This window comes from Sturnus vulgaris, chromosome W (assembly GCF_052056855.1).
Source record: "Sturnus vulgaris isolate bStuVul1 chromosome W, bStuVul1.hap1, whole genome shotgun sequence".
Lineage (NCBI taxonomy): Eukaryota > Metazoa > Chordata > Aves > Passeriformes > Sturnidae > Sturnus > Sturnus vulgaris.
Window position 1 is genome coordinate 71292591 of NC_142282.1, and position 121030 is coordinate 71413620.

At 41.9% G+C, this 121030-nt stretch overlaps 1 protein-coding gene and 1 pseudogene across 6 annotated transcripts; both read right to left on the minus strand.

The window, feature by feature from the left end:
- Positions 1–1784: 1784 nt before the first annotated feature.
- On the minus strand, positions 1785–98847 carry LOC148220385 (uncharacterized). Of its 6 annotated transcripts, XM_088155432.1 has the most exons (15): positions 98631–98698; positions 89166–89193; positions 89060–89088; positions 82994–86431; positions 81862–81985; positions 81458–81573; positions 64417–64581; positions 63249–63427; positions 62528–62658; positions 59576–59690; positions 47280–47399; positions 22497–23012; positions 6701–6787; positions 5925–6054; positions 1785–4549 (listed from the first exon to the last, which is right to left on the minus strand). In XM_088155432.1, exons 6-15 carry the CDS (start codon positions 81518–81520, stop codon positions 4397–4399), a joined length of 1659 nt encoding a protein of 552 aa, XP_088011558.1. In that variant the 5' UTR covers positions 81521–81573; positions 81862–81985; positions 82994–86431; positions 89060–89088; positions 89166–89193; positions 98631–98698; the 3' UTR covers positions 1785–4396. The 6 variants fall into 6 exon arrangements, with proteins under 6 accessions (XP_088011558.1, XP_088011553.1, XP_088011554.1 ...); XM_088155429.1 differs by lacking the exons at positions 81862–81985; positions 82994–86431 and adding an exon at positions 8417–8442 and having other exon boundaries at positions 4409–4549; positions 89060–89193; positions 98631–98843; XM_088155427.1 differs by lacking the exons at positions 81862–81985; positions 82994–86431 and having other exon boundaries at positions 89060–89193; positions 98631–98841.
- LOC148220386 (uncharacterized) lies at positions 10809–21774 on the minus strand (annotated as a pseudogene).
- Positions 98848–121030: the final 22183 nt, after the last annotated feature.

The following is a 121030-nucleotide window of genomic DNA, read 5'->3' on the forward strand; positions in this document are numbered from 1 at the left end:
ATAAGCTTTCAGTGGAAGAGGTACTAGTTGAATGGATGATGCACACAATCCTGGCAGAGCAAGCAGGAATTTCATTACTGTGCTATGCTACTGGTTTAAAAATTAGCTACCTTCTGCAGTGACAGGCATTTTACAGAATAACAGCTCTCTAGTGGTGGCTTTTTAGGAAGAGGGAAACCAAAAATGACCTAATAGGAATAGATATAACTTAACTACTTCACAGATCTGCATAGTATTTACAAAGCAAAATAAAAAAGATATAGAATATGTAAGAAAATATGATCTGGGGTGAGGAGAAAATTTATGTGCTTAGTGGATTTGTTTTTGTTTGTTTGCCTTTTTTATTTAAATAACCCAAAACTTTTTGTAAGGGAACCATTAATTCACATATATTATAACAATGTGCTGCATATTGACTTACACGTGATGCATTAGCTAGTAAGGCTTCTATCATTAACTATTAATTTTCAAAGGCATGTTTCTTTGCTAACTGTACACAATCCTTTGCATATTCTGTAACTGCTATATAATAGAGCTATGCCATTTCAGGATAACAAAACTCAGGAAATCCAACTAATCTCAGCTGAAATGTAATACACTGCAAGAATACTAATTTCTCCCAAAGGAGAATCTTTGCTTTTCAAAGGTATTATTTTCATTTGTATCCCCATTTCAAATCAGAGAATCTGCCTGAATGTAGTGGGTTTGCATGGCCAAGATTTGGTAGCATGGAGGCGACAGGGGTGGTTTCTATGAGAAGCTGACAGAAGCTTCCTCCATGTCCAGCAGGGACAATCCTTGGTAGCTCCAAAGACAGATGTGACGCTGGCCAAGGCTGGGCCAATTAGAAATGGTGGTAACACCTCCATGATAACATATTTAAAAAGAAGATAAAAACCAAAACATTATGGCTCAGTTGTAATTGTGGCTAGAGAAGAGTAGGGTAAGAATATGTGAAAAGAACAACTCTGCAGACACCAAGGTCAGTGGAGAAAGACAGGGAGGAGGTGCTCCAGGCACCAGAGCTCGACTCCTCTGCAGCCCATGGTGAAGACCATGGCGAAGCAAGCTGTTCCCCTGCAGCCCATGGAAATCCATGGGGATGCCTATATCCACCTGCAGCCTGTGGAGGAGACCCACACTGGAGCAGGTGGATGCCTGAGAGGAGGCTGTGACCCCGTGGGAGGCCTGTGGAGAGAGGACCCCATACCTGAGCAGCCTGTTCTTGAAGGACTGCACCCCATGGAAAAGTGACCTACATTGCAGCAGTTTGAGGGGGACTGTTGCCCATGGAATGGACTCACATTGCAGCGGTTCACAGAGATCTGTTGCTTGTGAGATAGACTCATGTTGGAGAAGTTCATGGAGAACTGTCTCCCACAGGAAGGACCCCACACTGGAACAGGGCAACAACTCCTTTCCCTGAGCAGTAGGAAAAACAATGTATGGTGAACTGACCATAACCCCCATTCTCTGTCTCCCTGCACCACTGTGGTAGGAGGTAGAGATGGGAAGGAGGGAGGTTGTTTTTAAGGTTTTATTTTACTTCTCATTATCCTCTGATTTTGTCAGTAATAAATTCAATTCATATCTCTAATTTGAGCCTGTTTTGCCCATGACAGTATTTGATGAGTGATCTCTCCCGGTCCTTATTTCAACCCATGAACCCTTCATTATATTTTCTCTCCCCTGTCCAGCTGTGGAAGGGAGGCATAGAGAGGCTTTGGTAGGTGCCTGGCATCCAGACAGCATCCGATCAACTGAAAGTATGTAAAAGCAAAAACTTTCCTCTAAAATACTTAATTTTATTAGTGAAATGGTATCAAGGACAAGTATGCAAAGAACTTCTTTGCTCTATGCTACTTAGACATCATAAATAAGACAGTTTTAAGACACAGTCCTTCACGGTCTTTCTATAAGCATACAGATTTGTCATTCTTTGATCAAAATAAGCTGCTTACCAATCAACAGCATGTGGCTTAAATATCACAAAAATGAGTGTCTATACTTTACATGGTAAAGCATTTTCTATAGTCTTAAATATACACAGTCTCAAGAACATAAAATCCTATAAAATAAGAGTTATTAAGCATCTTACAATCAAATTGGGTTATTTTACATTCCCTGTAATATGCTTTTCTTTTTCTTTTTTGTTTTTGTGGTAAGAATTACTTATGCAAAGGAAAATAAAAAAAAATTGAAAGCAAATAGTCAATATGGTATTTTTTTTAACTGAAGGAAATAACTTCCCATGAAGTAAGGCAAGTAATTTGATTGTATTAAATTGTTTTTAAAATAATCTACTTGATTTTAGGTATAAATTTTAAAGGTATGACTCTTAAGAAATCTCACAATGATGAAACTGATTAAATTAGTTCAGAGAGCACAAGCCACGTTACAGAATCATAGAATGAACTAGGTTGGAAAAGACCTTTGAAATCATGAAGTCCAACTTATGACCTAACCTAACACCTCCTCATCAACTAAACCATGGCACTGAGTGCCACGTCCAGTCTTTTTTTAACCATGACCAGGGACAGTGACTCCACCGCCTTCCTAGGCAGATGACTCCAGCGCACAATCACTCTTAGTGAAGAATTTTTTTTTCTAACATCTAACTTAAACTTCCCTTTGCGCAGCTTAAGACTGTGTCCTCTTGTTCAGTCAGTGGTTGCCTAGAAGAGACTGACCCCCACCTGACTACAACCACCTTTCAAGTAGTTGTAGATAGTGATAAGGTCTCCCCTGAGCCTCCTTTTTTCCAGGCCAAACAACCCCAGCTCCCTCAGCCATTCCTAATAGGGCTTGTGTTCCAAGCCCTTCACCAGCCTTGTTGCCCTCCTCTGGATGTGTTCAATCATCTCAACGTCCTTCCTAAACTGAGGGGCCCAGAACTGGACACAGTACTCAAGGTACTCAAGAACTCAGCGTTTTAGCTTGACAAAAATATTTGGTTTGTCATTCGCTTCTTACATACTTTTTATTTAAAGAATGAAAAAAAGAATCTACTATATAACTCCTGTGTAAATTAGAACTTTTAAAAAAAATTATTTATCCCCTCAGCTTTGCATACAATTCCTTTTATATCACCCAACAGGTATCAGAGGTGATGATGGAGAGGTAACAATTAAGGCCATCCAAATGTAGATTAAATGTCTAAAGGGCTGTCTTTGATGCAGGTGATCAGAAAATGCTTCGTATTCAGCTATTGCTTTTGTACAGTGGTGGTACCCGAAATGCATCTTTGCTTTCACCTATAAATCTCTTCTAGTATTAAAAAAAAAAAGCAAAACTGGAGATTTAGTATTTTAACAAGTGAATAAAAAAAATCCTTCTGAGAAATAACTTGCATTCTTGTCTACAGTATTGTGGTATCAAATAGCAATAGAGATAATGTAAGATTTAGATGAAAATAAGTAATAGCACAAACATTTCTGGAAAATACCACATTAAGAAGGCACTAAAGCTTCTGCTCATGCTCCCATATTTTTTTAAACAAATAAGAAAAAATATTTTCATAATGGCACCTGTACTATTTGCAGCTGAACAGATACACTGCAGTACGGCTCAAAACAAAGTTGTAAGTTATAATATCATATAAATGTGCTCACTTCTGGAAGGACAAAAATAAACAAAAAATGAAAACAACCCCAAAATAACCCAGTTAGCTAACCTATTATCTTTAACATAGCAATGTTCCTTTTTGGAACAGAAAAGTATCATGCATTGTTCAAATACTTTAAAATAAATAATTATTTTAAGCATAACAGTAAGAAATTGTTTTAAATAAAACCCAATAATTTCAATCAGTAAGCAAATGAAAAATAAACCAGTCAGTGGGCATTTAACATAAGAACCATAAAACTGTGTTTATGTTTTAAAATCATTTTCATCTATAACAGAAGAAAATGTTTACATTTATGCACCATTTTGAAGCACATCAAACAGTGCACATTGAAGGTTTTGTGGATTTTTAACCCAGAAAGTCAACCAATACAAAATTGATGAGCAAGCAGAACTTTAAACAATCTTTGATGCATATATTCAGCTTTTTTATTGATAGTACAGGCTTACGTCTTTCTGTTTCTACTTATTTGTAACAGAAAATGGCAAAACTCAACATAAATCATTTTACAAGTAAGTACAGCCATCATGGAGATCCATGGATTTTCAGACATGAATAGTTCTGATGTCATTTGCTTTTTCAGAGTATAACTACTGGTCTGTGCTCTCTTGCTTTACAGCAAGAAATTGACACAGCTGTCACTAGAATTGGAAGTGCTACTAGTACTATCACCATGTTCAGGTTGATTACTTTGATATTTTTTTCCTTGTTCTGGGAAATAAAAAGCTTCAGATTTCATCCCTTAGTTGAGTCAGAGGTCCATTTTTTGCTTTAAACTGCCTTCATTTTAATTAAGAGGTTTTTGTCATTTGATGGACAGTTCCCATTCTGTTGTAGTTTGACTTCACCGATCCTTTCTGTATCTCTATTGCCAACTTCCTTGTCAGTTTCTGAATTCTGATCCTCTTCAGTGTGATCTTTGTCCTACCAAAAATAAAATTATTTTTTAAATAATTCCCTTAGCACTACAAGATATGACTTCCAACCAATTACAGGTATTTTGATTGCCTCAATTTTTACACGCCTTGTTTCAGCAATTTTCGGAATAGAGGTATCAGGGTTTTTAAAATTTTTAAATTAAAATTTTTTTTAAAGTATTTTTTTTAACCAGCTGAAGTTAGGCACTCATAATAACCTGTCACCCAAGAAATCATTGCCATAAAGTGATCTGTCTTTATGATGAATATTCAGGTAATACAGAACAAGCAGTATCATGGCACCTATGAGAAAAAGCTCCAGAAATCAGGACTTCAATATATTTTAAAAGTATAACAGAATTGCAATTTTTCTTTTATATTTTTTGTCAGGTAACTGATAAATTTTAAGAGAGTTCTCGGGTAAGACACTTAAGCATGTGGATAGAGTCACCTAAATCAGCTATTTTATAAAAGTTGAATAATTCTGAGTACCACAAACTACTCTTTAGAAGCATGCTGAGTTTTAAATTATAAGATTAAACATTTGAAGATGCTTCTTTTTTTAATCACACCACGTTCTATTTTGCAAGGGAAAAATCCCATACTACTGTTTCCTCAAATCTTCAGCTTTATTCCTGCAGAGTCAAATATGCAGTCCAGGACCAAAGCAACCAGGGAGAGGCTGAACTGCAGAATGAAAGTTTATTAAAAATCTTTTCAGATCAAGAGCCTGTGCTGGTTTTGGCTGAGATAGAGCTAATTTTCTTCACAGGAATTAAAAGATGGGGAAGGAGGAGGGGGGGGGCATTCTGAGCAATGGTGTTTGTCTTCCCAAGTAACTGCTACACATGATGGGGCCCTGCTCTGCTGGAGATGGCTGAATACCTGCCTGCCTGTGGGAAGGGATGAATTAATTCCTTGTTTTCCTTTGCTTGTGTGTACAGGATTTGCTTTCCCTATTAAACTGTCTTCATCTCAACCCACAAGTTTTCTCCCTTTTAGTCTTCTGATTTTCTCACTCATCCCATCAGGGAGAAGTGGGTGAGAGAGCAGCTGTGTGGTGCTTAGTTGTTGGATAGCGTTAAACCATGACACAGGCAAACTAACCCTGAACCCTGCTACTTAGTTATACAACCTCCTTCATGCCTGCCCATACAGATAGGCAGCCAGCCAACTCTTAACATATGGCACAGAACAGAAAAGAGAGAGAAACCAAGTGTTTCAGTAACCTATTCACACAAACTCTATCAAGTGGCAATACTTTGATAAAGAAAACAGGGGGAAAAGAAGGGTGAGGAAAAGAAAGATAAAGAAGGGAGGAAATTCCAATAATTGTTTCACTTGCAGCACTCCAGTGTTTATCACCTGGTCACACAGCTTACCTTCAAAGTAGTGGTGCTTTTGTCAGATTTCTCCTTTCCCTCTTTTTCTCTACTAATTTTTTTCTTGAAGTACTCCCTTTCTCCTCTTTCATTATTTGTATCTCTTTCTCTTTTTTTCTCTTTCTTGTTTCTGTTTAAGAAAATTTTTACTCAAATCAGAATTTGATCCCACAGCAACAAATGTACTACCAATGCATACTCTGACTGTACTGTACAATAAATTGTACAATAACTATGAATGTTGGTATCCTGGTTTGCTTTCTTTCAGAAAGGTTCAGTCACTTTCAAATAACAAAAATCCCTTCACAAAGACAAGGGAAGAGAGCTAAAGAATGCATGTGTTCAGTACACATGGTATTTGCAAAGGGCTAACAGATTTAAAACTCTCCAGTTGAAAGCATACCAAAGATCAAATCCATAAAGGGCTTTTTGGTCTGTTTTAACTTAGAACTCAATCATACTGACCAATGGAAATTATCTGAGACAACTAATGAAAAGGCAGTAAATCAATGAAAATACTTCCCAAATTGTTTTCAACATATGTATCTGCATTCCCTTTTGAGTGTTCTGTTTATTGAAAAATAGACCTTTTCCTTAGAAATGAAAATTACTAAAGCGCTTCTTCCAAACTAAAAAAAACAAAAACCAGAAGAAACACAAATTGAGTTAGCTCCTTTCATAACCGTGACCTCTATATCACATTTCAATTTAACAAAAATACTACAACTTTTTCCTCCTTTACTTCTCATTAACTTTTATGTTTACAGCAAACTGACCTTCTCGGAGAAGGAGTTTGTGAAGACTTCTTTTTGGTCGTTTTAGGAGACTTGGAGAGACTTCTACTCTTCCTTTTGCGCCTTTCTCTGGAGGACCAAGAAATTCAGGATCACCAAAGAAGAAAAATAATAAACTTAGCAACTGGATAAAACTCGAAAGCTCTTAAAATGATCTGACACAACTAAGTAAATATTCCTGAATTGAACATTATCTATGACTAATAATATATGAACCACACAAACAAAACAAAACAAAAAAAATCATATGTTTCAGTTTGATGGGAGAGAATGGAAGTGAGAATTAGGAAAAAAAATTGTGCCCTTCCTTTCAGATTTTAGTTTTATGCTTATCCTCACATGCTTGTACTTATATGTGATAACAATGGAAACATACTGAATTCACTAATCCTGTACTAAGTTTCTTCAGTCAGGAAAATAATACAATTGAATGAAAAGACACATTAAGACAAAAGGCATAAACTTGAGCAATACAAACTTCAAAGATTAACATTACAAGCTTAAGATCACTGGAATTCCAGTTCAGCATGACTGAAATTTAATTTCTGAATACATAAGCTAGCATTCATATTGGTTTAGTAGCAAGCAGTGCAAAATGAATCTCAACCTGTTGTCAAAATTAAAAGGAAAATGCAAATATCTATTGTTTTCCTAGCAGTCTGTTATAAATAACTATGTAGTCATTGTCTTTAGCTATTATTAGCTTTTGTAAATTATTTTGATATAGTGTAGTTTGTCAGCCTTTTATAGTTAATACCCTAATCCCTGTATAGATTGTATATCTTAGTGTGATAAATATATGTTATAGTTTAGACTTTCACAAAATATTAAAATAGAGGCTTTATACTATATATTATAACATTAACTTTTGCAGAAGTAATCATAGTTGCAAAATAATAACTAATGCCTTTATTTTTGTAACTGACTGACAACAGTGAAATAGCTAATGTTGATTGAAAGTACTTGTAAAAATAGCTAGAACATCTATATGATAAGATAGCATTGAAAAGAACTAGACAAATAACACCAACAGCACAAGGAAGAATATATCACTGACCCTTTGGCTATGAATAACTGTCAAACTAAGATAAAGAATTCTCAGAACATGTAAACTCAAAGGAATGTTTGAATATGTATAATATTCATTAATATACATTTGACCAATGCAATGAGAAAGTACATAAGAAGAGTTGTTATAGTTAATGGTGTGCTTTTGGCAAATTGCCAAAGCACCCCAGCACTAGACTTTGTCCCTTTTATCCCTTATTAAACTTTTAAAAATTTTAAAGAGTGAACTTTATTTCTCACAAGTCCATGCTCAGCAAACATATGCTAGTGTGTTCTATAACACAGTGAAGAGCTCTTAGTATTTTACAAAACAGCTGTTTTATACAGATGTATGAAATTTGATGAAGTTGCTGTTATGGGCTCTGATCTCAAATAGAACATAACAGAACATTAAATAACTGGTTTCAAACATACCTAGGCATATGTTAAAACAAAGTAAAAATTGAGTAAGTAAAAGTTTCATTCAACATAAACATACTACCTATCTATCTATCAAAGATGACTCTTTCCTATCACCTCTTCATAGGGCAGGAAAAGCAGACAGGAAGAACCAACAAAGACAACAGGGAAGTTAAAAACGAATTGTCAGGGCATTTTAAGATACAACACAAAAGTTACACTTATGCGTACCAGCTTTTGCAATTCCCACAGATTTTCTTTAATATTTAGGAAGGCCAAGAAAACAACAGTTATTAGATAAATTACAAAAGCATATATTAAGATATACCTAGTATCACTATTTGGATTCATACTCTGACAGTATCATCTAGCTTGATTTCCTGATGCTGCACAGGACAAAAGTTCATAATTATTTTTTTTAAGCAAGTTCTTAATTTGGATTAAATTTTTGGTAAACAAAAATATAAAGTGGCCTCAAAATCATGGAAAGAACTCCCACAATCATTGATCAGCTGTTCACTGGTTAACATGCACCTCATCTTGAACATCCTCGCATCATCACCTTTTTTCAAATGGGGACATTGGAAATTAATATATTGTTCTGACAGTGCTCCCACTTGGTCTACATTGAGTACATCCCCTTTATTTTGTTTTCCTGCATACATATCTGTGAGCAACCAAGTAAGTGCCCTAGTAATTGTGTTCCAACTTTAAACTGTTTATTCATTAAATCTAATTTTCAGTTTCTGCTTTTCGTATTTCAAGTTGAAGAACTTTTCTGACACTATTCCTACCTCTACATTACATTTGTCTATAAAAAGATTTTTGTGTGCCTGTTTTTATTCACACTCTTAAGGAACACTAATACATCAAAATTTAAAGAAAAATAGTTTGAAAAGTTTGATACTGATTTCATGACTCTAAATCATACACAAAACTAACATTCTTGTCTCAAAGGAAAAATTCCACAGGGTAATGACTGGAGCCAACTTCCTCCTGATTTAAGTAAAGTCCACTGGAAATCACTCCAAGATTTGCCTTAGACCAACATCAAGTCTAGTGGTGCTAGAATTTTTTGAATTCTGAGACAGACAGAAGCTTTGAGGCAGAGACATTTCACAACACCTGTCTCCGACTAGTAGTACTTGGAAGAATGGTGGTAGTGTGGAATAACTACCCCTCTACTTCATTCTTGTGAGTATTGAGTAATACATTCTGTGCAGGTAGCTCAGTGTGAAGCTACAGTGTGAGCTGCAGATTAAACTCTGGGTGGTGGGAAATAGCAGGAGCCCCAGGAAGAGGCTGTGAACTGGCACTGACCTTTTGCACAACAAAGGGCACAGGGACCTGTAGCACCAGCCAAGTGACCGGACACTCAGAGACACAGCAGGAGCTGAGGACTCTGCAGGAAGACTCCAGACTATTGTGCAGATAGACTGGAAGGATATAAAAGCCCAGGGATTCGGTTGCTCGGGGTCCCTCCTTGGAGGCACCAGCTTAAGCTGTTTCTGTGTTACTGCCCCATGAATAAATTGTTTTAAGGAATTAGATGTCTGAGACTGTGCTATGGGAAACCTGGGGTTGAGCCGGTAACAAAACTGTATGAGAGTGGGGTGTGTAAAAAACACAATAAACTTGCTTATCAACAACCTGGACAAAGGGATAGAATGTACCCTCAGTAAGTTTGCTGATAATACAAAACTGGGGGGAGTGGCTGATACACCTGAAGGTTGTTGCCATTCATCAGGACTTTGATAGTCTGGAGAGTTGGGCAGACAGAAACCTAATGAGGTTCAACAAGGGTAAGCGTAGGGTCCTGCACATGGGGAGGAATAACCCCAAGGACCAGTACAGGCTGGGGCTGACTTACTAGAGAGCAGCTCTGTGGAGGAGGACCTGGAAGTCTTGGTAGATGACAAGTTGACCGTGAGCCAGCAGTGTGCCCTTGTGGCCAGGAGGGCCAACGGTATGCTGGGGTGCATTGGGAAGAGTGTGGTCAGCAGATCGAGAGAGGTGATCCTCCGCCTCTATTCGGCCCTACTGAGGACACATCTGGAGTGCTGTGTCCAGTTCTGGGCTCCTCAGTACAAGAAAGACAAGGAGTTACTGGAGAGGGTCCCGTAGAGGGACACTAAGATGATGGGGGGGGTCTGGAGCATCTCTCTTATGAGGAGACACTGTGGGAGCTGGGCCTCTTTAGTCTAGAGAAGAGAAGACTCAGAGATGATATCATTGCTACTTATAAATATCTCAAAGGCAGGTGCCAAGAGAATGGTGCCAGACTCTTTTCAGTGGTGCCCAGTGACAGAACCAGGAGCAATAGCCATAAACTAAAACACAAGAAGTTCCATCTCAACATGAGGAAAAACTTCCTTATGTTGTGGGTGGCAGAGCACTGGAACAGGCTGCCCAGGGTGGTTGTGTATTGTCCCTCTCAGGAGACATTCAAAACTCACCTGGACACATTTCTGTGTAACCTGCTCTAGGTGACCCTGTGTTCCAGTGCAGTCTAGATCAATCCACAGCAGATTGTGGGGCTGTGTTTCCACCCCTGGGGCAGTTGGTTCCAGGTGTATTGGATGCCCCTCCAAGTGAAAGCAAACTGTGGCCTGCACTCTGCCACCAAAGAAATTGAGAAAAACCCATTAGTGATATCAGTTGTGGCACCATTTGGCTGCTTTTGATTCCAGCTCATATTGAAGTTCCAACATGTCTGGTACAGAAGCACTCAGAGGTGGTGTGACTTCATTCAGGCCACAATAGTCTACTGTCAGCCTCCATTCCCCATTAGACTTTCACACTGGCCATATGGGGCTGTTAATGGGTGAGTGGGTCCTGCTGATCACTCCTTGGCTCTCCAGTTGACGAATTAGTTAATGGATGGGAGTTACAGAGTCTCAGTTGGTGCGATATTGCCGCCAATGCACTGTCCTGGTAGCAATTGGTATTTGCTGGTCTTTATCCTGCAGCAATCCCACAAGAGGCCAGGCAGGGTGGATAACTGTTTGATCTTTTCTGTATTCACAGTAGCTACACCAAAAGCCCATCAATACCCTTTTGTATCCTTGAAATAACCTCTCCCGAGGTAGACGATGCCAAAGATACAAGGTGCCTCAGAGCCAGTCAAAATGGTGTACTTTTCCCATTTGTCCCCTGTTAAACTCACCTCAGCATCTAATACAGACAATTCCTGGCCTACCCCTGTCACTCCAGAAATGCAGATAGATTCTGCACTCCTGTGCCTTGATGGCATCAATGTGCACTGTGCACCAGTATCTACTAAAGCTTTATACTTCTGTAGATCTGATGTGCCAGGTCATCAAATATACACAGTCCAGTATACCCAGTCGTCCTTTTCCTCCTCCTGGCTGAAGGCAGGGACCCTCTGTTCCTGTTCCTGGTCAGAGTATTCACTGTCTGACCTTTGGGATGCCAGATCAAAAGTGTCCCTCACCAGGGTTAAAGGAAGTGATTTCAGATCTTTTATGTCTGGAAGATCAGTGATTGCCTTCTTGTCTCTCTGCAGCAACTACACGGAGTAATTTTGGATGACCCTTTCTTAACATCTCTCTTCCCTCTCAGTTCACAGAAACAGCCTCCCAGCTTAAAGGTAGGTTCACTATCCCACTTCCTCATGCCCTCCCTCTGATCATGCAAAAAGAACCAGAGTTCGCTACATGGCCTGAGCTTGGGACTTCCCTCTGACCAGAGCAGGAGAGGACTGATCTCTTGGGATGCCTTTAAAAGCTGGGGTGCTGGCTTGTAGGGATAAGGAAGCACCCAGAGTTTCTTCTACATGTCAGAGCCAGGAAGATGCCATCTCTACAGTTGGTGTATCCATTTGTGGATAATACAATGATACCAAGCTGCTGGGATATGATGCAGGGGGCTTTGAACCACCTTCCTCCATATGGCCATTGTGCAAGGGACATCCTCTGGATCTTTAGGGACTCTGGCACTTTTTAGATCACTATAGACGATTTCCAGCACTGCTACTTACCTTAAGTACTGGATACCTTTGTCTGTAGTGGTCCACTTCCCTGGGGAGTTCACAAGATCTTCCTTAAATGGCTATCTTGCCCTCACGCTTGAGAGAAACAATTTCCAAAGGCTGCAAATTGCTACTTCCTTTCCAACTCCTCTTTCAATTTCCTGATCTTTAGCAAGGGATCAGAGCTGTTGAGCTTCATGACATTCTAACTGCTGACTGTTGGTCCCGTTATCCCAGCACCAAAGCAGCCAAGCAGAAATCCGCTCACCTTGCTAGCAGCTGTAATCTTTTTGCAAGTCTCGAAGCTCTGATGAGGTCAGGGACCAAGTAACTTCAGTTTCCCATTTGATTTGCCTCACTCCTTTAAATTTCTTTGTTGAAGGGCCTGCCTCTTGATCTAATCCCTCCTTTCCTACCATTACTTCCTCTTCTTCTTCCGCCCTTACTAATCAGCAGTATGGATGTGCAACTTGCCTTTTCCATTTTTTTATTTTCACTACGGAGCAATTACTTGTAGTTGATGTGTTTTGAGTCCCTGTCTCAGCCATAGTGTCCTCAAATGCAGTTTGGATTCCTGCCTCAACTATAGTCCTGTGAGAGTATTGAACAGTGGCTCGGTGGGCACAGGCCAGGCTCTAGTACAGGGCAAGAAGCTGCTGGTTTTCATGGGGGTAAACAAAGCATCCTTCTATCAGTTGACAGGTAAGATTATTAGCGTTGCTTACCTGTTTGGGTGTAAAGTCTCACGCGATGGGAGGTGATAACTACCCTAGGAACCTGCCCAAATTCTTCCACGAACCCTGTCACTCAGGAACTGGATGCCTCAGGGCCGATTTCAATAGCTCCTCACCTAAAGGTTGTTTAATCTTACACCAAGATGATGACAGATTGCATGAATTCCATAGCGTACCAACAGTATTAGCTAATATTATTAATAGTATTAAACAGCTTACATAACAATGAGCAGAGACCATGGAAGTCTGCAGTATGAAATCATTCACATCCACCTTGGGCAGGGAGAAGGAGCTGCATTCACTCATCATAGTTTGTCTTGACATGTTCCCAAACTCAGCAAAACAAAGTGATAAGCAGTGCAGCTGACAAACACCGTGTCCCACATAGGAGCTTGCTACTTGATAACTACTATTTACCATTTACTATAGCATATAATATATATATGTATAACTGCCTTTATCTTATCCCACATTTGGGTGCCAAAAGGACTGTAGTGGTTTGACCTTGGCTGGGTGCCAGGTGCCCAGTAAGCTGCTCTATCACTCCCCAGTGGGACAGGGGAGAGAATAAGATGGAAAACAACTAGTAGTTTGAGATAAGGCAGTTTACTAAAGCAAAGGAAAAAAACAAACATTTGCATGCACGTAAGCAAAGGGAAAAGTTAATCTCTACTTCACATCAGCAAGCAATGTTCAGACACTTCCTGGGAAATAGGGCTTCAGCATGAGTAGCAGTTGCTCCAGAAGGCAAACACTGAAGAATAACGAATGCCCCCCTGTTCTTCCTCTCTCCCTTAGCTTTTGTATCTGAGCTGACGTCATAAGGTATGTAATATCCCTTTGGTTAATTTGGGTCAGCTGGTCTGGTTGTGTCCTCTCCCAGGATCTTGTCCACTCCCAGCCCCTTGATGGGGGGAAGGAATGTTAGAGGGACAGCACTGCTTAGCAGTAGTTAAAACACTGGTGTGTTATCAACGCGCTTCCAGCTACCACTGCTAAGCACATCATTGTGAGGGCTGCTAAGGAAAAATGAACTCTATCTCAGTCAGATCCAATACACCCTGAGTTGGCAGGAGGGTTGGACTAGTGATCTCCAGAGATCCCTTCCAACCCTAACGAGTCTGTGATTTTGTGTGGGGTGTCAAGCGGGCCATCCACAAACATTTGTTATATTAGGTACGGAGCCACTGGTCACAATGTTGCTTGGTCTGTTCACGTGGTTGTGGTACCTCAGTTGTGGAAAGACCAAGACAGCAGACAGATTTGAAAGACTAGAGAGAGTTAGACAGAAAATGTCCCATGCCCCATCAATATGGACCAGAGTCTGCTATTGGGAGCAAGCATCCCCCTGCTCGAGAGAGAGGGTACACACCACGAGGTAACCTGTGGTTTTACCTGTGTGACCACAGAGAGGACATGAGGAAATGGGATGGAAAACCCACCTCTGCCCTAGCAGCATGGGTACGTGAGTTGAGAGGAAGGACAAGCACTGCAGGAAATTCTTCAAGGATAAATGTCACTCAAGTTTCCAGTGAGCAAGTCCTCAGACAGAATAGAAGGGATGATTTTACTTCTGATACTCTTGAAGGGACCTCCAGGTCATATTTACCAAGAAGTGAGAAACGAGTACTATGATCAGAACTAGAGGGGCACTGCCTCCAGCCAGGTGGAGGAAAGGGACAATTGGATCTGTTTGACTGTGAGGATCCAATGGCCTGGCTCATCAGACCCACAAGAGTATAAGGCATTAGTTGACATTGGTGCACAGTGTACCCTGATGCCATCAAGATATTTAGGGGCAGAATTCATCTCTATTTCTGGGGTGACAGGGATCCCAACAGCTGACTGTACTGGAAGCTGAAGTGAGCCTGACAGAGCAAATGGCAAAAACACCCCATTGTGACTGGTCCAGAGGCCCCTTGCATGCTTCACACAGATTACCTGAGGAGAGGGTATTTCAAGGACCCAAAAGGACATCACTGTGATTTTGGGATAGCTGCTATGGAGACAGTGGAAATTAAACAGCTGAATACCTTGCCTGGGCTCTCATAAGACCCTTCTGCTGTGGGACTGATGAGGGTTGAAGAACAACAGGTACTGATCCCTACCACAACAGTGTACCATCAGCAATACTGCACTAACCAGGACTCCATGGCCCCCGTCTGTGAAATGATTCATGAACTGGAGAGCCAGGGAGTGGTCACCAAGACTCACTCACCCTTTAATAGTCCTCTACGGTCAGTGCATAAGTCCAATGGAGAGTGAAGACTGACAGTAGACTATAGTGGCCTGAACAAAGTCACACCACCGCTGAGTGCTGCTGTGCCTGACACACTGGAACTTCAGTATGAACTGGAGTCCAAGGCAGCGAAGTGGTGCCACCATCAACATTACTAATGGATTTTTCTCCATTCCTCTGGCAGCAGAGTGCAGGCCACAGTTTACATTCACCTGGAGGAGTGTCCAGTACACCTGAAATCAACTGCCCCAGGGGTGGAAACACAGCCCTTCCATTTGCCATGGACTGATCCAGACTGCACTGGAAAAGGGTGAGGCTCCAGAACACTTGCAACACATTGATGATATCATGTGGGGCAACACAGCAGAAGTTTTTGAGAAAGGGGAGAAGATATTCCAGATTCTGCTGAAGTCCAGTTTTGCCATAAAGAAGAGTAAGGCCAAGGGACTTGCTCAGGAAATTCAGTTTTAAGGAATAAAATGGCAAGATGGACATCATCAGATTCCAATGGATGTGGTCAACAAAATAGCAGCTATATTCCCACCAACCAGCAAGAAGGAAACACAAGCTTTCCTAGGCACTGTGGGTTTTTGGACGATGCATGTTCCAGAATACAGTCAGACTGTAAGTCCTCTCTACCTTCTGACAAGTTGGGTGCTGAACAAGAAGCTTTTGAACAAATTAAACAGAAGATTGTTCATACAGTAGCCCTTGGGCCAGTCAGGACAGGACAAGATGTGAAAAATGAGCTCTACACTGCATCTGGGGAGATTGGTCTTTCCTGAAGCCTCAAGCAAAAAGTACCCAAGAAGACTTGAGGATGACTCCTAGGGTTCTGGAGTCAAGGACACAAAAGATCCAAGGCCTGTTACACTCCAACTGAAAAAGAGATACTGGCAGCTTATGAGGGGATTGGAGTGTAGCTGTAGAAGGAATTACAGGCAACCTCACCCCTGATAAGTCACAGTTGTACTAATTACCAAAGAAGAGGAACAGCCTTGCCCTTAATGGGTTGCAGCTGTGACTGAGATAAGTGTGATAAAAGGAGTGGGTTGGCTAGTCAGGGAGGATCGTGGAGGTAGAGGAGTCCGATGGAAGACTCCAGAGAGGCACAAAGAAGAGTGTTGCTATAGTAAAAGGTCTGCTATGAGGTCAGTCTGGGTTTGATGGAGTTAGAGCCTGCTGTTGGAGCCTGCAGTCATAGTGGAGCTAGGTAAAAGCTTGTAGTTAGAGGCAGCAAGGAAATACTTTCAGTCATAGTCCAGCAGGAACTAGCCAGTAAGCAGAGTCTGCAGTTGGACCCTACAGTAGGACCTTGCTATAGTCAGTCAGGATGGCTAAGCTGTAAGGAAGAATAAACTGGGAGCCTTTTCATGTTGTTAAATGAGTGTGTCTTGGCTCATTTCTACCCCTAACGAGAGGTCTGCTGCAACACTGGAGCTGCTTCAGAAGTGATTGGCACTGAAGCACAGCTCCTCCTGGTACCCTGACTGCCAGAGCTCGGCTGGATGCTCAGAGGGAAAGTCCCTGCAACACATCATGCCACTGCTGCTACCTGGAGTAAGTGGATTGCTCTGATCACACAGCGAGGTTGAATAGGAAACCCCAGTCACCCAGGGATCTTGGAAGTCATGAACTGGCCCAAAGGTGAAAATCTCAGACTATCGTCAGAAAAGGAGAAGGTAAAATGTGCAGATGAGGCCCCACCATATAATCAGCTACCAGAAAATGAAAAGCAATAAACTGTCTTTAATGATATTCCCACCATATTGCAGGGATACATTGAAAATGGAAAGCTACCATATGGAGTCCTATACATCAAGTTGTGGAAGCTATTGAGGGATAAGGTGGATCAAGTCAGGTTGCAGATGTGAAAGATATATAGCTGGCTTTACATATCAGTGAATAAGAGAAATGGCCAGCACTCTACCTCTGCACTGACTTGTGGATGGTAGCAAACATTCTGTGGGAGTGGCTGGATCAATAGAAAAAGACCAATTGTCAGCACAGAGGTAAACCCATCTGGGCTGCTGAATTATGGCAAGACATTGCTGCCCAGATAGAGTTGCCAGTAAAAGTACATAATATAAATGCATATGTACCCAAGAGTCAGGCTACAGAAGAACACTGCAACAATGGACAGGTGGATCAGACTGCCAAGATTAAAGCATCTCAGGTGGATCTGGACTGGCATCATAAGGGTGAATTATTTCTGGCTTGGTGGGTCCATGACACCTCAGGTCATCAGGGAAGAGATACAACATACAGATGAGCTTGTGACTGAGGAGTGGACTTAACCTGGGAGATAGTGTCCATAGTTATCCATAACTGAAACATAAGCTGTGATCAAGCAGGCCAAGCGGGTAAAGTCCCTGGTGGACAATGGTCAAAACATGTCTAGGGGGAGGCCTGGCAGATTGATTATATTACACTCCCAGAGACCCATCAAGGCAAGCACTATGTGCTTACAATGGTGGAAACAACCAATGGATGACTGGAGATGTACTCTGTGCCTTACGCCACTGCCCAGAACACCATCTTGGACCTTGAAAAGCAAGTCCTGTGGTGACATGGCACCTCAGAAAGAACTGAGTGAGATGATGGGACTCATTTCAAAAATAGCTTCATAGGCACCTTGGCCAGAGAGTATGATACTGAGTGGGTGTATTATATTCCCTATACATACAATGGACTGTTAAAAACCACATTGAAAGCAATGAGTAGTGGGACCTTCAAACATTGGCATCTACATCTAGTGAAGGCCACCTGGTTAGTTAACACCTGAGGCTCTACCAGTCAAGCTGGCCCTGCCCAATCAAAAACCTCCACATACTGTAGAAGGGGTTAAAGTCCTGTGATGCATATGAGGAATGTGTTAGAGAAGAGTTTGGATTAGTCTTGCCTCAAGAAAAGGCAAACCCATGCATGGGATTGTTTTTGCTGAAGGATCTGGGTGTACCTTGTATGTAATGCAGAGGGATGGAGAAATACAATGTGTACTTCAAGGGGATTTGATTTTTGGATGACAACAGTCTGTAATGTTGAATTGTAGAATACTGGTTGCTGAATGACACTGTATGCCATAACTACCATGGACAATGAGTATGGACTGCTCCACATACACCAGTCGTGAGTTCCTGATGCAGCTTGCAATCAGCCAACAGCACACCAGCCCTCCTGCCCTGGAGGGCATCTAGGATGGATAGAACCCACAGTCATGGACTAAATGAACTCAACAGACATCTTGGAGGGACGGCCATTAACTATGGAAATTATATTTGTGCTTGTGTATATTTATATATATGTATGTATATAGTTAGAAGGTGTAGATTAAGGGGTGGATAATGTCCTGGCTCCAGCCAGGATAGGGTTAATTTTTGCACTAGCCAGGAGAGGTGGTTAGTTTATACCACCTTGTTGCTGGGGGTGGGGGGAACTGGGCTCCATGGTGAGTAATCAAGAGTGGATCAGTGAATCATTTGCCTCTTATACATTATTAGTATTGCTGCTGTTACTGTTAGGTTTTTTTATCTCATTGCTGTTTCCAGGAAACTGTTCTTATCTCATCACATGATCTTTGCCTTTTGTGCCTTCAGTTCTCCTCTCCAGCCCCTGTAGGAAGGAGGGGGAAGGGGGAGTGAGGAAGCAGCATGTGGTTTGTAGTGTTTCAGTGGAAACACAAAATTGGGAAATACCATTCCTAAACCATGACAGAGGGGACGCAACTAGGACAGCTGACCTGAATTGACCAAAGGGATATCCCATATCATATGGTGTCAGCTCAGATATAAAGGCTAAGAAAATGGGGAAGAAGGGGGAACATTCCTTATTTACAATGTTTGCCTTTGTGGAAAGATGGCTGGGGATAAAATTAGAGGAAAGTGAAAAGTTATATTCACATCCTGAAAGAAGTTATAAACAGTATGGAAATTATAGGCTAAAATACAGTTGCCACTCCCTGGATAGAATGCAGTTGGCATGCTTGAGACCACTATGCTATGATAGTTCCCCACACTCACAATCTGCAACCATAGCACCTGCTAAAGACAATGGAATGGAGAGTGGAACAGGGTGGAACGGAATGGAGACACTGCAGCCAGGCTCTGTTGAAATCCTTACAGGGAGGAGAACTCAGTAAACCAAATAGCACCAGTCAACCAGGGAAGATAGGAAAAGATGTCCTGCTGCTGAGCCATCAACTGTGTTGAAATTGCTCTCCTCAGATGAACTTCCTTCATTATAGCCTAATTGTAATATTAATGTATACCACCATCCCACAGCTACCTGCCTCCAAGGTATGGCCACATCTCACTGGGCATGTGCTCTATAGTTTTTTGACTGTATCTTTAAAAGCAAAGCAACAGAATTTTACACTAATCAGTAACAAAGGTATGTATGACAAGAGTCACTCAAGCTCCACCTAAACAAAGAAATAATATAAAAGTAAGGGGAGAATGAGAGAAAAGTTAGGGAAGACTCCATTGTAACTGTTGGGATTGGTCGACAGGCTGAACCTGTCTTCTTCCCCATAGGGATGCCTATCGGGTAAGAACCGTACTCTGCATGCTGAATACTTTTATTGGGGATGAGAGCTTGTCTGTGTATTGCTTTGAATATGTTTTTTGCAGTCAGGTACTATCACTGATAATCCTTTGAACCTTAACCTGTCACAATTTTATATTAATAAAGAGTGTTATTCCATAAACTGTTAGAGTCCTTCACGGGCACTGGCAGTGGGTAACATACTCAAATAAAGGGGGAGACCTGTTGAGGGGTCTCCCTTATGCTGTTGGTGTGTTTCCCTGGCTAAGTCAATTGAGTCACCCTCCAATCCAGTTGGACTGTTCAGTGAAGGGTCCCCCTAACAGGATGCTGACAGAGTGGTTGGGCACCGGGGTCTCGGCTTTCCTGGGGCACTTACAGACAAATTAAATACTAAGTGTCCCCACACTAAGGGTTGAGGAAATCTCCCTTTTTCATGTGACAGACGTCCAGAGCAACTGCTACATGTGCCCTGCTTCCCAGGAAGTGGCTGGATGGGAAGTAGAGAATAATTTTTTTTTCTGTTTGCTTGCGCACACAAAAACTTTCACTTTTGCTTTAGTAAATTGCATTGTCTCAACCTATGAGTTGTTTTCCATCTTATTCTCTCTTCCCTGTCCAGCTGAGAAAGGGGAGTGACAGAGCACCTTAGTAAGCATATGGCATCCAGCCAAGGTCAACCCACCACACCCATAATGGTAATTGGTGAGTGATCTCTCCCCTTTCTTATCTCAACTCATGGTATTTTTCTCCCCATCCAGCTCAGGAGAAGGAGCAATAGAGTTGCTTAGTGAGCACCTGGCATTCAGCCTAGGTCAATCCAGCACAATTAATTATCTAATTCAAGACTCCTGATACATACATGCAGAAATTGTTGTTTTCAAAGCTAACAGAACTACCTCTACTCTATGCAAGTATTCAACCCATGAAATAATGTTAACAATGCATTCAAATAAGAAGCTGTGTATGTTTAAAGAAGCCACAATATTTTGCCCGTAAAGCTCCAGAACAGCATGGAGATTTCATATAACCCAAACAGAATGTTCAGAAACCATTACAGCTTTTTCTGCATTATATGAACCATGAACTCCTGAATTTTGAGGACTATGAAAAATTTGCTTTTGTCCAGGGAAGTGATATGTAGTACTTTTCCCAATTCATCCAGCATTTCATTCTCTCAAGGTAACAGATAAAATTTTCTATCTAAATTTGTCACATGATATTATTGAACTCCATAATTGCTGAGATATTTGGAAAGCATCTGAACTTAAGTTAGCTGCTATGCTTTTGAATATGCTTGAGTTAGTCCAGTTACAGAACTTATAATCAATCTCAGTCTCCTTTTGCTAGATTGAATTTACCCACACTTCCACCCAGTTTACCCTCCCTCACAGGCAAAAACAACAGCTAGATTAACCACTGTTTTCCTGTTTACTATCAGCATGGTTAAGAAGTGTTAACTTTTGCTTATATCTGGACATTTAATCAACTAAACAAGGTATCCTTATTTTTCAACTGAGATACATACATTCACTTGCTGAATGGTTAGTCAGCCAAATGACATGCTTGCTTCCTGCTCTTCAGCCATCTAGCCAAGAAAATTCATTGCTCGCCATCCTTAAGGTAGCCAAGTGGCAAATACTACCACCCAACTGTTCATAAACCCAACAAATTTCATTACAGACCAACACTGTACAGTGTGTAAGTAATGAAGAAACTATGTACCAGTGACTCAAACTTTCAATAGGACAAAGATGGTGTTTAATGTCCCTCTATCATAACTTTTGGATGGCTCCAACACAGTGAAATGGCATAAGAACCATCTGATTACTGTCCTCAAGGACTATACTATACAGTTATGTAAAAGGCAAGTATCAGTTGTTCAACAAGAAACTTTTCCATCAAGCATCATATAGAGCTCTTTGTAAAAATTTTATAGGGAAATCTAAAAAATAGAAAGAATACAAATTGAATTAGTAAGTGGCATGGTGTTGGAGGTTGAATTAAGCCCTTTTCTTTCAGTGGAATTTTCTCCCATTGTTATGCTAAGTAATTGTGGCTACACCTTAAAACGACAGGTAATGTTCTATCGTAGGGGGGTGGCTGGAGGGGGAGGGGGGTGGGGAACCGGAAAAGGAAAGGTGGGACGGGGGGGCTGGAGCTGGGCTCTCTCTCTCTCGCTTGGCTTGTGGAGTGGGAAGACAACCTGGGCTCTGCTCTGGCATCTTCCCTGCCATCCCAGCACTGAGATCCACGCTCCCTGCCGTTGGACATGGCTCTGCTGCTCTCCCACCTCACCCTACTATCTCCGGACACTCTGCTGAGCACCACGACCGACACCGTGAGGGGGAGTCACTTTCCCCATCCCCGCTCACCCCTGGGCCGCGGCCGCCATCACCCAGCCCTCTTCAACTGCGCGGGACCTGCCCTGCCCCCACAGCACCGGTAACAGCACAGGGAGACGGCCTGCGGCCAGAAGGGACTGGAGCGGAGCTAGACTGTTTCTGTTGCCAATTTTTATAGCTGTTGTTGTTTTTCTGCTTTGTTAGATACCAGTAAAGAACTGTTATTCTTATCCCCATATCTCCTGCCTGAAGGTGTCTGAATTGGACCTAAAATAATTAAAAGGGAGGGGGGTTGCACTCTGCATCGCAGAAAAGGGGCTCTTGCCTTTCCTTAGACCATACCTGTCTTTCAAACCAAGACACATGGTGATACTGATACATAAAAATTAGGATGTGCATTTTACATGGTATGTTACTGTATTGACAAGTCCAAAAAAGCATTAAAAAATTCTAAACAAACCTGCTGGAGCTACGAGATCTTCTTGAAGAGCTATAGCTTCTTGGGGGTGTTCTGGATCTCTTCTCTTTCTTTTTTTTATCATCTCTCTCTTTTTCTTGCTCCTTCTTCTCTTTCTTCTCATCTTTCTCCATTTCTTTGTCCTCTTTTTCCCCTCTGTCCTTATCTCCCCCCTTAATCTTCTCTCTATCCTTCTCCCCCTCTTTTGTAACATCATCTTTTTCCTTGTTCTGGTCTACCACTTCTCTGTCTTTTTCTTTCTCCTTCTCTTTGTTCTTTCCCCTGTCCTTGTCCCTGTCTCTATCCCTATCCTTGTCTCTAACTCTCTCTCGATCTTTATGCCTCTCTTTCTCTCTCTCCTGGTCCTTCTCCTTGTCCTTATCCCTGTTTCTCTCTTTATCTCTCTCTCTTTCCTTTTCTTTGTCTCTGTTCCAGTTTCTCTCCTCTTTGTCTTGGTCTCTCTCCTTTTCTTTGGCCTTTTCTTTTTCCTTGACCTTTTCTTTGTCTCTTTTCTTGTCTCTGTGAAAAGCCAAACACAAATCCATTAATAATTTGAACTTTCCAATAAAAATTACAACTAACTCTTTAGCATACATTAATTGTTCAAGACAAAATATATGTTTCTGTTGAAAAATAGTAATTATTGTTGAAAAATAGTAATTATTCAGAATTTTCATTTGTCACCCCTGTTCACCATGTGGGAGAGGCTATACAGATAGGAAAAATTTGGAGACCAGATTGGGGAAGAGGGGGCAAAAATAAAATCAAACTGTGATCGTCAAAGTGACATCATTACACTTTGAAATAATATGTATTTTCACCTCACAGCTACGTTACCATACATACATAAATTTTCTACATTTTATCAGGAGTGAGACAAACTCTACAATTTGTAAATCCATTCTTTACTAAATATGTGTACATGTAAAATGGACTGCAGATTAACCACCCCCATGTGAATAATGACAGCTGACTGGACTGAAGTCTCTATTCTACAGTGTTCTCTCACAATATGTTTTAACTGCTTGGAAATCCAACATCAATTAATACAGAGAAACAAAAAAACTGGGATAAAATTTCACCACATTCCCTCAAAAGGTAAATGTAAGGTAAAAAACTCCATCAAGATAATTCAACTATCTGTAATGCCACTATGAATTAGAAAATTGTTGAAAAATCAGTAAGACCATAAAAACAGAAGCAACGTAACAGAACAAGTCAGCTTCTTTGTGTTACAATTGATAAAAGATTTGTGTTAATCACAAAAGCATTGGGGTTTGCATAAACCAGAATACTAAGATCTGAAGTGAAGCATGGACAATAGATAAAGGAAATTATATGATTAAATGATTCTGTTTAAAATCACCTTGTTATGTTATATTATGTTGTATTATGTTACATTACATTATGTTATGATTTTTAAATAAGTTGTATCGGCTACCAGCTTGTGAAATCGGACTTCCCAAAAAGCCCTTCCTGCCTTTGTCTAATCAATACTGCCTATCCCAAAAACCAGACTCCCAGAACTTCTCTGGTGGTTATCTACAAAGAACAGACCTCCAGAACTTCCCTGGTGGTCATCTACAAGGACCGGATGGCAATCTGTGACTAATTATCACCCAAAGGCTTTGTGAATTTGTGAACAATGAGAACCCACAGTTTAAGAAGAGGCTGCAAACCGAGGTTCGGTGGAGCGTGGAGTGGGCGGTGACCCCTCACGTTCCCCAGTGCGCTGCTTGCTCTTTCTATATCAAATAAAGCAATCTAAAATTTTACTGAATATCGAGACTTTTGTCTCTCATTTGTAACAATTTGGTGCCGAAACCTGGGACGTCCTTGGAGCCCTGAGAGGCACTGCGATTTCGGGGAGGCGCCCCACTGCTCTGGCCCCGGTTCGTCAGTGATTCTCGGGACCCATCGACGTACTGCACCATATAGACTGAGCAAGGAAAATCTCCCCGGAAGACCGCGGCAAATAAATAATTCTCGTGCACGAAGACCCAGACAGGAGCATCGGACTGTGAGTATCTGTCTGGTTTGGTGGGGATGACTGTGTGTTTGCCTGAAGGAGACGTGGCCTTTGCTGCGAAGCGAGAGCGGAGTCCTTCTATCCGCGTTTCCAGCATCCCGCGAGGGACCTGGCCGGTGACCGGACGAAGCGAGTGAGCACAAAGGGGGAGACTGCTTTTCTTGTCCTAGTCCAGGTAGAGGCTAGGTCCTTCCCACCCTAGTCCAGGTAGAGGCTAGGTCCTTCCCATCCTAGTCCATGCAAAGGCAGGACCCGGGAAGGGGGCGGGGGGGAGGGGGAGGAAAAGAAAAGCAGATTGCAACACACCAGTCACGGAGGGAGAAGGGAAAAGCTGCTTTTCCCATCCCAGCCCAGGTAGAGGCGGGTTCCAGTCCATCCTGACCCAAGGAGAGGCAGGGGTTCGGGCGGAACACATCGGGGAGTACAAACACCTCAAGACAGTCCCTTGAGGTAAAAATGGGAAAAAGAGGAAGTAAGATTCTGAGTCCCAGGGACCCACGAAGAGTTTCAAGTTCATTTGGTCCACAAGGGCACCGGAAAAATAAAGACAAGACAAGTAGGTTGCCAGAAATACCACCAGGCAGCCCTTTGGGAGTAATATTAAAATGTTGGGACACAGGGGCGGTATACAGAGGAAAAAGTAAAGAAAAATTGATTCAATATTGCATGGTGGAATGGACCAGAGAAATGATCCGTAAAGATAACCTATACTGGCCCATGTTCGGATCATTTGAGGGTTGGATTTGTCGGGCATTAAACACATATGTGGCTCATAAAGAACCATTTAACAAAGAGGAATGTGAGTATGCTGCCCTGTGGGCAAAACAGTCCAAGCCATCCTTGATATATACTTTAAAAGAAAAAGAGGATGAAGATAAAAAAAAGGTTACCTGGGAACCCCTCGATAATCTCCCACCTCCGTATAATACAGAATATACAGGAGACCCCCCCCACGTGCCCACTTCTCCTGGTACTCCCATAGCTCTAAGAACTCGCTCCAGTCAAAGGAATACCAGGAGAGATAGTATCACCAGAGAGGAGGGAGATAACAACACAAAGGCTCGCCTTTACCCCCTGCGGGAAGTGCCATTAGCAGGACAACAGGCTGGCTTAATTGGATTTGTAAATGTTCCCTTGAACACAGGGGAAGTGAGAAACTTTAAAAAAGAAATGGGAAAACTATTAGAGGATCCTATAGGGGTATCGGAGAGACTAGATCAATTCCTCGGACCAAGTATGTATACTTGGATGGAATTACAATCTATATTAAGTATCCTATTCACCACGGAAGAACAGGAAATGATCAGACAGGTTGGAATGAGGGTATGGGACTGGGAGCATCAGATTGGACCTAGGGGAGACCAGAAATGGCCATTAAATAATCCTAACTGGGATAATCAAAATGATGTCCATCGCCAGAATATGATGGACTTAAGATGGATACTCGTTAAAGGTATCCGAGAATCAGTTCCTAAAGGACAAAATATTAATAAAGCCTTTAGTGAACAACAAAAAAAGGACGAATCCCCGACTGACTGGTTGGAGAGGCTGAGGAAAGATCTCCAAATGTACTCCGGGATAGACCCTGATACACAAGTGGGTCAGGCACTCCTCAAAACCCAATTTGTTGCTCGATCATGGGGAGATATTAGAAAGAAATTAGACAAGTTAGATGATTGGCAAGATCGGGGGTTACAAGAATTGCTAAGAGAAGCACAAAAAGTTTATGTAAGGAGGGATGAAGAAAAGCAGAAAGCAAAAGCAAAAATCTTTATAGCTGCAGTTCGTGAAACACAGAAAGAAACCCAGCAGAAAGGGGGAGGGAAATCACTAAAACCCCCACCGAAACAAGGAAATGAAGCAGGAAATAATTCACCAAGGCGAACCTGCTTTTACTGTAACAAGAAAGGTCATATAAAGAAAAACTGTAAAGAACGGATACGGGATGAAAAAATGTTCCAGGAAGATGAATAGGGGTGTCAGGGGCTGTATGTATTAGGGACCATACCATCCAAAGAGCCCTTGATAAAATTAAGGATTGGTCCCCAGGGGGAGGAGGTGGAATTTTTAGTAGATACAGGAGCCGAAAAATCCACAATTAAACACCTACCAAAAGGGTGTGAGCCTAGTAAAGAAACAGCACTCGTGGTTGGAGCAAAAGGTGAACCATTTCGGGTCCCTATTATTAAAAATGTGCAAATTGAGACCCAAACCAAAATTGAATTAAAAGATCTGCTGTTACTGCCAGAGGCAGAAAATAATTTATTGGGGAGGGATTTAATAATAGCATTGGATTTGAAAACTGAAGTATCCCAAGGTCAGCTTAAAATTCTTGCTTTAACTCAAAAGGATGAGGAGCAAATATGTCCTGAGGTGTGGTACACCCCTGGAGAAATAGGGAAGTTAAAAATGAAACCTATCAAAGTGAAAATCACTGATCCCGATTTGCCTATCCGAGTTCATCAATATCCAATATCTCTGGAAGGGAGACGGGGCCTTAAGCCTCATAGAAAACCTTTTGCAACCGGGGGCTTTAGAACCATGTATGTCCCCACATAATACTCCTATTCTGCCTGTCAAAAAGACAGACGGGAATTACAGATTGGTACAGGATTTGAGAGCTATAAATCAGCGAACTGTTACCAAATTTCCCGTAGTAGCAAACCCTTACACTCTCTTAAACCAGTTGTCCCCTGACTACACTTGGTATAGTGTAATAGATCTAAAAGATGCCTTCTGGGCATGCCCATTAAAGTAGTAGAGATTACTTTGCCTTTGAACGGGAAGATCCTGATAAGGGCAGGAAACAACAACTGCATTGGACAGTATTGCCTCAGGGCTTTACAGAATCCCCTAATCTCTTTGGACAAGCCCTAGAAGAATTAATGCAGTCTTTTGAGTCACCAGAAGGGGTGAAATTGTTACAATATGTAGATGATCTATTAATAGCAGGAAAAGACGAGAAATCTACTAGAAATGGGACTATAAAACTTTTAAACTTTTTGGGACAACAGGGATTGAAGGTATCCAAAGCCAAATTACAGTTCACAGAACCAGAAGTAAAATATTTGGGACATTGGCTAAGTAAAGGGAAAAAAAAATTGGATCCTAATAGAATCTCTGGAATATTAAGCCTGGGACCTCCAAAAACCAAAAAAAAGTGAGGAAAATTTTGGGATTGCTGGGATATTGTCGTCAATGGATAGAGGGATTTAGTAAGAAAGTAAAATTTCTATATGAAAAACTTACCACTAATCGCCTAAAATGGACAGAAGAGGATGATAAAAGTTTTGAAAAGGTCAAACATGCTTTAATTCAAGCCCCTGTACTCAGTCTCCCAGACTTGGAGAGACCATTTCAGTTATTTGTAAATACCTCTGATCAAACAGCATATGGGGTACTCACCCAGGAATGGGCAGGCAGTAGAAAGCCAGTGGGATTTTATTCTAAACTGCTCGACCCTGTCAGTCGGGGTTGGCCCACATGCCTCCAGGCCCTAGTGGCCACAGCACTTTTAATTGAAGAAGCCTGAAAAATTACCTTTGAGGCACCCCTAGTGGTCCACACCCCTCATAACGTAAGGGGAATTCTAAATAAAAAAGCTGAGAAATGGTTAACTGATGCCCAAATATTAAAATATGAAGCTATTCTAATCACTTCCCCAGATTTGGAGCTAAAAGCAACAACTGCTCAAAGTCCTGCACAATTCCTATATGGGGAACCAGGAGAAAATTTAGAACATGATTGTGTGGATGTTATAGAATTACAAACAAAAATTAGACCTGATTTAGAAGAAGTTGAATTTAAGGATGGAGTAAAATTGTTTATAGATGGATCTTCTCGAGTGGTGGAAGGAAAACGAAAATCGGGATATGCCATAGTAGAAGGAAAAGAATTGAAATTAATTAAATCCGGACCCTTAAACGCAGCATGGTCCGCTCAGGCTTGTGAACTATTTGCTCTTTATAGGGCATTATCTTATTTAAAAGGTAAAAAAAGGACGATATATACGGATTCTAAGTATGCCTATGGCATAGTCCACACATTTGGTAAAATTTGGGAAGAAAGGGGGTTAATTAACACTCAAGGACGGGGGTTGATACATCAAGAATTAATTGTTAGAATACTAGAGGCTCTTAGGGGCCCCATTGAAATTGCTGTGGTCCATATAAGAGGGCACCAAAAAGGAACAAGCTGCCATACAAGAGGGAATAATCTGGCTGACAAAGAAGCAAAAAAAGCAGCATTGGAGCAAAAACCAGTTTCTGTATTAAGTACTATAGTTAAAGATCTCAGCCCCAACCAGGAATTACAGAAGCTATTTACTCCTCAGGAAAAAGAAGCGATAAAAAAATTAAAGGCAGAACAGCATGAGAATAAATGGGTTTTACCAGATGGCAGGGAAATTTTACCTAAGACCCAGGCCAGACAAATTATTGAACAATTACACCAACAAACACGTTGGGGAACCAGAGCACTAGCAGACCAATTTTTAAAATTTTTTGGATGCATAGGCATTTTTGATATTGCAAAGCAGAGCGTACAGGGTTGTTTAACTTGTCAGAAAATTAATAAAAAAGGTATGCGACAAGGTCTGTCAGGAGGACAGAAAACTGCTTACAGACCCTTTGAAAGAATAGAAGTAGATTTTACAGAATTACCAAAAATAGGAAGGTGGAAATACTTACTAGTGATAGTAGACCAATTAACCCACTGGGTAGAGGCATACCCTGCAGCTAGGGCCACATCACAAGTGGTAGCCAAAATATTGTTGGAACACATAATCCCAAGGTATGGCCTGGTTCGAGCAATAGACTCAGACCAGGGGACGCACTTTACATCAAAGGTGCTTAAGTTACTGACCTCAGCGCTGGGCATCAGCTGGGAGTATCATACACCTTGGCACCCTCAGAGTTCTGGGAGGGTTGAAAGGATGAATCAAACATTAAAACAACAGCTGTCAAAATTAATGATTGAGACTAAAATGCCATGGACAAAGTGCCTCCCACTAGCCCTGTCTAATATACGAACAATGCCAAATTTGAAAACAGGGATTTCACCATATGAAATGCTGTATGGTATGCCTTACCCTAAAGGAGTACACCTTGATCCAACCTTAGTTCAGGACCCTTCTCTTCAGAATTACGTAATAACAATCAGCAAAAACTTGGAAGAATTAAGAGAGAAGGGGATTTTAGCTCAAACTGTCCCTCTAGGATTTGCCATACATAAAATTAAGCCAGGACAACATGTGTTAATTAAAGTATGGAAAGAAGAAAATCTAGATCCAAAATGGGAAGGACCGTATTTAGTTCTGTTAACAACTGAAACAACTGTGAGGACAGCTGAAAAGGGATGGACACATGTGAGTATAGTCACGGGTCCTGTAACCCCTCCTACTGCAGGTTGGACAGTGACATCTGAGCCTGGAGACCTCAAAGTGCAAATTCGGAAGACTTGATGTCAATATCGGATCAATTCTTCTCAAAGGTCTCCTAATCAGGACTGAAAGTCACCTGCCCCAAACCCGGGTGTAGCCCGTTCATCAAGAAAAGGTGTCCATATTGTACTGAGTTGTTGTGGTGTTATTCCTATGGTGGGTATCCCCCATTCGCATTATGTGTCCAGTGTAGAAGAAATGAATGTAAGGAAACTATTAAAGTATTAATACCCTATCAGCACAAGGAGAAATCGAAATTGATGATCATAACTGGTGGGAGTTATTTGAGAATGGAATAAGGAAAAAAAGAGAGCCAGAGCAGAGGTATTGGCAAGAAAGTGTCAGAAGGGTTGTGTATACCGCGCTGTTACTGCTGTACCTCGTACTGGAATGTTAAAGCTAAAAGCTGGGACAAAATTAAGAAACACTACCAAAAGAGAAAAGACAATGTGGGAGACCCCAGGACATATTCCCTGCTGCCGAGAAGATCAAACAAACCTCGGCTACTGGCAGCAACCCCGTAGGCCTTGAGGGAGGCAGAGGGATGAAAATGGTCATGGGAGTCATCCTATTGCTAATGATGATAAAAGGAAATAGTGCTGATGCTTGTTCCAAGTGTTACCAGACAATTAGGTACGGCAGACGCACGGTATCCACCCTTGCCTTCCATACACATATCAGTTCGGCCTGCTATAATAAACACAACTTAGAAACTTGCACTATTATGGGAAGAAGTTACTGGGTAGCCACCAATTTGGGAAAAGGAGGGTGGGCTCCATCAGCATACCAAAGTTGTCCAGTAGGAGAGACACACCTCTGCTTCACAAAAGAAGGTATGTGGGGATATTCAGATCAGGGAGGAGTGCAAGATCACTACAAGGAAGAATTGTTAAAAAATATAACTAAAGTGCTCAAAGGAACAAGGACAAACCATGGGGGAAATTTTAACTTGTATGAGAAAATAAAACAACTACTCAGCGAACGGGACTTACCCACCTTGGGAAAAAATTTATTTGTAGAATTAATGAAAGAAATCACTACTGAACTGAACTTAACTCACTGTTGGATCTGTGGAGGAATGCAAATGACTGAACGATGGCCATGGAGGGGGGAGGGATTAGGCCCAGAGCAGTTGTTACAGTGGAATCAAACGGAAATATCGAGGGGAGTCAATAGACCTGAAGGGTGGGTTCTAAGTCATGAGGTAATAGGAGAGGCATGTATAACACGCCAGGGAACTAACTTTACCCAATATGTGGGGCACACCCCCTGTAAGACTATCCTGATTACAAATGCAAGCAATCAGTCTTGGTGGCCCAAAGCTCCAGAAGGATATTGGGGAAAGTTAAGTAAAGGTAATTGTATAAAGAACAATTTTACAGGACTATGCTGGTATAATAAAAATAGAGCCAACCCATATGAAGAAGTAAAAAGTGTAAGGACCTATTGGCAACAACCTGAATCAGTTAAACTAAGCTGGAAAGCCCCAGATGGAATATTTTGGATCTGTGGGAAAAAAGCTTATAATACCCTACCAAAAAGATGGAGAGGGACATGTACTCTAGGGATTATCCAGCCTGCGTTTTTTACATTACCAAAGGAAAAGGGTAATAGAGTGTTAGGAGTTCCCTTGTATGAAACTTTGTATAGAAATAAAAGGAGCACAGACATAGGGGGAACACAAATATGGAAGGATGATGAATGGCCCCCAGAACGAATTATTGAATATTATGGACCAGCTACCTGGGCTCAAGATGGGAGCTGGGGCTATCGCACTCCAATTTATATGCTAAATAGAATTATCAGGCTACAAGCCGTGGTAGAAATTACTTCAAACCGGACAGCCCGAGCAATGGAATTAATAGCTAAACAACTTACCCAAACTAGAGCAGCAGTATATCAAAACCGACTGGCTCTAGACTATCTGTTAGCTGAAGAAGGGGGAGTGTGTGGGAAGTTTAATAATTCTGAATGCTGCTTAGAAATTGATGATAATGGTGAAGTAATTACTAAAATTGCAGAAGAAATAAAACGAATAGCCCATGTACCTGTACAAACCTGGAACTCTATGCTTAATGATAATTGGTGGAATAACCTGTTGGGGGAAGCTTGGTGGAAGAAATTAGGGTTTATGTTAACATGTGCATTATTAGGACTACTGTTCATCCCTTGTCTTGTTCCATGCTTCATTCGACTAATCCAGTCGGTGGTTCAAGGAATGCAAGTTGCTACAATACCAATAGAACCTGAGAAGGCAACAAAATTAATGGCAGTAAATGAATTAAATCTAGTACAAGAGTGTCCTGGGGTACAATGCAAAAATGTGTATTCTATCACCATCTGTTAAAATGTGGGAGGGGTGGTGATCCTTATCTCTGTGGGAGATATCCTCTGCTGATGTGCCATCTGATAAGATGGGGGGATGATCATTGTTATCTTTTCACAACCCATCCTTCCTCCAGAAGATATATTCCGTTAATGGGCCATTAAGTCCTATTGTGTGACTGATAAGATTACATCACCCCATTGGGAGATGCCCCAACCAGGGGCAGGAGCCAAGCCTTTCCTACCTAGATAAAAAACTGGGGTTTGGGACCCGAGGGCAGACCTTTCTACTGGATCCCAGAGGAAAGTCGGACCTTTTTCCACATCATTGCTGGATCTTCGGAGGAAAACTGCACCTTCTACAGGAGCACTGCTTCAACAGAACCACATCTGTCATCCAGGAGGACTGCAGCCACCATTTATACGGACTGCTACCAACACCCTGACTGACAGGGTGTCAGGTTGTATTTCTGACTGTGTTGGTGGTTGTTTCTTTTATATTATTGCATGTATTTTATTTTTTTTTCTCTTTTCTCCTATTAAATTGTATTACTGACTTGGAGTCTCGCACTGGTTTTACTTTCAAACCAACACAAAGAGGTACTGACAAAATTTGAAACCAGAACACGAATCAATGGGATATAAAAAGAGAAGTGGGGAAATTGTGACAATTGATAAAAGATTTGTGTTAATCACAAAAGCATTGGGGTTTGCATAAACCAGAATACTAAGCTCTGAAGTGAAGCATGGAAACTAGATAAAGGAAATTATATGATTAAATGATTCTGTTTAAAATCACCTTGTTATGTTATATTATGTTGTATTATGTTACATTACATTAGGTTATATTATGTTATGATTTTCAAATAAGTTGTATCGGCTACCAGCTTGTGAAATCGGACTTCCCAAAAAGCCCTTCCTGCCTTTGTCTAATCAATACTGCCTATCCCAAAAACCAGACTCCCAGAACTTCCCTGGTGGTCATCTACAAGGACCGGATGGCAATCTGTGACTAATTATCACCCAAAGGCTTTGTGAATTTGTGAACAACGAGAACCCACAGTATAAGAAGAGGCTGCAAACCAAGGTTCAGTGGAGCGTGGAGTGGGCGGTGACCCCTCACGTTCCCCAGTGCGCTGCTTGCTCTTTCTATATCAAATAAAGCAATCTAAAATTTTGCTGAATATCGAGACTTTTGTCTCTCATTTATAACATTTGTGATAGGGAGAATGATACATGTTCATAAAAAGTGAGGAAAAATCCACTGGATGTTCTAGTAGACAAGCCAAATAAAAATTAATTAATCATAGAATTATAGAATATACTGAGTTGGAAGAGATCCAGAAGGATTATCAAAATCCAGCTCCTGGCCCTGCACAACACCATCCCCAAGAATCACACCATGTGCCTGAGCCCATTGTCCAAATGCTCCTTGAACTGTGACAGGCTTGGTGCTGTGACCACTTCTCTGGGGAACCTGTTCCAGTGCCCAACCACCTTCTGGGTGAAGAACCTTTTCCTAATATCTAACCTAAACCTCCCCTGACAAAGCTTCATGCTGTTCCCTTGGGTCCTGTCACTGGTTACCAGAGAGAAAAGATTACTGCCTGCCCCTCTGCTTTGTGAGTAAACTGTAGATCATGATGAAGTCAGCCCTCAGTCTCCTCCATGCTGAACAAGCCACGTGACCTCAGCTGCTCCTTGTATGGCTTCCCCTCTAGACCCTTCATCATCTTCGTAGCCCTCCTTTGGATGTTCTCCAATAGATTTATATATTTTTTACATTATGGAGTCCAAAAGTACACACAGTTAGATCACAGCTTTGGCTGGATGTCTTGGGGATGGTTCTTTTTATCCCATATTCATTTTTGGTTTTGTCTTGTTTTGCATATGTGGTGGTTGCTACCGCCCCCCCCCCCCCCCCCCCCCCCATCCCCCCGGCTCCAGGAGTATCACGATGGGTGAGAGCCAGCCCAGGATTTCCTGTGAGAGTTGGTGGCGAGGGGAGGTTGCTTCCTCTTCCGGTGGGGCGATTTGGTCTCCATTGCCACGTGGTGGTATCTCTCTGAGGAGATGTGATAAATGTGATTCGTGCTAATTAAATTGTAACTATATTAACAAAATTGTATTTAGATCAATAAAAGACTATTGTTACCGAGTGAAAGGGGGGGAGATGGGTGAGACAGGATAAAAGACATCTTCCAGAGGTTGGGAGTCGAAGAAGGAGGTTAGAAGAAAGTCAGATAAGAATAGTAGAAGGACGTAGGTCTGATAAGCAGCATCTAGAAATACAGCTTCAACCTTGAAATGGGCAAAAATGGAATGATTCCAAGCATGGGACTTAATTAAAGTCATGTTATGGAAAACATCTGCTCAGTCACACAGGGCGCCTGCGCTACCTGCAGGTCACACCTCGGTCACTGATGAAGATGATGAGCCTTCACCGGAAATAAGACCCTAAAAAGGATAAGAGACACCCTAACCCATTAGTAGAGCATGCGCCATGCAGTATAGTTACATAGATTTTAGGAATAGAAACTAGAAGGAGCTTCCTAGAAACTTTTGTAGCCTATAGTATATAAGTGGGATTGTTAGCCCAAATGCTTTGGTACGAGAGGAAGGGCAGGCCCCTCCCCGTACCCCCGGTCGGTTTTGCTTATGCTTTATACGAACCTCAATTATACTAAAACACTCTCAAATTTTATCCATCCCAAATTATACAATTGTAATACTTTACTTGGATGGTATTTAGTTTCAATAATTTTTGTAATCATCTTTAATACTTCTGATTGTATTCATTTATAATTGTTACTATTAAAAATTTGTTGTTACTTTTAATCTTTGTTGTTTGTTTAATTGGAAAAATAGAAAACCATTCATAACAATTTGGTGCCGAAACCCGGGAACTCCAGCCCAGGTGAAGAGTGGCTAGTTTTGGGAAGGAGCTCCCCACCAGTTGTTAAGGTGGTCCCAAGGCTAGACCAGGCTCTCCTGGAGAAGGAGTTCCAAATTAAAATAAAGCATAAGCAAAAGAAGCTAGCTACAAAGAGGCGCGCCAGAAGAAGGCTCCCGTGGGAACACCGGCAGAAAGGGAAAGGTGCCCGTAAAACGTCTTGTGCACAAGAACCCTGTGTGAAAACGGGCTGTGTGAGTACCACGGGGTTGGGTAAAGGGGGCGGCTGTGTGCTTGTGTGTGAGTGAGAAATGTCTGAGACGGCTGCCTAAGCCGAAGTGATCGGGACCTCCTCGTACCGCGGTTCTGTCTCTCCGCGAGGAGAACGGCCGGGAGCGGAGGGAAGCGACTGGGGAGAGCGAGTGAATACCCCGGGAGGGACCGGGAGGGAAAGTCCCAGTCTGAGAATTCCCAGGAGAGAAAGGAATGAATGAGTTAGGTTCAACTATTTGTTGGGAGGATAAAAGGTGGAAGTTTTAGTAAGTGACCAAGAAGGACTGTGAAGAGTAGTCAGAAAGAGAAGCTAAGGAGGAAAGGATAGAAAAAAAAGACGGAATTAAGTGGTCAGGAAACAAGTGGTTGGCAAAAAAAAAAGTGAGATAGTGCATATTAAAGGAAGGAGTTGAACCGCAGAACAAGTGAGGGAGAGCCAGGAAGCTGTTGCCGCCAGAGATGGGCCAGAAAAAAAGTAAAATCTCTGACCCAGGGGTTGTGAATTATGAGAATAGTTCACGAGAACCCGGTGTGCCTGGGAACCGAGAGGGGGTTTCCCAGAAGGGGAGCGAGATTCCTCAGGACAGCCCCCTGGGAATCATGTTACAATACTGGGATACATGTGAATCCCGGAGAGGAAAAAGTAAGCAGAAAATGATACAGTACTGTATGTTTGAGTGGACAAAAGAAAAGATCCGTGCAGACAATTTATACTCGCCAGAGTTTGGATCATGTGAGGATTGGATTTGTCAGGCTTTAAATCTATATGTGAATTCAAAAGAACCTTTTAACCAGGAGGAAAGTGAATATGCTGCCTTGTGGCTTCCAGAAGGGGAGGGTAAATTTATAGTTCAAAAGCAGGAAAAGGAAGGTTATTCATTATACCCTTTGCTAACAAAAAGACAGGCAGTAAAAAAGGACCGGCTGGAGCCATGGGACCCGTTAGATCACCTCCCACCCCCATACAGACAGCCTGTCCAGCCTGTCCAGCCCCTGGTCCCTGATGCACCCCCTATTCAGGACGAGCCAGTAGCACACAGAACTAGAGGCAGAAGGGGACAGGAGGAAGAAAGTGACAAAGAGGACGAGGGAACAGGAAGGGAGGATAGATTATACCCTCTTAGAGAGGTTCCAATGGCAAATCTGGCCCCAGGACAGGGACCTATTGGTTACGTGAGTGTTCCCCTGAACACTGGGGATGTTAGGGAATTTAAGAAAGAGATGGGCAGGATGCTAGAAGATTCTATTGGAGTAGCAGAGAGGCTAGATCAGTTTTTGGGACCGAATATTTATGCCTGGGTGGAATTGCAGTCTATTTTAGGAATCCTGTTTACCGTGGAAGAGAGAGAAATGATTAGACAGTCAGGAATGCGGGCCTGGAATAGAGATCATCAGGGGCCAGATCAGGGAGATCAGAAATGGCCTATGGTAGATCCAAATTGGAAAAATCAGGAGGCAGAACACAGGGAAAATATGAGGGATTTCAGGTGGATGATTATCCAAGGAATTCGGGGAGCAGTGCCCAGGGGACAAAATATAGGAAAAGCTCTGAGTGAACACCAAGGGAAAGATGAGTCCCCAGCAGAATGGTTAGAGAGATTAAGAAAGGATTTGCAATTATACTCAGGCATAGACCCCAATACTCCAGCAGGGCAGGTTCTGTTAAAAACACAATTTGTAGCCAAGTCCTGGGGGGACATCAGAAAGAAACTGGAGAAATTGGAAGATTGTCAGGATAGGGGGCTTCAGGAGTTGTTAAGGGAAGCACAAAAAGTGTATGTTAGACGAGATGAAGAAAAGCAAAAAACAAAAGCCAGGATCCTAATGGCAGTAGTTAAAGAAACACAAGCAGCCACAAACACAAAAGATCTAGTAGGAGAGGATAAAAAGAAAAGATCAGGACTTCATTCAGAAAACAGTAGACCTATGTGCTTCTCTTGTCACAAAAGGGGACATTTACAAAATTCTTGTCCTGTTTCCAGGAGTACAGGTCCTATTTGTTTCTATTGTCACCAAAAAGGACATGTGCTGAAAGTCTGCAGAAAGAGGCAGAAGAATGAAAAGATGTTTAAAGAGGATTAGGGGGGTCAGGGGCTCATTTATTTAATGGGGACCAAAACATCAAAAGAGCCCTTGATAAAATTAAAAGTAGGTCCTCAAGGTGAAGAAATTACATTTTTAGTAGATACAGGGGCTTCTAGGTCCACAGTAAAAAAACTGCCTCAAGATTGTAGAGTTAGCTCCGAGCATGTCCCAGTAGTAGGGGTTAAAGGGGAAGTTTTTCAGGTTCCCGTAATTAAAGATGTACAAATAGAATCTGATATGAAATTCGAGTTGAATGATTTATTACTAATACCAGAGGCAGATAACAACTTGTTAGGAAGGGATTTAATCATAGCCCTGGGAATTCAAATAAAGCCCTGTGAAGGACAACTTAAAATTTATTCTTTAACTGAAAAAGATAATCAGGAAATTAGTGACACAGTGTGGTATTCTGGAGAAGTGGGAAAATTAAACATTCAGCCTCTAAGCATTGAAATACAGAATCCAGAAGTCCCCATTCGAGTAAAACAATATCCAATATCACTAGAGTCGGAGGGGATTGAAACCAATAATTGAGAATTTGAGGCACCAGGGGATATTAGAACCTTGCATGTCAGCACATAATACTCCCATTGTGCCTGTAAAGAAGCCTGATGGCAGTTACCGACTAGTTCAGGATCTCAGGGCAATCAATCAAAGAACCATTACTCGTTTTCCTGTGGTGGCTAATCCATATACTTTACTAAGCCAATTGGCCCCTAATTATACTTGGTATAGTGTAGTAGATTTAAAGGATGCCTTTTGGACTTGCCCTCTGGATGAGAGTAGCCGGGACTATTTTGCCTTTGAGTGGGAGGACCCAGACACAGGCAGAAGAGAACAGCTTAGGTGGACGGTAATACCCCAAGGTTTCACTGAGTCACCAAACCTTTTTGGGAGAGCATTAGAAGATCTCTTGAAGTCTTTTGAGTTACCAAAAGGGATTAAGTTGTTACAGTATGTAGATGATTTGTTATTAGCTGGAGAAACTGAAGAAGACACTAGGAAAGGGACTATCCAGCTTTTAAATTTTTTAGGAAAAAATGGGTTAAAAATATCCAGGTCAAAGTTACAATTTGTGGAGTCAGAAGTACGTTATTTAGGTCATTGGATCAGCAGAGGAAGAAAAAAATTAGACCCTGAAAGGGTTTCAGGAATTTTAAATATGGGACCCCCAAGGACTAAAAGAGAAATAAGACAGTTTTTGGGTCTTTTGGGCTATTGCAGACAGTGGATAGAGGGATTTAGTGGGAAAGTAAAATTCTTATATGAAAAATTGACTACAAATCACTTGAAATGGAATGAAAAGGATCAAGAAAATTTTGAGCAAGTTAAAGAAGCCCTTCTGCAAGCTCCTGTTTTAAGCCTTCCTGATTTAGACAGGCCATTTCAATTATTTGTTAATACAATTGATCAAACAGCTTATGGAGTATTGACTCAGGATTGGGCAGGAAGCAGAAAGCCAGTGGGATATTATTCCAAATTGCTTGATCCAGTTACCAAGGGCTGGCCAACATGCTTACAAGCTCTGGTAGCAACAGCATTGTTAGTAGAAGAGGCCCGAAAAATAACTTTTGGGGCACCACTAGAAGTATACACTCCCCATAACATAAGGGGAATTCTTGCTCAAAAGGCTGAAAAATGGTTAACAGACAGTCGAATATTAAAGTATGAGGCTATTTTAATAACCTCTCCAGAATTAGAATTGAAAGTAACAAATGTACAAAGCCCAGCGCAGTTTCTGTACGGGGACCCAGGGGAAAAATTAATACATGATTGCATAGAAGTTATAGAATTACAAACAAAAATACGTCCAGATTTAAGGGAACAGGAACTACGAACAGGAGAAAAATTATTTATTGATGGATCATCTCGAGTAGCAAGTGGGAAAAGAAAATCTGGATATGCCATAATTAGTGGAGAACAATTAGAAGTGAAAGAATCTGGTCCTCTTAACTCATCCTGGTCAGCACAAGCCTGTGAACTTTATGCATTACTCCGTGCATTGTTGCTATTAAAAGATCGAGAGGGAACCATATACACGGACTCGAAGTATGCTTATGGGATTGTGCATACCTTTGGAAAAATCTGGAAAGAAAGGGGATTTGTAAACACTCAAGGGAAAGGATTAATACACCAAAGATTAGTCAGTGAAATACTTGAGGCTTTAAAAGGTCCAAAAAAGATAGCAGTTGTACACGTAAAAGGACACCAGAGGGGGAGAGACATTAAAACAAGAGGAAACAATTTAACAATTTGGCAGATGATGAAGCAAAAAGAGCTGCCCTAAGGGAAAACAACAGTGTAATTATGACTTTTAAAGAGACAGAAGCACAAACTGAAACACCATACTTTTCTTTAACAGAGATAGAAGCTATAAAGAAACTAGGGGCAACCATGAAGGAAGAAGAATGGATTCTACCAGATGGTAGAAAAATAGTCCCAAAACCTATAGCCCGACAGATCCTGGACAATTTACATCGAAGAACTCATTGGGGCACAAGAGCACTTTGTGACCACTTTTTAAAATTTTATGGGTGTATATGAATATTTGAAATTGGAAAACAAATTACACAAGGATGTCTCACATGTCAGAAAGTGAATAAAAAAGTGTTGAGGAGTCCCCCCTCTGGAGGTCGTCGGACAGCCTATCGGCCATTCGAAAAGATCCAAGTTGACTTTACTGAATTACCTAAAGTAGGCAGGTGGAAATATCTGCTGGTTATAGTAGATCAGTTGACTCAGTGGGTAGAAGCATTCCCTGCGGCTAGAGCCACAGCTCAAACAGTAGCTAAAATTTTATTGGAGCATATTATTCCACGATTTGGAATAATACAAGTTATTGATTCAGATCAGGGCACTCATTTTACTTCAAGAATAATTAAAAATTTAAGCCAAGCATTAGGAATTGCCTGGGAATACCATACCCCATGGCATCCTGAAAGTTCTGGACGTGTTGAAAGGATGAATCAAACTATTAAACAACAACTAACTAAATTAGTGATAGAAACTAAATTACCATGGACCAGATGCCTTCCTTTAGCTCTGTTAAATATAAGAACCAAGCCCCACTCTGAAACTGGGATCTCACCATATGAGATGTTATATGGATTGCCTTACCCCCAAGGCATGACAATGGATCCCTCCCTGGTCGGGGACAAAACCATTCAAGGGTATCTTACAACCATCGCAAACAATTTAAGGGAATTAAGAGAGAAAGGCATTTTAGCACAAACCACTCCTCTCGATTTTCCAATACATTCCATCAGACCAGGACAATATGTATTGATAAAATGCTGGAAAGGAGAAAGTTTAGAACCTCGGTGGGAGGGACCATTTCTGGTTCTTTTAACCACAGAAGCAGCAGTCCGAACAGCAGAAAAAGGTTGGACTCATGCTTCAAGAGTAAAAGGACCAATACAAAACAAAGGGTGGAAAATTATTTCAGCACCAGGAGACCTAAAAATCAAATTAAAAAGGGAATTTGAAGACTGATTAATTGTAATAACTTCATGATTAGGCGGAAAAGAAAACTTGACACCACAAAGCAGTATTAATAAGAAACTGGCATAAAGTCATTGTATTTGGGGACCAAAAGGGGAGGTGTGATAGAGATATATATATATAAGAGAAAGATATTATTGTATGTTGTTATTGCTTAGAATATCAATTAAAATTTCTTTGAGACATTATATTGTTAAAGTCTAGACATCCTGGATTCGCTGCCAACTGCAACCCCATTAAGTTCAGAAGCTGAACAGCGCCGATGGAAAAGAATCAGACGCCTCCTTGATCAGTGGGAAAATCCCAGACAAATTGAAAACTTTCTCCGGACTTTCCAACCACCAACATTAACCAATTTATTTGAAGAACTGCAACTCAAGAGAAAGAGACTGGTAACACCTATTATTGAGGAGGCCCAAAAACAATTAGAACATTGGCAATGTCGTACTCATGGCTTAGAATGCCGCCCATGGATTCGTATTTTTTGCACTTGCTGTTTTAATTCATGGTGGAGAGTAACTAGGGCAAAAGAAAAAGAGAGACAATTGCTTTGTTTCAGTTGTTCAGGGCGTATGCATGATCAGCTAACAACAGAAAAAATTTTTAGTGACTTCTATGGGAAACCATTAAGACATGAAAACGGGACCTTTTATGCCGCAATTCAACTAATAGAGAATCAGGACCAACTACTCCTTGCCATATTAACTTTTGTGCAGGCTAAAGAACAAGCAATCCAAAATATTATAAATCAGAGTATCATAACTGGCAATTGCTGTGGAGAAGTCTATGTGCCACGTAATAAACACGTCTCACCATCAAATTGGCATCGCGAGTATATCTATTGGTGGAAAAGAAGGTTTAGAAAACCAAAAAGAAGAACTCTTTAATTGAAATAGTGTAATTTTGTTGTGGTTGGCATATCTCCGGTGCTTTACTAAATTGGAAAAAAAAAATAGCTAATCAATCTAGGGAAAGAGATAAGGCAGTGCTGCAGAACTATAAATATTTTGTGCCATCTTTGGAACAGAAAAAGTTAAAATAGATCGTGCGAACCTTATGAGGCCAAGGGTACCAAAGAAAAATAAATCCCAGGATAAAAACTTTGCTACCGAGAAGATGGACATCTCGGCCCTTGGCTGCAACCCAAGGGGCCTTGAGACAGGTAGAAAGTTAAAATTCCTGAGGATTCTTTTGATGGTGCTTACAATAATACCCCTAGCAACTGGCCAGAACCGTAAGACTGCATGGAATGGAAAAGAACAGGCCATGCAGGAACAAATTACAAGACGACAAACCACTCAAGAAGCAGAAATAAAGACACGAACCCTTCCTGATCCCTGTGACAAATGCAATCAATCCATGTGGGTCAAGAATAAGATGGAATCAGTATTTGTGGCACACCCATATATTAGTGCAGCTTGTTATGATCATAACAGCTTCTTAGAAATTTGTGTGAAAAGTTCAAAATTATATTGGGTAAGAAAAAATTTGGGATTCAGGGGACGAGCTCCTTACCCTAATGATAATCAACTCTGTCCTAGATACGAACATTTTTTGTGTTTTGAAAAGGATGAAAAAGGAAAAGGGCCAAAGAAAAAACTAATTGGAAAACAAAAAGAAACAATGAAGGATAGGGAAATAATCAAAAGGAAAGAATTAGAAGAACTGGATGAGCTGTATAAACAATTAAAACAGCACTATAGCGACTGGGATTTGCCAACTTCAAACAAAAATTTGTTTGTAGATCTAATGCAAGAAATTGCCACAGAATTGGGATTATCTAAATGTTTTGTTTGTGGAGGACTTAGGATGGCTGAAAGATGGCCATGGAGAGGTGAGGGCTTGGCTCCAGAACAATTTTTAAAATGGAATCATACACAAATTTCTAAGACCCTAAGACGGCCTGAAGGCTGGGTCCTGAGTCATCAAGTCATTAGAACAGTTTGTATAACTCAGGAAGGGAGAAAATACACTGAAGTGGTAGGATATACTCCTTGCCTATCTACTTTAGTAGTAAATTCAGACAATAACACAAAGACCTGGCGACCCAAGAGTCCTACTAGATATTGGGGAATAGCAAAAGAAATGAATTGCAAGTGGAATAATCAAACTAATTTGTGCTGGCATAACAGTTCTAGAGCTAACCCCTACCAATCCATAAAAGACTTGAAATCTTATTGGGAACAACCAGAAAATACAAAAGAAAGATGGAAAGCCCCTGATGGAATATATCGGATTTGTGGGCAACGAGCATACAGTGAACTACCCCGAAAATGGGAGGGAACTTGTACCTTAGGAATTATACGACCCTCCTTCTTTGTCATACCAAGGTCTAAGGGCGATGTACTAGGAACACCACTTTATGAAACCTTAGAAAGAAAAAAAAAGAGAATTAAATCTCGACTTTCCGATGGCGGGAGGAAACCAAAAATGGAAAGATGAAGAATGGCCTGCAGAAAGAATTATAGCATACTATGAACCTGCTACTTGGGCTCAGGATGGGTCTTGGGGATATAGAACTCCAATTTACCTATTAAACCGGTTGATAAGGCTCTAGGCCGTAGTAGAAGTCGTCTCAAACCACACAGCAGACGCTTTAAAGTTGTTGGCCAAACAGCATTCACAAATGCGAGCATTTGTATATCAAAACAGAATTGCCCTAGACTATCTGTTGGCAGAAGAAGGAGGAGTTTGTGGGAGGTTTAATGAATCTGAGTGTTGTGTGGAAATAGATGACCACGGGGAAGCCATCACCAAACTTGCTGACGAAATTAAAAGAGTGGCACATGTACCAGTTCAAAAATGGAATTCTATCCTGAAAGCTGACTGGTGGGATAATCTTTTTGGGGGTGTGTGGTGGAAAAAATTAGGATTCATGCTATTGTGTTCTGTTTTAGGTCTATTGTTTCTGCCTTGCATGATACCATGTCTAATCAGACTAATACACTCAGTAATTCAAGGAATGCAACTTACAGCCATGCCTATAGATCCAGAATTAACAACAAAAGGAAAAATAAACTCCTTAATGGTACTGAAAGCGCAATCTAATCGCACGCAAGGAAAAGAGGTCGAAAAAGTAGTGACTGAATGCAAAGAGAATACCCTGGCACGGGAAATGTTAATCAAATTTGAAAAGGAGTGTGAAAAGCTGGAAACCGCACGAAAAATGTTAGAAAAATTGGAGGCTAGTATGAAGGAACATAGACAATACCAAGTAACAACCTTCTAAAGCACGAATCAAAATGATAAAAAAAAAAAGAAATGGGGGAATTGTGATAAATGTGATTCGTGCTAATTAAATTGTAACTATATTAACAAAATTGTATTTAGATCAATAAAAGACTATTGTTACCGAGTGAAAGGGGGGGAGATGGGTGAGACAGGATAAAAGACATCTTCCAGAGGTTGGGAGTCGAAGAAGGAGGTTAGAAGAAAGTCAGATAAGAATAGTAGAAGGACATAGGTCTGATAAGCAGCATCTAGAAATACAGCTTCAACCTTGAAATGGGCAAAAATGGAATGATTCCAAGCATGGGACTTAATTAAAGTCATGTTATGGAAAACATCTGCTCAGTCACACAGGGCGCCTGCGCTACCTGCAGGTCACACCTCGGTCACTGATGAAGATGATGAGCCTTCACCGGAAATAAGACCCTAAAAAGGATAAGAGACCCCCTAACCCATTAGTAGAGCATGCGCCGTGCAGTATAGTTACGTAGATCTTAGGAATAGAAACTAGGAGGAGCTTCCTAGAAACTTTTGTAGCCTATAGTATATAAGTGGGATTGTTAGCCCAAATGCTTTGGTACGAGAGGAAGGGCAGGCCCCTCCCCGTACCCCCGGTCGGTTTTGCTTATGCTTTATACGAACCTCAATTATACTAAAACACTTACTCTCAAATTTTATCCATCCCAAATTATACAATTGTAATACTTTACTTGGATGGTATTTAGTTTCAATAATTTTTGTAATCATCTTTAATACTTCTGATTGTATTCATTTACAATTGTTACTATTAAAAATTTGTTGTTACTTTTAATCTTTGTTGTTTGTTTAATTGGAAAAATAGAAAACCATTCATAACAGAGAGATACAGTTGCCGTTTGTTTTGTTTTTTTTTCCCCCTTTCCCTTTGGCACTGTGACTGGAGCTTACTGTCTTGCTTCTCTGCTTCTCTGCTGTTTGGGAGCCCAGAGCCAGTGTGTGCTGCGCTGGGACCCCAGACCACCCTGTCCTCCGCTGGGGGCTGCCCCTCCCTCTGCGCAGCCTGACCCAGGGACCAGCCATAGCCGGTGAGCTACCCAAGGGAGCGATTCCCCCACACAGCTCTGCTGCTCTCTGCTGCCTTCAGGACTTCTTGCTACACTGTAACCTGACACCTGAACACCCCACAGTTTCAGGCACGGCCCCGGAGTCTCTGCTACATTTTGCTTGCTACCCCCGAGTGAGGCAGCCCCTGCTGTCCCAGCCGTTGCTCCGAGGTTCCTGCTGCAGCCCATTTCACCATCTGTATGCCCACCATCATCACGTGAGAGACGCAGCTGAGCTCACACCACAGCGCCCCCTGCAGCCGCGAGGGAATCCTCGCACCTGCCCTGCTCAGCTGAGAGCCAACAGCGCCCCTGCTGGCTGTGACCGTAACTACACCAAAGGGGAAGATGCCTGACAGCCGAGAGAAGGCTGTTACTGGGTTTCTGGTTTTGTTTGTTGTTGCTGCCATAGTTGTTTGTTTGCCTTGTTATACATATACATACTAGTAAAGAACTGTTATTCCTTTTTCCATATCTTTGCCTGAAAGCCCCTTAATTTCAAAGTTATAATTCGGAGATAAGTGGGTCATATTTTCCATTCCAAGGGAGGTTCTCACCTTCCTTGGCAGACACTTGTCTTTTAAACCAAGACACTGGAAGATTACATTCTGGTAAAGGATTATTTGGAAGCATGACACCCCATACCATCTTTCTAACAAAGGAGACACATGACTCCTAGACCTGCCTCTAGGATATTTATATATACAGCCCCCACCTTTTTTCATTGGAACAAGTGTTTAGCTACTAATAAATAGTAGGCTTGTTTCATGACCTGTGACCTGAAGACTTTGGTTCCCATCAGGTTTTCTCAAATACCTCTTTGGATGTCTCACATACGAAATGTAAGATCATTAAGATGAAACAGCACACAGTCCCAGCAATAGCAAGGGGTTTCACAATGACCCAAGAATTTATCACAGAGATTTCATTGGATTTGGCCCTTCCAGTGAGCAGATATCTCAAGAAGCTCCAGACAACAGCAACAGTCAAAAGGATCCATCAATGAAGCCCAGCTATGTAGCCTACTTCCTAACTGTTCCCACGGAGGTCCACAGATCTGCAGTTCTATTTCCCACAAAACTTTTCTCCTCAGAAAACAACTGCACAACCTAAGTATGAAGCTCCCTTTAAATGAGTCAGGGGAATTAAAGAGATGAAACAGAAAGAAAAGTACCAAGGCTTCTATTCATTAAGCTACTTATACAGTCACTTCTGTTTTGTGAATATTCACTATTTTACCCCACAGAAAGTTACATTATCATCCAAGGAAATAAAGGAATTATTTTGTTGGAATTTCACTGTTCAATAATTAGATAATCAGACTTAAAAATTAATGGACTAGTAAAAATATAGGTGTATTAGATGCTGAAATGTGAATATGTTACATAATAAACATATACATTTGTGCTTACAGCAGTGTATGGCTAATATGAAATAGCCAAAGGCAAAAATAAAATCTTGTGCACAAAAACTTTATACATGTTCTCAGAATGCAGGATCAAGTTCAGCTTGAATACGAAGTACAACTGTTGACAAGGTTGAAGAAGCATCATTCACTTTTTTTGTAGCACATGCTACACAGAACATATCTAATTCATTGGTTAAAGTCTGACAATTGTTACCGACTTTCAAGCAGCTTGATGTTGGTATAAATGCAGACTAGACTTTGGTATCAAAGTTTAGGTACCTCAGGGTTGTGATTTAACCCCTGAAGGCACCATATGAACTACTATGAAAAAAATTAACTATATCACAGACAAAACCAGTACACTGAGCACAAAAAACCTTTCTATTTTGTTCCACAAACAAAGCTTTGGGACAGGCTAAAGCATTTAGAGATTCCATCCTTTGCAATCATTGTTAGATTTTTTCAAAAACTTTGCACTATGCGCTAAGATGAACAGTATAATTTCTAAGGAATGGAACTCACCGAGAATGAGAGTGACTTCTTGATCTCCACCTTTCCCTAGATCTAGACAGTTTTTTCAGGGGACTTCTGGATCTGCGTCTGTCCTTATGTCTTGAGAGTGATCTGTTGCCAGATCTACTTCTACATGAATAATGCCAGAAGAAAAATACTTTAATATTGAAACTTCATAAAGATTAGGTCAATCAAGAAGGAAAAAAAACAACGCATAAATCTTGTCTCACTACATAAAATTATATAGCTACACCTCAGTAATATACTGCCTATCAACATTTTTGTAAAAATGGATACTTTACACTTCACCAGGTGCATAATGCTCTCCTTTGAAATAATGCACCATTTAAGTAATACTCATGTACTCCTGGTAATAATATCAGATGACAGCAGAGACAACACCTGCGTGCTGTGCGACCAGGTGGATGATCTTCTCAGCCTGGTGGCAGAGCTTAAAGAGGAAGTGGAGAGCCTGAAGAGTATCAGGGAGTTTGAGAGAGAGATTGGTGGAGTCACACCCTTCCATCCCTGAAAAAAATGCAGCGGATGGAAGCTCAGCAAGAGTTGGAGAAGCCCTGACACTCTCACCATCAGGCAGAAGGAGACTTAAAAGATGAGGGAGAATGGAAACAGGTCTCTGCTCAGGAGGTAGGAGAATCCCCTTCCGGCCTCCCTCATGTTCCCAGGTGCCCTTACAGAATAGCTATGAGGCTCTGGAACTCGAGGATCAGGCAGATGATAGTGGAGATGAAGATCTATCGGAGAGGCTGACCAGAACAAGTCAGTCAACCAGACAGATCACAACTATGGGTATTAAGAAAGAAAGAAGGGTAATTGTAGTGGGTGACTCCCTTCTGAAGGGAACCAAGGACCTGGTATACCAACTGGACCCATCCCACAGGGAAGTCTGCTGCCTCCCTGGGGCCTGGGTAAGGGATATTACCAGAATACTCCTTGGACTGATTCAGCCCTCTGATTATTCCCCACTGTTGCCTGCCCAGGTTGACAGCAACAAGGTCGATGAGAAAAGTCCTAGGGCAATCAAAAAGGACTTTAAAGCATTGGGGCAGCTGGTTGAAGGGACAGGAGCACAGGTGGTGTTTTCCTCAATTCCTTCAGTAGCAGGGAAGAATGCCAAAAACAACAGGAGAACCCACCTCGTCATCATGTGTCTCAAAGATCAGTGCCATTGGTGGAATTTCATCTTTTTTGACCATGAGGTGGTTTATACAACACCAGGCCTTCTGGAAACAGATGGGGTTCACCTGTCTAGCAAGGGCAAAAGGATTCTAGTCTGTGAGTTGGCAGGGCTGATTGAGAAGGCTTTAAACTAGGTTTGAAGGAGAGAGGGGAAAAGACCAGGCTCAGCAGAGATAAGGGGCGGCATGACAGTGTTGAGGGTGAAATCGATAGCCCAGCTGTAGTGCATCTAGACCTCGCTGGCTCTGAAGTGTGCTGGCCATGCTGGAGCACACTTGCAGTCTTATGGAGATGAGCCATGGACTCCTAAGCTAATAAAAGCCAACAGGGAAACACCAGAAAATTATCCCAAATGAATGAAGGGGTCTTTCTCTAGGAAGGCAACACGCCTAACAGCCCATCTGAGGTGCCTTTACACCAATGCACACAGCATGGGCAACAAACAGGAGGCATTAGAAGCCACCATGCTGCTAGAAAGCTACGACCTTGTTGCCATTACTGAAACTTTGTGGGATGAATCCCATGACTGGAGTGCAGCTATCTATGGCTAAAGGCTGTTCAGAAGAGACAGGGGAGGAAGGAGAGGCAGATGGGTTGCCTTCTACATCAAGAAGCAGATTGAGTGTGAAAAGTTGTCTCTGAATGTTGGGGGTTGAATGCTTCCCTTTTCTTTCTGTGGAATTTCTCCCATTGTTATGCTAAGTGGCTACACCTTAAGGTAATGTTCTCTCGAAGGGAGGTGGGTGGAAACGGGGGGGGGGGGGGGGGGGACCGGAAAAAGGAAAGGTGGGACGGGGGTTGGGAGCGGGCTGGAAACTCTCTCGTTTGGCTCGTGGAGGGAGAGGACGCCCCGTGCTCGGATCTGGCATCTCCCCTGCCACCCCAGCACTGAGATCCACGCTCCCTGCCATTGGACATCGCTCCGCTGCTCTCCCACCTCACCCTACTACCTCCGGACACTCTGCCGAGCACCACGACCGACACCGTGAGGGGGGAATCACTTTCCCCATCCCTCTCACCCCTGGGCTGCTGCCGCCATCACCCAGCCCTCTTCAACTGCGTGGGACCTGCCCTGCCCCCACAGCACCGGTAACTGAGCGCAGGGAGACGGCCTGCGGCCAAAAGGGACTGGAACTGAGTTATACTGTTCTGTTCTGTTGTCGATTTTTATAGCTGTTGTTGTTTTCTGCCTTCTGAGATATCAGTAAAGAACTGTTATTCTTATCCCCACATCTCCTGCCTGAAGGCCTCTGATTTGGACCTAAAATAATTAAAAGGGAGGGGGGTTGCACTCTGCATCGCAGGAAAGGGGGTCTTGCCTTTCCTTAGACCATACCTGTCTTTCAAACCAAGACACTGAAGAATAGCCATGAGCAGGTAAAACAACTCAAACAATGCCCTATTTTGCAAAGCTATCAGTGGTGAACTAAGAGGGGGTATCATGCTGCTTTTGGTGTTGAATTATGCTACTGTAAGTCTAACTCATCAATCCCAAAGTTAAGCATCCTGATATGGAGGTGAAGATGTGGCAGATATGGTAAGGTATCCTTAGCTAAAAATGCTAAACTGGCACAGTTGACTTGGAGACATATGACTGACAGTCAATCACTTTATACTATAAAAGTTCAGTCCCACTTTCAAATGGCAGGTTCTTCTAACACAACCTTTCTTGGAGTGTGTATGAAGATTCCTCCCTTGGGTGAGGGTGCCTCTCAAAGTTACTCCTCGAGGCTGAAAGAAAGAGCCCAGAGTTGTTGGTATGGGTGAGTAACATCAATCTCTACTTAAAAATTGGATGGGTTTGGTAGCTGTAACATAATTGCTTCAATATAGTACACTATACTATACTAGTAGTTTTAGCTTCTATATTCTGTAGTAAATAATTCTGATTAAGATATTTTTGTCCAATCATTTATCATAATAAATCATTCATTTATATATATATATATATATATATATATATCTTGTTTGCCATCCTTAATCCCACAAGACAAAGTTGTACACAGGTTCAATTACACCTTTATAATTCTTTAGACCTAAACCATTGACAAAGTCTGGGGCTAAGATTGGATCCAGCCACACTTGGGCTCCTCTCTGAGAAAGAGTTTAGAAAGCAAGGTAGTCTTTTCTGCACCTTGTGACTCAATGGGAAAGCTTCTCTAATAAACTTTGCCTGAAGCTCCCACTCCACCTGTGACACCGTCTGCTGGGAAAGTAGCACAGCAAGCTGTAGGCAATCCAAGAGACTCCTGGAATGCACAGAGGATAACTTGTTGAGCCAGGTAATAGCCCTAGCAGAGGGGATGCAATACTGGATCTGTTGGTCACCAGTGTAACTGAGCTAATTGGAGACATGAACATTAGAGACAGCCAGGGCTGCAGTGATCATGCACTGATGGAGTTCATAGTCCTGAGGGATATGGGTCAGGTAAGGAGCAGTTACGTCCCTGAACTTTAGGAAAGCAAACTTCCAGCTCTTCAGGGAGACAGTCAGTGGGATCTCCTGGGAGACTGTCCTCAGGCACAAGGGAGTGGAACAGACCTGGCAGACATTTAAAGAAGCCATCCATAGAGTGCAAGAGCTAGTGATTCCTGGGGGGGGGGGGGGAAATCGAGCAAGAAAACCAAGAGATCAGCATGACTGAATGGGGAACTGCTGGTCAAACTAAAGGGAAAAAAGCAAATGCAGACAGTTGAAGCTACAACAGGTGACCTGAGAAGAATATAGACAAAGTACAGTTGTGTAGTGATAGGGTGAGGAAGACCAAGGTGAAGCTGGAACTGAACCTGGTAAAGGACACAACAACAGAAAGGGCTTCTACAGGTACGTCAACCAGAAGAGGAAGGTCAAAGAATGTGTAACCCCCCGATAAACAATGTTGGTAAACTGGTAACAACAGATGAGGAGAAGGCTGAGGTACTTGACAACTTCTTTGCCTCAGTCGTCAATGGCAACCTCTCTTCCCACACCTCTTGAGTGGATGGACAGCAGAATGGAGACTGGGGGAGCAAAGTCCCTCCCACTGTAAGAAAAGATCAGGTTCACAACCACCTGAGGAACCTGAATGTACATAAGTCTTCCCCCCTATCACAGAAGAGCTTATCTGTTCTATCCATCAGCTGGTGCAATAGCTCCAGGCATTCTCCCCCTCATATGAATTGGTGAGATAACCCAGGCTTGTCCAGTAAGGAGTTACCAGATGGGATAGAATAAACATCGTGCCTTGAGAGCAGGATGTAGGGAGATAAGCTGGAATTTCTGACTGACAGACAACTTTACAAACTATAACATCTACACAAACTTTCATGATGTCAGAAGTCTCCTACACACACCCTGGAAACATATAGGAATTGTCTCCGAAGTTTGGATGCAAACTTTGTGGTTACTTTCCCAGGAATTGAGTGAAAGGACTTTATGTGTACTCCATCATCAATTCGGTGGTAAGCTACATTGACTCCTAATCTATGCTATTTCTTTACTAGCTGTAATATAAGTACCTTTTATCCTGCACTGTATTTTATCTACTAGTAGTTCTTTTTGTTTTATCCTGTGTAGTAAGTAGTCTGTTTAAAGTCTTATGTCTGTTAATATTGTGTCTATTCAATAAATAATTCATTTTAAAATAGACCTAATTGGCCATTCTTAAGAACTTGGGAGCGAGAACCATTTGGGGTGCAGGCCGCCTCAAACAGAGCTACTACCAGAAATCTGACTCAAAGGCAGGACTTGTCTAAACTCTCATCTCCATTTGTAAATGGGGCCCTGGCACGACATAAATAGTGTGGAAAAAGGGGTGGATACGGTTCTGGTTTCAGATGGGACAGAGTTAATTTTCTTCTCAATAGCTGGTACAGTGCTGTGGTTTGGATTCCGTATGAGAATAATGTTGAAACATACTGATGTTTTGGTTGTTGCTAAGTAGTGCTTACCCTAAGACGAGGGTTTCTTCAGTGTCTCATGCTCTGCCAGTGAGGAGATGCACAATAAACCATGAGGGAGCATAGCTGGGACAGCTGACCTGAACTGGCCAAAGGGATTTTCCATACCATGGAACATCATGTTCAGTATATAAACTGGGGAGAGTTGGCCATGAGCCACCAATCAGTGGTTGGGGACAGGCTGGGCATCAGTCAGCAGGTAGTGAGCAATTGTATTGTGCATCACTTGTTTCTCTTGGGTTTTATTCCTCTGTCTCCCTCTTATTGTAATTACATTTTTAAAGTATTAGTTTTGTTATTATTATTATTATGTTTTACTTTTTTTCTCTTATTAAACTGTTTTTATCTCAGCCATGGGTTTTATCTTTTTCTGATTCTTCTCCCTATCCCACCAAGGAGGGAGGGGTGGAAGTGAGCAGGCAGTTGCATGGTACTTAGTTCCTGCCTGGGGTTAAACCACAACACAGCATGTTCTCAAAACTGACAGTAACAGTGGTAAAATCACTTAAATATATATATACAACTATCAACAATTGTTTAAAGAACAGATTTTCTGCAAGAAAAATAAATCCAAATTTATCTCCTACAAATCAATTAGATTTGCATCAGTACAAAATAGCACTGATTACTGCAGCTACACAAAACAGACTGTATTTCAGTTATGTCCTGAGTTAGAGAAGATAAACAAGCAATAAATAATTGAACAAATTATTGTTCTTGCATTAAAAAGGTACCCAATGTTTTGATGTCATTATATAACACTTACTGTGTAACATTATTACAAAACACAGGCACTGGAAAATAAGATGATTGCTGACAGAGCAGATTGTGCCTGACAAATTTAGTGGCCTTCTAAAATGGGGTTACAGCAGTGGTGGATGAAGGAAGAGTGACTGATGTCATCTACCTGGACTTGTACAAAGGTCCCTTGGGAAAATGTTTTTGTAGGTGCTGGTCACTTTTTAAACATCACCTCCTAAGGTCACAGGAGCAGGCAATTCCTAAACATCAAAAGTCAAGCAGGCCAGGCAGAAGGCCAACTTGGCTGAACAGGAATCTTCTCTTGAAAATAAGGCAAAAAAGGAAGGTGTATGCCCAGTGGAAGCAAGGTCAGGTGACATGGGAAGAATACAGAGATGCTGCTTGGCACTGTAGGAAGAAAATCTGTATGGTAAAGCTCAACTGTAGTTGAAGCTGCCAGAACTGTGGGGGATGATAAAAAGAGTTTTTTCAAATATAATAATAGCAATAGGCAGTGTAGAAATAACATCGGCCTGTTACAGGATGAGGATGGTCACCTCACAAACAGGGACATGGACAAGGCAGAGGTGTTTAACGCATTCTTTGCCTATGTCATCAAACATGGATGATGGACCAAGGGGGGTCTCAGTGTCCTGAGCTGGTGCACCATGACTGTGAGAATGATCTACTCCTAGTCAACCCTGAAATTGTATAGGATCTGCTGCTCCAGCTGGATCCCTACAGATCTATGGGGTCTGATGAGATTCATCCAAGAATCCTCAAGGAACTGGCTGATGTCTTCACAAAACCTCTCTTGATGATTTTGAGTGGTCTTGGGAATCTGGAGAGGTCCCAGCTGACTGAAAGCTGTGGAATATTGTCCCAATTATCAAGGGCAAGAAGGACCACAGAAACTACAGGCCTGTTAGTCTCCCTTTAGTGCCTGGTAAAGTTATGAAGATTATTCTGAGAGGTACTGAAAAACACCCAAAAGACAATGCAGTCATCGGTCACAGCCAGCATGGCCTCATGACAGGAAAGTCCTGCTTATCAAACTTGATTTCCTTTTTTGACAAGGTAACCCACCTCATTGATCAGGAGAAGCCAGTTGATGTAATCTTTTTTGATTTCAGTAGAGCTTTTGATACTGTCTCTCACAGTATTCTTCTGGAGAAAATGTCCAGCACACAGCTGGATAAACATGTCATGAGATGGGTGAGCAACTGGCTCACAGGTCAGGCACAAAGAGTTATAATGAATAGGGTGACATCAGACTGGCAACCTGTCACTAGTGGGATTCCTCAGGGCACCATCTTAGCCCTGTGCTCTTCAACACCTTCATAAATTACTTGAAAGCGGGACTCAGAGGGATACTAAGCAAGTTTGCAGATAATACAAAACTGGGAGGAGCTGTTGACACCTTCAAAGGTGGGGAGGCCCTGCAGAGAGACCTTGACTGTGGGACACATATTGAGAAAGCAAGAAAATTACAGCCTGAAAAATATTCCAGGCTGGAGTTTTTCAGCTCTGTTCCCAGCCGATAAGCTGGTCCAGCTCAAGGCTAGGGAGAATTTCGCCCGGGGGATAATTTGGTCAAAATAAAAAGGAATTAATAACAAAGATAGAACACCTGTTGTGGTGCATGACCAGGCCCTGGGAATGGGGTGTCTTCTCTCTGAACCAATCACCTCTTCTCTACTCTTGGAATTGCGAGTCATGCTATAAAACCAAGTGTGTTTCTGAATAAACTTGTCTCTTTCTTCCTGTCATGAAAGACGACCATGTAGCTGTGCATCTTATTTCCGCCACACTTAAAGGGTTAAAACCCCTTTCCGCGGCTACACTTGACAAATTAGAGGACTGGGCAATCACCAAAGGCATGAAGTTTAACAAGGGAAAGTGACGAATTCTGCACCTGGGATGGGGCAAACCTGGATTTATGTACAGACTGGGGAATAAGATGCTGGAAAGCAGTGTGAAGGATAGGGACCTGGGGGTCCTGGTTAACAGAAAGTTGAACATTAGTCAGCAGTGCCCTGGCAGCCAGGAGTGCCAACCATGTCCTGGGATGCATCAGGCAAAGCATGATCAGCCAGTCAAGGGAGGTGATTGTCCCACTCTGCTTAGTACTGGTGCGGCCTCATCTTGAATACTGTGTGCAGCTTTGGGCACCACAGTACAAGACATTAAGCTATTAGAGAGCATCCAAAGGAGGGCAACAAAGATGGTGAAGGGCCTTGAGGGAAGCTCTGTGAGGAGTGCCTGAGGTCACTTGGTCTGTTCAGCCTGGAGGAGACTGAGGGGAGATCTCATCACAGTCTATAACTTCCTTGTGGGGGGAAGAGGAGGGCCAGACACTGATCTCTGTGGTGACCAGTGACAGGACCCGAGGAAATAGCCTGAAATTTTGTCAGGGGAGGTTTAGGTTGGATATTAGAGAAAGGTTCTTCACCCAGAGGTTGGTTGGACACTGGAACAGGCTCCCCAGGGAAGTGGTCACAGCCCCAAGCCTGACAGAGTTTGGACAATAAACTTTTGGACAATACTCTCAGGCACATGGTGTAGTTCTTGGGAATGGTGCTGTGCAGGGCCTGGAGTTGGACTCAGTGATCCTTGTGGGTCATTTCCAACTCAGCGTATTCTGTAATTCTGTGATTCTGTGATTCTGTGATGTGATGATGGACCAGTCGATGGATAAGGAATTGGCTGGATGATCACACTCAAAGAGTTGCAGTCAACAGCTCAATGTCCAAGTGGTGATCCTCAGGAGTCAGTTTAAGATCTTTGTTGGTGACATGGACAGTGAGATGGAGTGCACCCTTAGCAAGTTTGCTGACAATAGCAAACTGTGTGGTGCAGTTGACACACTGGATGGAAGGGATGCCAACCAGAGGGACTCTGACAGGCTTGAGATGTGGGCCTGTAAAAACTTAATGAAGTTCAACAAGGCCAAGTGCAAAGTCCTGCACCTGGGTCAGGGCAATCCCAAGCACAGGTAAAGGCTGAGAGGAGAATGGATTGAGAGCAGCCCTAGGGAGAAGGACTTGGGGTGTTGGTGGACAAGAAGCTTGATATGTCTGTATTGGTTTGGCACAGCCTGTTTTCTGGCAGCAGGGGGGGCCACAAAGATGGCTCCTGTGAGAAGATGCTGGAGGCTTCCACCATGTCTGACAGAGCCAATGGCTGATGGCTCTGAAGATGGACATGCTGCTGGCCAAAACTGGGACAATTAGAGGTTGGTAATGCCTCTGTGATTACATATATAAGAAGAAAATCAAAAGTCACAAATTTTTGCTTGTAGTTAGAGAAGAGGAGGAGGTGAGAATATGTGAGGGAAAACAACATGGTGACACCAAGGTCAGTGGAGAAGAAGGGGGAGGAGGTGTTCCAGGTGCCAGAGCTGAGATTCCTCTTCAGGTCGTGGTGAAGACCATGGTGAAGCAGGTTGTTCCCCTGCAGCCCATGGGTCCGCAGGGGGATGCAGAGATCCACCCACAGCCCGTGGGGGAGGTGCCCATGCCAGAGCAGGTGGATGTCTGGAGAAGGCTGTGATCCAGTGGAAGACCTGGTGGAGAGAGGGGGCCCCTGCTTCCAGGCTGGAGCAGCCTGTCCTTGGAGGACTGCACCCTGTGGAAAGAGAGCCACGTCGCAGAAGTTTTGGGAGGACTGTGTGCCCGTGGGGGGAATTCACGTTGCAGCAGGTATGGCTGCTGCTCGTGAGAGTGGACCCACACCGGAGAAGTTCATGGAGAACTGTCTCCCGTGGGAGGGACCCCACAGTCTCACAGGGGAAGGATTCCTCTCCCAGAGCAGTGGAAGAAAATCTCAGTGATGAATTGACCAAAACCCCCATGCCCTGTCTCCCTGCACTGTCTGTGGAGGGAGGGTCTAGGGAGGAAAAGGTGTTTTACGGGCTTATTTTACTTCTCATTATCCTCCTCTGATTCTGTTACTAATAAAGTTCACTTTGAAATTTAAGTTGAGCCTGTTTTGCCCTTGAAATATTTTTCCCAGTCCCTATCTCCCTCATGAAGTGTGTCTTGGGGTGACTTTATGATGCTTGTATCCCCAATCGTCTGTTCTGTTGGTGTTGAATATTGAGTTCTGCAGCTTTAAGACTGGTTCCAGGAGTGAAGGGGGAGAGAAGAGGTGCAGAGTTTGTTATCAGAGACTGTATTTGCTCCCCTGCATCCTTCACACAGACTGTGTTGTCTGTAGTGGACAGCAGGAGAGAGCTCTCCTTTGCTCTTGGTTAGTTTCTGGCTAGCTGAGGCAGAGAAGCTCCCTGGACTGTGTTTGTTTTTTTTTTTTTCCTTTTTCTTGGAATTGCTTGAACCTGCTCTGGACTGCAAACCCAGAGGAGCACTGGGAGCTCACACCTGTGACCCACCAGGCCTGGCCTGGGCCATGGCATTTCTCAGCGCCGGAGGGACTGAGAACAGACTGAGTGAGCCGGGCTGCAAACCACGGAAGGGACTCTTCTAAATCTGTCATCTCTTTGGAACGGTGAGAGGTTTTGCTATTTAGTATTGTTCATTTTTGTACTGGGAAGTGCTTTGCCTGTTAAATAAACGTGTATTTTTCCAATTCTCTCTCAGGAAATATTTCCCCAAACCAGTTGGGGGAGGGACTGCTTGAATCTGTTTCCTAGAGGGACCCCATTCAGAGGTTTTCTCACAAATTTGCCCTAAACCAGGACAAGTGTTAAATATTTTTTCCTCTCCTCTGCCCAGCTGTGGCAGGGGAGGGTGAGCGAGCAACTCTCATGGATGCCTGGTGTTGGGCCAGTGTCAAACCAGAATGTCTCAGCAATGTGTGCTTGCAGCCCAGACAGCCAACCATATAAAAAATAATCTGCATCAAAAGGAGCATGTCCAGCAGATTGAGGGAGGTGATTCTCCCTCTCTGCTCTTGTGAGATCCCACCTGGAGTACTGCATCCAGCTCTGGGGTCCCCAGCATAGGAAGGACATAGGCCTGTTGGAAAGAGTCCAGAGGAGGACCATGAAGGGGATCAGAGGGCTGGAACACCTCTCCTATGAAGACAGGCTGAGAGAGCTGGGGCTGTTCAGCCTGGAGAAAAAAGACATCGTGGAGATGTTATAGCAACTTTTCAGTACCTAAAGGGGGCTTACAAGAAAGCTGGTGGGAATTTTTTACAAGGGCACGTGGTGATAGAATAAGGGGGAATGGCTTTAAAATGAAAGAAGGTAGGTTTAGATTAGATATTAGGAAGAAATTCTTTACTGTGAGGGTGGTGAGGCACTGCAACAGGTTGCCCAGAGAAGTTGTGGATGCCCCATCCCTGGAAGTGTTCAAGGCCAGATTGGATGGGGCATTGAGGAACCTGGTCTAATGGAAGGTGTCCCTGCCCATGGCAGGGGGCTTGGAACTAGATGATCTCTAAGGTCCCTTCCAACACAAACTATTCTATGATTTTATGAAATCTGAAGCCTGCACACTTATATCTTGTTTGGTATTATAACTGATGTGGTATAGTCCTTCTGGCCAGCTTTTCTGTATGTGAATGAACTCTAGCTGCCCTGTTAAAAAAAACAATGGATGAAAGAATGGGATAGTGCTGTCACTGCAATACTGAAAACACTCACCTTTTTAAAGTGCAAGGTATCAAACACACAGGTTTTGCTGGGTTTTTTTTATACTTAATGGAGTCAAATATCTTTGATCATGTAAATGATCAAAAGACATTCCTGACATTGCACCCTTTCAGGAAGTGTTTATAAGTCTTACATAGAAAGACTGTCTCATTTGTGGAAAAAAAAAATTAAAGGGTAAACTTTATGGATGATCTGGTAATTTTATTTTTCCTATATTTCAAAGTCTGTTTTAAAACTTAAGAAATTAGCAAAGAAAAAACAATCTGAAGAATTAAAAACTACCCTTAAAGCTTTTTTTCTTCTGGCTTTTAAAAAATGCCGCTTTACATTTACAGTACAGTTAATAAAAATACAGCATTTATTAACTAGATGTTTAGAAGTTCAGGACACCAGCAACTTTCCACTAGCAAAACCAGCCAGCCTGTTTAGGGTAGTAATAGTAAACTAAATCTTCCATCCACAAAACAGTGATAACTATTTCTTTTTAAAATACAGAAGTAAAAAAATGTAATTATGCTACATGGCACAAAATGTACCATAAAACCATAAAAATGGTTATGCTACATGGCACAAAAAGTACCTTCTAGTGTGTTTCACCTGAAAGTAATACTGAAAACATGCAGTATTTAGAGGGAAAGAGTATTTGTTCAGAGACACAGTTCCTAGTTATTCTATCTAGGTCAGTTTAAGTTACTAATTTTCTCTACAGGGAAACTTGTCTCACAACTCAGTAAGACATTTCAGTAACCACCGCCACTCAAAAAAACCCCAGTATGAATTCTTAGTCCAAAATAATAAATATACCTACCTGTGTTTTGAGTGAGATCTTTTCCTTCTAGATTGGGATTTTGAGCTAGACCTGGATTCTGAACGAGAATGGGAACGAGATCGACCACCTTTTCTTTCACTGCTCTTTCTAGACTCTGAGAGGAAGAAAACACTGCAATATAAGCTCAGAACATTGAAAGATTCCAGTTAACAATCTCGCACAAGTGTAATGTACCACAAGGGGCTCATGCTTTGCACATCTTCCTTCTTTGCTAATATCCTTGGGAAACATCCAATAAAGTCATTGCATATACTCGTTGAGTGCAGCCACCCTACAGCAGTACACATAAACCAGATAATTATAAACAGCTCTGTTAGGAATAGGATTTATGTTGCTGCCACAATGCACAAGATTACAACAGGTTCTCCTCTGGTATATTATTTAATTTAATTACTTTTTAAAATAACTTCAGAAGAAAAAATTTAGAGGGCAGAGTTTTGAAAACAAGCATAAAATGCAAATAATAATTAGTACTTTTTATACTTTTAAATATTCCAACCACTGTACAAATATTGAAGTTTTATTCCTCAAACACTGTTTTGGGGGAGGAAGGGATGGAGACAAGGGAGTAAAAAGTTTGATCCGAAGGCCAGGAAGTCAACAGAAAACTTAGCAGTGACCTCTGCAGACTTTGGTTCATACTAAAAGATTATCATTCTGCTGCTTAACACTGAGGAAATGTTAGAACTATTTTTCTCACAACTTGCAAAACAGACAGAAAGTACTCCCCCCCAAAAAAAACCCCTCAAGACCCTCCACTATCTAACCTACATAAGCTAATGTCTGGGTTTTTTAGTAAGAAGAAAAACAAAATCTTGCTGATGAAAAGAAAAAGGAGGATTTCAACTACAAGTTTAACAAGTTGAGAATTTTTTATATTGTGGTGTTGTATCACTTTAAGTCAGCATAAATCAGCACTGAAGTGTCCGCCTAATCACTAGAGCCACTGACACCTTCCTCCTTGACCTGGCATTTCCGTGTTAACAGGGATCAGGGAACCAATCTGAATGAAAAAAGTCTGTTACAATATGTTAAGTTTTATCCCAGATTCATTCTCTGATCCCATTTGTTATGAGGATGTATATAGCTATGCTGGTTACACCTGGGGGAGGATAGACTCAGAGAGGTTTTTTTCTATAAGAACTTCCTCTGTGAGTTGATGGGACCAATTGGAGGCTGGTTTGGTTATTGACAGCCTGAGAAACCAATTAGAGAAGTTAGTTCGCTCCGTGAAAACACATTTTGAAGGAGGTATCCCAGAAATAAGGTCTCTTTTATTTCCGGTGGCCGAGCAGGTAACACTGGCCCGGGCTCCCTCCCATGGGGGGGCTCAGGAGGCGGCTGGGCCCCGTTTGCAAACCAGGGGACCCGATGGCCGGGAGGGGAGGAAAAGCCGGCTTGGAGCAGCTTTGGAGGGGCTGAGGGGGGGAGGCAGCCGGGCCCTGTCTAGGAAGCAGGGGTGGCCATGGGCAGTGGGTGCTGCAGCTAAGCCCCAGAAAGACTGATTAGAATCTCAGCTGCCCCCTCACCCAGCACAGCCTGGGCCTGGCCCAGTCCCTGAAACTTGCGTGAAACTTTAACTCTTTAGTGCTCAGATAAGACTTGCAGACCTCCGACCTTCCTTTGAATGAGAAGGAAAAAAGGAGATACTCCAAAGTCAGTGAAGCAAGAGCTAAGTTTTCTTTAGATGGAAGGAGAATGAAGAGATGCTGTGAAGATGGCTGGAAATCCTTTTGTGAGTTGTAGGGTGGACTGTACTGCACTGAATATTCCTATAAACTGTGGAGAAAGACATGGGGGATTGGAGTGTTCCATTTGATATATTGTTGACCAAAAGCACCTGTGTTACGAATCCTTTGCTCCAAGGAGAAAAGAGGATCTCTATTTCTGGAGATGAAGCATGAACAGAGAGAAAGAGAGATGAAGAGAATTTTTGTTTTGGAACAGTTCATTCTTAAAAGTAAATACCCCATGAGTTTAACACAGCCCATAAGCACAGCTTTGGGAAAGCTGTGAAGATGGGAGGAGCTTCACGACTTGCAAGTTTTTTCCTGGGCAGATGCAAATCATGAAAGTGAAGCCACGAGAGAACTGGCTTTTTCCCTCCTTGTGGAGAAGTCCCTATGGCCTGACAAGAGGAAACTTCTCTCTCTGAAGTGAACTGAAAAGGACTATTTAAGTTGGGAACTGACTGAAGTAGTTTTTGTATGTTTGTTTTGTTGTTAAGAAGGTTGGGAGAGGGAGGAGGGAGTGGTCTGAAGAGCTTATTCTGAATTTACTGTTTCCTTTTTCTTTGTGTAGTTAATAAATTTCTTTTTATACCCTTTTAAGTTTTAGGCCTGCATTGCTTTTGCTCCTGGTTCTGTCTCACAACAGAGAGTGAGTATATTTAAATTGGCAAATCAAAACTATGACGTTATTGGTGCGTTGGACGGGAAATTCAAATTAAACCAAGAGAATAGTCTTGAGGCAGTATGAAAAAGAGCAGAGCACAGTGATAAAGTTAACCTGCCAAAGAAAAGCATAATATTGCTGCTTTCAGCAGCACAGTAGCTCACTCTGATCATGAAATTATGGTATTAATGGGTGCTAGAAGAGAAAACAAAATAAAAAGCATTTTTTAAGTTTGTACGTACTTTGAACTTTAAAAGCACCAATGTTAAATATTAATTTAGTATTGACTTTGCATTCTTGAAAACATTCAGTGAGCATGTATCTGAAAATAAGACATGATGAAATGAAAAGTCAGCTTCATTCCACTGCTTTGTTGCATGAAAACAATTTTGATTATTTTCTTTTGTTTTCCCACATACATGTTGCTCACCTTTGAGTACCCTTTTCCTGTGTTTGAAAGTGCTCTTAATAGCATCTAAGCATCTGTCAAGGTACACACAGAACATGTCTGTTAGGTAATGAACATAATATACCTACCTGGCTCAATAGCAGCAGATATGAAAGATTGGGCTTCCCTTACTCTCTTCATCACTTCTTCCAGTTCCTTGGCAGCAGCTTGTGGTGTCATTTCGGGAGGTTTCACTATTGCATTATTGGAATGATTTATTCTAAATTAAGACAAAAATAAAAATGTTAACTTCCAAACTTTTGAGAAGGAAAAATGAAAAAAAAAATGAAAGCACCTCAACTTCCATGTATGACTAAAAACTTCAAAGTTCAGCAAAACTACAAATTTTTCCTCTAACACTCATCTTTTCTAAGTATCTGAAATATCAGGTTTTTATTGCTTTCAAATCTTATGACTTTTAAATAATTGTGGCACAATATTTCTGTGTTAAAATTTTTTCTAGTACAAGTCTATAAATCTATTTCAGATCAAATTTCTACATTAATACCTACTAATTACATACACAACATATATAAAGCCTAATTAGTGCAAAGGACTTTGCAGATTCTCTCACTGTTATGGCTTTCACCAATTCAAGATTGGATGTAGAAATATCTTATTCAATGCCAACCATATTCTTCTTGGAAAATAAGTTATGTCCCTCCATGAGATTTGAGTTCATAAAAGCATTCCAGTTTACTAATATTGAAAAAGTATTAATCACAGCAGTTTCCTGCACATGAGTAATAAATGTATAAGGATACTAAAACATCTCTCATTCAATATTGATATGGATAATTAATTTCTTACTTCAGTGGCCTGTCTCCAAACATAACTCCATTAAAGGCAAGAGCTCGAGGTACAGAATTTTGGTCTGCAAATTCCACAAAAGCAAATCGTGTTGGTTGTGTCTCATCACCTGCCATTCGCACAAATTTTACTTCTCCAACTTGCTTAAAAAATTCAAGCAGCTGATCTGCTGTTGTAGTCTAGAAAGAGTCAAAGAGTTCAGATGAAGTAAAACATATAATGAAAACCACTTATTCAACATATCAGATAATCTAACAGCTACAGATTTTGGAAAGACATCTCATCATCATTACACAGGTGACATGAATTTGGTAATGTTACACTTTAAGAGAAAAAGGTATTTTTTTCTTCCATTAATCTAAAAAATATATTACAATTTAAAATAGTGCAATCATGAGCCCTGAAGTCCTATATCTAGGTTAAAAATGCACTTGTACAGGATTTTGCAATTTTCAGACAACTTATTTGAAATAACTGATGATACACCTATGTCCAAGATACTGATTGTGAATTCTGATCAACTAAAAAAAACCCAAGCAGTATTACAAGACTTCACTTCTATCTGTTTTTCTACTAGTTTCAAGCTTGTTTTATTTTATTGCGATCAATAGTAGTTTTATACTCTAGTAGCTAGTTTGGCAGTCAAAAACCACAAAAATATAAGCACTTATATTTCCATCAGTCAAAATCAAATTGTTTTTCAATCTATTCAATCAATTGCTGAAAAAGAATTTTCTGAGAAACCCAACTTTCCTGTCAGAGCAACTCAAATATATTTAGGCTAATTTTGCAACTTTTACTAGGACAAATAATTTCTTTTTACTGTACTTAAGCAACTGCAGAGTGTTGTGGGGGACAACTGCCATGCTCTCACAAATTCTGAGGCATTGTTCAGCTAATATAACCCAGCTGGACATTTGATCAACACTCACAGTCATAAATGTTTCTTGAATTCAGCTAGAGTGTGATTTCTCTGGTTTCCTGCTAGAATTAATTCCAACAGTCTGGTCTAATCTGATTGGCAAAAGACCATTTAAGAATTTGAAATATCTCTAGTAAACTTCTATTGGCATCAAATAATGAAAATTCTTAAAATGTAAGACTGTAATTCACAAATTAACAATTCTGTATCTTCCATTATTATTGCTAACAAAAACAAAAAAGCTACCTGTGAATTCAAGTTTCCAACATAGACTGTTCTTCTAATTTCATCAATCTTGGATGGGTCCACATTCCCTATAATTGGTGGCTGTGGTATTTCTGCCAGTGTTGCAATGTTGGGGTCCAGTGCTGCTGCTGGTATAGCCCCCAAAGTGCCAAGTGAAACACCAAGCTGGAAAATATAAAAATAGGATATGCTTTGCAACCAAGTACAGGAAGGAGACACTTCACCTTTTAATAATTACCTTCCTTGTGCATTTCTGTAAAAACAAATCTAATTAATACAGGTAAGACTTTAAACTGTAAGGTCTCAGAATAGGGAACTGAAATTTCTCTTGGGGAATGCTATAAAAAAAGTCACTTTAAAATGATTATTAAATTGGTCTGCTGCGTTCCTGGTTTGAATTTTTTCTCCATCCAAAAAGCAACTTGCTTTCCAGCAAACTAAGTTTCTAACAAGTGTTAGAAATTCTCAACAAGCCACCAGTAGTTTTTTTTAATGTAACAAAACTACTCTATTTGAAATCATCCTTTTATTATTAAACAGAGGGTTATTGTACTGAGCGTGGCTGAACTGGAGTTCATGTTCCCATAGCAGCCCTCAGTGTTGTGCTTTGCATTGGTAGCTAGAAAGGTGTTGATAACACACCAGTGTTTTGGCTACTGCTGAGCACCACTGGCACAGCATCAGTGCTGTCTCTCAACATTCCCCTTATCAAGGGGCTGGGAGTGGGCAAGATCTTGTGAGAGGACACAACTAGGCCAGTTGACCCAAATTAACCAAAGGGATATTCCATACCATATAATGTCTTCCAGAGCAACTGCTACACGTGCTGGAGCCCTGCTTTCTGGGAAGCAGCTGAACATCGCTCACTGATGGGAAGCAGAGAATAAACTTCTTTTTCTCTTTGCTTGTTCACATGCAAACTTTCACTTTTGCTTTAGTAAACTGCCTTATTTCAACCTACGAGTTCTTATTTTCTCTCCCCTGCCCAGCTGGGAAGGGGAGTGATAGAGCAGCTTGGTGGGCACCTGGCACCCAGCCAGGGTCAACCCATTAAAGTTATACAGATTGACTTCCTCTTTGATATTCTAAAATTCACAGATAATTTATTAAATATGTATATAAAAACAAAGTGAATTTACCTTAGATGGTTAGTTTAGAAACAAATGTCTCTAAATACCACTATTACACCAGTCCTGTTTAATATATCAATCTTCATCAATGCTCTGGATGAGGGGATCAAGTGCATCCTTAGCAAATTTGACAACACCAAGATGACTGGGAGTGTTGATCTGCTGGAGGGTAGGAATGTACTACAGAGGAATATGGATAGGCCAGATTGATGGGCCAAGGCCAACTGTATGAGATTCATCAAGGTGAAGTGCTGAGTACTGCACTTGGGTCACAACAATCCCATGAAACACTATTGCCTTGAGGAAGGGTGGCTGGAGAGCTGCCTGGCAAAAAAGGACCTGGGGATGTTGCTCAACAGCTGGCTGAACATGAGCCAGCCCATGCCCGGGTGGCCAAGAAGGCCAATGGCATCCTGGCCTGTATCAGGAATAGTGTGACCAGCAGGACTAGGGAAGTAATTCTTCCCCCCGTACTCGGCACTGGTGAGGCCACACCTCTAATACTATGTTCAGGTTCGGGCCCCTCATGACAAGACACTGAGATGCTAGAGTACATCCAAAGAAGAGCAACAGAACTAGTGAAGGGGGTGGAGCACAATTCTTTTATAGTGGCTGAGGAAACTGGGTTTATTTAGCCTGGAGTAAAGGAGGCTCAGAGGAGCCCTTATCATTCTCTACAACGACCTGAAGGGAGTTTGTAGTGAAGTGGGTATCAGTCACTTCTCTCAAGTAACAAGTGATAGGATGAGAGGAAATAGCCTCAAGTTGTACCAGGGGAGGTTTAGATGGGATATTCCAAAACATTTCTTCACTAAATGGTTGTCAAGCAATGGAATAGGCTTCCCGGGAAAGCAGTTGAGTCACCATCTGTGGAGCTATTTAAAAGATGTGTAAACGTGGCACTCAGGAACATGGTTTAGTGGTAGACTTGGCAGTGTTAGGATTACGGTTGAACTTGATGATCTTAGAGGTCATTTCTAACCTAAATGATTCCATGATTATTTAGGGTTCATTACCAACAATTTATGCAGTGGAAACTTGAGTAAGCACAGTTTTTAAATGAAATACCTAATGTCGCTGGTGGTTTTGGGGTTCTCCGTGGGGCCCTGAGACTGCCTCAGCAGTTCTGAGACAGAGCATGTTCCCAAGCCTGGCCCGGCTAGATTGTGGCCTGCGGTGCGCTCTCAAGCCAGCAGGGTGAAGAGATTGGAACATGAAGAGAGGCACAATTCCATAGTTTATTCTATGAAGGTATCCAGTATTGCATATTTAACGGTTGGGGTTTTCCAGGGGTTTTTAAATCTTTTGAGGGTTTTACATTTTGCACCAATTTACCAAGTGAATCCTACATTCTAACCAATCCCTGGGGGATTTTACATTCAAAACTAGCCTATAGATACTAAAGAAAAATAAACCACTAATATTACAGATAGATAACAGGGGGTCCACTAATGGGGGTTTGAATTCCTTTTTGAATTCATCATTTAACAAGCAGTTTGTTATCTTTAAGCTATGATTTTCCATGGGGCCTGTTCTGGGGACACAAAGGGGCTTTCTGCTTTGGGAATGTTTTCTGCTCCCTCCACAACCTAAACTATTACTTCACATATTTTAAGTCAAAAAAGCACCAACATTCTTGTGAACTAAAAGTTATTTTCAAACTCATCCAATGTTTCTCATACAATGACAGTTATGAACCATAAACAGAAGTAGCCTAAACCTGTAACTGGTGACTTTGGATACACTGTTTCATTATATAGGTTGCACACTTTAAAACAGCTCTTGGACCACAACCTTTAAAACGGATTTCTAAGGAAGGAAGGAAGGAATGAATTAATTTCTTTTAGGATGATGATCAGTATCAGCTAAGAATATGAGAGTGGGAAGAATGTTTCTGGTCATGGAGACAGATGAACAATCATTTAAGTACAATGTCTTGTGTTGCATCTCCCTAGATGCATTGTAAATGGTACATTCCATGACCCCTGCAATGTCCTGTAGTCTGTTCCCTCTCCCTCCTGGCCATACCTGGCTGGCCGAGATCCAATTTCTTCCCGCCCACCTTTCAGACCCTAGAAAAGACCTGTGCCCCCTGACCTCGCTCTCTTTCTCTTTCCCTTTCTCTTTCCCTCTCGCTTTCCCTTTCTCTTTCTCTCTTTCCTCGCTACCCACAAGAAATAAACCCTCTAACTTCCTCAGGGGAAAGAGCCTCTTTTGTTATCTTTTATTTACGTCCATGTGGCAAGGGCCCGAGAGGCTTCACCCTAACACCTGAGCTAGACCGGAGGAAAGGGTGAAGACCCCATAAGGGCTAGAAAAAGCCACAGTTGGCACCCCAACGTGGTTGGTCTCTACAGAGCACTCCACGTCCGGCTGTGACTCCTATTTTCGGGATTCAAGAAGCCTTGGAGCTGATCAACTAGCTTGAATTTCTTTAAGCTGCATTTTGTGCAGTTCGAAGACTTTTAAGTACGAACCGGGAGCCTGTCAGGAACCCAGGCAGGTCGGTTCTGGACGGAGAATGACTACAGTTACACAGACGCCTCTACCTGCAAGAAAAAAGGGTAAGTGGAAGCCTCCTTTTGCAGCGGGTGGGTTCCCGGAGCTCCACGGGGAGGTCTCACCGTGGCATTTGGCTGGCCCGGATCCGCTCTCGGGAGAGACGGCAGTGCGGGCGTGTGCGCGGCGTGCGCGGCTCGGTGTCCTGGAAGCACGTGAATCGTGCAGCGCGCAGGGTGCGGCGCGGGGGCTGAGGGGGGCTGGACGCGGCCACCTCAGGGGCAGCGGCAGGCAGGTAGCTTTGATCGGTTTCAAAGCTGCGGCACGTTTTTGGGGTTTTTTGCGGTTTTTGCGGGTTTCTGCGGCTCGGATCGGTCTCTACAGCAGCGTGGGCGCCACGTGGGTTTTACTGACAGAAACGGCGAAACTAACATCAGCTCCGCAGCCAGTAAAGCCTGAAAACCGTGGTGTACCTGGCACATTTTAACAACTAACTTTTTCCTGTGTTTTAACTGTAGTGGGGTAGATATAGCGGCAAATTGTTAAACATCATGGGCTTACAGCAATCTGCCTTACAAAAGAGTATAAAAAACCAACTCAGGGAAATATTAAGTTCAGCAAATGTTTTAATATCTAAGAAAAGATTAGCTCGTTTTGCCAGCTGGCTGTCTGTTGAAAAATCAGACCTTGAACTGCAGAATACAAATTTGATTTCATTTTGGGATGAAATAGGAGATTTATTAACTTTAAAAGTGGAAAATGGAGATGACACAGCCCCTGTATTCCTCCCGATATTCTTACAAATTCGGAAACTTTTAATTCAGACAGAAAACAACAGGCAGCAGCAGCAAAACAGTTCGGATTCACCTTCCCTTTCCCCAAAACCCTATAACCTGGACGGGACCCACGGGTCTCCCCGGGAACCGCAGGGCACCCAGCACAGCTGTAGCTGTTCTGAGTCCCTGAGTCCTCCCCGGTATCCTGGTTCTGATGATTTTTCGAAAATTGTCAGCCCTTCTTCCTTGTACCCTTCCCTTCAGGGCAATGGCCATGTGGCTACCCCTGAAGGGGTCGGGGTCCTACATAGCTCTGGCCATGCGGTAGACCGAGTGGGGGGGGTCCCATATGGTGGCAGCCACGTGTTTCCTCCTTCATCCCGCAACCCCCTTCACCCTCCGGTCCCTGCCCCAACCCTGTCTCATCCCATAACCCATCCCTGCCCTCGGCTCCACTGCCCCCTCCAAGACCCAACCCTGCACGGCATCCTGCGACCCGGCCAACAGGTTTTGCAACCCTGGATCCCACCACCCCTCCCCTGCTCCGGTTTCACATTCCTGCCCTCCAAGCTGCAGCAGGAGGGGGGAGGGCAGTGGAGCCGCTGCTGGGTTCAGTGCCGGTGGGGATGGGGGAGGGGGAGATCACCTTACAGCCCCTGCAGGACAGATGGGGTCCCTGTGGTGGGGGGGTGGGCAGCCTCCCGGGCCGGGTGGGGGGGGGTGCCCAGCCCTGTGAGTCAACACCTGGGAGAACAGTATGTACCATCAGTTGCTCCTGTACTTTATCTCGGTAGGATAAACGGTAGAAGTTATCAACCCTTGTCCTATCAAGATAAAAAGGATTTGTAAAGTACAGAGAGAATTTGGTAGAAATAGTGAAATCTTTAAAGGCATGATGAGAGCCACCTTTAACTCAAACGAACTGGTTCCATATGATATCAAAGAGCTTTTCCGATGTCTGTTAACTCCCTCAGAATATGATCCATGGGAAAGCCTGTGGAAAAGATCTTTGAAAGTGCTTTTACTAGAGCTTTTAAAAAGCTCAGATGATACAAAAGATGCTGATAATAATGACATAACATATGAACACCTATGTGGGGAAAAGGGTTGGCATTGCCCCAAGAGACAAACCAGAGTACTATCCAAGTCTGTCCTGGATAAAATATGCAATGTTCCAGAAAAGGCTTTTAATCAATTACCAACAGTAGATACTAAAGGCAGTTATGTTAACATTAAACCGTTTGCTTCTGAGAATTTCTTACAGTTTGTGGACCGCCTTCGTGTGCAAGTAGAAAGACAGGTGTCTGATCCAGTGGTACAAGCTGAATTAATTAAAGAGATGGCTCAGAGGAATGCTAATGAAACCTGCCGCAGGGTTATCCTTAGTCTTCCCCTTGAGCCAGCACATAACTTAGCACAGATGATAGAAGCCTGCGCCAGGATATCAGAACTGCTCAGTGGACACAAGAGAAATCCAGGACTGGCATGCCCAAAGACCACGGCAGCTGTAAAACCAGAAGCCAAGAAGCAACCAATGTCACTGGAGCAGCTGCAGCAGATCATCTGCTTCCAGTGCAAGCAGCCAGGACACTTCACCAGGGACTGTCCACACAACCAGAAACAGAAGAACAACAAACAAAAAAACCTAGATCTACAGTGCGTACCCACCATCAACACAGTAGCGCGCTCGGCTATAAATACTGCAGGTTCCACACTGGCAAGAGACTCTCTCTTGAACAAAAAGGGGGAGGATGGGATAGAGGGTGAGGGGATGCATGGCAATGAAAATATTAAATGCTCAATTAACAAGGTTTGGAAGCCACTAGGCCGTTTTAGGCTCGTGACTACCAAAGGTTTTCATTTCAGGTCACCTGATTGGACAGTCATTACAGTGGACTTACCTAACAGTACACAGGACGTGATGTTAAACCACATGAAATTGGACAGTGAGTACTTTGTTGTCGGGGACACAGCACACACACCCCTAGAGACTGAGGTAGCTCCCATGACCATCAAGGGAAGCATCACCTACCTCATTCTCCTGGCACCCTGTCCTCTACCACCATATTACCTGGTTGAGGGACAAATCCTCGCCCAGGCCATTCCTGTTCCAGCAGAGGTCCCAGTAGATGGAAAATCACCTGAAGTCTACTGGGCAGAAGTGGTGGGTGAGGACAAGCCTTCTCTGGCATGCAACCTAACCCGGGGATCAGACCATCTCCATGTGGAGGGGGTACTGGACACAGGTGCTGATGTGACTATCATACCCGACAGGATGTGGCCGTCACATTGGGAACTACAGCCTGTGACAGGCAAAATCCAGGGTGTAGGAGGAGTAAAATTGGCAAAAATATCAAAAAGCATCGTGCAAATTGAAGGGCCAGATGGAAAATTGGCTAGCATCTGTCCATTTGTTACAGACTATAAATGCCCTCTATGGGGGAGAGACACCATGTCCCAGTGGGGGGTGAAATTGATTATTCCTAAGACTCCTCGGGATTTTTAGAGCCGGCCACTGTTGAGCGCCCTACCCAAAAGTTGAAATGGCTAGATGATACCCCAAAGTGGGTAGCACAGTGGCCGATGAGTAAGGAGAAGCTCAGGGCGCTTGAGGAGCTTGTGGAGGAGCAATTGGCTAAAGGCCACATAGAGGAGACCACAAGTGCGTGGAATTTTTCGGTCTTTGTAATAAAGAAGCCGGGAAAGGACAAGTGGAGGCTGCTCCACGACCTCCGGGGAATAAACAAGGTAATTGAGGACATGGGGTCTCTCCAACCTGGGATGCCTTCTCCAACAATGCTTCCTAGAGATTGGCAATTGGCTGTTCTAGACATCAAGGACTGTTCCTTCGACATTCCCCTACACCCAGAGGATGCCCCACGGTTTGCCTTCTCGGTTCCTACCATCAATCGAGAAGCCCCAATGTGGCGCTACCACTAGAAAGTTTTGCCGCAGGGATTGAAATGTAGTCCCTCCATCTGCCAGTGGCATGTGGCTTCATTGCTGTCCCCAGTGCGTGCTCAGAGAAGGGAGGCCATCACCTTGCATTACATGGATGATGTGCTTGTGTGTGCCCCCGATAACTCTATACTCCAAGACACACTTGACCTAGTGGTTAAAGTTTTAACCTCTGCTGGATTTCAATTGCAGGAGGACAAAGTCCAAAGGATGCCACCTTGGAAGTACCTGGGCTTGGAAATCACTGCACAGACCATTGTTCCGCAGAAATTGGAAATTAATTGTAATCCAAAAACCTCAGCAGATCTCCATTCCTTGTGTGGGTCTTTGAATTGGGTCAGGCCCTGGCTAGGCTTCACTAATGAGGACCTAGAACCCCTCTTCAATTTATTGAAGGGGGAGAGAGAGCTGCTTTCTCGCAGGGAACTGACCCCAGAGGCAAAGACGGCAATCGAAAAGGTACAGAAGACTTTGGGAGAGAGGCAGGGTCATCGTTACCAGCCCGAGCTGCCCTTCAAATTCATTGTCCTAGGAAAACTGCCACACTTAGACGGGTTGATATTCCAATGGATCGAGGGGCAGAGAGAGTCACTCTTAATCATAGAGTGGGTCTTCCTCTCCCACCAGAGATCCAAAACCATCACTAAGCCACAAGAGCTGATAGCTCAACTGATTCGGAAAGCAAGGATGAGACTGTATGAACTGGCTGGTTGTGACTTCACATGTATTCATCTCCCAGTCAAACTTTCTGAGGAAGGGAGGAACTCTCCTGAGAGATTGACTAAAGAGATGTTTGAGCATTTGCTCCAGAGCATTGCCAGTCGCCAATTATCTCTGGACAGCTATAGGGGACAAATATCAGTCCATGCTCTGTCTCACAAGCTGTTTAATGAGGAATTCCACCTCATTCCTCTTGAGGTGTTGGAGACTCCTCAAAGCTCTCATAGTGTTTACGGATGCATCTGGGGCTTCCCACAAGTCAGTGATGACTTGGAGAAACCCGCAGACTCAGCATTGGGAAGCTGATGTTGAGTTTGTGGAGGGATCACCCAGGTAGCTGAACTGGCAGCAGTCATGAGAGCCTTTGAGAAGTTCTCAGAGCCAATCAACTTGGTAACGGACTCAACCTATATAGCGGGGGCAGTGTCCAGGGTGGAGCAGGCAGTGCTCAAAGACATCGAGAATGAGCAGCTTTTCAGGTTGCTTTCAAAACTAATTTATTTGATTTCCCATAGAGAACATCCATTCTATGTGATGCATGTGAGGTCACACACCAATTTGCCAGGCGAAATTGCGGAAGGGAACCATCAGGCAGACTCCCTTGCAACCCCAGCAGAACAAGCACGCCTCCCTGACATCTTCCAACAGGCAAAGCTGAGCCACCAGCACTATCACCAAAATGCACCAGGTCTACTGCGTCAGTTCCAGCTAACACGGAGTCAGGTTCGAGCCATTGTGGCCACCTGTCCCAACTGTCAGCTGCACACCATGCCATCAATGGGCATGGGGGTTAACCCCCGAGGTCTTGGCAGTTGTGAGGTATGGCAGACAGACATCACACACATTCCCAGTTTTGGTCACCTCAAATATGTGCATGTAAGCATAGACACATATTCAGGCGCAGTCTATGCCTCTGCCCACATGGGAGAAAGGACAATGCACGCCAAAAAACACCTAGTGCAAGCCTTTTCAGTGTTGGGGATCCCTAGGGAAATCAAAACTGATCAGGGCCCAGCGTATAAGTCCAAGGAGTTCCTGGAATTCGTCCAGCAGTGGGGATTGGAACATAAAACTGGCACCTCCCACTCCCCCACAGGCCAAGGTGTAGTTGAGAGAGCTAATCAGACACTCAAGCAGGTTTTGGCTACACAGAGCAGTTCAACTGCGTGGATGTCTCCACAGCAGGAGCTCTTCAAAGCCACGTATACTATCAATTTCCTGAATTGTTCATTTGAGAACATGAGTCCACCTGTGGTATGTCACTTGAACAGTGGTAAACAGTTCAAGTTATCCCAACATCATCCACTTTTGATTAGGGACCCAGAAACCTGGGAAATCAAAGGTCCCTATGAGCTTGTTACCTGGGGGCGTGGCTATGCATGCGTATCCACTCCCTCAGGCCCTCGGTGGATTCCCCAAAAGTGGGTGAAACCGTATGTCCCCAAACATCCTGCTCCAACTGAGGGGAACGAGGAGCAGGTGGCTGTGTCTTCGAATAGAAGACGCTGCCGGAAAAAAGGAAAAGAAATCCTCATAGAGGATGACATTCCAGCAGATAGAGACTTTTAACAGGTTTTATAATGTTTGTCTTTCCTTTTAGAGAAAAGCTTCCCTTCTCTAGGTCCTGTGAGGAACCCCATTCAAGTTGTCTTCCTGTTAACACTGAACAGTTTAGCAGCTGCAGGAATCATCCCTCAGCCACGTCAGAACATCTGGGTGACCCTGCCACACACAGTCCAAAATCGTGCTGCTATAGATTTTCTCCTACTGCTGCATGGACATGAGTGCCAGGAATTTGAAGGACTTTGCTGCATGGACCTGACCTCGAGAGCTCCTAACATCCATGCTACCCTAATCTGAAGATTGGTTCAATGGACTGTTCAAAAGCTGGGGACTCACAGGGTGGTGGGCAAAATCATAATTTGAATGAACCTAATATCCTTCTTCCAACTTTGTTAAACAAAAAACGGGGAGATGTTGCATCTCCCTAGATGCATTGTAAATGGCACATTCCATGACCCCTGCAATGTCCTGTAGTCTGTTCCCTCTCCCTCCTGGCCATACCTGGCTGGCCGAGATCCAATTTCTTCCCACCCACCTTTCAGACCCTAGAAAAGACCTGTGCCCCCTGACCTCGCTCTCTTTCTCTTTCCCTGCTACCCACAAGAAATAAACCCTCTAACTTCCTCAGGGGAAAGAGCCTCTTTTGTTATCTTTTATTTATGTCCATGTGGCAAGGGCCCGAGAGGCTTCACCCTAACACCTGAGCTAGACCGGAGGAAAGGGTGACGACCCCATAAGGACCAGAAAAAGCCACAGTCTTGATTTAAGACAATTTAAGAGGTGGACACTTCAAAATGAGTTACCTCCTCTTAAGAGTTTTAACCAATCCCTTTCCACCAATAAGAAGAAAAGAATATGAGTAGATACAAGTGAAAAAATAACAGTTTACTAAAAAAACCCAAAATAGCAACAGGCAGAAAATAACAGTAATAGTCACTAGTTACAAACTTGCTGAAATTTCTCAGACTGCCCAGGAACAAAGAGAAACTCTAAATGGAGGAGTAACACCATCCCCATCCCCCTCCCAAGATGATGCCCTCTGCAGATGACTGCATGTGGAAAGACAAGGATGGCAGTAGCCCATCCCCTCTATGTCTCCAGTGGTGGCAGCTCCATTGGCAAAAAGCAGCTGGCACACTCCAGTGGCTAGAGTTTGGTCAACGTCTACAATTTGCAGAGGGACTTTGCCACCTTCTTGACAGAAGACAGAAAGCCGTTGGCTGGGATAACTCAGACTCCGTGCTTTCCCGTTTCAACCAGGTGCTGCTGGTGGGCTGAGGTGACCATATGGAGCAGGGCTGTTATGTTCTTCTCGGTGTGATGCTGCAGCTGTAGTCAGGCACTCACAGAATTTACCTTGAGGCAGTCCAGGACTGCAAAACACAGCCTCTCAAAAAAAACCACCTGAAGCACCTCCCTCAAAAAATCACAAGAAACCCAAACGGGAGCCTTCATCCACACTGCCTGAGCTCTGTGGCAAACATCAAGAGGCAAGAGATGAGAGCTCTGCCTGAGTGCTCTGACTTCTAAAAATCCTGGGGCACCCCCCAGCCCCTGCCCTATCATTCCATTTTTCAGCTGCCAGGTCTTAAAGAGACAGTAACAATTTTGGGCACAGATAGATGTGAAATACAATAACATTTTGGGTTACCCAGGACATTATCCAGCCCTTATTCCATATCATTTACTCCTACCCAAATACCTTTCACCTGTACACATATATACATATAAATATTTACAAATACAATTATTATTTCAGTAGCCACTGACTATCCCCCAGGATATGGATTGAATTCATTTGGTCCATGACTAATATAACTGGAGCGGTCCATTCTCATTGTCCATGGTAGTTCTGACATGCAGTGACAATGACATTCAGCAACCAGTGTTATGTATGCAATTCACCATTACAGGCTATTCTCACCCAAAGTCAAATCCCCCTGAGGTATACAATGTTTCCCCATCCCTCTGCATTGCCCACCAAGTATAACCAGGTCATTGAGCAAAAACAATTCCATGGATGGGTTTACCTTTCCTCAAGGCAGGATTAATCCAAACTATCTTTTCTCGCATACCTCTCATATGCATCACGGGGACTTTATCTCCATCTGCTGTATGCAGGGATCCTAATTGGGCGGGGCAGCTCAGTTAGTGGAACATCTGGTGTTGACTAACCAGGTAGCCTTTGCTAAGTGCAGATCCCACTGCTTGAAGGTCCAATAACCCACTGCCTTCAATGTTGTTTTTAACAGTCCATTATACCATTTGACATTCCCAGTGGCTGGTACATGACAGGGTATATAATACACCCAACTCAATATCATATTCTCTAGCCCAGATGTTTATAAGGCTATCTGTGAAATGAGTCCCATTGTCTGACTCAATTCTTTCAGGTGTGCCACGTCACCACAGGACTTGCTTTTCAAAGCCCCAAAAAACGTTCTGGGCAGTGGCATGAGACATGGGTTGTCTCCAGCCATCCAGTGGTTGCTTCTACCACTGTAAGCATGTAACTCTTGACTTGGCAGGTTTGCGGCAGTGTGATGTAATTGATCTGCCAGGCCTCCCCATACTTATATTTAGACCCCTGCCCCAATACCACAGGGGGTTTACCAGCTTGGCCTGCTTGATCGCAGCACATGTTTCACAATCATGGATAACCTGGGATATAGTGTCTAAGTCCACCACTCAGTCATGAGCCCACTTGTATGTTGCATCTCTTGTCTGATGACATGAGGCATCATGGACCCACCGAGATAGGAATAACTCACCCTTATGCTGCCAGTCCAGATCTACATGTGACACCTTGATTTTGGCAGCCTGATCCACCTGTTCATTGTTGCGGTGCTCCTCATTAGCCTGACTCTTAGGTGCATTGTGTATCCACATGATAGGCTTTCACAGTCACCTAGGTAGCAATGTCTTGCCACACTTTAGGAAAGGGGTTTCCCTCTGTGCTGCCAGTTGGCCTTTTTCCATCTTTCCAGCCACTCCCATAAAGCATTTGCTACTATCCACAAGTCAGTGCAGAGGTAGAGCGTTGGACACTTCTCTCACTCAGCAATATCCAAAGCCAACTGGACAGCTTTCAGCTCTGCAATCTGACTCCATCCACCTTGGTAGCTTCCACGATTCACCCTGTAGGGCTCCATACAGCTGCTTTCCATTTCCTACTGATTCCTATGATATGGGAAGATCCATCAGTGAAGAGAGAGTGTCACCTCTCATTCTCCAGTAGCTGGTTATATGGTGGGGCCTTCTCTGCACATCACCTGCTCTTCATCCTCTTCAGATGATAATCCAAAATTCTCACATGTAGGACAGTTCGTGATGACTTCCAAGATTCCAGGGTGATTCAGATTTTCTATACGAGCTTGCTGTGGGATGAGAGCAATCCACTTACTCCATGTCTTATCAGTGGCATGATGTGTTGCAGGGACTTTCCCTTTAAATATTCAGCCAGGCTAGCACTGGTAGCTAGGGTGCCAGAAGCAGATGTGCTTCAGTGTCAATCACTTCTGAGGCAGTTTGAACCCCTTCATAGGCTACAAGAATCTCTTTTTCAGTTGGGGTGTAGCTGGGCTCAGATCCTTTGAATTCCCAACTCCAGAACCTGAGAGTCAAGTCTCTCCAGGTACATTCTGCCAGAGGCTTCAGGAAGGACCATTCTTCCTAACTGTGGTGTAGAGCTCATTTTTCACATCCTGTCCTGATTGGCCCAAGGGCTACTGCATGAGGAATCTCCTATTTAATTTATTCAAAGGATTGCTGTTGTTCAGGGTCCCACTTGAAATCATTTTTCTTTCATGTCACAAGGTAGAGAGGGCTTAAAATCTGGTTATACTCTGGGACATGCATCCTCCATAAACCCAGAATGCCTAGGAAAGTCTCTGTTTCCTTCTTGCTGGTTGGTGGAGACATAGCAGCTATCTTATTGATCACCTCTGTCGGAATCTGGCTGTGCCTGTCTTGCCATTTTATCCCCAGGAACTCAATTTCCTGTGCAGGTCCCTTGACCTTACTATGCTCTATGGCAAAACTGGACTTCTGTAGGGTTTGAATCATTTTCTCCCCTTTCTCAAAAAACTCCTCTGCTGCATTGCCCCAATGCTCAGGAGTCTTACTGCAGAAGGGTCCTCTGAAAGACCAGGCAAGGTGTTCAATTGTCTAATGTCTTCTGTCTCTACAGGAGTTATCCTAAAAGCCCACCCAAGGGCCAGATGAACGGCTTTAAGTTCAGCAAGTTGGCTCAATCCACCTTCTCCTTCAGCAACTTCTGCAACCCATTCTGTGGGACTCCATACGGCTGTTTTCCACTTTTGTTTCATCCCTACAACGCAACAGGAACCGTCAGTGAAGAGAGTATGTTTCTTCTGGCAGTTGGTTGCATGGTGGAGCTTCCTCAGCACATGTCACTTGTTCTTGTTCCTCTTTGTCAGTGAGACCAAAGTTTTCACCTTCAGGCCAATGTGTAATTATTTCCAAGATCCCAGTTTTCCAATACAGGCACGCTGTGTGATGAGGGCAATCCATTTGCTCTGTGTGGCATTGGTGGCGTGGCAGGTAGAGGGACTCTTTACTTTAAACATCCACCCCAGCACTGGCAGTCGGGGTGCCAGGAGGAGTTGTGTTTCTGTGCCAACCACCTCTGAGGCTGCTTGGACTCCTTCATAGGCGGCCAAGATCTCCTTCTCTGTGGGACTGTAGTTGGCTTCGGCCCCTCTGTAACTTCAGCTCCAGAATCCCAGTGGTCGACCCCAAGTCTCGCTAGGTACCTTCTGCCAAAGGCTCCAGGACAAACCCTTGTTCCCAGCTGCAGAGTAGAGCATGTTCTTTACTTCTGGTCTTGTACTGACCGGGCCAAGTGCTACTGCATGAGCAGTTTCTTGCTTGATCTGGGCGAAGGCTTGTTGCCATTCAGGGCCCCAGTAGAAATTGTTCTTTTTTCGGGAGACTAGGTAGAGAGGCCTCACAATCTGGCTGTACTAAGGAAAATGCATTTGTTGCAGCAGAGCTCTCATTAGGGGTAGAAATGAGCCAAGACACAGACTCTCAAAAACATAAAAAGAGTCCCAGCTTATTCTTCTTTACAGATTAGCCATTATGACTCTGACTACAGCAAGCTCCTACTGTAGGATCCAACTGCAGACTCTGACTGCTGGCTATTTCCTGCTGGACTATAACTCTTAGTTTGCAGACTCTGATCACAGGTTTTTACCTAGCTCCACTATGACTGCAGGCTCTAACTCCATCAGACCCAGACTGACCTCATAGCAGATCTTTTACTGCAGCAACTCTCTTCTTTGTTTTGTTCTTCATTGTGTCTCTGTGTTGCAGTTAGCGTTTGTGTTACCCCAGCTTTCAGTTTTGCAATCTGGGTTCTCTGATAATGGTTGCTTCCAAAGTCCTCCCTATGTTGTTCCAAGATGGTTTCCCCCAAGTTGTATCCACTCCTGATGTAAACCACTCCCCTTTCTCCTCCCCTTCACTCTCATTGGAACTGGCTCTGTAAACCACTCCCCTCACTCCTCCCCTAAGGTTATCCCATTGGCTGGCTGTTTGTACCCACCCACCAGCTTTGGCCTGTATATAAGCCACTGCAGAGCTGCTCTCTTTCGCTTCTGAATCTCTGGAATAAAAGGCCTTCTGGAATATCAGGCGGAGAGCATCCATCAACTCTTATTTTTCTTGCTCATGCTGGTAAAGCTAATCCCACTGTAGAGCCGCAGCTCTGAAGTTCATCTCCTGGTGAAATTATCTTAGAGTTGTTCCATGCACCTTGGCATAGCTGCTGGTGTTCTAAAAGAGCTAGCTAAAGACTCCAGTGGTCACACCATCTCTGGATCATTCCTTCCTCAGGGCTCCTCTTCCTCAAGGAGCCAACCCACCCCGTTTATCACACTTATCTTTATTAGTCACAGCTGTGACCCATTAAGGGCAAGGTTGTTCCTCCTTGGTAATTAGTACAACTGTGACTTATCAGGGGCGAGGTCGCCTGTAATCTCTTATTCTACACCTACATGCATTCTCCAAAAGCCTATGGTGCCTAGGAAAGCTTTAGTTTTCTTTTTGTTGGTTGGTGGAGACATTGCTATGATCTTATTGATGATGTCAGTGGGAATCTGATGCCATCCATCTTGCCACTTCACTCCCAGGAACTGGATCTCTCAAGCAGGTCCCTTGACTTTGCTCTTCTTGATGGTGAAACTGGCTTTCAGGAGAATCTGGATTATTTTCTCTCCTTTCTCAAACACTTCTGCTGCTATGTTCCCCCACATAATGATGTCATTGATGTACTGCAGATGTTCTGGAGCCTCACTCTTTTCCAGTGCAGCCTGGATCAGTCCATGACAGATGGTGGGACTGTGTTTCCACCCCTGGGGCAGTCGGTTCCACATGTATTGCACACCCCTCCAGGTGAAAGCAAACTGAGGCCTGCACTCTACTGCCAGAGGAATGGAGAAAGATGCATTGGCGATGTCAATGGTGGTGTACCACTTGGCTGCCTTGGATTCCAGATCGTACTGGAGTTCCAGCATGTCCGGCACAGCAGCGCTCAGCAGTGGAGTCACTTCATTCAATGCACGATAGTCCACAGTCAATCCCCATTCTCCTTCAGATTTGTGCACAGCCCAAATGGGACTGTTGAAGGGTGAGTGGGCCTTGCTGACCACCCCTTGGCTCTCCAGCTCACAGATCATCTTGTGGATGGGAATCACAGCATCTCGAGTTGCCCGGTACTGTCAAGGTGGCGATTGGTACTCGTTGCTCTTCCCCCTTCAGAAGTTCTACTGCAGATGGGTTCTCTGACAGTCCAGGCAAGGTGTTCAACTGCTTAATCCCCTCTGTCTCCACAGCAGCTATCCCAAACACCCACCTGAGTCCCTCTGGGTCTTTATCACTTCAGAGGAAGTCTATGCCCAGAATCCACAGGGCCTCTGAGCCAATCATAATGGGATATTTCTTCCAGTCAGGCTCACCTCAGCTTCCACCAGGGTCAAAGCATCCAATTGCAAAAACATCCTATTGCAGCATTTTAATATTATGAACTCTTTCAATTTAACTGTGACCTTTTAATAATTTATTAGGAGGTGGATAGCATTGCCAGTGGATCAAATTAGTGGGTATAGTGAAGGGACAACAACTAAAATGAACACAGCCAAACCCAGTATTTACCCGCTATTTTGCAAACCAAGAATCTGAAAGAAACACCCAGGAAAGGTAGTGCATGGACATCTTGTGATCTACCCTCTAGGCACCCCAGCTAAATCCTCACTGATTTAGCATATGGGAAGACAACATCCACAGATCAGACAGTTCTTGTTCTCTGAACACAGAAAGGCTACTGAGTGTAAAGGAAAATCAGAAATCAGATAGACACTGAATTTTACTTACTGTAGTCAAAGGGGTTGGTGTAGGTATAGGAAGCAACCCTGCACCGGGCATCAGACTTGTCATAGTAGGAGCAGGTGCCAATAGAGAAAGGGCTTTGGCTTCATCTGGGATTTTACCTGAAGAAGCAAATGAAAGCGTTACACAGAGTTGGAACACTACAGAGATATTACTCTTTCTATGATTTTACAATTACCTTTGCATTTAAAAAAGTAATAAATAAGAATGAATCTATTTACCAGATCCTTACAAAGAAACAGATATGAACTTAAGTATTTCCTTTTACCCTGCTTCTACTAGGAAAAACAAAAGTGAGCAGAACTTCAAAGACTAGCAGTCATTAATGGATTATTATTTTAAAACTGAATAATGTACACAATTATTTAACACTTGGAGCTATGGGTCACCTGTACTGGAAACTTAATGTTCATGAACCAAACGATATCAAGCATGGACGCCTTCCCAGGGCGGTGTTTTCACGGTGATCGAAAGCTGTTTTACACATGACAACCGTTCGTGTTGGCTGCATCACTAATAGCACACAGAACATCAGATACAGAAAAGAAGAACATTTTTTTAAAGTTTAATCCCCAGAAATGGCAAATAACCAAATCAGTTTAAAAAAAGAAAAAAACAAAGTATGTGTTGACTGACATTCATGAGCTTTTTCACCCTCTGGTGTTACCTACTTTTGATGTAAAAATAAATAAAAATTTAAAAACCCCTACTGTGACTCCACACAAGACATACTACAAATGAAGTTGGGAGTGGAGGGAGAGCTGAAAAATTCATATTTGTACTGTCTTACATTCTAGGTTACCTCACTTTATCTAAAATTTTGATAAATTAGCTTTAAATTTACTGAACTTGAAAAGAATCATAACTGATCAGCTAAGCAAGCTATATTTTCCTATATTTCCTACTATTTCAACCATATTATATTTTCCCTGTCATGCAAAATATTTAAGCAATATCTAATCTGAACTAAGCAAAGGTTTCATTCAAAGTTAGTTACAATTAGACTGCTAAATAAATAATAAAAAATCTTCAAAAATCAAAAGATGCAATAGTTAATTACAAATGCAATTAAGCCTATGTTTTAAATTTGAAATGCAAAGACATTTAAACTGGTACAAATATTAAACACTGAACCGAAAAAATAAAGAAGTTCAAATTACATTAGTTATCTATGATTTATTCAAAATTACTGGAGTAACTGTATATATGCTATCCATCTGAGTCCTTTGGTATTACCCCATGCACTTTAATAATGTAAATGCTTTTATTTAAACACTGTTTTAAAAGTCAAGGTATATACAAATACTGTACCAGTGGCTTTTACTGCTTTGGTTCAAACTTTATATGTTTTAACTATAAAGATTTTAACTTCAGAATTTAAAAATTATTATAAAAATTGTTATCAAAACCCAAAATATTATATTATTTTCAAAACACTGTACAATTTTAGCTATATTTGTGAAAATAAACCCCACAGGAATCATACTACTTAAGAAAAATAAAAAGACAGAAGTTGCAAACCTGTTCTACAGATCTGCAGCAAGGACTCGGTTAGAATTGGAGATACAAAGGACAAAACAAATATAAATGAAAATTAATTTATATATAGCATGAGTGGATTAGAAAATATAAAATAACAGTACTCTTTATCTCACACCTTCTATTTAGAGTTATTTTATTTATGTTAAATTTTGAGGCACCTTGCTCCTTAACATGTAACAAACCACTTTATTTTTGCTATCTAAAGAAGGAAAATAGGAAAATTATTACCAATTAAGAATTAACTGTGCAATTAGGTCTTCCAGGGCTTTTATAAAAACATGCATAAATCTGAGTCATCATCACAATGCTGAGTTAACAGGTCTCATTTTGAAGTCAGGCATGCAATGAAAGGTGTCCTTGATTTGCCAGACTGCTCATGAAAATCAGGTACCTTGCCTCACATCCTGCCTACTATGTAGCTAACTAACAGGCTTCCAAATATACAGTTCCAACAACTGTGTATGCAAATTAGGCATACAATTATATACCAGTTCTTCTGAAAAACAAAATACTTAAGTGTTTTCAAATGATTGCTGAGCCAGCATCTTGCAATTAACTGGATACTCATAGAGGTTTCTATAGGATCAACAGACATGGCTCAAGTAAATGCAATGGCTCCTAAAGTAGTACATCTACATTGTAATTTAGATCCTTGGTCAATAATATATATAAGCATATGCCTAATTTAAGTATGCACTTACATACAGCCAATTCAATACACACTTAACCAGATAAACTTGAGAGATGCTTAAGACATTTAGCCCTTTTAGACAGGAACTGAGTTATGCATATGCATATAACTAAACTGACAGGGAGTCAAGTTCAGAAATGTACTTAAATACAATTCTAAACTTTAAGCATATGGGTCACCTTACTGAAATAATTGCAATTATTCATTATTCATTTGCTCAAACATTGCTTAAGGAATCAGTTGAACAATTTCAGTTAAATAAACTATTATAATTAAAAAAAAGAATAACATACATATATAAAGTTAGCAGCATTATTTCCAGAATACTTTGGTCCCTCAACAACATAATATTTAATGTTAAATACAAAATCTAGTTGATCAGTTCCATGCCACAAAGATCTGTTAATTTATTTTATTCAAGAATGAAGAAAGGTCTATCTCTACAGACAGAACCCTGAAAATTTGCTTGTATTTTCAGATACTGTCTTTTGAAAAGATACCCCTTTCTAGGTTTTCAGTGTTTAAGATCAGGTTAAACTTTTAAACAATTCTATAGAAAATAAATTGTTGAGGGTAAAAAAAACCCCAAAACCAAAAGCCTGAAATATCTTGCAAATTTACTTCCCTGTTCTTTAGACAGTTGTGAAAAACAAATTAATATGTAACACCAAATAACCTCACAAGTTACAGCCTCCATTAATTTATTTTAAAAAGGGATACCAGCCCACAAAAATACAACAAAATATGTCAGTAATGACATAACAAATTATGACACTAGTTTAAGAATAACTGTTTTGGTTTTTAAACTCATGGTACTTAAAATCTGAATGGAAATGAGGCAAATATATTTATTTTCTAATAAGGGAAACAAGCAAAAGAAATATTCCACATCTATACCACATCCTTAGAAATATTTATTTGAATGCATGAGTGTTTAGTAAATTAGATTCTGTGATCATTAATTAATCTATTTATTCTTCACTTTGCAAAGGAATCTGGAAGCAAATGTAGATTAGCTCTGTATTAACTAGATACCTTATGCTTCTTCAGAAATGTACAGTTTTCCTAAGTAAGTGCTTAAGAGCCCTAGTCACTTGAGCCCTAGTCAACCTAGTCTGTATCAGAATACATTTTGCTAAATGCAGAACAGAAATATCTGCGTTAAGCAGGTACTAATCACAGTATTTTTATCACCGTCCATATGCTCAGAAATTAATTTCTTACTCTTTACACTGAAACTACATGGTTAATCCTCCCATCACCCCAAAACAGCTTCAAAAATAACTAAGTACATTTCTTTTTTTAATACTTTCTTTTTACATTTACTTGAAAGAATTTTAAAGGAATTGTTATTTTTCTACTATTTTAGTTCAATGGAAAATGTACACTTACAAATAAAATAATTTCTGTGTGATTTGATTCATGATTCTTATTGGATTTAGCAGCAGAGATTAAAGAGATTACAACTACTTGTAATTACCTCAACTGGCACAGCTAAATCCAACAGAGATCACGAAGCTCTTCCTAGCTACAGTTCTCAGCTTAGTGCATTATGAGAGTCAAGTCAATTGGTCCCAATGCAGCTGGCTGGGAAGAGTAATGCTTGAGGACTAGACACATCACCTGGTTCAGCACTTCTGTTTTAGGGCTTCTGTTTCACAAGAACAAATATCATTTAGGGATGAGAACTTTCTCAATCACTCCAGCATGAACTGCCAGGGCTTCTGAGATTGTGAGATGATACTTTTTTTTAAACTCTTCTTGAAATAATGACCGTTGGAGCATGTAAAAGTGCAATACACGCACACACACAACTTTTCAATCTTTCCATGAATACCAGTGTTGAAAGACAATGTGCCTCACAACACATTCCAACAAAAATCTCAGGCTACATTTGTACTTATGAGTGGTAAACAGTTTTTTCTAAAAATTACGAAAACAAAAGGATGAAATTTTACTGCCACTGACCTCACTGGAGCAAGGTTTCATCAGAAGCAAACAAATATTTCATGACATTCAATACTCGTGAAAGTGCAATATCAGAAATAATTATTTTAAACTCTTCATCTTAGATATAAATAGAAAACCCTCTTTTAAACAGATCATGCAACCTAAAAGTACTCTGCTGAGAAAAGGAAAAATAGCAGAGAAAAATTATTTTACTTTGTAAAGCTAATTTCTCCAAAAAGTTTTAACTTTCCTCTTTCAAGATAAGCTCACAAAGCATAACATATGAAAGAATGCATCTTAAAACTGATAGATTTCACTATTCTAGTATGACACAATGTGCTCATCTGTTGAATTTAGATGCTTAAATGTATTCCAAACAAAAATTATCCATAATTCACAGCATAAAACTTAACCATATCCTAAATTCTCTGTATACCATCAACAAATAGCTTCGGGTCAACTTCAAAATGAAACACTATGAACCCTTTACAAAACATAATTTTTTTCAGAGCTGAATTACCAGTTCACAAGTACAAGGGCAAGGGATTTAACAGAACAAAACAAAAAGGGGAAAAAATTTAAAAAGTGAAAATAAAAGAAACAAAGGAAAGGAAGCAAAATAAAATAAAAACAGAGACAGGGCGTCCATCTTCAGCAGGCCAGACTTCAATCTCATTTCCCCCATGAAGATTTCACTTGGCGGCAGGTTTAGTGGCATGGCAAACAATGCCTAACTCAGGCAAGTGTAACAGGTCTGCCTTGGCCAGTCTAGTCATCTAATAATGCACAAATATCACACAAAGAAAACATACAAAACCAAATTAATAGTCAAAATCCATCTACTAGACAATGTGGACATAAAATTTAGAATTATTAGGGTGGTATCTTTGTTTATCTTTCAACTTTTGTGTTCTCAAACTATAATGCTTAAAGAAAAACCAAATGATACACACAAAAGAAAGTTATATTTTGACAACTTGATAATGTTAATTCATTTGCAATTATATTTTTGTTAAATTGTTTATTAAATGTCACAAAATTAAAACTGTTTTCATTGTGTAGTGATTCTTTCCTCATACTCTTAATTTACCACTATTTAAATACACTACAAATTTTAGATTTTATTCTGATTTTTAAAACCAAGTTTTCAGAGTTTCATTTTACCCCTCCTATATGTTTGATTCAGCACATGAAACATTTTATTGCTGGCACTGTTGCCCACCGATATAATTTAACCTTTCAGTAGAATATAGCCATTGTTATTTTTAAAGCCCATTATACACTCCACTGATTTCTTTAACAATTACACATGGTGAATTAAAAATGTTGCACTATGGTCTCAGAAAGTTAAACCTATATGAATTCACATCTTTGCAAATTAAAATTAGTGATTCTGTTAGAAAGTTACATGGAAACAGCATTCTGACTTGAAAATAGAAATTGACCTCACAACCCAATCACTCGTTCACCAAATTATATATAAATCTCTGTGAGGTACAGAATGGTCTGGAACAGTGACAGGTTTTCTGTAACACATTTTCTGAGAAATGCCTAATAAGTCAGCTACAAACAGGGTTGGAACAAGATTTCTCAGAACTTTGATTTTATTCTCCTTCCCCTCATTTTCTACCATCAAGAGACAGAAAAACGTAGCTCTACCTGCCTGTTGTCATATCACATTATGCAGTGATCTCAAGAAAAATGCCAGAAAGTGTTGTTCATTCATTAGGTAGCAATCTTTCCTCTCTGGCAGTACTGAACCAGTGTTAAGGTCTTTTCAATTAAACATAAAAATAAGATTCTGAAGAATTTGCAGTCAATTACTTAAGGGCAATTTTTCAATAAGGACGCTGTTGTGATACATTTTGCCTATCCAAAGCCTCTACAAAGCTTCAAGTAGATATAACAATATCCTCTTTGTGGTTTAAGAACAAGTTCCAAGAAGAAAACCCAAAAGTCCCCCCCAAACAAACCATAAAAGCAACTAAAAATCTAGGCTTCACAAAGACTTTTCAACATGCCCATGTTAACAAGGCTACAAGAATAGACAGTATACTGAAGGTCATCTAAGAGTCTATGAAATTTTTAAGTCTTGTCAGAGTTTGCTAGGAAAACCCCAGACCATCATTGCTGCAGCACTAATCTGATACTATCTAGATGATGATGTGGCAAACATGCCAAAAAATGGCACTCTGGGACCACTGTTAACAAACTCCAAGAAGTCAACAGTATTTTTTGAACCAAAACTTGACTATTGCATTTATAAAAGTCCTGTTAATAGCAGATATTTCTGGACTTGCTGCAGTTTATGGATCAATCTTTCTAAATATTTTTGTTCATGCCAAAACAGCTACCATGTGAAGTTATCTTTACTCCATCAACTGGAATACTCCACTCCAAAGAGGCAATTCAGATCCAAATGGGCAAATGCTCAATTCCCACAATTATCACAATGAAGTCAATGGGGCTCTGCCTAACTCCAGTGATCTGCCTACAGTAAGTAGCCATGCTTCATAGAACTGCATTTAAATCTGGGATAGTATACTAACAAAAAGAACTACCTCATATTCAACACATATGTAAAAGAAGGACCTCAAAGCTAGTTAAAGAAACACTTGTAAATTTAGTATTCAACAAGCACTTTACTAAGAGTTGTAAAAATATTTTACACTAGAAGCATTCTGTACAGTTGACTGCATTTTTAAAGTTATCTAAAATCAAAGAGGAGTACCCGTATGCATAAGAAAGCCTTTTTATTGCACACAAAGTAATATTTTCCTCAGGAACAAGAAAGAAAAATTGAAACTTTTTAAAATAAAATTAGAAGGTAAATATTTATATTCAAACAGCAATTATCATCACAAATGCAAAATACATAAGACTAGATTAATCTCAAATAGTCAAATGCATATATAACATCTACAAGACAAAATTGGAACTTGGTCTAAAAAAAACTGAAAAATAATTACTATCTTAAAAAAAACCCCAAAACCAAAACACCATACCAAGGGCAACACATTAAGATCCATACTGCAGTGTTATCACAGTGCCAGGAAACTGCTTTATCTTTGCAGTGCTTCATTGACTTCAGAGAGAACTTTGGGAATAAGCTTGCCAATACAAACTATAATGAAGAGTATTATTTTACCTTCTTTTCCCACAAAATATGTAATAACTGTGGAAAAGTGAACTATCCTAATTTAAATCAACTTTTTTTTTAATGCTGGATTTCAATTTAATCTAGATAATTTGGTTTCTTCATTTGATTTTAAATTTTGTTTCAAGGCTTTTTTTTACAGAAATAAAATAAAATAACAGAGCACTGCCTTTTTAGATAGAAAGCTTAAAACAATTAGCAGACAGGACTAAGACCAACATTACAGAAGAATGTCTAAAATACCAACCTTCTGCGCAGGGCACAACTATCAAAGCTCTGTCAATAAAAACCGTGTTAGTTAGATGCTGGGCCACACCAACACTTGAAGCTTCACGAAACTTAATATAACATACTTTGGAGGAAAAAGTAAGAGGTGCGTTGCTGCAAGATAAAAGGAAAAAAAACAACAATTAGCCATATTAAATAAATGTATGCATATATTTTCAACTATTATTTCTTAATTAAAAAAAAAAAGTTAGATTTCCTGGAAAAGTTACCCAAAAAACAAGTGTAGAAATTTACTAATTTGCCTACTTTAAAATTTCCTAATTTTTACAACATTTACAAATTTACTAATTTGCCTTGTCATTTAAAAACTCATATTATAGCCCCTCCTTCTTTTTAATGGAAACTTACAGAAGCCAAAAGCACAAATTAACAAGGTTGATTTTCTTTACAAATCTTGCTAAACAAAATCACGTTGCTATTGTAAATAGCATATTTACAGGACACATTTGTTGAGTAAATAATTCATCGTTTATCTTTTATCCTCCAAATAAACCTTGTTTAAAAACATCAGTGTCCAACGGAGGGCCAATAAGATGGTGCAGGGCCTTGAGGGGAAGCTGTATAAGGAGCAGCTGAAGTCACTTTTCTCTTCAGCCTGAAGAAGACTGAGGGGGGATCTCATCATAGTCTATGACTTCCTTATGAGGAGGAGGGGCAGACACTACTCACTCCTCTGTGGTGACCAGTGACAGGACCTGAGGGAATGGCTTGAAGTCGTGCCAGAGGAGGTTAAGGTTATATATTAGGAAAAGGATTTTCACCCAGAGGGTGGTCAGGCACTGGAACAGGCTCCCCAGGGAAGTAGTCACAGCGCCGAGACTGACAGAGTTCAAGAAGCATTTGATCAATACTCTCAGGTACATCGTGCGATTCTTGGGATGGTGCTGTGCAGGGCTGGTGTAGGGACACATATTGAGAAAGCAAGAAAATTACAGCCTGGAAAATATTCCAGGCCGGAGCTTCTCAGCTCTGTTCCCAGCCGATAAGCTGGTCCAGCTCAAGGCTAGGGAGAATTTCTCTCAGGGAGATAATTTGGTCAAAATAAAAAGGAATTCATAACAAAGATAGAACACCTGTTACGGTGCATGACCAGGCCCTGGGCATGGGGTGTCTTCTCTCTGAACCAATCACCTTTTCTCTACTCTTGGAGTTGCGAGTCATGCTATAAAACCAAGTGTGTTTCTGAATAAACTTGTCTCTTCCTGTCATGAAAGACGACCATGTAGCTGTGCATCTTATTTCCGCCGCACTTAAAGGGTTAAAACCCCTTTCCACGGCTACAGGCTGGGAGCTGGACTTTGATGAACCTTGTGGATCCCTTCCAACTCAGGGTATTCCATAATTCTATGATAATAAGCCCAGTCCTTTTTAGTGGATCATTTGGATATTAGCCCATATTAACTGATACTCTTTCTTAGGCCTTCACAAAAGAAATTTTGTTAAATCATATTAAGATAAAAACACATTCTTGAGAATTCTTACAATTGTTACGTCTTAGTTCACTAATGTAACAAAAATCCTTTTTATCATCTTATGTTTGGCATAGTGTGGTACAGGATAACACTGAGGGAGGTAGGAAGAATTCACTATTAGACTAGAATAAAGAAGGAAATTAAAAATACGTATGCTGGGTAACTTGCTTTTCCATTAGAAAGTACACCAACAGATAGATCAGAAAGCACAATATGCAAACTTTGTAATCTTGATCAAAAACAAAGTTTGCTTTAAAAGATGTATTCCCTAATCAAGATTTATACTCTTTACACAATTAGTTTATTTCTTTATATGAAGTAAGTACAAGTAAAACCTTCAAAGACAGAATAAAAAAGGATATTGCTGAAATATCAGCAAGTTCCATTTAAAAAAAAACCCTATCTTATAGAAAAGTAGTAAATAATAGAAAATACACTGCCTGAACTGTTTAATCTTGACCCTCTCAAATATAACACTTGTCAACTTTCAGAAGTACTAGGAGTCCAAGTTTAGTCTAATCCATTTTGCAGACCCTCCAATTCCAAGCAGGTACTCCCGAAGTTGTTGTATGGAATTAATTAAGCTTTAGTATTTAAATAAAATCTCACCAGTTTTAGGCACATTATTTCATTATATTAATTGCGTAAATTAACCTAGAACTTAGTCTGAGGCAGGCAGATTGGTATGTTTCTGGTTAACCAGAAAGGTAACATCTAGATAAAATATCTAGAGAGCTGGTCAACTTCAGAATGGCAATCAGAAACATTTATGATGGAAAATTCTGTGAAAACAGAGACATTGAGGAAGAAAAATAAACAGGGAGGGGGAGAAACATAAATATGAAAGTCAACCTTATGCAATTTATAAAAACATTGCAAGATTACTACATTTCTTCTGTCCATTAGTCTGTCTGTAGTGGACAATGTTTTCCCAGTTTCAAGCTTTCACATTCAGGAAGGAAATAAATGTATAAAAATGGCTATTGAGCCATCTGTAAAGTCGTGATTCAGGACACTTTCCATCAGAGCTGACAGAGCTATGACTATATTAGTACTCAGAAGAAATGTTTGCATGGAACTTGTAATATTACATATTCTAAAGAGCCAGACTTTGCTCATCACAAAGATTTTTCTTTTTAATGGCCACAGGTTTTTTGTTTGTTTTGGGTTGGGGGGGACAGAGGCCTGTGTGGATAAGTTTGAGAGGGAGGGTCTTTTAGTTTTTTACTTGTTGTTTGGGGTTTGTTTGTTATTAAATACATATGCCAGTGTTACAACCCAAATGGTTGAAGCCTCCATTGAAGATTCTCTGGTTCAAACTTCTAACATCTCTTAGCTTTTTTCTTTATTGCTTTCATTGGTAACTCAAAAAGATAATTCTGTTCCAGGCAGTTACAGGCTCCATAAATAAACATTATAAATTCCAGCAACTACAGAGCTCTGTATGTCCTGGATTTCAATCACAAAAGCTATCTGAGAAGTAGGTTAAAAAATATTAACATAAAAATACTACTGCAACAAGGCTCTAAAAAAAAGCCTTGCTACAAAGTGTTTTCTGAAAGTTAAGCTACTCATGAGATTCATTGGAGAAGTGATGAAAAGAAAAAATTCTCTAATAAGGAGACCACCTCTGCTGAAAACACATCAGTGCTGCATCTACATTGAGGGAGACAATTAAGATCCAAAAATTCTAAAATTCTAAAAAGTGTCACAGTGGCTGAGTCCTCTTCTTTTACAAAGTGGGCCTCCTAAACTTCCCCAGTAGGCTTCGTAAGAAGTCTTTCTTAAAGCAGAAAAGTCCTATTCTGTTTTAATCCCGTTTTTGAATTTTTTTTGCCAATCCTTTTCAAGGCTGAACTGAGGTAGAGTCATAGCCTTCTTTCTATGGTTACAAAGCACCGATGCAAAAAAGGAAGTCCTACATCTCTGATTTAAGGTTACTATAATCCAGATTCTTTAGAAATGCAAGAAAATTCAAAAAGGAAATAAAGATATAAACAGTATTCAGATGTTTCTACCGTTTTTCTTTTCCTTTGTAGGGAGACAGTAATATCCATCCTCCAACAGAACAAAAACCAACCAAAAACTTAAGAATGACCTATTCAGAAATCTACAGTGAAAAATCAAATAAAAGGCTAAAAAACATCCCTCTAAGGGTCGAAATTTTCTCAGGGCAGTGATGGTGGAGAAGACAACAGAAATGAACAACCTGTCAAAATAAGATGTTCTGGAATAATTGTGCAGATCACATTTAAATAAGGCTCTGTGTATTTTATCTCAAAGGCCTTATCTATACTGCAGCCACTGCAGGATATAACAATATCCAAGAAACACTCGTGTGTATTAGCTTCCAAGACAACTCCAGAACACCCAGAAGCAAACAGTATTATAGCAGGGCTTTCATCACCTGATGCAGACATTTTGCGTCTCCCTGCTTTCAAACAATTCATTCTGCAAAAATTCAATTTCCATAAAGCTTTTCAATAATTAACTAACCAAAAATCCTCTTACAGCCACATTTGAAGGCTTATCACTACAAATGTAATTTTAAAGGCTTCTCTGAAACACAGATATCAACTGGGTGACAAATCTAACGCAAAAGCATGGTTTTGCAAATGGCAAACTGAGGAGCACTTGTTAAACAATCACAGCAATTCTCCATTCTCAACATGAGAAGTTAGATCTCTACCTAAATCAGGACTGTACACATCGATATTCAAAATGTCAGGAGTTTTTCCTCAGACTTTGATGACAAAATATCACTGAAGATGACAGAAGCCCCACTAAAGCCACCCTCTTCTACACACAAGTGGCAAATCCACACCAAGGCCCTGATGTAGTGACAACTCGTAGGACATAAATTCTCTTACTGAGGCTGCGACTGTAATATTATCTTCTGTTCTTGTTAATTGCTTCACCCTATCTAACAATAATTTTCCAAGTGATTTTCATACACATCTTTAACTTTTCTTTATGATATTTAAGTCTTTAGCTTCAGAAAACAGATCTCATTTGGTAAAATTAGAAACCTGCAGTTCAGTCCTCCTATTTTCCTCAAGATGTAAGCAAAAGGGAAAATATTATATGTGCAAGTAAATAAAAAAAGTCAACAACATAGAAATCCTATTTTCTGGAAGGATTTTACAAGCATCCATTACTTTCATTTCTGAGCAGTTAGGAAAAGAAAAAACACAAATTCTCTGAACATACTTCTTCTCGAGGCTAAAGCTCTGTTTATGGGACAGGGAAGAAGAGGTGACCAAAATGTTTGGCAGTAGTATTGAAATGGAATAAAAGAGGTCTTTGAGCACTGAAAGCTACTTACAGCAGTCTATAAGAGACAGGTCTTACAAGGAAATGGTTAAAAATCTCATGAAGTCAAAGTTCCTTGGGCAAGTGTTTGACACCAAATTTAAAGCAATACAGCAGACAATTGCAACATGATAAAATATAAACTCAGCTAGTCTCTTTAAGATTTGATAATCAAATACAAATTACTTAAGAGTAAAATGAGTGGATTAAAAAAAAAAAAAACAAAAAAACAAACCTCACCTCCACATAACTTGTTTAGTGATGTTATTCATCGAATAGGTGCTTTCAAGTTTTAGATTAAAATTTCAATGGAAAGCCTTCCAGAGACCAGAACAGTATATAGCTGTACAGTCAAGTCAAATTTAAATTTTTCTTGTAAGAAAACAGGTAAATACAAACAGCCAACAGTAACAAGCATTATGGCCTACTGAAATATGATATACATTCATAGCTTTTCAATAAAAAGAAATATTGTTTTCAGTGTCAATGAAGGCTCACTGACAAGTAGCTAAAATCAGAATGATGACCATATGGAAACTTCAGTACCAAGAGTTTCCTATGCCCTCAATGCTGAATCTGAAAGCAGCTTATTCACAGTTCACACAGACCTCTTCAGAAAATAACAATAATAATAAAGTAGCATTTACTGGCAACCGCTTAAAGTGTGAAAACCTTTAACGAGAGAGACACTTCCTCACAGAGAACTAGGCTTTCAGGAAAATGACAGATATGAAATCCATCCTTCTTAATGGGATGTCTGATTAGCAGTGACCGAAGAAACTGAAGGGCTTTGATGAATGAAGATAAAACACGAAGTGACAAACTACCAAAGAGCATAGTATGATTTAGCTCAACATTCATAAAAATCATCCCAATCAATTCAGTATACAAAATAAAGGACTTTGTCAGAAACTGCTACTTTAAAACCCCAGTCTTAAGATATTGATTACTGGGAAAAGTCACTGGGTTCAGGAAGCTCACTAGAAATACTGAAGAGTCATCTTAAAGAACCTGCCTTTTATTTAATGCATTAAAAAACTGAGGTGGTTTCTCTCTCTTCTCCACATTGTGCATCCTTACAAGAACTTTAAGTGAACTAATCTAACATTAATGTTTTCTATTTAAAGCAATTATATTCAACAATTGAGATTTCCTGTTAGATTTTAAATAAATTCTCTGTTGCACCCTATAAAACCAAGGGATTTGTTAAGGACAGTGATGTCTTTGATGGGTTACTTGTCAATAGAATCGCCTTGTTGGGGTTTGGGGCTTGACATGGTTTGAGGGCCACAGACCTAGGGGGAGGTTACTGATAATGGACAAGAAGCATGCAGAATTTACATAGCAAAAGGACATTTGCCCAAGATAAGAAGAAACTAACAAAGACAACTCATCAGCTGTACTGAAAGCAGGTCCAACTGGGTAAAAGGTAATTCTGTCAGGGGGAGGATCACGACCACCAAACGACCCCCAATTCAAATGAAAGAGCCCCAAGAATGTGCAGTAGCTAATAATGAATTACAAAATACCTTATGCAATCAGCCCTTTTATGAGCAACCAATAGTAGAGTAGTAAATATTGAATATGTAGTAGATAGGTGGAATATATTAGATTAACATCGTATAAATAACGGTCAAGTTCTCTGCTCTGTGGATTTACCACCCAGCACCCACCTTTGTGCAAATATGAAATAAATACCTTGTCTCTGTGTGTGAGATTGTCTTACTGCATACTGGGTGATGAATCCCACTTTTAGAAACAATAACAGGAGACTGGGAAAATGTAGAAAATTGCTGAAAAGTAACTTTTCTCTTATGATGCCAGTTCATAGCACAGCCCTATACTTTGTTCTACAATCATTGAAGAGTCTATAGGTACAAGATACATCATCCTCACTCCTCAGTAAGTCATAAATCTCCTCCTTCTTCTTTTTCATTCAAGTCAGCAGTAGGGTGCTGCACAATTAACTATAGTGGAACAGTGTTATCAAAGGAATTTCCTATGAATTTGAAATGATAACCTGATCAAATTCACCACTTCTATAAATCTCTTGGATTGCTCTGACAGAGCAAAATATCAGAGAATTAGGAAGAAAAAGATAATCCAAAGCTAAACATTTAATACTGCATCTTCCAAGAATGGGGAAAAATATTTCAAAAATAAATTAAATTACCAAGATCAATACTTCAAAAAGGTCCATGTCCTTGACCAAGTTAATTCACAAATACCAGAATGAGATCTATTTCCTTTCAAGCAAAAAAAAAAAAAAATAACACTACTGAGTATTTAATATAAGTTTTTAAGTATTAGACTTCAGCAGATTAAGGGAAAAAGTAGAAGGCTGACAAACATGACTGATTTCGAAGAGGTGAAAGAAAATTTATACATTTATTTGGAAAGATCATAATGCTGAATTAGAAAAAGGAGACTTTATATGATTTATTGAGTGTATATACACATGTACATATACATATAGATGTCTATATATTCTGTTTAATGTTGAGCATCAACAGAACTACAAGTTCATATCTATTAGAAATAAACATGCCCAGCAAAGGCAAAGGGATTACAAATATGACAGAAAATCTCTTAACTTGAATGCCCATTTTTTTAATAAATAAAATTATGCATACTGAAGAGAACACTTCATCGTACTCTACAAACTCATGCTTGACTAAATAAAAATATTTTGTGTGTATGCTGAACATTTGGAATACAGAATAAGAGAGAAAACAGGCTACAATTCTACACAGTGCAACATACCACTTTGTTTCATCACATTGCTTTACCTGGCAATGTGTGCTTGCAGCCCAGAAAGCCAACTGTATCCTGGGCTGCATCAAAAGGAGCATGTCCAGCAGATTGAGGGAGGTGATTCTCCCTCTCTGCTCTTGTGAGACCCCACCTGGAGTACTGCATCCAGCTCTGGGGTCCCCAGCATAGGAAGGACATAGGCCTGTTGGAAAGAGTCCAGAGGAGGACCATGAAGGGGATCAGAGGGCTGGAACACCTCTTCTATGAAGACAGGCTGAGAGAGCTGGGGCTGTTCAGCCTGGAGAAAAAAGACATCGTGGAGATTTTATAGCAACTTTTCAGTACCTAAAGGGGGCCTACAAGAAGGCTGGACTTTTTACAAGTGCATATAGTGACAGGACAAGGGGTAATAGGTTCAAACTGAAAAAGTGTAGCTTTATATTAGATATTACGAAGAAATTCTTTACTGTGAGGGTGGCGAGGCACTGCAACAGGTTGCCCAGAGAAGTTGTGGATGCCCCATCCCTGGAAGTGTTCAAGGCCATATTGGATATGGCTTTGAGGAACCTGGTCTAATGAAAGGTGTCCCTGCCCATGGCAGGGGGCTTGGAACTAGATGATCTCTAAGGTCCCTTCCAACTCAAGCCATTCTATGATTCTATTCTCAGATAAGTGTATTAAGTGTATTGTGGAACAAGTCCAAAATAAAAACCTAGAAAACTGTGCAAAAATCACCATAAATCTATTAGAGTGTTTAAAACTAGGTAAAGCTGTTTTATCATGACATGAATGGATGCCTACTATACATACTTTATATATGTTTAATCACATTTAATTTTTCTTAAAGTTCCTCATCCAAAGCTAGTTAAGTATAATCTACTAACACATTAAAATGGACAAATACCATCTTCTTTTGCTAGTTTTTTAATAATGAAATTTTATTCCTTCTTCTTTGTATTAAAATTGAAGTTTGAATGTGAATGATTCCCCCTGCCCCTTTCTGATATTTCTATTTAATTTTCATTTATATATATATATATATATATATAATTGGTTTGAAAGGGCCGGTCTGCCATTCACTTCCTAGTACAACAGATGTGTTAAGAAAAAAAATATTTATTTTCCTCTTCTGTTCCATCTGCTTGGAAGAAACACTGAGGTTCGCAAAATAACAATATTATCTCTCATTTGAGTGGATCCCTTGCATGTAGTTGACATAATGAGGACAGCTACAATTTAGAGAAACGTGTAATGTCCCTTATTAACTTTCACTTACTGCAAACGTCCTATCGGAAACATTTCTAAGCACAGGCCAGGTACCGTTCCTCTGTTAACAGCTATGCTGACTTATGTTCGAGTGGCCCTTTCTCGCGGGAGAAAACAGCCGTTCGAACAAAAAGAGCTGGTCTCGCCGGCACGCATAGCCCGAGTGGCGCGGCCGGCCTGCCAGCTAGCCGGGCGGGGGTCAGGCCTGGGGCCTTCCCACCCGCCCTCGCCCCCTCTCCCTCCCCTTGGGATGAATCCGAACGAAGAGAAAGGTGGGGCATAGAAAACAGGTTTTCAGGAAAACGGGGAAAACGAGACCTGTACCTAGGAAGCGCTTCAGGGCACCCTGCGAGCACGCGTCTTGTCAGGCTATGACTCAGTGCCGAGAGCCGCCACCGGGTAACCGCGGCTCTGATCGCCACCACGAGAACACAAAACTCGCCGTGTTTCTACAGGCCGCTCCAGAGATACCGCGACTGCTCCCCTCCTCCGGACCGAGGCAACCATCTTAGGTCCAGGCATAGCCCCTTTCCCCTAACGTTCCTGCCCCATACAAAGGGGTGAGACCACGTGACGGACACACACCCACGTGCGGGAGACTGATGCCCACACTCAAGACGCCACATAGGACCTTCTGCCTCTTCCTTTCCCTCCATCCGCTAGACCCCTCTAAGCCTCTTCCTCATCCTAAATATTGCTCTGAGGGCCGACGCAGACCCTGCTTACTCCGGGGGATAGAGGCGCAGCTCCTCGATATCTCCCAGGAAGCTGAAGAGAGTCCGCATCTGCTCACTGGTCACAGCCGAGGAGAGGTTCGTGATCTGGATGACAGACGTGGGGCCCAAGGGGAAGCCTAGCGGCACCCCGATCCCTCCACTGTTCATCATGGCGGAGCCTGTACGACTGCTCCGCTCACGAGTGCCACACAGCCGGAGAGGCGGGCCCGACGACAGAGAGACGTGCGTGGAGCCTGCCAGAGCGTCCTAACATGCCGGCGCTCTAGCGGCAGACTCGACTGCTCCCTGGAGGTGTTTCTGGGCGGGCAGCCGTTCTTCCCGTGCTAGCTGGGGCTCACGGTGGAGCGGGCATCCTCGCTCCTCGCCGACGGGACTCCGAGTTCCCCTGCAAGAAGGGAGGGGGAAAAAAAAACCTCTCTACCCTCCGGTTTCCCAAGGAGCTACCCAGGCCGCCACTACCAGGGCGGGACCGTGTCCTCCCCCCCTCCCTCGGCCTCCCTTCATACGCGCTACCCGCCCCAGGCTGCTACGGGACTGGATCATAGATCCTGCCACCAGGAGGTCGCATAGCGGAGGAAGCAAGCACGACGGCCCGGACTCCGCAACGCAGAATGGTTAGATAGTTCCATCATACGTGAGGAAGGCGCAGCTGCGAGTGCCTGACTAATTCTTGCACGAACAGGGCCTGAGTACCTTGTTAACTGGTTTCCTTGTCCTTTAGCAAAGCAAAAGGCTTCTTATTTAAAAACTGGAATACCAAAGAGTCTAGGTACAAAACCTCATCTTTAATAGGTCATGTTTAGCTCTGTTAATCGATTTGGCATGAAATTCACTGAATGCTCTGCCAGCAAATTAAAACATGCCCACAGGAAATGGAAGGAAAAACAGATTCCCCATTTAAATGCTCTTTTGGAAGCCAAGTTCAATAAGAGGCAGTTTAATTACCCTAGGGAGTAAACCCTTGAAAACTTGCTCTATGTTTAAATAAGAAGAGCTGTAATGGAATAAGTTGTTAATGCTTTTGATGTCCAGGTGTTGGAGAGAAAAATCACTTGTTGGTAGAATTGCCTTGTTAAGGTTTAGGGCTTGACATGCTTCAATGATCTTAGACCTAAGGGGAGGTTAACAAAGTTTCATAAAAAGGATGTACCACTGATAGTGGACACAAAGAATGCAGCATTTATGGGCCATTAGGACTTTTGGCAGAACTCCCAAGATAAAGAAGAACTTAATAAACTCAACTCAGCAACTGTGCTGAAATCAGCACAGACTGGGTAAAAGGTAATTGTACCAGGGAGAGATTGCAATCAGCAACTCATGGACCACCAACCCAAAAGAAGAGAGACTGAGCATGCGGACTAATCAGCATGGGAAGGGAGAGAATCATTAACCAATATAAGATAGAATACTAATTAATAAGAGAAGTATGTAACTTGTAGCCAATGAACAGTAATTCCTTTGTTTGCTGAAATGTATAAATAGTTAAAAATTTTGATAGTTATGCTGGCTTTGTGCATTTGCCACCCAGCCCCCCCTTTCTGCATAGGACTGTAAATAAATCAAATACTTCGGCTCAGTGTGTGGATTAGCCTCTTGCACACCGGGTGAAAGGATACATTTTGGGACAAATTTTGTTATAACTTGACTGGGAATTTATACCAATTAAATTGATTTTATCTGGAGTAACAGTTCAAGTTCTCTTTAAAAGTTAAATTTACTGGAGAAAATGAGACTGAAAACTATGCATGTGAGTGATCAGTATTAAGAATCTAACTGCAGTCTTGCTTAGGTGTTAAAGAACTTTGTATCTTGGTACTGAAAGACTTAAGGTTACAAACATGAATATTTCAGCTTTTAAAACCTTCCATACCCTAGACTTGAACTGACAAAATGGATTTTGAAGGTTGCTTGTGTTCAGCCTCACCTCAAAATCCCTCCAAAATCCCCTGAGCCTGTGCTCCCAAATTTCATCTCTGTTTTGCTCTGATCCTTTTAAATTCTTTCATGGATTATTTGAACAACTTGCAGTGCACCAGAACAGAGTTAAGCCTGTCCTAACAGCCCTTAACAGGATGCAGGGGGAGAAGTAAAATCAGAGCAGGCTTCCCCAGAAGTCATTGTCATAGTTGACCATCACCCATTGCTCTTCTCCTTGATGGAGCCCATCCGTGCTGTCTGGTCTGCTAAGGGAGCAGAATTTTTTCCAGATCAAATTTTGACTCAGTAGCTCTTATATAAAGTAAAATAATTTAAAAAATATTTTTCCCTGTACTGAGTAAAATATTTCCCCCATCAGATTCCCTGTATCCTTCTTGCAAAATACTAGTGTGTGGATGTCCACTGAAAAGTCACAACCTAATAGGTGAGAAAAAGGTTGAAAATTGTAGATGATTGAAGAGAGAATTAGAATGGCAGAAAGCCAGCAATTTTTACGATGCTACCATAACTACCACTATTATGGATAATTCTTTTTATGTTTATGGCAAAGTAGATAATGTTAACAAAACTATTAGTATCACTACAAACCACTATAAATATAATTCCTGTTGTCTCAGAGTAACTGCTTTGTAATGATGCACAGTGAGTTTCATTAATGTATAGATTAGTTCTGCTGGTTTCTTGCTTGTATCTGTAAATTCAGTATCCTGGGAAAGAACCTACCTTAAGAAATATGTAACATTGCTAAATTTTTTCAGTGCTTTCTACTATAATAACGGTCTTGAAATCAATATTCAACCCATCTGATTGCTATTTTTTAACCTAGCTTAGGTGAGGATTTAGTAAGGACAGGGCACTAAAATCTCTGTTGACTTTTTCTGTGGCAGCACAATCTGCCCTTGAGCTTTCTAATAGGTTTATTATAGATCAGAGGTACTAATTCTCTCAGGTTGTGAATCTTCTTAATTACTAATTTTGTTACTTGTCTGGTGGAACAATTGTTCTGAGAGAAGCATAACTGATTAAGTCCGCTTTCTTATAGACTTACATCCTACAAGCCTGTGCCTCGAGATCACAGTCACCTTCACTGGGGTCCTTTTCTGATCCCTTTTCCTACCCCGGGAGGTCCCAGCATGTATAAACGCCATCAGCCTTACCACTTTTGATGCCCGAGTACCACTTTACCAAGAGGCAGCTGACAGAGGAGGATGTTTTTGGTACTAAGCCCATACATCAGGCTCAAGAGACATAGAATCATAGAATGGTTGGGGTTGGGAGGAACCTTAAAGATCATTCTATTCCAAACCCCCTGCCATGACCAGGGAACCTTCCATTAGACCAGGTTGCTCAGTGCTCCATTCAACGTGGCCTTGAACACTTCCAGAGATGGGGTAGCCACAGCTTCTCTGGGCAACCTGTGCCAGTGTTTTACCACCCTCTGAATAGAGTCGTTAAGTTCCTGTTGAAGTCTTTTGATCAGTGTGGACACTGCACCCAAGAACTGATTTGCATTAAACTCGTGATGACTTCCTTTATTTGAGATCCTTAATCTCTTGACAAATTTGGTTAGAATTCAGCAAAATGCAATAGCTGCCATAGAGGGTTTAAAAGACAGTCAGACAGAATTGGGATGATCAATAAAAGTTAAAAATACAAAATGGCATAAACTGCCATGAAAGATGAGTTCATACTGGGATTTTTATCTAGGGCTTAAATTTTTGAGTTTAAAGACTTTTACCATTTTTGTGTCTGGCCATTCCAGTAGTCAATTAAATCTTTAATTCTGTGCTCAGTTTCTCTTTAGGATTGTTTTGGTCACCCCCAGGACAAGGAGCAAGTTGAGTTAGTGCTTCAGTCTCCTGCAGTTTAGAAGCAGCTGTAATTTCACTTCTAAAAACCGATGGACTCAGGAGAGTAGATTACAAAAAGAAGCCCTTTGGTGTTTTGCGTCTCTGGTGTCCATCAGTCTTTTGAGTTCTGGACCTGTTGGATGGGCAGCACATCCCCTCGCTGAGACAGTGTCTCTTTCAGTGGTTGTATTATATTTTGTATAACAGAGCTGAGACCTCTACAGTGCTGTCCTGTCCCCTCCCTAGTCTTGGCGTGGACTTTGGGGAGAGAAATGCTGGATATTGTGGATCTGGTGCTATAGACATAATGAGGAAGATTCTTTGGGGACAGGTGTTAACCAAGACCAGGGAGCAATACCATTTTCCCCCACTGTTTTAGTGAGACCATTGTTTTGCTACATATTATAGTCTATGGAAATTGAATTGTCTTCTATTTTCTATGACTCTCTGAAGTACCAAGGCCTGAACAACAGGCCCTGAGCCAAATTTGACCTCTAGATGAATCTTCCAACCAAATGTTATATGTATCCACTCATTGACAAAGTGCTATTAGCAATATGATATATGTATCCTCTCATTGGCAAAACATGTATTTACCATTCCATATTTAGAAACCGGACAAGGCCACATCTGGCCTTGTTTAGGGGTATAGGAACACAAGCCCTATGAGGAACGGCTGAGGGAGCTGGGGTTGTTTAGCCTGGAGAAAAGGAGACTCAGAGGCGACCTTATCACTCTCTACAACTTCCTGAAGGGTAGTTGTAGTCAGATGGGAGTTGTTCTCTTTCTCCAGGCAGCAACTGACAGAACAAGAGGTCACAGTCTTAAGCTGCATCAAGGGAAATATAGGTTAGATATAAGGGAAAAGTTTTTCACTGAAAGAGTGATAAAGCACTGGAATGATCTGCCCAAGGAGGTGGTGGAGTCACCATCCCTGAATGTGTTTAAAAAAAGAATGGATGGGGCATTCGGTGCCATGGTTTAGTTGAGGGGTCAGGAAACAGGTTGGACTCAATGATCTTGAAGGTCTCTTCCAACCTTGTGATTCTTGTGATCAAAGACAACTCCCTTGGTTCCTCCTTGAGCCCTGGCCAGGCTTTGGGAGAAACCCAATAGGAGAATGAAACCAGATGTTCCTGCACTTGAAGTTAGGGTAGCATGATTATTCAACAGTATAAAAACAGGACCCTCTGTCTCGGTTTGAAAGACAGGTATTTTGCTAAGGAAAGGCGAGAACCACTTTTTCTGAGATGCAGAGTGCAACCCCCTCCATTCTAATTATTATAGTTTCAAATCAGAGGCTTTCAGGCAGAAGATATGGGGATAGGAATATCAGTTCTTTACTGATATCTAACAAGGCAAACAGCAGAAACAACAACAGCTATAAAAATTGACAACAAAACAGAACAGTATAGCTCAGTTCCAGTTCCCTTTTGGCCACAGGCTCCCTCTCTCCCTGCGCTCAGTTACTAGTGGTGGGAGCAGGGCAGGTCCTGCGCAGTCGAAGAGTGCTGGAGTGATGACAGCAGCGGCCCAGGTGTGAGAGGGATGGAGGAGCGACTCCCCCCTCACGGTGTCGGTCGTGGTGCTCAGCAGTGTCCGGAGGTAGTAGGATGCAGTGGGAGAGGAGCAGAGCGGTGTTCGACGGCAGGGAACATGGCTGTCTGCACTGGGACGGCGGGGAAGATGCTAGATCAGAGCACGGGCCGTCCTCCTCTCACTCCACGAGCCATGTGTGAGAGCGAGAGCAAGCGCCCAGACCCCTGTCCCATCTTTCCTTTTCCGGTGTCCCCTTATCCCCCACCCTCCTGCGAGAGAAAACTATTGCTCCTAAGGTGTAGCCACAACTACTTAGCATAACAATGGGGAAAATTCCACAGAAAGAAAAGGGAACAATTCAACTCCCAACACCCTCTCACAGCAAAGTCAGAGAAGCCTCTTTCCCTGTACCCGGATGCACCTGCAGGATTTCCCAGTTACTGGGAGTGGTTATCCAGTTCTTTGCTGTTACAGTTTCCCCCAAATGATGTGAAGCCCTGGATGATAGTTAAGTACTAGGGTAACTGGTGATGTATCTTTTTTCATCACTATAGGCATTCTTTTGTAGTAATGATTAGGTGCATTACTTATGTTATCCTTTTGTAATTCTTTGCAGTTTTGCATTATGGTAAATTGCACTTATTCCTTAAGCCAGTGTCTGTGTCTTTTGTGCTGACCCTGCTGTCACGATCCGCTATTAATGCAGAGCGGGGGTCGTGATGGTTCTTTTGATCACAAAGGTGCAAACAGGCAAAATGCAGGGGACAAAATCAGTTTAGTCAACAACAGAAAATCAGTTTAGTCAACAACAGCAATGCATTTCATCAAATGCCAACAATTCAGTTACGGTAAAGGGGAGAGGTATAGGATAAAGAAAGGGGAAGGAAAGGAAGGGATGGGAGAATAGCTACCAACAGACGAGACGGGCGTCCTCGCGGGTCATCCGATAGACGAGTCCTCGTCCGTGGGGAGATCTCAGGGGTTTTCTCCAGGGGGTCTTCATCAGTGGAGAGATCTCAAAGGGTCCTTTCCAGAGGGTCCCTCTTTTATAGTCCTTCTCCAAAGTGAGTGGCTTCTGGCCAAAAGGTGGGAAGATTTATGGACCATTGTGTGGTGCTGCAGGAGACAGGTATGGACAAGCAGTCCTCAGTTGATGCAACACAGTCTCTGGTTGGTGCCACGACAGCACGGTCCAGTGAACACAATACACCAGCACACAGTCATGAGCATCCACCTGGCCCGGCCAGTAAACCATTGTTCGGAGTCAGCCTGGGTGGGGGTCCTCGAGGTCTCCTTGCGACGGTCAGGAGGCAAAATCGAGGGGAAGTTCGGACTGACCCTTACACCACCCCGTGACTCATGATCGTCGTCAAGAGCGCCCTTTTGTAGAGTCGTAGTGAAGTCTTCAGTTGTGGTGTCTTCAGGACTCGTCCGAGTTGGTAGCATATCCCGGAAAACAGAGACAGGAAAGTAGGAAAAAGATAAGGGACAGGATAAGGAAAAGGAGAAAAGGGAAAACAAAACAGATTAATTATGTTCAATTTTGTTGATTGCTAACGACTTCAAACAATTTGTTCAATTCTTTAAATTTTTTTCAATTTTGATTAGAAATAAATAAATTTTTAAAGCAAGTTTTTGATTAAACAATTCTAATTGAAATTAGAAGATAAAAAAAAAAAGAAAATATTCATTTTTTATTTTATTTGAAACCTTGTGTCAATAACCCTGGGGATGTCAACAGTAGCCGATCTGGGTATATCTGTCACAGATGCCAATTGTGTTAATCGTTTCGTTATTCTCCAAGTCATGATGTATAGAATTGCTGACAAAACAAAAACAATTAAAACTAAAATCAAAAGAACAATGGTGGGATGACACAATTTGTTCAGGACACCTGTAGCAGTAGGTGACCACCCAAATAGAGTATCCCACCACCTGTGTTCAGCATCTGTCTTTACTCTTTCTAAAACACGATGTATTTTTTCCACATTGTGATGAACGGCTATTAGAGTTTTCTGTCCGTTTTTCTTAATCTTCTCCAAAATTTCGATCAGATCTTGGTGGAGCAACGATTGCTTCACCAGAGAGAGGTTCATTCCAATTGGAGTGGGCAATAGATGGTGGATCAGTGTGTAATTTGACTGCAAAAGATGGTGAGAAGTAACTGGGGCTACATAGGAAAAATCACATCCTGAAATCCTAGTAAAGTTGCAGACACAAAAGTTTGAATGATTTTTAGTATTCAGTACCAAATTTTCTATAAAAACACTGTCACAAGCAGTTCTAAAGCATGCACATCCATTGCCTATATATACTAATACAGTTTCAGGAATCTCATTTGGATGGATTTCCAAGTTACAAACATTCTGTTCTGTGTCCAAGCAGCTATCTTGAGCTCTGATTGCATTACTTTCGCAGATAAACCCTTGTTGTTCCCGGACAATGCAAGTTTCCAAATTGACAGTTTGCCACCTCCCACCAATTTGACGGGCCCATTCCCTATGCTCGAAAGGATAGAGAATAGCTCCATCATGGTTCAACCCCAATGCACTGATGGGGAATATTGAATGCACTGAAGCATTACGAATTGTCAGTACAAAGGCTGTGGCAGTGTTTGTGCTGGGGTCATAGGTAAAATTTACTAAGTTCCACCAGGACTGGAATTCTTTTTCAAAATCAGTGGCACTGTCCCAGACTATTTTTCGGATTTCAGTGGGAAAAGTGCCTTCCTCACCTTCTCTTATAATTAAGGCAGCAACTGACTGCATCCACAACTGGGCCTGGATACAACTGAGAGCCAAAGAGATGTTATTTTGAGTAGCACCAAGTGCATCGATTATCAATTTGTGGTCATTTACGTTTACCTTTTCCCAACTTGGTAATGTGTTTGATAACAACCACTGTTGGGTCCCCAAAGCTGTTAAGGCTGTTTGCAGGCGCTGTTGTAATTTGGTTACATCTCCAGCTGTGGTAGCCAATTTATTCATTAGTACTTCCGAATCGATGCTATTCAAAATTCCCAATCCTGTTCCCACAACACCGGTTATGTCTCTTGCCATTCGTTTTTTAGAAGGATTTCGTTTCCGCAGCCAGATTGTCCATCCCTCAAAAGAAGTCTGTAGAAAGGGTGAACAAGCTGGTTGGACTTCTGAGACATTATTTTGCATCAATAATTTGATTTGTTTGAGAGACCATGCCGGATTAAACAATATTTGTTGTTGGCCAGTTTTTCTAATTACATAAGGTCCAAATTGAAAAATCGTAGGGCTTAGCACAACCGGTGGTTGGGTAGTAGGTGTTACAACATTAACATCAAGTTCTCCCCAGTATTTTGTATCATTTTTTCCACACATGATTTTATAGGAAAATTGTACAGCAGTTAGGTTTAGCCAACAGTCTTGATTTTGGGTTTTGCAATATAAAGTCCAGCCATGAGATCCTATGCCATAACTGTATGCAGGTTCGGTGAGGGATCCAGTTGCTAATTTACAAGTTATTGCGACATCATCACCTTGTGTCATCATGAAAGGAGGAAAAACCTTGTTTTTGTCATCCAACACTAAGGGGGGTGCTTCTTCATGTCCCTCGGTGTTCTTCTGTGAAAAGTAAACACAACAGAGTCTGCCTCCAGGAGGCAGGAGATTAAAATGATGGAACTATCCAGTGTGTAGCGTGGACTGGAATTCTGTTAACTTCCCAATCATTTTGCTGCTGAAAAGGAGGCCACTCTGTACCTCCTTTAAACACAGCATAGGAGTCAGTGTAGATGTAAACAAGAGAGATATTCTGTACCTCAAGTTGGAAAACACTCCAAACAACTGTCAGCTCACCGGTCTGAGAGCTGCCTTCTCCCTCAGTAATAATTTGTTCACCAGCAGAAGTGGGGAGGGCTACTGCCCTGTATTTCCCCACCTTTCCCTCTCGTTTGGCAGAAGCATCAGTGAAACAAGAATTTGCTGATTGTTCAGGGGAGAAAGGAGTGGCTACTTTACTTACCAAGGCAGGTTTGTCATGGCTATTAGCCAAGCTCTCAGTTTCTTGTATTGCCAGATTTTTTACAGCTCTTTCTATCACTGAGAAGATGTTACAGTAATGTTTGATCTGGGCATACCACTTCCCAACTGAGGATCTCTGGGCCACCCCGTCAGGGGGAGGGGTCTCAATAGTGACTGTGATGTGTTTTCTCCAGAACACTAATAATTCTAGAGCCTGTTGGATATCTTTCCTGGATTCAGGCAATTTAATTTGATCCAGGGAGGTTAGAATATCAGGTGGAATACATGTCATACTTCCTTTCCACCAAATTCCCAAAAACTTCACCTCCTGAGAAGGTTTTTGAATTTTCTCTGAGGAAATTTGCAAATCAGGGTTTTCCAAATGAGAGATTATTTTTTGTTGGGTATCCCCCACTACTTTTATTTCATCCCCTCCCACCAGAATATCATCAATGTATTGATAGACAGCTGTATTGTCAGGTTTGGGTATCTTTTCTAATTCCTGGGCTAAAGTGTGGTGGGCCGAAGTGGGGGAATGTTCAGACCCTTGGGAAAGCCCAGTGCAGGTGTACTGCTTTGGCTCAACTCCCAGAGCCTGTGCAGGAGATTGATTTGGTGCATTATTCAGAACTTGTGGAGAAGTTTGCTCTGGTACACTGCCCAGAACCTGTGGAGAAGGTTGCTCGGGGGGTGCATCACTGATATAATCATATTCTATTTTAATCACAGGTTTCAAGTTGGAGCAGCAGTGTTCCCCACAATTTTTCATCAAAATTGGGTCTTTTGGAGAGTACATTGGATTAATGTGAATAGCTTCCTTCTCCTGTGTTCCTTTTGGTGAATCAGCATGCTTTGAATTTTCGTCCCATTCTTCTCTTAAGGCAGCTTTTAACAAATTATTTTCATCTCGCAACAAATGGTTCTCATTCCTTTCTTGATCTAATTGTTTTTGCAAAATTTGAACAAGATTTTGTAGAGAGTCTATAATTGTTCTTTCCTCATTTCTGCGCTCAGAGCGAGTTTCTATAGCTGCCGTAAGACAAGCTCCTAAAACCGAGCAGAGTATGGTTTTATCTTTGCCCAGTTTGAACTTTGACTCATGTTGCAGAGAATATATTCTATCAATCACATTCTCCAGATTAAACCAATTATTGTTCGCCCATTCCTCCCCACCTTGGGACGGTCTGGCGCTATACTTAGCTAATAGAGCATAAAATGCAGTTTTATCTGTTACAGTGGAATTCTCAGTCATTTTGTGAAGGGATAAGTAAAAACCACAACAGGGCGGTCTATTGCTTAAGTTACCACACACAACGAAACAGCTTTCGCTGTGTGCCCCCCTTCGCTTCCCTGTGTGGGTGAAGAGACCAAACTACTTGGGAGGTACTCCTTAGTTACAAAACACCAGGTTGTCTCTTCACTGCACCAAGTAGTCACACATCATAAAAAACAACAACAACAACAACAGTGTCCCGCCTTTTGCACCAGTAGATCTTTTGTGAAATTCTGACTACAGAACCCTCAAGTGAGTCTGGGGATGCTCCACACCAAGGTGTCTGCAGTCTGTGGGAAATCAGAAAAACCCCCCTTGCTTTCTAGACAGGCTCACCCATCCAAGGCGGCCAGCTAGGTGCGGCTGGAGTAAGACTTCCTTCCCCTGATACAGACTACAGACAACCTTGCATCCCTTCTGTCTGCCAGAAAATCCTGTCCGTGATGCCAATTTAATGTCACGATCCACTATTAATGCAGAGCGGGGGTCGTGATGGTTCTTTTGATCTCAAAGGTGCAAACAGGCAAAATGCAGGGGACAAAATCAGTTTATTCAACAACAGAAAATCAGTTTAGTCAACAACAGCAATGCATTTCATCAAATGCCAACAATTCAGTTACGGTAAAGGGGAGAGGTACAGGATAAGGAAAGGGGAAGGAAAGGAAGGGATGGGAGAATAGCTACCAACAGACGAGACGGGCGTCCTCGCGGGTCATCCGATAGACGAGTCCTCGTCCGTGGGGAGATCTCAGGCGTCTTCATCAGTGGAGAGATCTCAAAGGGTCCTTTCCAGAGGGTCGCTCTTTTATAGTCCTTCTCCAAAGTGAGTGGCTTCTGGCCAAAAGGTGGGAAGATTTATGGACCATTGTGTGGTGCTGCAGGAGACAGGTATGGACAAGCAGTCCTCAGTTGATGCAACACAGTCTCTGGTTGGTGCCACGACAGCACGGTCCAGTGAACACAATACACCAGCACACAGTCATGAGCATCCACCTGGCCCGGCCAGTAAACCATTGTTCAGAGTCAGCCTGGGTGGGGGTCCTCGAGGTCTCCTTGCGACGGTCAGGAGGCAAAATCGAGGGGAACTTCGGACTGACCCTTACACCTGCTCACCGGCAAAACACTCTCTTCCCCCCAGCACAGACGAAAACATCCTTTCTATCTTACATCTGCCTTGCTCGTAGCTGTCTTGGTTTGAAATGCAAGCCAAGACAGTAGCTTAGGAAGTTGTAGGAAATTTCTATGAAAGAAAGAGCAATTAGTGCCTTGTAGCCTAAATCCCTTGGGTTTTAGCTCATTCAACCTGATATGGAATAGGAGTGGCTGGTTCAGAGCAGAAGTCCAGTGTACCTGTCTTCCTAAATCTACCATGTGCATAGGACAAGTTGTACCGGTTTGAAAGCAAAACCAGTGCGAGACTCCAAGTGAGTAATACAATTTAAGAAGAAAAAAGAGAAAAAATAAAATACATGCAATAATACAAAAGAAAACCACTGACAGAGTCAGAATACAACCTGACACCGAGTCAGTCAGGGTGTTGGTAGCAGTCCGTATAAATGGTGGCTGCAGTCCTCCTGGACGACAGATGTGGTTCAGTTGAAACAATGCTCCTGTAGAAGGGTGCAGTTTTTCTCCGAAGGTCCAGTGATGATGTGGAAATGGTCCGACTTTCCTCTGGGATCCAGTGGGAAAAGGCTGCCTTGGTGTTCCAAATCTCAGTTTTTATCTAGGTAGGAAAGGCTTGGCTCCTGCCCCTGGCTGGAGCATCTCCCAATGGGATGATGTAATCTTATCAATCATACAGTAGGACTTAATGGCCCATTAACAGAAGATATCTTCTGGAGGAAGGATGGGTTGTGAAAAGATAACGATGATCATCCCCCCTGATTTTATCAGATGGCACATCAGCAGAGGATATCTCCCACAGAGATAAGGATCACCACCCTTCTGTCTTTTGACAGATGGTGATAGGATACATATTTTTGCATTGTAACCCAGGACACAAGTCAAGTGAGTTTATGTGGACTTTTACTGAGTTATATATGAACAGTGTGGAGGGAGTCGAAAACACAGAAGAAAGTTTCCCTGCATCCTCAGAACAAGCTCCTTGGTAAATCATAGCTTAGAGATAAGAAATGGCTTGTGAAATGATGAATACAAAAGGAATTTGCTTCCCCTCCTTGGAAGACCCTCTTATCTATCTTCAATATTAGTGGTTAATTTTCTTTTAGTATCCATAAGCCAGCTCAGGGATTGTTTAGAAAGTAGGATTCCCTTGGTAATTGGTGCAAATTCTTAAACCCTCAAAAGATATAAAAACCCCTGTAAAACAATAGCCATGGGTATATGCTAGATAGGATGCCTTCATAGAATAAACTATGGATTTGTGCCTTTCTGCATATGTTGGTCTCTTTTTCCCACTGGTCTGAGATCTCACTGCGAACCAAAATTGTATCTGGGCAGGGCTTGGGAACGTGCTCTGTCACTGAGGGCTGCAGAAGCACTCTCAGGGATCCCAAAGGGACCCCGAAACCCCACCAGTGGCAGAACAGAGGCCCAGATCTGTCTCATCTGTAATAGATATGCCTTCCATGAGCTCCCGAAGGTTTATGCATGGTGGGATGCTGAGCTTGCCTGCTTTTGTTGGAAGTAATGACTGGGTCATCTGCTGATTGTGAAAAACTTACTGTTAAAAAATTACATCTCCACAAAATATTTATTTGCTGGGCATAGTCATATGGATTATTTTTAAGTGCATGCAAGGTCAAAGTAACTGCGAATCTTTCTCTTAAAAGTGCTGTCCTTGAGTTACCCTGGTATGCAGCATGCATTGTACACAGGGCAACTGAAGTTTTCCAGCTCCAGGATGATTTTGCTTGCTGTGCTGCAGATTCACAGGATTTATTAAACCAGACATTTCTATGAGAGAGAGAGAGGAAACAAACACATATAAATCTCTTTTCTTGTGTAGGCATTACCTTGCCTTTATGTTAAACACATCCTTACCTGTTTAACCTGCTGCTCTTCCACAGCAGATTTTTGTCATCTCACTCCTTAAAGACCTTGTTTGAGCTCTTAGTGCATTGATGAGCTGTTGGAACCCTGGATACTGGGAATTTTGGACTTTCTGTGCTGGTGAGCGCTGAGCCTCAGGAGACCACTGCTTTTGACCTGGGGCCGTGGAGAGGGCTTCCAAGGCTGAATGATAGAACCAGGATTACTGGTGTGTGGTTTGCATGGAGATGTGTAATATCACATGGTAGGAAATTTGGAATTTGAGGTTTTGGAATATAGTAATATATTGGAAGGCAAGATGGAGGTTTTGGGGCAGAGGTTTCTTTCTTCTTCACCTTCGTCTTCATGGGTTTAGGTGGTACTTCTGTAATTGGATAGAAAATTCCGCATTACTGGTCATGGGTGTTTGGTTATTGTGTTAAAAGTAAAAATAATTTAGGTGTTCATACTTAATTGGACAGATTGGCCCTTAAAAGGCCTTGTAGAGAGAGAGAGATACATCACCATTTTTAGCTTGTTAGCTAAAAGTGCTGTAGAACTCACTGTAATATAGATAAGAATTAATAAACATCTGAATCCAAACAAGAAATAATATCTCTCGAGCTTTTAATCCCGACTCTGACAGAAAGAAGAAGATAAAACACAATAATGAGCAGCAATGTAGATCCCAGATGAGCTTTGGCACCATGGGCTTGTTGATGCCCTGTCATGCCACAATTGCCACCTGTCTCTCTGTGCAGTCACATTGCATCACAGCTTGGCTGGACCTCAAAACTGTTTTTCAATACTGGTTTGGAGGTTGGTTTAGGCTGACAAAGAAATAAAGGTTATGTGAGTCTTCCATCTGGCCATCCATCTGTCACCTCTCACCTTCCTTCCTCTCTCTTTTAGTTATTTATTATCAAGTAAGCCATAAAATGCTTATACAAAGGGTAAAGAGCAAAGATTTTGAGTCCCTTTAAAACTGCCAGGGGGACAGAGAAGGGCCATCACTCAGTCCTGGAGGTTCAGAAGGGAGAGCTGAGCTGTGTACTTATGTCTCAAGGTGGTGGGCAGCTTCAGGAAAGGGAAGGGGGTCCCTCTAGGACCCCTCAATATAATTTTGCTATCAAGCACTGCAAACATGCATGCAGTGCCAAAGTCTGCTGATACCTTCACTAGAGTGAGCCAGACAAAATGAACTCCCTTCTGGTTCCAGTCATGGAATCTCTCCTGCTGAAACCATGCCCATGACTGACATAAATGATATGTGAATAAACAGCACTGAAAACTCCACTCTCTTGCCTCTGTACCCAAGACACACCTCCAGTCTTCAGGAAAAATAGAATTACTAGAACATTTAAAGAAAATGTTACCAGATGATAAATTGTCTACACCTGGTGAGCTAATACAATGTTTATTCTTCCCAAACCACTGACCTGTGGAACTGCTCAATGCTCATTGTGTAAGGAGAACTGGAAGTTCACTAGCCCCAGTGCCCTGCCAAGTCAACTATGTCAGCTGTAGCACTGGGGTCCCTGACCACCAGGGACCACCAGAGACCCTCCAGGACAGAAGAATGCATGAATAAAGGGGAGGGAAAATATATTAATGATTTCAGGGAAATTATTATCATATGTATGTTGATTCTGGGACAATCAATGAATATGTATGCAAAATACAGTGCATAAACAGAAACTTTCCTGTACTCAGCATGCACGGCTTTGGGAGGAGCTATCCCCTTATGCATCTGACTGAATAAAGAATGCCTGCTTCTTAATGCTACATTGGTGCTAAGGAGTTTTTTTATTTGACCAAATTTTTGGTAACAGTTTTGGCAACCCAGGTGGAACATACTCCTGAATTTCAACATATCTGAGGGATCACAGGACCTCCAGCCTGTGGAAAACCAGACAGCTACAGAAGCTGAGCAGACCTCTTGGCCCTGGTACAGTGGAAGCTGTGGGAGAGATAAACTCAAGGTAAGAACAAAAGTGAAGACATCATGTCTGGTCACTCTGACCGCTCTGACAAGAGAAGATGCAACAAGGACATTGCTGGCGCAAAAGAATGTAACAGGGACTTGATAACAGAAAATATTGTCTTGCTAAGGGAACGAGGCAAAGGGGTCTGAGTGGAAAATTTTGTACAGACGTTAGAGAAATATAAATACTGGTGACTAGAGTAATAAACTGGCTTTGTTTGCATATCATGGTCCGTGTTTCTCAATCACTTCACCAGCCAGCACTGAGGGATTCTGGGGAGTACCTTCGATCTCTGGTCTGAAGGAAATCAGAGCAAGACCCCTGATAAGATAAAGGTATTCTTTACTTTAAAGGTGTTAACTTTTAACCTGCCTGTAAGGTGCAGCAAAAGCTACGCAGGGATTGGTTTAAATGTACCTAAGGTGGGAAAAGGGAAGGGTTAGAGTCCCTTCTAAGGAGCTCCTAAATGGTAATTGGTTATAATGGGAAACAAAACCTCAAAAGAGGTATCACAGGTGTCACTGCTGGAATGTATCTTGAAACATTGGAAACAAATTGGGGGTGATCCCCTTACATGAGAAAAACCTACAAAATATTGTAATCAGTGGTGGCCACTTTACACACTGGAAGATTAAGAGAAGTGGCCTAAAGATGGAACCTTACAGTATAACATCATATTGCTACTAATGTTGTTTTGTAGAAGGGAAAATAAGTGGGATGAAGTTCCTTATGCTGACTTAGTTTTCACCCTAAGAAATCATCCATATGGGCAAAAGGAATGTGGGAGGACCACCAAGATCCATTAATTTTATCACTTGAAAGGGAAAAGAAAGGCAAAGAGTTGAAGAGATATTTTTCTGCATGCGGCATAGGACAGAGGTGTTTAAAGTGTAGGCGAGAGGAGGAGGATTTAGAGCTGATGATTGTTCTGCAGAAAAGAATGGGGGGGGAAGTTCTGATGGCTCCCCTCCAGCAGGCAGTTGGGAATCATAGTCCAGTAACAGTAAAACCCCCATTTTTAATAGTGGATTTAATGTCATAGAGAAAGGTGATAGGAGTTTACAGAGAAGGTCTGGATAGAGTTGCTAAAGAATTTGAAACCACAATTAGAACTCAGGACCCCCCTCACTTGGAAACAATTGGTTGAATATTATAATAATTGGTGGCTAAAATATACTTTGGTAATTTGTATTAATTAGTGTCTGAAGTATATCTGGCAGTTTGTGTTGTGATAGTTGGTGACTGAAGTGTGTTTGGCAATTTGTAAAGAAAGGGGTCATTGGAAAAGGGAGTGTCCCCAAGCCAGGGAAATTGGACAGAAAACCTAAACCCGGATCTTCAAGTCATCAAGCTCAAGCTTAAGACCTTAAGTGAAGATGAAGAATTCCCGTGAAGGGGACCAGGAGAATAATCCTCAGATGAGCCCCTGGCTACATTATCACTGGGAAATTAAAAGGTAAATTTTTAAAATTGATACTGGAACAACTTATTCAGTACTGAATACATGCAGAGGAAAACTTAGCTCGGAACCTGTAAGCATTGTGGCTGCAACAGGGACGAAAGAGAACAGGACTTTTTTTACAACTATTAATATTTAAATTTTAAAAAATCAGTGGGGGAAACACTAATTTGTATATGCCTGAATGCCCAATTCCCTTGCTGGGGAGAGATTTATTGGGAAAATTGGATGCTCAAAAACTTTCCAGGATGGGGGAAAACAAATTCAAACACCAGAATCAAAAGCTGTCCAGGCAAAGATTTAATGCGACAGGAATCAGGAGAGTTGGAAGAAATACCAGAGGAGGCAGAGAATGCTGTAACCCTGTTGGTATGAGCAACTGAGATGACTGGATGATCCAAGGTGGCCAAACCAGTGAAGATTACTTTCAAACCTGAAGCCAGACCAGTAAAGCAAAAACAATATCCTGTTAAGTGGGAGGCAAAGAAAAAGTTGGAGAAACTTATAGAAAAATATGGGTTATTGAAAGAGTGTAACTCAGAATATAACACACTGATATTACCAGTTATAGATTAGTACGAGATTTAAGGGCCATTAATAAAATAGTACCTGATATTCATTCAGTAGTAGCTAATCTGTACACACTCTTGAAAGCACTGAAAGGGGAATACAAATGGTTCATGGTTCTCAATCTTAAGGATGCCTTTTTCCATAATACCTCGACTCAGGTAGTTAGAAATTGTTTGCCTTTCAGTGGGGGAATCCAAACACTGGGTGGAAGGTACAGCTAACATGAATTGTGCTAAAAAAAAATAAATAAATTGGAAAGTATTCTTCCAGCAATCATAACTGAAGGTAGGTGCCTCAATGTTACTGTAAGTCTGTTAAATTTCTTGGGACAATCTGGATACAGGGTGTCAAAGAAAATGGCACAAATAGGCAAAGAAGCAGTAATATATTTTAGTCTTTAGATCTCGCAGGGAAAAAGAAGCTTGGGAAGCAGCTGAAAAGAAGCTGTGTGCCAGACTCCGGAGCCAAGGACTATAAGCCTTCTTAGGTATGGCCAGATGGTGTCAGTTATGAATTGCCAATTATGGGTACTGGCAAAACCCTTGTATGGTCCTCCACCAAAAATACTTGGTATGGATTCCTGAGAGTCAGAGGGCCTGGAAAGCCCTGTGTCCTAGGTTACAATGTAGAGATGTGCCCAAAAGTATGTATTCTATCACCATTTCATGAACTCTTGAAACCAGAAGGGGCAGTGTTTTCCTTGCCTCTTTCCTCTGGACTATCTCCTCTTAATGGGCCCATCAATGCCTTGCCGAATGACTCATAGATAACTCCCTCCGGAATCCATTTCTGTTTAATGGACAATCAAGGACCCACTGCATGACTCATAGAATGACATCAGCCAATAGTGAGATGCTCCATCCAGGGGGGAGGAGCCAAGCATCCCCACCTGCATATAATCTGGGGTTTGGGACAGGACAAGCAGTCCTTACCCACTGGTTTCCTGAGGACAAGAGCTACCAGACCTTTCTATGGGATCACTACTTCAACAAGGCCACTTCATCTGGACTGCTACCACCACCCTAACTAGTGGGATGTCAGGTTGTATTCTGACTCTGTCAGTGGTTTTCTTTTGTACTATTGCATGTATTTTTTTTTCCTATTAAATTGTATTACTGACTTGGAGTCTCTCACTGGTTTTGCTTTCAAACCAGTACACCCTGAAACAACCTTAATGCCAAACTCTACATTGGAACTCCCACACTTAAACCAAGCCATTTGAGTTATTTGTGCATGAAGGGATGCACCTGGCACTAGGGGTACTGGCACAGCATTTGGGGTCATGGAAGCAGCCTGTCCAAACAAATGGACAATGTGAGTAAAGGATGACCTGGTGTCTTGAGGCGACTTTATGATGCTTGTATTCCAAATCATCTGTTCTGTAAGTGTTGAATATTGAGTTCTGTAGCTTTAAAACTGGTTCCAGGAGTAAAGGGAGAGAAAAAAGGTGCAGAGTTTGTTATCAAAGACTGCACTTGCTCCCCCACATCCTTCACACAGACAGTATTGTCTACAGTGGACAGCAGGAGAGAGCTCTCCTTTGCTCTTAGTCTTTTCTAGCTAGCTGAAGCAAAGAAGCTCCCTGGACTGTGGGGTTTTTTTACTTTTTCTTGGAATTGTTCAAACCTGCTCTGAACTGAAAACCCAGAAGAGCACCGGGAGCTCACACCTGTGGCCCACCAAGCCTGGCCTGGGCCACGGCATTTCCCAGCGCCAGAGGGACTGAAAACAAACTGAGAAAACCAGGCTGCAACCCACGAAAAAAACTCTTCTAAATTTTTCATCTCTTGGGAGTGGCAAGAGGTTTTGTTGTTTAGTATTGTTCATTTTTGTACTGGGAAGTGCTTTGCCTGTTAAATAAACAGGTTTTTTTCCACTTCTCTCTGAGGAAATATTTCCCTGAACCAGTTGGGGGAGGGACTGCTTGAATGTGTTTCCTAGAGAGATCCCATTCAGAAGTTTCCTCCTAAATATGCCCTAAACCAGGACAAATAAGTATTGGTGCCCAATGTGGGGCTTAAAAAAGTAGAAAAAAAACCTGTTCTGATTACATTTTAGTTGTAATTACTCTGTTTTGGGGTAAAGCAGTCAGTAAGTATGTTGAGTTCATAATAGCTCTCGGGGGGGAGGTCTTGTAAGAGATAGTCTGGAGTTTCCCTCATTTTGCCTCACGACCGTCCCAGGAAGACCCTGAGGACCCCCACCCATTTCAGCCAGGAGTTTCTGGCCTGGTCGAGGTGGATGCTTGGCAAGTGACTGTTTGCAGGTGTGTTGTGCTCACTGGACTGTGCTGTCATGGTACCAACTGAAAACTGCATGTTCTGCACTTCTGCACCTGCCTCTCGGAGCATCTCACAATAGTCCATAAATCTTCCCACCTCTTGGCCATAAGCTACTCGCTTTGGAAAAAAACTATAAAAAAGTGACTCTCCGGAGAAGCTTTTGAGATCTCCCCACGGATGGAAGGCCTGTCTATTGGCAGAGGACCACGAGGATGTAGTCTCATCTGTCGGTAGCTATTCCTCCCATCCCCCTCTTTTTCTCTCTATACTTTGTTTCCTATATCTCTCCCCTCTATCGCATACTGTGTTGTTAGCATTCAATAAAAATGCATTGCTGTGATTAAACTGATTTTGTCCCCTGCTGTGTCTTTTGCACCCCTGAGATCAAACGAACCATCAGGACCCCCGCCTGCACTGGCGGAAGCGACAGGCCTTCATATGTCTCTGGTCCCTAGGCTTTTTTGAGGTTTTAATACCTTTCTAGTCCCTAAGCTTATTTTCTTATCCAGATATAGCTCCAGTAGTGTCCCTAACACGTAGTTTCTACAGTAGAGAGGCAGGGATTAGAATAGCTATTGTGCTGGGCTCGGTGATGATTTATAGAAAGTTTATAAAGGTACTACAGTTTGTTCCAGGTATGTATGGTTTATAGTTTCTTTGTCCTGCCCTGCGTCCCAGTTCCAATAGCATATTTTGGGGGTTTAGTAGTAATTACACCCAGTTTGTTACAGGAGAAGCAAGGAATGAGGCTTTTCAGCTTTTCCTTTCCTTCTTCTCCTTTGAATCTGTTAAGTCATTATTTGAAAATGTTTGTTTTCCCCTAAATGTCAAAAATACCACCTTCCTAGTTGTTGGGGATTGAATTGCTCCCTTTTCTTTCTGTGGAATTTCTCCCATTGTTATGCTAAGTAGTTGTGGCTACACCTTAAAACAATAAGATAATGTTCTCTTGCAGGGGGGTGGGTGGAGGGGGAGGGGGGGAGACTGGAAAAGGAAAGGTGGGATGGGGGGTCTGGAGTGGGCTGGGACTCTCTCTCGTTTGGCTCGTGGAGTGGGAGGACGCCCCGGTGCTCCAAACTGGCATCTCCCCTGCCATCCCAGCACTGAGATCCACGCTCCCTGCCGTTGGACATCGCTCTGCTGCTCTCCCACCTCACCCTACTACCTCCGGACACTCTGCCGAGCACCACGACCGACACCGTGAGGGGGGGAAGTCGCTTCCCCATCCCTCTCAGCCCTGGGCCACTGCCGCCATCACTCCAGCCCTCTTCAACAGCGCGGGACCTGCCCTGCCCCCACAGCACCGGTAACTGAGCGCAGGGAGACAGTCTGTGGCCAAAAGGGACTGAGTTATACTGTTCTGTTCTGTTGTCAATTTTTATAGCTGTTGTTGTTTTCTGCCTTGTTAGATATCAGTAAAGAACTGTTATTCCTATCCCCACATCTCCTGCCTGAAGGCCTCTGATTTGAAACTAAAATAATTAGAAGGGAGGGGGTTGCTCTCTGCAACTCAGGAAAGGGGTTCTCGCCTTTCCTTAGCAAATACCTGTCTTTCAAACCAAGACACTAGTATTTCATCGAGTAGGCTTCCTCTATATAGTCTGCAACCTCTCTAGAATTAGGGCTGAAATGTCCAAAGGAACTGATGAGACCCCGACCTAAAAGGAAACCCAGGCATGAAAAATTCTAAGTAGTGTAGGAAACAGGAGAGAATGGGCTGAACCCTGAAAGAATTTTCTAGTCCCCCAGCCTGGGAATTCTCATGTGAACAAATTCAAACCCAGACGAGGTGGGGAAATATCTGGAAAAAAGTGCCATGTCAATTCTAATAAAAAAAAAATTCATTACAATAAGCTGAGCCCTAGCATATGCTTATTGCACACAGCTACATACTGTAGGGCAGCAGAGGGCAGGGAGATAAATCAGCCAACACCCCAGTTACTCAAGTTGTAGCTAAACCAAACAATAAGCTTAAGCCAGCAGCTGAACCAGACACGAAGCCTAAGCCACTGGCAGTGGCTGCAGGAAAGAAACACACAATCAAAACTAATCTGCCAGTAAATGATAATGATCTGGGGGAAGGATCCTCAAAACAAGCTCTGGATACAAAATCAAAAGTCAGAGCAACTGACACAAAATCAGAAAGTGCTATTGAGTCCTTTTCCCTGAAAGACCTTTGTGGCCTAAAAAAGAATTGCACCCGACAACCTAATAAATCTATAATTAGTTGGCTATTCTGTCTTTAGGATGCTGCAGGTGAGGCTGTAATTCCAGATTATGCTAAAGTGAGGCATTTGGGATTCCTGTCACATGATCCTGTCATCAACCAAGGAATGATGAGGGGGGCTAACCCTCACAGTCTCTGGACACGGGTCCTGGGAAGTGTGACACGAAGATATCTGTGTGCAGACTATCTCTATATGCAGCAAACCCAATGAAAAACCATAAAAGAGATTCAATGGTTGAGAGAAATGGCAGTGGCAAAAATTGTTTTTTCAGATAAC

Bases quoted from the DNA above. Each gene is read 5' to 3' on its own strand.
- LOC148220385 (XM_088155427.1), bottom strand. From the start codon at position 98,791: ATGATGAACAGTGGAGGGATCGGGGTGCCGCTAGGCTTCCCCTTGGGC. The intron at 62,659-63,248 runs GTAAGAAATTAA...GTCTTAATTTAG, and splicing joins TTTGGAGACAGGCCACTGAA to AATAAATCATTCCAATAATG. The intron at 59,691-62,527 runs GTAGGTATATTA...TCTTCCTCTCAG, and splicing joins ATCTGCTGCTATTGAGCCAG to AGTCTAGAAAGAGCAGTGAA.